The sequence below is a fragment of the Momordica charantia genome (assembly GCF_013281855.1).
Source record: "Momordica charantia cultivar OHB3-1 chromosome 2 unlocalized genomic scaffold, Mcharantia_2.0 BLBB01000002.1, whole genome shotgun sequence".
NCBI classification, from domain to species: domain Eukaryota; kingdom Viridiplantae; phylum Streptophyta; class Magnoliopsida; order Cucurbitales; family Cucurbitaceae; genus Momordica; species Momordica charantia.
This window is the reverse complement of record NW_028275160.1, coordinates 11356329-11500507: the sequence shown is the minus strand read 5'-3', so window position 1 is coordinate 11500507 and position 144179 is coordinate 11356329. Positions and strand designations below refer to the sequence as shown.

General features: G+C 34.6%; 8 protein-coding genes, 2 long non-coding RNA genes and 1 pseudogene across 15 annotated transcripts; 4 read left to right on the top strand and 7 right to left on the bottom strand.

The window, feature by feature from the left end:
* Window positions 1-18375: 18375 nt before the first annotated feature.
* Window positions 18376-22713, bottom strand: LOC111025286 (putative splicing factor 3A subunit 1). The gene is made up of 3 exons (XM_022303125.2): window positions 22458-22713; window positions 19022-21290; window positions 18376-18939 (listed from the first exon to the last, which is right to left on the bottom strand). Exons 2-3 carry the CDS (start codon window positions 21185-21187, stop codon window positions 18670-18672), a joined length of 2436 nt encoding a protein of 811 aa, XP_022158817.2. The 5' UTR covers window positions 21188-21290; window positions 22458-22713; the 3' UTR covers window positions 18376-18669.
* Window positions 22714-25241: 2528 nt separating this feature from the next.
* On the bottom strand, window positions 25242-27526 carry LOC111025294 (uncharacterized). The gene is made up of 2 exons (XR_002603497.2): window positions 27271-27526; window positions 25242-27182 (listed from the first exon to the last, which is right to left on the bottom strand). It is a non-coding gene; the product is annotated as an uncharacterized LOC111025294 (long non-coding RNA).
* A 13785-nt stretch (window positions 27527-41311) lies between these two features.
* On the top strand, window positions 41312-42772 carry LOC148212816 (uncharacterized). Its single transcript, XM_088120937.1, has one exon. The coding sequence runs from the start codon at window positions 41312-41314 to the stop codon at window positions 42770-42772; it is 1461 nt and encodes a 486-aa protein (XP_087977063.1).
* A 4830-nt stretch (window positions 42773-47602) lies between these two features.
* LOC111025283 (transcription factor MYB8) lies at window positions 47603-49125 on the bottom strand. The gene is made up of 3 exons (XM_022303120.2): window positions 48842-49125; window positions 48605-48734; window positions 47603-48148 (listed from the first exon to the last, which is right to left on the bottom strand). The coding sequence occupies exons 1-3, from the start codon at window positions 48972-48974 to the stop codon at window positions 47689-47691; spliced, it is 723 nt and encodes a 240-aa protein (XP_022158812.1). The 5' UTR covers window positions 48975-49125; the 3' UTR covers window positions 47603-47688.
* A 9323-nt stretch (window positions 49126-58448) lies between these two features.
* Window positions 58449-59134, bottom strand: LOC111025288 (defensin-like protein 1). Its single transcript, XM_022303133.2, has 2 exons — window positions 58949-59134; window positions 58449-58844 (listed from the first exon to the last, which is right to left on the bottom strand). The coding sequence occupies exons 1-2, from the start codon at window positions 59004-59006 to the stop codon at window positions 58669-58671; spliced, it is 234 nt and encodes a 77-aa protein (XP_022158825.1). The 5' UTR covers window positions 59007-59134; the 3' UTR covers window positions 58449-58668.
* A 7463-nt stretch (window positions 59135-66597) lies between these two features.
* Window positions 66598-68574, bottom strand: LOC148212815 (defensin-like protein 1 pseudogene; annotated as a pseudogene).
* A 2181-nt stretch (window positions 68575-70755) lies between these two features.
* On the bottom strand, window positions 70756-72132 carry LOC111025281 (uncharacterized). The gene is made up of 2 exons (XR_002603496.2): window positions 71491-72132; window positions 70756-70939 (listed from the first exon to the last, which is right to left on the bottom strand). It is a non-coding gene; the product is annotated as an uncharacterized LOC111025281 (long non-coding RNA).
* Window positions 72133-73749: 1617 nt separating this feature from the next.
* On the bottom strand, window positions 73750-81334 carry LOC111025290 (DDT domain-containing protein). 3 transcript variants are annotated; one of them, XR_015789493.1, is made up of 12 exons: window positions 81179-81334; window positions 80056-80211; window positions 79740-79912; window positions 77529-77953; window positions 77353-77440; window positions 76762-77108; window positions 76155-76600; window positions 75878-76025; window positions 75594-75755; window positions 75395-75483; window positions 74532-74761; window positions 73750-74314 (listed from the first exon to the last, which is right to left on the bottom strand). XR_015789493.1 is itself a non-coding variant. In XM_088121278.1 (11 exons), exons 2-11 carry the CDS (start codon window positions 80166-80168, stop codon window positions 74611-74613), a joined length of 2142 nt encoding a protein of 713 aa, XP_087977404.1. In that variant the 5' UTR covers window positions 80169-80211; window positions 81179-81334; the 3' UTR covers window positions 73750-74610. The 3 variants fall into 3 exon arrangements, 2 of the variants coding, with proteins under 2 accessions (XP_087977404.1, XP_087977405.1); XM_088121278.1 differs by having other exon boundaries at window positions 73750-74761; XM_088121279.1 differs by having other exon boundaries at window positions 73750-74761; window positions 76762-77105.
* An 8984-nt stretch (window positions 81335-90318) lies between these two features.
* On the top strand, window positions 90319-98905 carry LOC111025287 (Leucine-rich repeat protein kinase family protein). Of its 4 annotated transcripts, none has more exons than XM_022303131.2 (12): window positions 90319-90496; window positions 90607-91345; window positions 92076-92243; window positions 92617-92749; window positions 93039-93110; window positions 93818-93961; window positions 94595-94660; window positions 95300-95370; window positions 95457-95600; window positions 96165-96500; window positions 97490-97884; window positions 97977-98905. In XM_022303131.2, the coding sequence occupies exons 2-12, from the start codon at window positions 91333-91335 to the stop codon at window positions 98286-98288; spliced, it is 1854 nt and encodes a 617-aa protein (XP_022158823.1). In that variant the 5' UTR covers window positions 90319-90496; window positions 90607-91332; the 3' UTR covers window positions 98289-98905. The 4 variants fall into 4 exon arrangements, with proteins under 4 accessions (XP_022158823.1, XP_022158822.1, XP_022158820.1 ...); XM_022303130.2 differs by having other exon boundaries at window positions 90320-90496; window positions 92079-92243; window positions 96159-96500; XM_022303128.2 differs by having other exon boundaries at window positions 90320-90496; window positions 96159-96500.
* Window positions 98906-104843: 5938 nt separating this feature from the next.
* On the top strand, window positions 104844-108120 carry LOC111025295 (uncharacterized). The gene is made up of 4 exons (XM_022303139.2): window positions 104844-105206; window positions 105275-105505; window positions 106225-106438; window positions 107644-108120. Exons 1-4 carry the CDS (start codon window positions 105088-105090, stop codon window positions 107824-107826), a joined length of 747 nt encoding a protein of 248 aa, XP_022158831.1. The 5' UTR covers window positions 104844-105087; the 3' UTR covers window positions 107827-108120.
* Window positions 108121-110944: 2824 nt separating this feature from the next.
* Window positions 110945-111511, top strand: LOC111025291 (uncharacterized). The gene has a single exon (XM_022303135.2). It carries the CDS (start codon window positions 110945-110947, stop codon window positions 111509-111511), a length of 567 nt encoding a protein of 188 aa, XP_022158827.2.
* Window positions 111512-144179: the final 32668 nt, after the last annotated feature.

Below are 144179 nucleotides of genomic sequence, written 5' to 3'. Positions count from 1 at the left end.
CTCAGAAAGAGCTCGCTCTGAACACCAAGCACCGACCTTACAGGTCGCATCCCGAGACTTAGACACATTTTTGCATCAACAGTTGGCGTTGTCTGTGGGGAATGCTGTCATAGCCAGATCGTTTTACATCCATAAGCTATGGCAGAAGGTTCCCAAACCTCAAGCAATCGAAAGCCTGCTGAGGGCTGGGGACGATCACCCGATCCGAAGGACCCAAAGGCACGACCTGGAGTGTACAAGCCACTAGTCTAGAAAGCCGAAGACTAGGGTGGACTCGCAGAGGTCAAGTCTCAGATCCAAATAGAGGTGGCCATAGACCCCCAGGACGAGGTGGATACTGAGAGCTTAGGTGCGGCCCTGACGGAAGCCTTGCAAGTGGTGGGAGTGCTGCTCCCCGAGCTACCAGTACTCGAGGTTCAACGTGATCCGAGGAGGGGTAAGGTAAAGGTCATCGACCTAGATCTAGAGAAGTCGGTAGGCCCGAACCCCTCGAAACTGATCTTGAGAGAAAACGATCGAGCTCGAGCCAATGACGACCTCCGTTCACACCTCTCCTCGCATAATAGTAGAGATCTCCGAAAAGTACTAAATTAGAAGTACTCCGTCAAGAAGGTTGAACGACCGACCAAATCGAGTCGGTCAATAATTAGGAGTTGTAGCTGCAATTCGAGCAACTTAGGAAGGAGCTAAAAGAAGAGATCAAAAATGACCTAAAGAAGGCCCAGGGAAGGCCTCTGTTGACGACGACGAGCCGGAAGAGCCGCCTTTAACCCAAGCCATCTTAACCACACTAATCTCTTCCAAAGGGAAGCTCCCTAGTTTTGACAAGTACAATGGGTCGGCCGACTCGATGGACCACGTCGAAACTTAAGAGTCTCTCATGGACTTTCATGCATATTCGGACGCGATGAGTGTCGCACATTCTACATTACGCTGCAAGGCTCGGCTAGGAAGTGGTACTGGCAACTCATGCCCCACTCCATTTCTTCCTGGAAGTAGCTCTGTGAAACCTTTATCGCTCATTTTGCGGCACAATAGGAGACTTAACACTCCACCAGATATCTCCTCGCCTGTTCAGCCTTCGCTTTAGGGGTGAGACATGAATAGCTGATGGTCTTTGATAAAAAAGCCTCAGCAGACCATCAAGGCCACCATAGAGTGAGCGAGAAAGTTCATGTAGGCCAACAACTCATCAAATCTCAAGAAGACCGACCAATCTGATCCAGCCCCTCGAGGGAAAGGAGGGTCGAGACAACGCAAGGACGAAGAGACGTCGTTCCAGTACCAACAGGCGATCGCAATTCGCTCCAGAGGCAGGAAGCGAAATGCTTCCAACTAGAGCGGTTCGAGCGCTTCACGCCCTTAAATGTCTCCGTGGCAGAGATCCTCGCCACATACAAACTCGAAGCTTGACCTCCTCATGTGTGTCGAGATCTCGAGAAGCGCAATAGGTCGAAGTTTGTTTATTAACGTTATTCATTAATTTCGTAAATTATTTTCTTCAAAAGTTTTTGTTTGCTCGGCTATTGTATACCACTCTGCTCTGTCTCTCAAAAAAAAAAAAGATTCACAAAAAGTACTCCCTCTTGTTTTATGATGTTTTTCTCAAAATTTTTTAGCTTTGTTCCAGCAAGTGTACATCTGAGTTGAGGTTGTGTTAACTTGGGAAGCAACCAACAAGAATACGATTTAGAGCCGAAGTAGTAGTGCTTATTTTGATTTAAGGCACCATTTTGACATGTTCATTTTCATTTTTATCTCATTTCTTTCAATCATAATTTTAACACGGCACTTCACTCACTAAATTTCTTGAAATGTAGTCATAAATTTGTATTAAGAGTTTCTATTGTATATAAAATTTGTGTTAATTTTATAATAGAGATCAAATTGGTTACTTTTTAGAAGTACAAAGACTAAACACATAAATTTTGAAAGTACAATGATTAAAAGGGACAAATTTGAAAGTATAAGTATAATGTCTTGAAAGTATAGAAAATAAAATGAACCAAAGTAAAAAATACAAAGTCCAAAATTGTAACGCTCCAAGCCCAGGATTCAGAATCAATTCTGGGCCTAGGGTGTTACAGAATGGTATCATAGCGGAACCTCTCTCATTACGATGTGTTCGGGGACGAACGAAGGCGGAAGCTGATAGGCATGTGACGCCTGTGTAGAGAAGAGGGGTACATGAATGAACCGATACCACATCCGAATGAGAGAGATCATGAGATCATGGAAGAATGGTAAAAAAATGCTTAAAATAATTGATAGTTACTACCTATACTAAAATGTACCTTCAATTTGGTAACTCAAACGTAGGAAGCATGTGAGTGAGGACAAAGCATGCTGGAATGACTCATGTTGGTCTGTAGGGATGGTTTACGTTCTTCTAAGTAGCTCAGAACTAGAAGGTGGTGCAAACAAGTCGTAGAAGAATGTAGGGATGATTAGGGCCAAATCCGAATTCTTAATACGACATAAGTACTTTAATATTCGTTGGGGCTATGTTCAAGTTGATGACGAACAACACTAGTGAATCTTCATTTAGTGAAAAACAAAGAGAGAGAGAAAGAACAGTGGAGGGAGTGGTGGGTGGAGTGAGAGATGCATATGGCACACATCATCACATGATCTAATTATAATACATAAATATATGAAAAATTAAGTGATGATAGTGGGACATAGCATACCAATACAATAGTATATATATTATATTCCACATATATAAAAAGAATCAATTAATCAAAAAGGTGGCATTTTTAGACATCCCATATTGTATACATCATTTCATATAGGATCAAACATGCATGCACCTTTATTTAATGAAAAAACAACTTAACATACATTTCTGCCCCCACTCTTCCATGCATTTTTTCCCCATGAGATTATATTATATTTTTTGCTTTTATATATATCATACTGTTTTGCTAATTTTTTATGAAAAAATAAAATATTATAACAATTACTAGTACCACCTTCTTCTTCCTAACTAATTACAAATGTATTATTGTATTATCTTCTCCTTAAAAAATAATATACTTTATTTTATTTTATTGCTAGTAATTTTTTATTTATTATAATACGTTTTAGTAATTCTTGAAATGAAAAAATTTACCAGAGGTTGCAACATTTTTTCAAGTTTAAGATAAATATTGATGACTTATCTAAATTTAAGGTGTAATTTGATGGAATTGAAAATCTAGAGTAAAAGTTGATACACATTGTCAAGTTTATGATTTTTTTCCTTATATATATATATATATATAGGTTTTTTCTTTCGTTCTTAACTTAAAACATATTTAAACTAATAAAATATAAAGAAAATTGATCTACATGACTCAATCACACTTGGAATACGAAGACAATTTAATTGAAATATGAAATCAAACCGATTTAAATTATAGAACTTGAACATAACTCGAAGTAATTGAGGCACATTAGTCATTTTAGGGCTCCAATTCCCATCAATCTAATTTGAGAGGACACATATTTATGTCCATAATGGTAAAAGTAGTGTAGGTTAGGCCTATGAACCAATTAGAGAAAGAAAAGAAAGAAGAAAAAGATGAGCATTTACTCCACTAAAATTATGAGATAACTTCAGTCTTGTTAGGACAAAATGAGCATAGTTTAGCGGTAATTGACATATATGTCCAACAAAAAAGTTGTGAGTTCGGTTCCCCATCCTCACATGTTGTACTAAAAAAACTTCAGTCTTGTTTGATAACTAATTTTATATTTTAAGTTTCTATTATTTTTTTTAAATTAGCTTATAAATAGAATTATTTGTCTTCTTATTAATTTTTGAAAAACGTTTCCAAAATCTCTATGAGAAATTTTTAAAAATTATTTTGCTTTTGAAAATGGGCTATTTGTAAGAGGAAAATAAGCATAATTTTAAATAATAGAAAGCAGCCGGATCTTTTGTGGTTGTCCATACGTGCAACTAGAGTGGTTTGCACATGTATTTAAGAGATTTGCATAAAAAAGTTTAGTTCATATTTATAAAAAAAATATCAAAGTTTCTAATCAATAATTATTCCTCAAATGTCAACTTGAGTATGGGCTGAATGAGTTAAGAAGAATATTCGATTAAGTATTCGTGTATGGCTGAATGAGTTAAGACATGATATTCGATTAAGTATTCGTGTATTCGAACCCCACTTCATTTGTCGCTGTGCCCAATGGAAAAGGAAAAAATCATTAATTATAACATCTAGAAAATATATTTTTAACTAATTAAAAAATATGTTTTATTTTTAATTTTAATGATGATGTTTGGTTATACGAATTTTTTTATTTTTTTTTTTGAAAACCTAAGACACATTTACAAATATAATATTAAATTTCTTTCGACATGTGACCTATACTCCCACTTCCCCTTGTTTAGATTTCCAAAAGGTGAGATTTTGCAACCTCTTATTGTGGGCCCCATAATAAGAGTGAGCTCTTACTTTTCTTTATTATTTCCCCCTCCTCTAGTTCTTTCATACCAAACTTATTATCCTAAAATTCGTCTTCGATAACGACAAAATCTATTTTTTATTTTATTTATATAAATTGATCTAATGAATAGAAAAAGATCAAGCAAGTGACTAAATGAACTAATTGGTAGTCTTGCAGTATCGAGTATCGAGATTTCATTGTCGCGATTTCCAGTATACCTGTTCCTTGTGGGATCTCAAGTCGTCTCTCTGAGCCGGATCAAATCTTTCCTAAGCCTCTTTTTCTGTTATCCCCGGCTCGTTTTCGGTTAGGTTCAGGACCCAAGCACCTTTCTCCTCTCCTCCTTACCGGTGGATAATCTTCCGATATTCAAAATTAGCATGGTTATTCATCAATGAGCATATAAAGATGGGCTGGAAAGCTACCTCATACGAAAGCCGAATAGATCTGATTTGAGGCTTCCCATTCAAATCAACATCCTCCATCCTCCCAATCTGGTTGAAATTCCACAACTTACATGCCGATATTTCTATTCATATGAATATTATGAGTTAACATTAAATAAAGGAGTAATCGACATTTACAAGACAAGAAAAGAAAAAAATCATAAAATAAATAATACCAAGATAAAATCACTAGTATGGACATATCATTAATATTAATAATTTTTAACTTATTTAGAAATTGATAAAATTTTTATTTATTAATTTAAATATTTTGTTATGTTTTTTAAATTATTTTAAATTAGAATTGATAACTTTTTATTTATTAATTTAAATATTTGTTATGGTTTTTTTTAATATTTTTTCTAAAAATATCTATAGACATCCACATTTTTTTTTTCGATTTTTCATTGATATCTTCATAAAACAGAGACGTCGACAATGCTATCGACATTGACATTTTAACCTGACTTAAAAAGTACTTTAGAATCAAGAAACAAATAACTTAGGACTCATTTGATAACCAGTTCTGTTTTTGGGGTTTGGTTTTCTGTTTTTAAAACAAAAATGTCTATAACCATTTTTGTTTTTTTTGGTTTTGAAAAACAGAAAATCAAATATGTTTGGTAACAATTTTCTGTTTTTAAAAAGTTAGAAAATTGAAAATAAGAGAGAAAAATTTTATGTATAGTAGAGATGACAATGATGGGGTGCGAGTGATGTGTGATGTATCCTCCATTCTTCTGCCATGAAAATTTTTTAATTCCCGTCTCTAACTCGTTCTTCGGTTTGAGAGATGTTCTCGAGGAAAAATTATTGTTTTATAATTGTTTTTAATTATTTTAAAAATGGAATCGGGAACGAGGTTGGGACATGCATTTCTATTTTTGGGGCCTGACTCTGCGTAAAAGAAAAATTATAGGGAAAAAAATTTAGAGATAAAAACAAGATTCAAAATATAATTTTTAGAAAAAAATAAATACAGAGATAAACAATAGTCACAGTGAAAGAAAATTGAACGAGACAATAATATGAAAAAAAGATTAATAGGAAGAGAAAGAGAAGAAAAGTTATAAAAGACGAAATTTTAGAGAGAAAAAAATTCGAAAAAAAAATTAAATTTTTAGAGAGAGAAATGAAAGTCTATTCATCTATTAGCAAAAGAAAAAAAATAAATATATAGAGATGAAAAATTTAGAGAGAGATAATAATAATAATATTCAAAGTACGAAAATTAGAGACTAAAAATAAATGATATGGTTTAGGAAGGTCGAGGTCCTATTACTTTCTCAATTAGTCGCGCAGGCACAAAATAAATACATAGAGATGAAAATTTGAGAGAAAGAGAAATAATAATAATAGTCAAAGTAAGAAAATTTTAGAGAGAGAGATAATAAATTTTGTAGAGAGAAATTTATTTAACAAATAAAATAAAATAATGAAAAAATTTGGAGTGAGAAAAAAAATAATAAATATTCAAAGTAAGAAAGTTTTAGAGAGAAATAAATTTTTGTAGATAGAATTTATTTAACAGAATAATTTTGTAGATAGAATTTATTTAACAGAAAAAAAATACATAGAGATGAAAAATTTGGAGAGAGACAAATAAATAACAGATATTCTAAATACGAAAATTTTAGAGAGAGAAAAATAAATTTTGTAGAGAGAAATTTAGAAATAAAAAATTTTTAGAATGAGAAAGAAATTTTTTATAAATAAAATATGAGGAAATAAAAGAGAAATTGAGTATTTGAAAAAAAAAAAGAGTTTTGAAAAAACAGAGATATGTTTTTTAATTTTTCTTTTTTGAAATTTACATAGAATTACAAATTAGTTTTTGAAAAACAAAAAATTAGAAAATTGATTTGATTATCAAACAACCTTATTTTTAAAAATTTAAAAACTAAAAACCAAAATCTAAAATCGAAATGGTTATCAAACGGACCTTAGTGATAACTTTGATCACTCTCCAAATGAAAGTTACAGTGGTATTATATTGGGATAATTTTAGAAGTAAAGAGAGAATCCTAGCTATAAAAGCTCACCAAAATGAGAAAATTAAGTGAGAAATTAAAGTCAAATATGAATTTCTTGCTTTGTAATTTTGGAAAAGTCTAAGCTCATTTTGTTGTTGAGTTGATTTTACAGAATCACGAAGTATTGAAAGAGGCTATATGAAGCAGAAGAGAATTGCTAAGGCTTTCATGTTAGAGCTTCCCATATTGGAGTATCGCTTGCTGCATAAATTCTTGGACAGTGTAGTAACAAGTTTTACCTGAAATTTTCTACTGAAGTCTGTGTTAAGAAACACAGCAGATATAAAACACCAAGCAATAGCCACATCAGCAGCAATATTTATTGCCACCATTAACGGGCTGTTTTTTTTCAATCTCAGCCCATATCAGTAGAAGATATGACCATACATTGGAGAATAATCTTCCTCAAATCATTCTCCTCATCGCCAACTATTGCCTTAATTGTCGCAGCCAAAACCTTCCTTAGTTATCTAGAATATTTCCTTCATTTTACCCCTGCTATTATGTCCTTATTCAGAGAATCATGAAGGTCAATATGTGTAAAATTACCTTATTTATTCTCTTAGATGTCTATTTAACAATTGTCTTGGTTTAGCTTATGGTATACAAGAAATTCAATCAATTATATTGTAATTTACGGATCTTTCTTGTGCATTTTCATACTAACCTTTTAGTCTGTACGACATGCGTTTTATCGAGTTTTGCCCTAATTTTTGGGGAGCTATAAAAGCAATAAGATGATTGAGTTGTCTCATTATCAATCCCAATGAGGAATAGATCTCAAGAGAGAAAATTACTCAAAATTCAATGCTAAAGCCAAAAAGAACTGAAACCCATAATATTCTACATCTATTTTGAGGAAGAGCTGACGGTAGGAAGTTAGAGCAGCTGGTTTCTTCATTGAGCTGGAGGTTTCAAGCGTTTAAAAGCATTCTTTCATGAAATGAGTTGTTTTCGTTTCTTTACATATTGTATTTTTCCCATTTCCCATGAACTAAAAATCCCTTTTCGGGGGATCCCTTGCTGTAATATGTGAATATAGGCTTTCTAGAATGTTTTTTGTTGTTGTTTAAATAGAGTTGTTATAATATTTTATCTTACTAATCTTTGTTGGCCGCATTTATCAGTTTGTTTGCTCTTGTATGACTCGGAGGGTGTATAGGTAGCGTGTTTGGCTTTATTTGTGGTTAGATTACTTTTTTCTAGTAGTTTGTTGTTGATGCTTAGGGATAAAGTCCGTCTAACCATGCTTATAACTGTTCTTTATGCTTGGGTATTCAGCAATGGAAGTTTTAGATACTCATTTCTGAGTATCTCGGAAGGGAACCCCATCGATTTGAGCATCAACATGCAATTTTATGCTAAAGATGGTAAATATGTTAATTAATTAATTTATGCAATTTTATGTTAATTTTATGCAATTTTACTCATTTTTTAGTATTTCTGATAATAGATGGTTTTTAATGGATAGCAAAAATATTTTTTTATTTATAATATAGCAACAAATTTTTAGTTTACAAATTATGAAAAACATCATCAACTACCACTTTGTTGTACTAAAGAAAACTTACAAATTTAGATTTTAAATTGAAAAATATGGTGTAATGGATTTTTTTTTTTTGGAATAATATAATTGGATTCATTACCCTAAAACCACGACTGTTATGGAAGACAAAACTAGACCGGTGAGCTACATCACAGGTCCATGGCCCAAGGCATGACAAGATTTAGGGCATAACTCAGTCCAAGGCATGACCAGACCCAAGACATGATTAGGTCCAGGGCCCCACAAGGTCCAGTCGACCATATCCGACTACTAGAAAGTCTACTGTGGGCTATCGATCCCTTGGTTCAAAGATATCCAATATATGTGAATAAACCCAAAGCAATGGTAGATGAAAGTCGATTACCTTGTTGGTCAAGTCCCAAGAGGCAGAATATTGGCAAGAACATAGGGTCTCTTAATACCATATATCAAGAGGTCTTGTGTTCGAGCCTCCGGGTGTGCTTAATATACCAAAATTGATATTGTCTCTCGGATTCGGACCCTGGGGTGAGTGCGAGTGCCTCTAATTATAAGGAAGCGAGCCAAAAGCTAAATAACTTTTGATGAAGGCCGAATTTGACTAGGGGACACGTCATCATTAAGTCATGATAATCCGTGCTTAACCTCTCTTTCAAATAAATACCAAGAATGGAAAGTGAAAGGGAGGTGCGCAAATTTTTGACAAAGTTTCGAAGTGTAGTTGTTTTGCAGGAACATCTTCAAGTGTTTTTCAGGACATTAATGCTTTGGTAAATTTTTGGGATCATCTTCAAGTGTTTTTCAAGACATTAATGCTTTGGTAAATTTTTGGCTAAAACAGCTTTTAAATTGAACCCTAAGGTAAATGAAAAGATCGTAATGACTCAGAGGCGGAGTCAAAAATTTTATTAGAGAGAGTACAATTTTTACGAATTAACTTTATGTATATAGAATATTTCAATTATGAAAATTTACACGTGCGGGAAAAAATTAGAGGAGAGCTACAAAATCTTAAGTATTTTATATAGATTTTTAAACTGCAACCAATTAGGGGAGAGGTAATTGCCTCATTTCTTCTTTCTTCGTTTTGCCTTTGGTTGTAACCTAAAAAAATTTAATTAAATTAAGCCCACAATTAATTAAACATTTACCTAAAAAGTAGATATATGATGGGTTTGAAACTAAAAATTAATAAAAATAGCAACAAATCCAAGAATGAGTGCTAAATGAAGTTTTGACAGTCTTAAATAAAGCTTGATATGCGACTCATGGATTTAAACTCATACAACTTGAGTTCCTTTAAATGAAAATTTCACTTCTTTAATGTACTTGCAATGACTAATTTTTGCTTCAAAATTTCTGATCTTCACGAACTTTTCTAGCTATAAACAAAATTTATGAACTATTGTCCTATTGATTTGATGTAGCCACTAGTATGTACACGTTATTCTAAGTTGATTGGTAGATTCACTTTTCGAATCTATTGTGTTCTTAATTTATAACCCATTTACTCTTCTAGAACTAGGTTAAATAATTTGTTTGGGGACACCTAAATTCTTACTCTTGAGAGAGTTTTTGAACGATCCTGAAAAAGTGGAAAGTTTTGTAAAATTATTTTTTTGAGGTAACTTTTTTGAGAAGACATTAATCCATGGCATGCATGAGAAATACTTTTGGCTTTTCTTTATGGGCATGTTTTTTGGGCCATATTCTTAGTTTCTTGAGAACTTGGATCAACTAATGAATAGGTTGTACAATAATTTGGGAAATCTTAATCGAATTGTTGATTAGGAACGTGGCTCGGTTAGGAAGCCGCCTCGAGCTGCTAGTCGAATGTTACTTCTCATAAAGAAGGGAATTGATGCTTGAGTTAACTTTTAGGTGCGTCGAGTTGAAAAAGTTTCAGCTCATGTAGAGACAAATTTTCTTATTTAAGGAGAAATCATAATGATGGTCATCCTACCATAGTGGTAGGTCAAGCATGTGACATCGGTTATTAGCTCTCTATCGCCCTAGGACTAGGAAATTAATCTCAATTCCTAGCGATGTTAATGATTTATATGCCAATCGACCCAATATTAGTACGACCCCACACCAAATTGGCGCCCTTGCTGCTAGGAAGTCACCTTCTTGTCCCTACGTGTGAGTAAATGTCAACTCGGCCTATTTGGCCTGCTCAACAAGACCCTTATGCCAGAACCCCTCCCATCTTTGCTCGGGTCTTCCCTTACCACCTGTTTGTTAAGGATCCCACATTGAAAAGAAAAAAGACCTTACAAAGATTTATGATAGCTAGACATGTACTTCTCTCATTGTCAATTGATTTTGAGATAGAACTTCATGAATATATATAGTATCAGAGTTCAACAAACGAGCATCCGGTACAAAAATGGAATCCGACCAAGATCAATAAACCAAAAGAGCTACGATCTTGAATTTTTTATTTTCAATTGGTTTTGAGATGGAACCTCGTAAATATTGATAATGTCCATATTGTCGTACTCGACGAGCTAACATGGATGCATGACTAACTCCACTTCTTTTTCTAGAACAAACACAAAAAGAAAGAATAAGAAGAATGTGAGGTGTGAAGCTGTCTCTCTCACACTCACAACCACACAATACAATCAATCTAATCCCATAAATCAGTGAAACAAAATCTTCCATATTAGGGAAAATGGGTTTGAAAAATGGAACACAAATCTGAGATTTAATAGAAGAAGAAGGGGTTTGGTTAATCACGTTTGTTGCATGCGTTTGTGTTGCTTTTTTCCTTAAAATTGGGGATTGCTTTGCTCTGTTGAATCTCTCTCTTCTCTTGCTCTGTGGTTTTCGTACAAAATGGAGAGCATAGGCCACAAGAGAAGATAAAGACTAAATCAAATGATTCGCCGCTACCCTATGGATTAAATTAAAATCAAATCAAATGTTTTGTTTTTTTTTTTTTAATGTTTTTTTGTTTTGTTTGTGTGTGTGTGTGTGTTTGGGTGTTTTGCGTGTGGCTGTTGAAGACTAACAACCAAATCCTAATAGTGTTTTGTGTTTGAGTTGCTTTGGTTTGGTGTGTTTGTTGAGTTCAGATGCCAAAGACCAAAGACTGTGAACCAATTCAAACCAAAATAGTTTCTATCTTGTCTCTCTCTCTCCAACAAAAAGCTAACAGTGCTTTTATGATTGTTGTATGCTTTGGTAAAGAGCGAAACACCTCTCTCTCTCCATTGAAGGTTTCGTCAAAGTTTTAATACTGACGTCCATCAAAATAATTGTCAATGTCGATCATATTTCTAGAAATATTGTCCCGGTAGGTTTGGATGGCTTGAGATTTCAAGGATCCTTGAGGTCTGGATTCAAATTATAGGAACATAACTCCATCAAGCCTTACGTATATATGAGTATAGGGACGGTGTGCATACCCTCAGGTATATGGGCAAAAAGATCAAAGGACAGTCGACTCCTAGATAATAATAAAAAAAATATTTCTAAATATATGGGTTCTAATTGAGTCTTCTTAAGAAGAATAAACCCACCACTCAATCTAAAGTTTAAGTGATGGATTGTGGTAAATTTAATTCATTTATATGGATTTTAATCCCCCTCACTTGTGGGCTTGGAAAAGAACATGGAGAGGAAACGACAATGCAGGGGTTCGAACATAGTACCCCTCCGCTCTGATACCATCTTAAGAATGAATAACCACCCACTCAATCCAAAGCTTAAGCTGATAGGTGTGGTAAATTTAATTCATTTATATGGATTCTAATATAAGTCTCTCGCATTTTGTAATTATACGTTACTACGATGATATGATAGAGGTAGAAAGTCTTTATATTTTTTGAGTGCAGGTCTTATTGTTCAAAAAGTTCCAAATGTATGTTGTTTTTACCCCTCTATATATATATAAAAGAGAGAGAACTTTTCATATGATCCCATTCCCAAACAAGCCAAAAACCTTATGAATGTTTTCCCATTTTGAATAGCAGAAAGCTAAGGCCTGCCATGGCTTCCCCTTTTGGAGATGACTCAGATTGGCTACACTTGGGATTGGGATTCACAGCCCCAACAAAAGAAGAAAAAAAGAGGAAAAATATTTGGCAACTCCTCACTCCTCACCATTTGAAGAAGTGGGCAATTTGGATTTAAGGTTAAAAATAGGGTCTCCTAAAAGGAAGAATTTGATGCATCACAAGGACAAAGCTTTGCCATTCTTCCACCATGGCTACCACTCAAAAATGTGCCGCTTTCCCATTCCTCACTCTCCTCCCCTTTCATCTCCCACCTCGGGTTTGTGGTTCGCACTCCACTCCTCGCCAACAGGTGACACCCTCGAACAACCTGATTTTTTTTACCATTTTTCATATTTTCATGGATTCGATATCAATAGAAATATCAGGAACATGTAACCAAATATTAATTCACTCTTAAATCCCTTTTTTTGACTATTTTTCTTTTTAGGTTTGTCTTTGTTATAAAAGAAAATGATCACGAAACAATAGCATAGTTTTTAAAAACATAAAACAAAAATACGATATCGTTATCAAGCAAGACCTTCATTTTTATAATATTTCTTGATAAATTTACATATAACATTTCTATGAAATTGAAACCGCTCGATATCGTGGACTTTAATTTAAAGAAAAAATTGATAGAATCGAAGGGTTTTGAATGTTTTTAATGATGGATTATTAAATATAGTTGTGTTCTTCTTCACTGGTTATGTGATTATAGGGAGGGAGGAGGAGCACTGCCACAGATACCAAAGGCTTACATAAGAGTGAAGTAAGTGGGACAAACCATTAATTAACACTTAATTAGTGCATTTTACTTAAAATATGTTAGAAACTAAAACACCATTTAAGAAAAAAAAAAAGTTATTATATTATTATTATTATTTTTTAATTTGAAATGAAATCTAATGATGAGGAATGCAGTGGGAAAAGGAAAAGGCAAAGGCTGATTGTTCTCCCTTTTGGACTTTTGGTGATTTAACTGTTTAGGGATGAGAACGTGACAGTGTTCATGGTGAAGAAGTACTTGGTCATAAAGCTTGGTCTCTCCAATGAAGCTGAGGTAACATACCATACCATAACAAAGCTTTATGATTATACATCACTACAAATTTAGGTTTCCATGACGTTTTTTTTTTCACAACATTATTGAATTGTCCATTACGAAAGCGTATTCGTGACGGAGATTATAACATGACACCTAATTCGTATATTATTTTCTTTCATGGATCCTATATATCATTCTTATTAACTGTTGTTGTTGATATGACAAACGTTTAGTTGATATGAAGAATGAAATTTTTTGTTAAATGTAAATTTAGTTGTCTCTGCACTTTTAAACATTTTATATATGTTTGATGACTGAATTTTAAAAAGTGTTTAATAAATCTCTAAACTTTTATGATAGATCTAATAGATTTTCGAATATTAAAAATTTTATAGTAGATCCCTGAGCTTATAATTTTGTGTCTAATATAATGAGCCACCGACCCATTAGACATTTTTAAAACGCCATAGACTTATTAGGATACAAAATATAATTTGTGTCCAACATATTACCGAACTTTAAAACATGTCTAAGAGGTGAGAGATCTGCTATATTAGACACTGGACATTTTTTTTATGTTTAGGCACAATGTTAAAAGTATAAGGATGTATTAGACACGTTTAATTTGTAAATTTAGGACAAACTTATAATTTAATTAAAAATCGTATTCTATTTTAATACTAGAAAATTTTCTCATTACATAACGTATCCAATTATATAACATTCCTTAGAAAATTTTTAGTTAAAATATTGTTTTGGTCTCTATACTTTAAATTTTTATTCATTGGTCTAGGACTTTCAAAATGTCTATTTTGATTCATCCACTTTCAATTTTTGTCTATTTTAGTTTCTATACTTTTGAGACATTTGTTTTAATCCGTGTACTTTTTAAAAGTGATCGTTTTGGTCCATTCATTTTATTTTTATCTCATTTTTTCAACTATAATTTCAACATAACACTATACTCAATATATTTCTTGAAACGTAGTCATAACTTCGTATCAAAAGGTTTCCATAGCGTATAGAATTTGCATTAATTTTGCAAACGAGTACTAAAATGATCATATTTTAAAATACAGAGACCAAAATGAATGTTCTGAAACCAAAACTGAAAATACACATACTAAAATGGACATTTTAAAAGTCGAGAAATCGCCAAAAACCGAAAGCACATCAACCAAAACAATCTTTTAACCAAAAAAGCAAAATGATAGTACATCATTATTACTAGAACTACAAGAGTGATATTCTTACTACTAATTCTACTAGAAATTTTATCCTCCCTTTCTCTCTCTGTATCTAATAATTACAAGTCAGATGGATTTTGAAAAAAGTAAAGCCAAAGAGAAGAAGCATGCATGAGATGTCTCACTCAAATGTCTAACTGAAAGTGAGTGAGTGAATTGAGAGTGTTTTGGCTTGGGATGATGCATGCAACATCAAAAATAATTAAAAAAAAAAAAAAAAAAAATAATTAATTAATGCAAATGAATGAGGAGAGAGATTGACATGTTTAATTATTTTGAGAATGGATAGCAGTAATTAACATGTATTTCTTCTTTCGAGGTCGGAGATTCGATCCTGCACACCCCAAATTGTTGTACTAGAAAAACATGTTTGGTTGTTTTTGTTTTCAGTTTAGTCCTTATTGCTTAAATATTACAACTTAGTCCCTTTTTTTGTGTGGAGGTTGAGATTTGGTGCATGGGAGAGAGGCTGGTGCAGAGCCAATCACTGAGGCAGGTGAGAGATGGAGTGTGGCTGCCAAAGTTGGTGCAATTTGTGAATTCTTCAAACTCAATATTTCATCAAATCCCTTCTTCTTCTTCTTCTACTTATCTTATGTCTTTACATTATGGAAGAACATAGCCTCTTTTGACTCCACACATGTAAACTAAGAATGAGTTGATGATACGAAGTTTCAAAAGAGTAACACGTGTTTTCTGGTCGAGGTTTTTAGATTTTCATCGACATGAGGAGTGAAATGACATTTCTGTGGTATTGCATAGAAAATTGACAAATATATATAAAAAGGAGAGAATTTACAAAAGTAGGCAAGGAGAATATGTGTATTTATGTATATACATAGGATTAGGTTTAAAATTGTACATAAAGCCATAAATTTTGCAAACTTATAACATGAATTGACACCAATAAAAGTTACTTTTGTGACATTATTGAAAGAAAAAAAAATTAATGATATTTTTATAAATACAAATATTCGTTAATTTTCCTATAAAGAACATCAATAAAATACAACTAATATTGGACATAATATTAATATTAGTAATTTGGTTTGAATTCTTTTTTGTAACTTATACTTTTGATTTTAGTTTATTTTGGTCCCTGTATTTTTAATTTCTGTTCATTTTTGTATGTTTACTTTCAAAACGTTAATTTGGTCCACTGTACTTTTAAGACGTGATCGTTTTTTTTAACCTAAGCTCAGCTCAATTGGTGAATGCACCTAACTTCAACCTAACTTCAACTAAAAGGTCGCAAGTTTGAATATTTTCACACCCCTACATGTTATTGTATTAAAAAAAGTGATTCCTTTTTTTCCTATTTGAAAAAAATTTATATACAAGGGAAATCCTTTAATACAAATTTATCACAATATTTTAAGAAATTTAGTGAGTGAAGTATATATCCTGCTAAAATTGCGATAAAAAAGAATGAAGTAAAAATGAATGAACCAAAATAATCACTTTTTAAAAATAGAGGAAACAAAACAAATATTTTGAAAGTATAGAGGTTAAAATGAACAAAAGTTGAACGTAGAGAGACAAAAATTAACATTTAGATAGTACATGTTCAAGACCTCGATAATGACAGGTAAAACCTTGGGTATAGAATTTTGTTATATAATAAAGAGTGCTTTTTGTATATACTAGTCCTTTAAAATGTTGTGTTTTTTTCCTCTCTCTAAAAAGTGTTTGTTATGACTTTTTTTTTTTTTTTTTTTTTAATGTTACTCTCGAAAGTTATTATAAACCCCTTTTAAATGTTATATTTGTTAGAATCATAAGTAAACGTCATTAAGAAGTTAAGAATAGGGTGAAAGAAAGCGATTGAACTCTATCTCTGTGAAAAACTATAAATTTTACCCATCGAGTTATTACTGACGAACAAAAAATTTTAATAATTTTTTAAAGAATATTATTCTATAAACACGACAAGGCCGGTGTGAAGTTTGAACTTATGACCTGAATAAAAACGTCTAATTATTTAATTATGTTCAAGTTGCACAATAAACTTTCAATTTTAAAAAATCTACGTAGTTCCAAAACTCAATTGAAATTAAAAGACGAAAAAAATAATTGTCTGAATATGTTCTAAAGTTTTATTTTAGAGAATTGAGAATATCATTTCTAACGCAATTTCAAGAAAATATGTAATAGAAGTAATTAGAATTAGAACATGTCCTAAACAAGAGGTAAAAATATTGTATGCAACCGCCACAATAACGTGCCTGCAGCCTCAAATAAATATTGGATGCAAATATAAAATTTGTATGTCCTTAATAATCATTAGATACAAGTTTAAGCCAAATCAAGCATAGTTCAAGTGGTTAAGACACTTATCTCTGATTAAAAAGGTCATGAGTTCGAACCCCCACCCCCCACATGTTGTGTACTCAAAAAAAAATTTAATACAAGTTTAAAGTTTTCTTTATGACAAGAAATAAGAACCGAGGGTAGGAAGGTTAAGGAGAATGAAGAGAGAGGAGAGAAAAAGAAAACAAAAAAAAAAGACTAAAAAAGTCCAGCATCAGGGGCATAGGCACAGGCCGGCGCCTAGGCGCCAGTTTGTTCAATTCAAAGACAGAAATGTGTCTTCTGGGGAGCTTAGGTCTGGATACTAACTTCTATATATTAACCTAATTTCCAATGATTCTGTGTCACAAAAAAAAAAGGGGGTATGGAGGGTAGCAACTGCAGTTAGGAGAGCACCTTGTAAACTGATTCAGGAGCGTTTTTTTACTTTTTTTTGTTAATTAGATATAGGTTGAAGATACTATTCTAGATCGCTCTTCTTTATCATTTATCGTGGAATTTTGTAATGGAAGTAAAAACTAAATGTAGCATATACGTGGGTCAATGGAAATGTCGATGTCTCAATTTCATGAAAATATCAATGAAAATATCGACGTCGATGAATATTTCTGTAAAAGTTAGAGAAATTAGAAAAACGTAAAAGATATTTAAATTAACAAATAAATATTTTTCTATTTCTAAATAAATTAAAATGATTAAATTAATATTATGTATATATTAATGACATTTTGTTGATATTTTTCAATTTTATCATTTTTTTTACTATAAGAAAATATTGATTTACCTCTCATATCGATGTCGAACTCATAAATATATTGACATGTTTATAAAAATATCTATAAACCAATAAAATTCTGTCATTTTTCTTAAATCTTTGTTATTTTATTTGCTGCCATCTAATACATTAGATACTGTCTCATTGATTGTATCTAACAAGTATTTAACTTTAATTTACTATTATTTCAACAGATTTATAAACTTTCAATTATATACCTAATGGATAGGTACACTTTTAGTGTAATAAGATAAATCTCTGACTTATAATATATTTTTCAAAGATTTACGGACATATTAGTCAGATCAAAATTTTATTAGACAAAATTATATCGTTTAGAGGCGGATTAAACACTTTTTAAAGCCTTAAAAATTCTAAGACTAAACGTGTAATTTACCGGTTTTGTTAGTATTGTATTGGACGACAGCAAGAGATTCTTTTTTGCCATAAAATTTCACAAACTTTGTTCTACACATCATCAGAGCTTGTCAAGAAAACCAACGCAGAAAGCTAATGAATAAGTGACAAATTCACACATTACTAAGTGAAACAGACTCACAGATCAATGATGCTATTAAATTTGGACATAAATACATTAATTTTAAACGAAAATGAATACAGATGATAATTTTGCCTCCTGCGATCAAGCTTAATCAAATCCTCAAAATTCTGACATATATTTGATAATCTAAGTTTTCTGATAAGAATACAGTGAGGGAGCAATTTTGCAGTGTCTATTTGTTGGGGAAACCAGATCAATACACTTCAATATGAGAACAGTCTGAACTCTGAATATTAATAACTAATAAGAAAGCTCTACTAACCTGCTTGCTCTTCATCTCTTTCTACCACCACGTTCCCTTAAAGACAGGGAAAGTGCTTCCCCTGCTCCAACATTGTAATATGCAAGCGACATGTTGTCCTTGAGAAACCCAGGTTTGCCACTCAATTTCTGTTTGTTTGCTGGAAGCTGGATCTCACCAGCTATTTTCTCCTTTAAACTTCCAACAGTTTCAGTTAAGGACTGGACTGTGATCTCCACAACTTGGCCTTTGAGGTTTCCGTCGTCGAGATTAGGGACGGATACAGTGATGCGGATAGGTCCCTGACACCAAAAACAATACCTCTCTCAGTAAAATAGTCAAGAGATACTAACAGATAAAAATGAAGACAAAAAATGTGCATACTGGATGTTGAGCCAGGAACTGGTCTTCGGGCATAAGCAGAGCATCATCAAGCTTCTGTCGCTTAGGCTCTGGTTCGTCTGGGAGCGGTGGAGGAGCTTCTTCAGGTGGTAATGGAGGCAGCGATCCTTGGGGCATAGGTGGTGGAGGGATTCCTTGTGGCATAGGCGGAGGGGGCATCATGGTATTCATAGGTGGAGGGGTGGGGAGAGGAACAAAAGGCCGTGGAACGGGCATCGGAGTAAACTGAGATCCAGGTGGTGGCGGTACACTCATATTTGGTGCATTCATAGACATTGGTGGAGGCATAGAAGGTGGCCGATTCATGAAATAAGGGTGTTGTCCAGGAATTGCAGGAGGTGGTGGCTGAACAGATGGAATCATAGAGATAACGGGTGGCTGTGGTGGGGGTACGGGAAGCCCACCACTAATTTGGGTAGAATAGTGTACATTTGGAGGTAGGGAAGGAAGATTCAAGGCTAGTCCAGGCGGGGGCGGAAGAGGACGAACTGATGGCACTCCGGGTTTGGGTGGCAGAGCTGCAGGGCCAGGAAGGTTCCTTACGTCATAGTTAGCACTGTCGTTCTGATCCTCTCCAACAAGATTCTGTGACATTGCTTGATTTGCTGTACGCCCAATGCTTCCAGTATGGCCATCCCATATGACCTGCTTTGGTTGATCTTCTTTCTTCTTTTCAATTTCTGCCTTGACTGCGTTTGATACTTCCTCCTCAGTGGTACCAAATATATCAGGACGAGTTCGCGCCAGTCCAACTATATTTCGTGAGATTTCATCATCTTGAGCAAGTGTAGTCTCCCGAATCTTGGCAAACATTCTTTCCTTTTGCTCTTTGTACTTCGGATCGATAAGTGAAATCCTCATGTGTTCAGACATTTCATTAATGGGAATTAGCTCACCTGTGATTGGAGAGACAACAAATTTTGTATGATCCCTTTCTGCAGGGACCCTATCTTCAGGTCTCTTCCAATTCTTTACAATTCTCATTGGTGGCTCTGGCTCAACATCTATCTTCATATCATTCTTGTCATTGTCATTTTCTCCTAACCTAGCAGCCCGCATACCCTCTTCAACAAGTTGCATCTCTTCTTCGTCCATATCCATTTCCATCTCCTTCCCAGGCTCAACAATCTCTTCCTCAGCGACTGAAATCTTGCTTCTTCTAATGACTTCCTCAAGAGTCATTGGTGGGGGTAAATCCTCATCCTCATCGTCTGCGAAGTCTATTCCCTCGACCACAACAAAATCATGCCAGTCAATCATAGCCATCTGTATCCTTTCTTGCTCAATCTCATCTTCAGCTTTTTGCCTTGCCTGCTCTTGCGAACGTTCCCACTCAAGTCTATGCACACACCTCTCAAGTACTGTTGTCATGTCAGTAACACTCTTCTTCAGTTTCTCAGTCAACCCCTTAGGAGGCATCAGCACTTTGGAATACGCATCCGCAAGTGAGGTAAAAAACATGAACATACTATGAGTAGGTTTCAGAAAATGAAACTGAGGATTGTTAATCTCTCTACTTGTCAATCCTGTCAAGAATGATTTCCCATTTCGGGCAACAAATTGGGCTGTGAGCTTGATAATATCCAATTCTTCCCCTGTAATCCCTTCAGGAAGACGAACAGTATACTGCTCAGCCTCTGGAGGCTCAAGAACTTTGCGTACAGGCTTGAATAAGGCAGAAACGTCAGGCTTTGCTGCCAATGCTTCATTGCTGTCGGCAGCTGGACCAGATGGTGCTGATGCAGGAGCAGCAGAATCTGCCGCCTGCAAAGGCTGCTGTGCAGATGACTGATTCTGGGCGCGAAATTCAGACAATCTATGCTGATAGTAAGCATGGTAGGGATCTGAGGAATTCAAGAAATTAAACTTGACATTACCGGCATTATTTGCAATGATCCTCTTTTCAAAATCTGGTCCATTCTTTGCAACAAATTGTGCAGTTTTATCGACAATGCTTCTGATATCTGGAGGAGGATGTATAATACCAATAGTTTTAGTATGAGTTGCAATCGATGCAGGTGCGGAGTTGGTTTTGTCTTTATCCCCATCATTGTTATCAATAATTTCATCCTTCTCATCCTGAACAGTAAGTTTTGAATCCTCAGAAGGAGCTGGAAGAGTCAAGATTGGTCCAAATGAGCTAAGCATTTTTCTCCACAATAAAATAAGACTTGAAGACAAACAGAAAATATTTCAATCATAACACCGCCTCATACTAGCAAGATATATACTTTCTGCAGGCTATTGTTATCTGCAAAATTAAAGATTCAGAGCAATGCCATTATAGTTCACAAAAGCATGACTGATATTTAACTGACATCTTTACAAAAACAGGTATTAAAGCTAGGGAAAATCAATGTATCATCTGGAGAGGTGGCCAAAGCCAAAAGATAAATGTCATACAGGTACACAGGAGGTATAGAAAAACATGGAGCCAAATGAAGGTGTCCTTGTGTGCATAATAGAAGTTAAGTATGCATGCATATACAAACATGTGCACCATACACATATTTGTGTATGAAATTGTGTGAATATACAAAAATGTATGCATGTATATATATTTCTAGACGTTGGCATACTAACAAACCCAGTCCAGAAAGATACAAGCAAGAAGCATAGAACCCAAGGGGAAGGCTGACTTCCTAAGAGGGAGGCTAACTCTCATCGAAGCTATTCTTTCTCGTATCAAAATTTCTTCTCGACCAACACAGGGGTGATAGAGAGACTATCGAAAGTCATATTCAGTAGTGGAGACTGGAGATCACTTGGTTAATCTATAAGTCTCCATTATCTTTATAGGGTCTTGTGGTGGGCAATATATAGCTTAAGATTATCAAAGCACATCACTCAGCTCTCTTTCATTTCTCTTTATTTCAAGATAGAAAACAAGACATACACAATCAGTTAAAAAATCCAATCATTTCTGAAATTAGAACTAACACTGACTAACCACAAAATTTAAAGAATTAGGAATTTGAATACTCACAATATTTAAGAATCTCAAACTCAAACACCATTTCACAATCACAGACTTAAACACTCACAACAATACACACAATTTCAGAATCACAACATCCACAATCCAAATCCAAAAACCCAACATACACAGTTGAAATAACATAGAGAGGTCAAAATACCCACGATTTAAGCAATCTTCAGTTTCATTTATACCAAAATCAAAATCTGAATAGCAGAGAGTGAAACATTAGATACGTAATAAACAGAGAGCAATAGCAATATAAGTAGGTTTTAGATGTAGCTTTAATTAGTTCATGCTTTGAGTTTGAATTGCAAAGAAACAAGCCCTAAGCCCTAAACCCTAAGCCCTAATATTAATAATACCAATTTATGACTGAAATTAAAACGGAGCATGAGAATGAGAATAAGAATGAGAAATGCAAAACAAACAACAGAACACCTTCTTCTAGGTCTGAATCCAAAACACAGTTGGCTTCGCTTCGATTCTTGAAATTCCAGAACAAAGAACAACCCGGCAGAATCGATAGATCGAAAGGAAATCGGAGTCGGTGGAAGAAGAAATTAAAACTAGAAGAGAAGCGGCGATGAATCGAACGTGGGGATGGATGGGTTTATCGTGACAAAATGAAGATGATGAAATAGAGTCTTAGGGCTTTTTCAAAACAAGTTCGCCCGACTCTATTACTTGTCCCCACTATTATGAAAAATATATTAAAAGAAACGAAGGGCAAAAATGTAAAGCATGAATAACCCTCGACACGGGAATCTTAGAAACTCATATTTTAACATAGCATAAACTCGTTAGTTTCGCTAAGGTGAGTATCTACTGAGCCGTGATATGAGGTGACAGTATATATATAAAATTTTAAGAATTGAAATAGACATCTTGAAAATTTGAGGGACCAAAATATTTATTTTTTAATAGTTTAGAAACTAAAATAGATAATTTAAAAGTTTATAGACGAAAAATACTTTAAAGTTTAGATACCAAAATTAGAAAAGGCAATTTGTTCGATTGTGGCAAAGAATTCTTATCAAAAGTGTTGGCCAAGCCATTCCGACTTATACTATGAATATTTTTTGTCTTACTGTTAGTTTCTATAAAGATATTTCTCAAATTTTTACAAGATTTTGGTGGGGGTTGAGTGATTCTCATATGAAAATACATCGGATGAATTGGGACAAGTTTTGCCAACCAAAAGAGCTAGGAGACTTGAATTTTCATGAGCTAGAACCACGATCTCCTGACCAAGCAAGTAGATGCATTGTACTTTTGCAGCCAAAGCTTGGGAGTTTTGTAGCATCTCACGTGGCTTTCTCCTTTTGTTTCGCTCGGAACATTGACGATTTTATAAGTTTTTGGGGGCAATGGTTTCAAAGGCAAAGTCTACGTTCTTTGGAATTGTACGGTTGGGACAATTCTTTGACTTTTTGTAAAGAAAGAAATAGTAGACTTTTTGAAGACAATTGCTTCTCTAGATTCTTTGTTTGTGAATATCAAGCATTCCAATTCCTTCTTTTGGAACTATTGAATTCCAAGAGAATCCGTCTTTAAAGCTCTGTTGGACGGTATTAATATCATTCGAAAGATTCCTATCGGTCATTATTCAAACAAACAAGACTCTCGAAGAGTTTATACTATGAAAAATGGATATGAACTCTACATGCATCACAAATATTCCAGAAATATTTCCTCTCATGTTTCTATGTTATGGTCCTCAAACTTTCCTTCGTGGTTGTCAATTTCTTGTTTTTCTAGCCCAAGTGGCTTCTATTACTTCATGAAGATTCTTCTCTCTAGTTTTTTTTTTTTTTTTTTAAAGTTTAGAGGCCAAAGTAAATCGAAAAAAAATAATTATACCAGCTTCTCTCTTTTCTTCTTCTTATTTTAGATTAGAAAATAGAAAAGCTATGTGAATTAAAAATTCAAGGGAGATTCATTGTCAAGTGAATTAAAAATCTAAGGTAGGTTCATAATCGAGCGTAACCTATGCTAAGTTTAACACTATGTAGATCGAAACCCTAAAGCAAATCGTGGATCATTAAGAAGAAAGGAAAGTGAAAAATCACATCAAGCCATTATACCCTAACAATTAAGATTTTAAATATCTATGTTGTTGACAAAGATATCGAAGTTTTAAATTGATGGAAATATCAATAAGATGTCGATGTTGTATTTTTTACAAAAAGAATCATAAAAATCAAGAAATTACAGATAAACATTTCACATATTTTAATTAAATAAATAAAAATTTCTTATAGTTAATATAATGTCTACGTTAAAGATATTTTGTTGATATTTTCTATATTTATTTTTTATGATAAAATAAAAATGCTAATTCACAACCCATAGGCATATGAAAACTTGAACAATACCTTGGTAGCAATTAGTGCTACAAGCACGAAAACACACTTCTGCAAAATCTGGAGTGCTGAGAATCAGGAGGGGTAAAATAGAAAAACGACACGGGCACCATATGTGTGTAGGGGTAAATACCCGTAGAACCAATCCGAACTTATTATTAATTTTAGAACTATTTCTTTAAAAATTATATATTATTATATTTATTTTAATTTTATTTCATTCAATAATTCAATTTTTTTTAGAATCTACACTTTCAAATCAACATGACTTAAAGAATCTTTAATTTAATGGAATAACCCAAACTAACCCAATCCAAAGATTTTGCGGTCGGGTCGGGTCTAAAAAGTACCCCAACCCATCCAATCCATGAATGCCCCTACTCCAATGTAAAAGTTGTAGAAAAACCGAAGTTCGTCACACAGGATCGAGCTTTGAAACACAGTGTAGTTCAGATCATGGACAGCAAGTACACGAGTATTTTTAAGTGAAACACTTATTCTATAAACAATCATGGAAGAAAATTAGTTAAATACCTCTTTTTAAAACTCGAAGTGCTTTTCATCTATTTTTAAGGTTTCTCAAAGTGCTTTTTAATGGGTTAGAAAAAGCACTTTTTACCGCTAAAGTTTGAATCAAATAGTACTGACTTTTAAAAACACTTTTAGTCCTTTCTTTATAAGCACTTTAAAAGACATCCCAAACACATACTTACAAGATCAAAGTTACTGTTCAAGCAGACCGGATGGCATTTAATGTCTAAATATTTAAGCTAGAAAGGAAGTCGAGGAATCGATATCGCGTTACAAGTGGAGTTGAAAAACTCGGGTTCATTTGATAACTAACTTTGGGCTATTTGAATGTTGTATCTAAAACTGTTTTATATTTCATATAACAAAAATTTAATTGTACAATAACCTAAATATTTACAACTCACAATCACAATTCCCATAAGTTCTAAAAAAACTCTTCTGCTAACTAAGAACAACTTTTGTTTTTTTTTTAATAAGAAATAAATGAAAGAACATACGAGGGGTGTTTAATCCAAAATTTGACCAAGTACACAAAGCTCGACTTGGACGGAAGCTGGCTCAGCTGGTGAGCTGAGAGTCTGGCAAGTAGGAGACCTCAAAAGGAAAACATACATGAAAATAAGGCGAGAGGTCTCTATTTATAGGTGGAGCTTCCGACCAACAGTCTGACAAGCCTCCAAGTCTCCAATAGCTCTTTAAAGTTCTGAAAATCACGATATGTTGTCGTGGGGTATGTTGGAGATTGATTTCTGAAGGCATCATTCAATCGTCACGGCTGGCAACCCAGGCTGTCAGCTCTGCCTATCTCTTAGGTGGCCGAGCTACCAGATAGCTCGGCTTGGCCTTATGGATGAAAATTGAGGCAGCAACCCTTGCACCAATGGGTCTTAACGCTGTCTCATCATCTTCATCCTATCAGGGGTTACCACGTGGTCAAAGTGAAAAATCACCTCCAACAGGAGGCATGCAAAAAAACAAGCTCGACAAAAGGGACCCAAATCCAAAAGGACACCTAGTAATTACATAAGCCTTAAAAACCGACACCACACGGAGATATTAAAGCTAACAAGCCCCAAAATTTCCTCCTAAAACCTGTCCATCCCTAAAAATTCTACTATTCCTCTCTATCTAAATATTCCATAAAATAGCAAAAAAAAAAAAAAGCTTACAGAAGGATCCCCCGAAAAGGGGGAACAGCACCTGAGAACAACTTTTAAGAAGCCTAAAGAAAATGAATGGCAGTTCCCCAAGAACTTCTCACCTGTTCTACCAACTGTTAAAAAGCTTCAGAAAATTTCCAACCATGGATAAACAGAAGATGGAAAAGATATGAAGGTAAAAAGAAAGAAGATTCCATCATCATGAAATGAAGAGTTTTGGGGTTACCTTGTTCCATACTTCTTTGCTGGATGAAGAATGATCTTGGCTCCATTCAAATGATAAAATCTTAGCTAAACCAGCCTATGATTCATAACATTTTTGCGTGAATGATCCCTATTATGCACTAAGCTCCTGAGTACTGGCTGGTTTTTAGAATAAAACCTAAGCATTCCAAAACTTGTTTTTCCCTTTTTCTTTTTTTAGATAGAATTAGTTTCAAATGACATTTGAGAGCAATTTCGTACTTTAAAGTGTTTTCAGAAGGTCTAAATCATTTTTCACTATAGTGGAAATATGGAAAAGTACTTTTAGAGTGAGTTATTTTGGAAGAAGCTGCATTAAAGTGAGTTTGGTAGAGCTTCTTAAATTGTAGAAAGTGCTTTAAATCCACAAAAATTTTCTTGGTGTTTGCCTTACTTAGCTAAAACCACTCCTAACAATCCTAAAAATCATACCAAAACAGCTTTCCAAAACTACTAAAATTGCTCTTCCATTCAGACAGAGATTTATAAATAGTAAATTCAAGTGTCGTTAGCTTTCCTTTTACAAGCTACTAAACTAAATACACCGTTTTGTAAACAAAAAACAGAAAGCTATCTCGTTTCCCATCAAATTTTAGGAAAACAAATGTAATTTTGAACTAATTCAAATACCCATTTGTCTCTAGATCTGAAATCTGCAGACTCGAAGCCAAAGGCAACAGGCGAAATCAATTCCATCATGAACAGAGCAACCAACGAAGAACCCTAAAATTCCAATCAAAACAAAAGAGGCGACAAAACCCAGGAGGGAAGAAACTAGATCAGGATCATTGCACGCAAAAATGACAAGAATCAGAGGCTGGAAATTGACAAACGAGTCCCACAAGCCACGGCCATGGATTCAAATTCTTAAAAGAAACAAGAACAGAGAAAGAGAAATTGAAAAATCTGAGCGTGAGTAAAAAAAGGGGCGACAAGAAAAAGGAAGAGGCGTACCTGGAACTGGAACTGGAACCGGAAATCCGATGGAAGAACCAAGGAAGAAGGGAAATTGGGGAATTGGGTAATTGTTTTCTTGATTCGTTAGGGTTTTGAAATAGTAAAAATTTGGGAAATTTGGGAGGAGAGAAACTAGAAAGTAGTTGGAAATTTAATTTCTAACCATTTTCTGTTTCAAATTTGATTTAGGATGTTTTTTCTTTTGACTTTTTTTTTTCTTGAAAATGGGATGAAGCAGTTGGAATTAATTCACCAGTGGCGGCTTATAATTTAGTAGTTCATTTTAATCTTTATACTTTTGAAAAACTGGTCTTGGTTCCTATTATTTTAAAATATTCCTTTTCCAATTAAGGACCAAATTTTACTTTTTAAAGAGTACAAGGATCAAAACATATGGAGACTAAAATTAACATTTTGAAAGTGCATCTGAAATGGATTAAAGTAGAGAGTACATCAGTCAAAATAGTATTTAAACCTTAAAAAGTGGATCGTATTTGAGTTATTTAGTAGACCTATTAATTAGTCTTTGTGTTGGGTTTGTCAATTTTTCATTTGAAAATGTCCGAGCAATATACTACCAAGTTGCCAACTACAGCATAGTTCAATGGTTAGATCATATACATCAAACCATGAGGTTGAGAGTTCGAATCTTCATCCCCACATATTATACTAAAAATAAAAAAATAAAAAAAATTTACCAAGTTGCCAACATGAGCATAATTGAGTGGTAATTGACATTTACTTCTTCCTTCAAGGTCGGAAGTTCAATCTTCTATATCCCCAAATTTTTGTACTAAAAAAAAGAGAGAGAAGAGGGACTATCAAATTATGGCCGCATTAATTGGTCTTAATTGTTATGTGTGAAAGGTGTGTCTCTCAACGTAAACTTGAATTGTGGTTATTATATAGTTGTAAGGAGATTATTATATTTTTATCGATATGAACGATAAATCAACATTTCTATAGTATTAAAAAAAATCGATAAAATATAAAATAGTATCAACAAATTTTTACCGATATGAGTTGGATATATTATTAATATTAATAAATATTAACTTGTTTAGAAAGATTAAAATGTTTACTTGTTATTTTAAATATTTATTATAATTTATTTTTATTTTTATACTTTTTCTAGAAATATACACTGTTTTTAGGGTTATAATTGTTTTTAGTTTTTTACGAAGGTAATTGTTTTTAGTATTTACAATCCTTCGTTTTTAAGTTTAAATACTATTTTAGTTCCTCTATTTTTATGTTTGATTCATTTTAATTCATATATTTTGAAAATGTTTATAATCTCTCTATTTCCAACTTTTGTTCATTTTAATTAATTTACTTTCAAAGAATCTATTTTAGTTCCTATACTTTAAAAAAATGACAATTTTAGTCTTAATTTGTAAAATTTTAATATAAATGTTATATACAATTAATATAATGAGACAAAAATGAAATTAAATGACAAAAACGTCACTTTTTAAACCAACACGGATGTTTTGAAAAGTATATAAAGATTAAAATGAATAAAATTCAAAAATTCAAAAACTAAAATAGACGTTTTTGGAAAGCATAGGAGCCAAAATGAGTAAAATATATACCATATCTATTTTAATTTTAATTTCGTTTTATCGATTAATGGAGCATCTGTCTCAAATCTAATTTTCACGATGGAGGGAGACCAAGAACTCATCAAATGGTAAACAAGGTATTTCTATTTTTTTCCCCTTAATTTTCCTTTATACATTAGATCCATTCACGATTGTTTTTCATTTTCTTTTGGACATTTATGATTTTTTTTAGGATAAAATAATGCAAACAAACTAAAAGGGCAAATCACTTTGCCTTATTTGCCTAGATGTGAGTTGCTTTATTTTTCTCCTTTTTGACGTGGGAGAGACAAGTGCTTTAACCACTTGAACTAATCGTCAGTCTGACATAATGAAACAATAACTTGTTTATAATGACAACACTTAGTGTATAGTTTTTACTATTCAAATGACTCATTTATGATTAACCTGAGTTGTTTTTTCTTTTTCTTTTTATTTTCCTCTTTCTTTGAATACAACATGTAGAGTGGGGATTCGAACTCACGACTTTTTGGTCGGATGTATATGTCTTAACCTACTGAACTATGTTTAGGTTGACAATTAACAAATCACTAAAATAGAAATTAAGTTTGAAACGCTAGCCATTGATTAATACAACCTTATGAACTTAAAAGTTGTAACGACACTTTCAGTTAAGTCTAATGCTAGTTCACGAGAGAGAATCTTAAATGACTGCTAATTTTGGCAGCAGTTACCAAACGGGGTCGCTCTCGTTTGCTATAACGCTTCTCCTTGGAGTTACACATCTTAAATTTGTATCTTTATGCGCTTGCATAACTTATTTCCAATTTGAACGTTGAGTATTTTGACTAGCATATCCTACACCTATTATCATTTTGGGTTTGTTTAGTAACGTTCTTATTTCTGGTTTCTCATTTCTTTTTCTCTCTTTTTGTTTTTCTTCACTCTTTTTCAATGAAGAAAAACAAAACTATTTTGGCAGTTGTTTATTGTTTCTTGTTTTCTTTTTTAATTTTATTGAAAAGAGAAACATAAACATATTAATTTGTAACCATTTCTTACCAGAACAGAACAAAATATCGGGGAATCAACCATTCCTCTTTTCTAAATTTTTAGATTAAGTATTAAAATTTTTATATGAAATTTAATTTTTCAATTTTGTATGTTATATTTGTTATCAGTGAAGTAAAACAAGACTAAAAATGATTAAACGCCGACAAATCAAGCTTTAACATATTAAGTGGACGCTCAAGAACTCAGTGGCCAAGACCAAAGAAATAGGCCCAACCCAATAACCAAGGACTAAGGCCAACCGGTGGACTGGCTGGTCGGCTCGATCGAGCCATGAGGCCGACTAGCCTCGATCGACTCGACTCCCTCAGGCTGTAGCTTGATTGAGTGTTCTCTAGTTAGTCACGAACAAATCATGGGCCAATTAGTCTAGAGTCGACGTAAACTCGTCTTACCTCGATAAGGGCTTACTAGGGAAGAAGATCCCTAGATCTACCGACGTCATCCCTGACAAGACTCTTTCGAGATTAGGGTTTGAAGTCGCCACCAATGGAGTGTGATAGTAAAAGAAAAATTAATAAATAAAAAATAAGGTTAGTGCAGGGCCCATCAAGACTTGAACTTGTGACATAAAAGTCTATACACAAACTTCTTACCAATGTGGCAACATCCTAAGATATTACTTAAAATTTTATATAAATGTTTTAACCTTTCAAATTCTATAAAAACGAAAGTTTTTTTTATTAAAAAAAAATATTTTATCTAAAATAGCTGTTTTGTAAAATAATGATATAAAAAAACATTAATTTAGACAAACAAAGACTCGAACTTGAGATATGTGAATTACCCCTCAGTAACCCATCACTATGCAAGCACCAAATGATACAACTTAACTTTAATTTTTATCATACAAATCTTTATTTTAAAATAAATGGTTAAAAAAAAACTAAAATTGAAAATAATAATAATAATAAAATAAAAAAAATTATTTTGTTTTAGATTTGAAATTCCTCTAACAAACTTCCTTAAAACTAAAAAAAAAAACATTTAAAACAAACTTGTTTTAAAGAAAAAAAATATCATATTTAATACAAACTTGTTTTTTTTTAAAAAAATCCAATCATATTTAAAACAAACTTATTTTAAAAAGAAGCAAAGCAGAGGGAAAACAAATTTAGGGGAAAAAGAATCAAATCAGATTTAAACAAATTTATTTTTATAAGAGAGAGAGATATATATATATATATATATATATATATATCAAATTTAAAACAAACTTATTTAAAACAAATTTATTAAAAAAATCAAATCATTTCTAAAACAATTTTTTTCTATATCACGTACTGCAGTGAAATCCTTGGTGTGCCCGCGGGTCTGAAACTGTGAAGGAGCACTCGAGGTCGGAGTCAGATTGTTGGTGATCCGTGCGTCGGTTGTAGAAGTTGTTCGTTATATTATTATTGTCCGTCGGGATTATAGAGCTTTGCGCCGGACTACTGTGGTGCAGGTTGTCTAAACTTGTGATCACCGGGGGACGTGTGCAGTCTATGTATCGTCGGGGTCGCCGGTCTGGGTGAAGAAGAAGAGAAGGTGATGGTAGAGAGAAAGAAGGAAGTGAATTTTTCTTCATCTTCTCTATATGGTCATTCAAATAGTCATATCTTTTCATGTAAGGTTATGTCTTTCGATAAAAAGGCATAACCTTTACAAAACATGCACCCGTTCATGAAAAGTTGTGATTCTTCAATTTTTAACAAAAATAATTTTATTCAAAAATTCGAACGATCCCCCACATGAATAAAATTTATTTTTAAAAACGTGTACGATTACTCATGAAGAATAACTACATCAGGATAAATAGTCTAAGACTTTGAACTTTCCTTAGTAAAACTATGAAGTTTACATAGTTGATCAGTAGCTAAAGAACTTTGGGTTACCATTATGTTAACTGTTATATTATAGGTGATAAGTGCCAAGGTAGCTCGGGTTTACAAAGCTAGAGGTCCTTCTAGGATCCTTGCAAACATTCACAAAAACGACTAACTTACCGAATGATTCCAACCAAGAGTAAGGTTAGAAGATGAATCACTCTTAGATCGGACTTAGAATCTACGATGGTCACTCCTAGATCCTAAGACGACTCACTCCAGAATTAATTAGCTTGATCAAGACTAATCCAATGAATCGGTTTAACATCAAACCTAAAGCAAGATTTGAAAGAAGCAACACCAAAAGTGTTAAGGAACAAAAGTTCTTGAATTTCAATATGTTTAATCTCTCAAAACAAGGTGATTACAAACCTTTAAATAGGCCAAAGGGTCGTTTAACATGAGGAACACCAAAAGTCTTTCAAATCCTATTTATTGCAAATTGTAGAAAATAAGACATAAAAAAGAAAAAGAGGCAAGAGAAGAGAGAAAAAAAAGGAGGAGAAGAAGGGAAGGGGACACACCAAATCAAAAGAGAGAAAAAAACTGTTTTTTTAAATCTTAAAATCAATTAAAAAAACCCAATTATTTTTAAATAAAATCTAATTTTAAAACTTAATTTGATTTAATTAAAACTTTACATTAAATTTTATAATAAAGTAAATTATGTTATTTTAAACTAAATCAATAAAAATAATAAAATAATAAATAAATCAGAAATAATTTTTTTTTTAAAACGTAAGCGAGCTTGACCAAATATGGTGTCTACAGCCCATATCTAAAGAAGTCGAAATATCCTTTTGAATTCCTTTCACCTAGGAAATTCAAAAGGAGAAGATATCCAATTGACTTTAGGTTTCCTATCAACTCTAGGTTTCTTCCGATTGATTTTAGGTTTCATATATATTGGAAATGTTTATTAAATATAAGGAATGAGAAAAACAAAAATTGGAAATGAGGAACAAGAATCGAGAAACAGGAACATTACCCAACGAGACATTAGTTTTGAGTTTTGAGTATAACATAGACTACGAGTGGGGTGAAGAATTCGAACCTCCAACCTTTAGAAAGGTTATTAATGTCTTAAACAATTGAAGTACTATACTCTCGTTGACGTGTTATCATCTATAATTAACTTGGTCAATTATAATTCTATATTAAAAAAAAAATTGGTCAATTGTCAATATTTACAAGATTACGTTTCAAAGATAATAGTTAGCTCACTTATATTATTAAAAACACACGTTAGATTCTTTTTCTTTTTAATGTGGGAACCTTAACAGTCAATTATAATTACATTCTCGTAAGTCAAAAGTTTTCATGTCATTTAGTAACATTATTGTTGAAATCGTAGAGAGAAAATTAGGAATTACTTTATTGATCAACGAAAAATCAATTATGAACTACACAATAAGATGTTTATATAGGATATTAACCCTAACCTTAAAAATATGAAAAGACTAATTTACCCTCAAAGACTAATAATAATAATTATAATATTTATGCTAACATCCCCCGCAAACTCACGATGCTACAGCAATAAGCATTGAGAGTTTGTCAGATAAAAAACGAAAGGGCGAAGCGGAGTGTGACTTCGTAAACATATCAACAATCTGTAGAGATGATGAAACAAAAGGTAATGTGATAGAGCCCCGTTGAAGATGATGACGAGTGACATGACAATCAATCTCAATATGCTTGGTTCGTTTATGAAAAACCGAATTGCATGCAATCTGAATCGCACTTTGATTGTCACAATATAAGGGAGTAGGATGATGAAGATAAATGCCCATATCTGCAAGTAGCCAACGTAACCAAACAATTTCACAAGTAGTCGAAGCCATGACACGATACTCAGCTTTTGTAGAAGATCGAGAAATAACATCGTGTTTCTTACTCTTCCATGAAATAAGGGAATCACCAAAGAAAATACAGAATCCAGTGGTCGACTTGCGATCAGTAAGATCACCAACCCAATCAGCATCAGAGTAAGCACGCAAGTCTAGAGATGACGTGGAAAGAAACAAAAGACTCTGAAATTGAGTGCCTCTAAGATATCTGGGAATACGAAGAACGACAACCCAATGAACTATAGCAGGAGCAGTGACAAACTGACTAACCACATGAACAACATGTGCAATGTCTAGACAAGTCACAGTAAGATAGACCAAACTCCCAACAATAGTACGATATAAACTGAAATCCGACAAAGGAATCCCATCCAACGGAGAATATCGGGCATTGGGCTCAAGGGGAGTATCAACGATCCTATTGTCAGTGAGACGCACACGATCAAACAAATCAACTCTATACTTTGACTGAGATAAGAGATAACCTTTTGGAGAATAAGCAACCTCAATGTCGAGAAAGTAGTGCAACATACCCAAGTCTTTCATAGCAAAACAACTCGATAGCTCAGACTTCAAAGATTCTATTCCATCAGAATCATCACCAGTAATGATCATATCATCAACATACAATGACAACAAAATACGACCTGCACTTGTAAATTTGACAAACAATGCGGAATCATGATGATTAGGGATAAAACCAAGTGAAGTAATAATTGTGGAAAACTTCTCAAACCAAGCACGAGGTGCTTGTTTGAGCCCATAAAGTGCTTTGCGAAGCCTACAAACTTCACCGGGCTGGTGGGTGACACCGGGAGGAGGAGTCATATAAACTTCTTCATGAAGGTCACCATTTAAAAAGACATTCTTAACATCCATCTGAAATATTCTCCATTGACGAATAGAGGCCACTGCAATCATAGTGCGGACAGTCACCATTTTTGCAATAGGGGCAAATGTTTCTTCATAATCCATGTCATACTCTTGGGAGTAGCCTTTAGCAACAAGTCGAGCCTTGTATCGTTCAACGGATCCATCAGATTTAGTTTTAATCTTATAGACCCAACGAGAGCCAATAGTACATTTTTCAGATGGCAGAGGTACCAAATCCCATGTGTGAGTGTGATGTAGGGCAGTAAGTTCCTCAGCCATAGCATTCTGCCAAAGTGGATCACAAACAGCCTCTCTAAAGGATGAAGGTTTAGAGAGATGATGAATTGAAGTAACAAAAGAAACAAAAGAACTATTATAAGAAGAGTAAGCAAGATCTGGTAGTTTAGTGGACTTACGAACACGAGTGGACTGACGGAGTGGAGGAACATCAGCAACCTTAGGAGATGATTGAGCAGCCATAGGAAGTGGAGAATCAGATGTGGACCTGTTAGTAACCAAAGTATCAGATGTTGTTGAACTACCAGTAGGGGCAGTTGGATCAGTGGGTGGAGCTTCTTCAATGTTAGCATTGAAAGGATCAATGTCAATAAGATCAGAATGTGTCAAATGATGGGAACTAGCAGGAATAGAGAAAAAAGGAATATGTTCTAAAAATACAACATGACGAGAGACGTACAATTTTTGACTAATTTAATCAAAACAACGATATTCCTTTTGACCAACACCATAACCCAAAAAAACAAATAAGGCTGATTTAGGAGATAATTTATTGCGCTCCACATGTGAGCGAAGAACAAAACAAGTTCAACCAAATACATGCAAGGAGGAATAATCAGGCACATGTCCATACAAATTTTCAAACGGAGACAAACCAGAATTATGTGAGGTTGGAATTCTATTCACCACATGCGTGGCGGTAAGAATTACTTCCCCCAAAACTCACTAGGAACATCGGCTGATAATAAGAATGATCGAGCTATTTCGACAAGATGGCGATGTTTTCATTCAGCAACACTGTTTTGTTGTGGTGTGTCAGTACAAGAAGTTTGATGTAAAGTCCCATCCGAAGCAAGTAAACGGGAAAAATCATTAGAAGTATATCCACCCCCCAGATCACTACGAAAACACTTTATGACTGCGAAATGTTGAGTTTTCACAAGAGTTCGAAAGTTGGTATAAATAGTAAGAAAGTCGGATCTATGTTTCATAAGATAAACTCAAGTATGACGAGTGTAATCATCAATAAACGAAACATAATATTTGGAACCCCTTTAGTAGGTATAGAAGATCGTCCCACACATCAGAATAGACTAAATCAAATGGAGGAAAAGGAACGGAAGTACTTAAAAGATAAGGCTGAGATCCAAATTTTGACATCCAAATTTTATTTTTTCCTCATAATTACTTTGTTGTTTAAATTTTGTTTTGAATAATTCAAAATATGTTGGTGGTGTCTTTTCAAACTTTAACACCAAAAATATAACCTGAATTATATTATTATATCAAAATATAATGATTCTAGTTAAAAAACTTGATAAAGATGCCTTTCTTTATTGACATTGGCTTCATTATAAAATTTATAACCACTACAATTAGACCAATTATTTTCTTAAGAAAACAAATATATAAAACTTTAGTAAATAATCGATAAAATATGATATAAAAATAAAAACAAAATATTGTTAATGTAAACCTAATATTTTTTTTAATACAACATATGGGGTGGGGAATCAAACTCACAACCTCATGGTTGGAGTTATATGCCAATTACCATTTAGGCTCGCTTTGATAATGTAAACCTAATATTAATATGTTTAAAATGAGTAAAATGCTTACGTGTTAATTTAAATAATTTTTAAGAATTATTTTATATTTTTTAATTTTTTAAAAAACATCTATCAATATTGACAAATTATTTCTTATAGAGAAGGGAAAAAAAGATATTATTGACAGTTCCATCAAGATCAAGACATGAAACTTTAAAAGAGGTTATTCCAAAAATTTAACTCCAAGTTTGATTTAAAAAATCTATATATTTTTCTTGAATTATTTCCAATATCAAGGTTAAATTATTAATTATTATACTTTCTTATTATTACCGTGGAAATAATATTGTGTAAGGCAATTTAATCTAATTTTTTAGGACACTTGCTCTAAATTTAAACTCATAATATTTTGGTCGATGTTTTAATAAGAAGTTGATGTTTTAATAAATTGATCTATGTGCAAGTTGGTCGGTCTAATCTGATTTTTAAATGCATAAATCAATATTATTTTACTAATTAAAAGAATCAAATTTTCAAAGTGTTTAGGTCGGTTCTACAGAGTGTTTAGGTTCATTGGGATAGTGTGTTTATCCTTCCGGCTCGGGTTATTCATCATGTTGAGTAGATTCTGCGTTCTTTCTTGTGGAAGGGGTGTGAGAGCAAGCTGTCGGGGGCTAAGGTGGCTTAGTCTGAAGTGGGTATTTCTTTGCAGGATGGTAGTTTGGGTGTTCGTCACTTGGCCTCTTGGAATTCCGCCGCTATAATGAAGCTGCTCTGACTTCTTATTATGGGAGTGGGTTCTCTTTGGGTGGCTTGGGTGGATGCTTATATACTTTTGGGAGATTGTATTTGGACCGTTCGTGCTTCGCTCTGGTTCTCCTGGTGTTGGGGGGATATTCTTTCTGTCAGGGATACTTTTCAGCCTCTGGTTCGGTTTGCTATTGGAGATGGTCAGAGTTGTTTTGTGTGGCATGATGCTTAGCTTACGGGGTTTTCAATTTATTCGAGGTTTGGTGACAGAATTATCTGTGATGCTGCTAGCTCGACCTGGGCGAAGGTTGCTTGTTTTCTGTTTCCCTATAGTTCGTGGCGCTGGCATGGGGTGTCAGCTGATCTTTGGGAGCTAGTCTTTGAGGTTTCATCTGTGCAGATTTTAGTTGGGAGGGTTGATGTGTGCCCCTTTCGAATCCGGCGTCGTCGGGTCTCTTCTCAGTGTCGAGTGCGTGGGGCGTGCTGTAGCCGGCCCTGCCTCTTGTTCCATGGTTTTCTTTGGTTTGGTTTGGTGGGAACATTTCGAATCATTCTTTCATTGCTTGGTTGGTGTTGCGTGATCGGCTTGCTACGAGGGATCACTTACGTCGTTGGGACTCTTCCATTCCGGATTCCTATGTGTTCTGTGCTAGCCTGGAGTCTTGGGACCATTTGTTATTTGAGTTCCCCTTTAATTCGGAGGTATGGTCTGACATGATTGTTTGGGTTGGTTCTTCTTATCGGATTTCATATTGGTCTATTGAGTTTGCTTGGGTTAGTCACATTAGTGACAGGAAGTTTGCGCGTCGTCGTGTGTAGTGCTTGGTGTGGACTTCGATTGTTTCTTTTATCTGGAAGGAGCATAATGCTAGAGTTCATGCGGGTAGGGTGGGCCGGTCACCACTGTCCTCTTGCGCGCCTTGAAAGCTAAGGTCTATTATTGTTGTACGACCTGACTTGGGAACTGTTGTTTGAGTTTTGATCCTATGTTTATTTTGGTCGGGATTTGTTTAAAAACCTGCAATTATTAATGTCAGGTTCATATTCATGATATTTTGTCAAACTTTTTTTTTTTGTGATACTATATAAATGTCGATGCACCTTTGTCGAATCTATAGACATTTCAAAATATCTATGGAAATATCTACGTGTCAACAAAAATTTAATACAATGTTTAAATACCCTTAATACAATGTTTGTTTTTACCGAAATTGTTCCATCAAAAATAATAAATCTCCAAGAACACTCGAAAATGGAATCCTACGAAAAAGGAGTTAGCACTCCGAAGATTTTGTCAGTAAAGGATGGGAGTTAATTCAAATATATCTCAATTCTCAAAGATGGCGTACCTTTCTCTTTTAGTTTAAGGGCATTTATATAGTAATGTGATAATCGTTGGTGTAAGGAATTTCAAATTTATGGTTATCTCTGAGATTCGGAGCGAATTGTACGCATTAAGAGGGGAATGTAGTTATGCGATTATCCACTCGAATGTTGGAGTCGAGTTCGGATTCAAAGAAACGAGTTCGACAATTCCATTGTGTGAGTCTTCCGAACTGGTTCTCAAGTTCATGCCTTGTGAGGCTTGTTCACATGGCTTTCGGTCGAACTGCTGGTGACGTGTACTCTGGGTGAATTTTCAGCTTAATCATTAGACTACCCAGCTTTGGAAATATTCGAGTTGATTAGAATTTCCGCAGTTGTCTTCTGAAGTAGTTCAGAACTTTCATCCACGTCATCATTAAATTACAGTTACCTTCTTCCCCCTTTTACGAATTGGGGTCAATTAGCAGTTAGGTATTTAAACTCAAATATGGCTTTTTTGGATTCAATTTTGCTTTCCCCTCCTTCGCGCAACCTTCTCCCAGTATCATTTCAGTCAATTAGGACAAAATTTTTCTCTTTCGCGATCGTCTATCTTGAGCTTCGCGAAGGAAATTTATTCAATTTTATCTTACTTGTCGACTTCTAGGTAACTTTCTGATCCATACCTCATCGATTTTCGCTTAGATTCGTAATTTCAGTCGTTAAATATAGCGTTCGCATAGGCCCTCTTCTTCTCAAGGCATTTCTAGGGCTTATCACCATAGACATTCCCATTCTTCTAGGGTAATATTGACTTCGATCCTTCAAACTGTCCCGAGGCGAGGGACTTCTAAGTATTCTTAGATATAACTACTTGATTCCTCATGATATTAGGTTGTGTTACCTTCTACCCCAAATGTTTGAATATGGTTATTTCTAAATCGGGTCGACTTAGCCCCTACCCAATTGGCACCAAATGGGTGCAGGGCACTCTTATAAGCTTCCGTACTTTGTGGTGGCGATTTTGTGAAGATAAGACTTGTATTATGTCAGTAAGAAACAGTTTTATTTACCCACAATTCTTTGACTCTCAACAACTTTTAAGAGAGTAGTTTCAAGCCTTTTTATTTTGTTATAGTTGGAATATGCCAAAGGAAAAGGACGGAAATATATAAGTATCGACCTTTTAAGGTGAAATCAAAATTAAAATTACGAGAGAACAAATATCATACCTGTTATAAAAACCGTAAAGAGAATTGTTATTGTTCCTACGCAAAATACGAACAATTATTGATTCAAATATCTTATTTAATATTTTCATGCTTTAAATTAACCCGACTTTGTGAATAACAGAAATATTTTAACCAATCGAGTTGTATTCTCTATGTCTAATTCCAAAGCTAAAATTTCTGCATAAGATTTAATCGAGGCTTTGTATGTTTTTCAACGGATTTTTTAAAAATCTTATTTAACTTCTAAACTCAAAGTATATATATATATGTATATATGTATATGTATATTAATGCGACTGGCATCTGCTTCTCGTTTTTTCTCAATTGGCATCAGATTCAGATGCATATTTTAAAATTTGGTGTTTTTTTATATTATATACTTTTTTTATTATTATTTTATATATAAAGGCATTCATACCCATAATTATTCCGAGTTTACTTTCTTAATTAACTACCCCACTGCTCTATACCACAACACATAAGATTTAATTTTATTGGGATATTATAAGCTATAACATTTTTTTTTCCAAAGCGAGCATAGCTCAACGGTAATTGACATATACCTCTGTTATGCAATGGAAACCGAAAGTCGAGGTACAGGTGAAGATCGGAAGGAAGCCACTGGGCTGCGATGGGCTCGGTCCCGACCCGGGGCTCGGTCCCGACCCGTGGCACGGCCCACGGCCCTCCAGCGGCCCTTCGTCTTCGATCCACGGTTTCGCCCAGGCCCGCCAACGAAATTAGGGTTAGCTACCTATGGAATGGTTCTGGAACAACCTGGCGACTATAAGTAGCGACCCAGCCTTATAGGTAAGGGCATCTAAAACTAGCGACATTTCACATTATCCTCCTGCTAACTTAAGCATCGGAGCCCGTGTGACTAGAGTCGCACCGGTTTAGCTCATCTGGTTTTGCAGGTACTAGTCCCGGATCAACAAGTTTGGTAGGTGCGAGGAGGAGAATCGGAGGACCGAAATCCACGCATCAACAATTGGCGCCGTCTGTGGGGACGACTTAAAGCATCCAGTTGAGCAACATGACACCAGAGAGGAGTCTACGACGCTCTGATGATGACTGCTCTGCCAAGAGGAGGCTGAACTTGGGCGACCCCTAGGTTGGAGGACCCGAGGATGGGACCAGCCAGCCAAACCAAGAGCGTTAGGAGGGGTTGCCCGAGGAGCAGGCATTAACGACCCCTGAGGCATTCCAAAAGCAGTTCGCGGTCTTGGAAGACAAGGTAGAGGGCATGCTTCAACGCATGACCCAAGTCCTTCGACAATTCGAGCGACAGGAGTCCGACGAAGTGCCCCTTGTCAGAGACCCGAAAAAGGGGAAGGGCCCAGCGGAAAGCGATACCGAGGAGTCAACGAACAGTGTAGGGAGCAAGTTGCGGATAGGTGGAAATACCAGGCGACGAACCCGAATTTTCGACCCTCGAAAGATGAAAAAGCAACATAAATCCCCGGCACCAAATGGGGGCAAGAGCGACCATGATGACAGAAACTCTGAACCGATAAGTCTCGACAAAGGCAAACCGGCAGATCGGCCAGAGTCCTCGGAGAAGCGACATAGCCACAAGGAGAAGGGATTCGACCTCGAAGAACTACTGGATCAAGCCGACTCACCATTCACGGAGGAAATCATGAGAGAAAAGGTCCCTCCAAAATTCAAGCTACCCACGGTGAAGCAATTCGACCGGACGACCGACCCAGTGGACCATCTAGATGCTTATCGGGAATGGATGGATATCTACGGAGTGTCGGAAGCGGTCAGGTGCCGGGTATTCTCGACTACTTTAAACGGGTCGACCAGAATATGGTTTCGACAATTAAAACGAGGGTCGATCTCGAGTTTCAAGAGCTTGGCCAGAGCATTCGTGACCCAGTTTGTAGGGGGCGGTGTCGGAGCCGACCCGTGGCTTATCTCTTAACCATTAAGCAGAGGACGACAGAGAGTCTACGCGACTATGTAGCCCGGTTCAACGAGGAGAAGCTGCAGGTAGAAGGCCTTACAGACGCTGTATCTCTGCTGGCCTTCATGTCCGGCGTCAGGGATGAACATTTGTCATTCTCGTTCGGAAAGAGAACACCGAACACCTTCTCGGAGGCGCTGAGCCGAGCTCAGAGGTACATGAGCGCTGGTGAGTTCTTTTACTCAAAAAGGGAACCTGACGGAAAGCGAACCGACCCAAAGAGGGAGAGGTCGGGAGATAAACCGCAAGGGTCGAGATGGGAGAAGAGGGATCGGAGTAGCCAGAAAGATCCACCCCGAAAATTTGAAAAGTATACCCCGACCACCGTTCCAATCGAGCAAGTGCTGATGGAGATCAAAGACCAAAGGTTGCTTAAATGGCTGGAGAGGATGAAGGCCCCGTCAGCTAAGCGCAGCAAAGGCAAGTATTGTCTTTTCCACAGGGATCACGGCCATGCAACTCAGGATTGTTTTGATCTCAAGGAAGAGGTGGAAGGACTAATCCGAAAGGGCTACCTCAAGGAGTATGTAGAGGAACCTAAAGCGACCCAGAACGGCGAAAGCGACAAGTCTCCCGCAAGAGAGATTCGAACTATAATGGGGGGCCCCATAGAAAGAGAATCTGGGAGAAAAAGGAAAGCAGATGTGCGTGAAGCTAGGACGAGTCGCGAGCAAAATGAGGTCTACCACGCGTATACTACAAACCGGCCGGTGACAATTGAATTTTCGGAAGACGAAGCAACTCACCTCCTTCACCCTCATAACGATGCACTTGTTATCACGTTGAAGATAGCAAATGTTAAAGTACATCGAGTCTTGGTGGATGGGGGCAGCTCGGCGGATATCCTCTCCTGGACAGCCTACAAAGCTATGGATCTAGGAGAAAAGGTGCTCAAGCGTAGTCCGGCACCACTGGTAGGATTTGGGGCAGAACGGGTCATCCCCGAAGGGAGGATAGAGTTGCCAGTAACATTCGGAAGTGGGCCGAAGAGTGTCACCAAGATGGTGGACTTTTTGGTCGTTAACTACACATCCTCCTACAACGCAATACTGGGAAGACCGACGATGCATATGCTCAGAGCAATACCATCCACATATCACCAATCCATGAAGTTCCCAACACCGGGTGGGGTAGGAGAAATTAAAGGAGAACAACGAGTGTCACGAGAATGCTACTATACCTCAATGAGGGACAACGACAGAACTTCTACTAAGGGGGGCTGTTGACCTTTTATTTCTTCCTTCAAATATGGTTGTTTTCTACTTTTAACAAGATTTCTAATTCCTTGTGTTCAATAAAGTACCCATTTATTTGATTCTCTGTCAACTGTATCTCTTAAATCCAAAACGAGATACCAAGAGACTTTTTGATAAAATACTTTGTCTCGTCTACAAGCGTACTCTCAAAGGATATCGACAATACAATTGAGAGTAGGGGGCAACAGGTACCGACTACGGCTACTCAACGACGTAAGCTTGGTAAATCCAATCCTACACGGTGACGGTAAAACCAGCTATACAGAGCAGACCGAGCAGGGCTCGGGGCTGACCACTGCTCGGGTCCGACCACTGTTGGCGTCGACCAAGTGCGAACAGGCACAGATCTACATTAGTCAGCGGTTTTACGAGATAGCCTATGTTTGTTAATAGGTCTTATTTTCGACTAAACACGGCTCGTGGACCGACCACTGCTCGGGTCCGACCATCACTCGATGCCGATCATGTGCGACGAAGCATGAATCTACTTTAATCGACATGTTTGGAAAGAACAATTAAACAATTTCAACACGGCCAAACCAGAAGCGGGTCAATTGGCCTAGCACGGTTAAAACATGAGATGAAGTAAAAATACAAAAACAACAGCGGGTGTAAAACCATTGGCTATGACCAACGAGTTAGAAACCTACGAAAAGAAAGCAACAAAACTCCATCAGGGTTAGAGCCGTAAGCCAGTAAGTGACTGGTAAGAGGGTTAATTGATGATTCCAAAGAAAAGAATACAAGTAACTTAGTGACAAAGCACATAAAAGTCAACCGTAAGAACTACTCGCTCAAGCTACCCTATTACTCGTCGTCGTCGTCATCCATGTCGTCAGGAGCGTCACGCTCGGCCCTAAAACACTCCGGGAGGAAAGAAAAGTCAATGTCAGGGTGTTGAGTAGAAACCTGACGGAGAGACCAGGAAACACCGCACTCCATGGTAGAGTTTTGCAAGTCAACATACTCCTGAGTTTTCTTGAATTCCCTGGCCAAGAACTCAGAATTAGAGAGTCGAGTGTTGGCCTCGTCAAGTCTCCTCTGCAGGTTAACTAGCTCGTCTCGAGATTTTCTCTTCTCTGCTTCCAACTCACGTTGGGTACCCTCCAGAAGGCTGGTTGCCTGGTTGAAGGAAGAAATGACCTGTTCCAGCTCCTCCCGAGGGGCATAGTGGCAGCGGAGGTGGTTAATTTCGTCAGCAATTCGACCCGAGAATACCACCAGACGGTTGAAAGTCTGCCAAGGATAAGATTCAACGTTAGGGGAGAATGCTATGACAAGTACTGGAGGATACCAAGCACTCACCTGGTGGAGATCGCTAAAGCAGGTGCTGATGCTGTGCTGAGGATTTGACAGACCAAAGTCTGACCCACTTGATGAGTCGCCGAGGCCTTGCCAGAGACTAAATGCTCTTTCCAGGTAAGCTGTCCCGTCAGCATCAGAATTATATGGGCCAGAGAAAGGGAAAATTGGGACTTGAGAGGAGCTTCCTGGGTGTCCTCGGGGGGAGGACGGGGTAGCTGTCCCATGAAGTCGAGCAGAGCGCCTCGGGGCTGTCGGAGACATGAAAGATCGAGCGTGTTGTGAAGGGAGTCCCTCCTCGGTCAAATCAGTTACCTCGATATCCGAAGCCCGACTGGAACTGGCCCCCAAACCCCGGGTATTCCGGCGACGCTCTCTTTCATACAAGGAAGCACTCCGTCTCGACATGTCTACAAACAAAGATAAAGGTAAAAAGCGACGTTCATGCAAAGTGAAGAGAGGATTTCGACAAGGACCTGGAGGGTTACGCGGAAGGGCCAAGCCAAAATCCACTAGGTTTTGCTCCGTAACCAAATCTGGGCCTCAACGCTCGATATCCGGTAGCTGGATAATGGTGTGATAGAAAGTGGTTGCCTCGGCGGTGAGCTCACAATTGCGGGAAACTGCCAACAAAAAGGAATATCAGAATTGACGTTTGCGAAAGTCCCGGCGGAGTTCGGAAGCTACTTACCCAACTCCCTACACTCGGTCGGGACAGGAAAATACAACCCTCTCTCATCATGGGCCAGCCAGTCATGGCCAACAAAGAACCATTCGTTCTTCCAATGCTTCACTGAGGAGGGACCCATAACCAGAATTTGGTTCCGGGAACTAACATAAAAATGAAAGTTATCCTCGGGGCTGTGTTTGAGATAATAAAGCGACATAAAATCCGCGGCGGTTAGAGGCTGCTCACCCCCGAGGTGCGACCACAAAATAAAGCAGCTAATCAAAGTAGACCACCCGTTCGGGACGATTTGGGAAGGAGCTATTTGATTAAAAGCTAAAAAGTTTTGAAGGAAAAGAGGCAATGGTAGGCGAACTCCAAATTGGAACATCGCAGCATAAAATACTACTTCACCGGGATAAGAACCGTTAATACTCTCTCCCGGGTTCGGAAGACGAAGGCTAACCGAATCCGGGATACGGTATTTCGAACGCAAGCGGCGCAGGTCCTTCGCCGTAAGAGTGGAGTTATCCATCCAAAATGGACGATAAGACTGGGACTCTGACGAAGGATGCGATGATGACCCATCATCCGAAGAAGTCCACTCGAAATCAAGGCCGGCCATATAAAAAGAAAATACGACAAAGAACAGGGCAGAGAAATGAATACCTTGTTGGGAGGTTGGCAAAAATTGATGAGGATGGAGGGGTTTAAATAGCCCTAAACTCATAGCACAGTTCTCGGTCCAGAGGTCTTTACCCAGCGGGCCAAAGGGTGCTCGGCACAAGGCCCAACACTCTTGTGACTACTCGGCTCGGTACCCAACACCCTTGTGACTACTTGGCACGATACCCAACACACTTGTGACATCTCGGCTCGGCGCCCAACACCTTGAGATCTCAAAGCATGGGTCTACTGTAGATGTGACAGTTGCATGACAAGCTGCATCGGGTCTTGCAAGGAAAAGGAAAATTGACATACACTTTCACTTTCTCGTGTCCCGTGAAGATAAGATCACTCACTGCGACAAGGGTGCCATGAGCCCCGCAATGATTCGACAATTCATTCGACTCGGGCCCATATGACAAGATAGATCACTACAAAAGCTATGCTCCCAATGAGATCGAAAGCATCACATTGAGAGCAGGGGGCAACTGTTATGCAATGGAAACTGAAAGTCGAGGTACAGGTGAAGATCGGAAGGAAGCCACTGGGCTGCGATGGGCTCGGTCCCAACCCGGGGCTCGGTCCCGACCCGTGGCACGGCCCACGGCCCTCCAGCGGCCCTTCGTCTTCGATCCACGGTTTCGCCCAAGCCCGCCAACGAAATTAGGGTTAGCTACCTATGGAATGTTCTGGAACAACCTGGCGACTATAAGTAGCGATCCAGCCTTAGAGGTAAGGGCATCTAAAACTAGCGACATTTCACATTATCCTCCTGCTAACTTAAGCATCGGAGCCCGTGTGACTAGAGTCGCACCAGTTTAGCTCATCTGGTTTTGCAGGTACTAGTCCCGGATCAACAAGTTTGGTAGGTGCGAGGAGGAGAACCGGAGGACCGAAATCCACGCATCAACAACCTCCAATCAAGAGGTTATTCGATTCCCCTCTCCAACATACTGTACTAAATATATATATGTGTGTGTGTGTGTTTTTTTTTTAGTTCAAACGATTAGAGTAGAATTTTCAAAAGTTAAAACAGTAATTGATGTATATTATATATTGAGTTATGCTCGGATTACCACAAGTTAAAGTATATATTTTTTGTTTAAAATGTTTTGTATATATTTTTTTCATTTAATCCCTTAATTATGTTTTGATATTTTTCTTTTATACTCTCCTCGTATCGTTGGTAAGTGTAAAAGTGATTGGTGATCAATTATGTAGCATAATATTTATTATTTAGTAAGCTAATACAAATTAGAGGAGAAATTAGACTATCTAGAAAATCAAATTTTTTTAAGGAGTTAGGTAAAAATTTTGACATTTATATTAAAGGGTCAAAGTATGAGATTTTTTTTTTAATATTGTTAACATTTAATCTTATTTTGATAATAATGCTAAATGAAACTTATTCCAAAAACAATGTTTTGAAAATTCCTCTCACTTGATTTTCTCTGGTCGTCTATTGCAGAGACCACCTACATACGTGGCATTGCATGTTGTTAGTCACGTTAGCTTTTTAAAAAAAAAAACAAAAACAAAAAAAATAATGAAGAGATAGAAATATACTAAATTTAAACAAAAACTGACACTTAAATGAGAGTCACTAGAATCTCATCAAGTATATTGGAAGACTTAACCTAAGACCTCTGGATTAGAGGATCCATATAACCACTCACTCCAAGAAATTTTAGTTTCGACGGACCTTTTTGGAAACGATATAAGATTTCGTCACGAAAAGTAATTTATGGCGACTAAACTTACGTCTATCGTCGCCATAAGTCACTTTTGGCGACGAAATTACACTTTGTTGCAAAATCTGTCGTGCATTTCAAAATTTTTTACATTAGACTTTTGGCGACGACGTTTAATTTCTACTCTACCAAAGTAGAAGTCATGCAATGTCACGTATGTAGGTCAAAGAGATGACCCACTCTTGAAGTGGACGATCAATAGTGGAAGAATTTTCAAAGCATTATTTTTCTAATAAATTTCAAATTGACATTATTTTCAAAATAAATTTAAATATTAGCAACATTAAAAAGAAAAATTCCCTCAAGTATCACCTCATATTAATTAGTTAATATTTCATCAGTCAATCTTAACCTTCATTATATAATTGAAAAATATTAATTAACTCAAATATCATGGAGTAAAACATAAATATATTTAGCTCATATTATATCTCTAATTTAACCATTACGCCAAAATATTACAAAATTCTGACTGATCAAACTCTGCACAAACTGAATAATCAAGAAGTAAATGGTGTACTGTAATATCTGAAGACATGATGATGGACGGAACTTTCAGTTTCCTCCGCCGTATCGCCGCCGCCAAATTGGAACAAAACGGCAGCTCCGGCTGCGGCCGGCCGGGGGTGGTCTTGCTGGCCGTTCTTCGGCTGCGTACTATTATCACAGGGAAGGGCTATGGAGAGCTCGAGATTGAGTGGTGGGTTGTTGTTGTTATTGTCTTCCACCTCCGTCGTCACACAGCTGCTGCTGCTCGAATCTTCGGCCGATGTGGCAGAAGGCTTGGCGGAGGGTCGCCTCCGGTGGATGTCAGTGGCAGCGCTGGGTTTATGGAGGAGCGGGCGGTGGGTTTGAGGGTCGATTCCTCGGGCGTAGAGCTTGCGTTTGATGTGGGTGTTCCAATAGTTCTTGATCTCATTATCGGTTCTACCTGGCATGCGTGCTGCAATAAGAGACCACCTGCCATGTGCCATATTCGTAAGGTTAAATCACTATTGAACTCAAAAGTAGGTTAAATTATTGTGAGTTTGAAAATATGTATGAGGGGCGACAAGCAATACTTCCTTGTAGATTGGACAACGGAGAAAAAATTTCTTACCACTCACCATTAGAGAGATGAGAGAACTTTCCAAAAAGTGAACGTTTGTTAAAATTTTAGTGATGGACAATAAGGAATTTCTATTACTGTTCTAATATTAATTAAGAAATATTTAGGTTCTCATTCGTGAATATCTATTTTATTCTCCCACTATTAAAATGTTTGACAACTAAGGAAAAAAAAATTACAAAAACAATGAAATTGTTTATTAAAAATAATAAACTATCAAATTTTCAACAATGAGCAACTCAAGAAAATGACATTATTACACAAGTTTGAACAGAGAGTATTTCTCCGCGATCTAGATGTAAACTCACTTGTTACCAAGCAGGCTATGGAGATTGATGATGAGTTCATCCTCATCGTCAGTGAAGTTCCCCCTCTTGAGATCGGGGCGTAGATAGTTGATCCACCTCAATCGACAACTCTTCCCACACCGAAGCAACCCTACATATCCAACAACAACACACAAAACGCAAGGTCAAACGCCAAGCAACATAACAAAAGGAAAAAAAAAAAAAAAATTAACTCAACAGTTAAGACATCTCTAATACCGGCAGCTTTAGGGAGAGACCGCCAGCAGCCATCGCCATGGATTTGGATGTAATCGATGAGTCGTTGGTCTTCTTCCTTCGTCCACGCCCCCTTGTTGGTATGCTCCTTCTCGCAACAGGGAGATCTCCCCATGGCGATACACGATACGATACGACACCGTTTTCACCTCCAACAACACTGATTCACAGATCTAGAGAGGGAGAGAGAAAAAAAGTATGGGGAAAATTAAAGGAAAAGAGAGTTGGTGACGAAATAGAGAGAGAGAGAGAGAGAGAGAGAGAGAGTATATGAGGAACCAATTGACTCGGGACTTCTTATTAACGTTGTTATGTTTTCGGGCAGCGGGCAGCACTAGGGCATGTTTGACCGGGTTGGTGAGAAAGATGAGTGGTTCTTATTCAATTACATTAATGCTGGATTTGGTAGCTGCTTCTCTCTCTCTCTCTCTCTCACTTTTCTTTCTTTTGCCCTTTGGGTCTTCTTTTTTATTCTATTTGCAACTATATATTCTTCTATTTTGACCCCTGTACTTCCGAAGCATTCGTTTTGGTCGTCCCTTTGTAGCTAGTGGACTCTATAATCGGAACTCATTGCGTGGGCTGAAGCAACCTTGTGACCGATGCAGAGTTCGAACATGAGACCTCATGATATAGGTGATACCACAGGGCCTCATGTCCTTGCCACTACACCATCTCCAGGGGACTGATCCCCTACTTTTGAAAAGTGACGATTTTGGTCATTTCATTTCAATATGACGTACTATACTCAATATATTTCTTGAAATATAGTCATGAGTTTTTCGTTATATGCATAGATTTGTGTTGAAATTGGTACCAAAGTGGTCACTTTAAAAGTAACCGAGATAAAAATAAATGTTTTGAAAGTGGAGGGACTAAAATGAGTAAAATTAAAGTTATTGTCAAGGTTTTAAATGTAGATGTCGATGGAAATGTCGATGTTTCAAGTTTATGGAAACATCGATAGAAATATCAATAAAATGTAGATGCCGATGAATATTTCTAAAAAATAAAAAAAAAAGAACTCAGAAATAAATATTTCATTTAACAAATTAAAATTTCACCATTTTTAAATAATTTAAAAAATTAACAATATATATTAAGATTATTATCATATTGTTGATATTTTGTTGATATATTTGACGTCGAACTTATAAACATGTAGAAACATCGAAGAAAATATAAATATAGATGTGTCGATAAAAATTTAGTACTCAAATTACGATGAAAACAAAATGAATCAAAGTAGTATTTTAACATATAAATTAGGGAGTCAAGAGACAGAGAGAATAAAGAAGAGAGGGCTGAAATGAAATAATAGTGCATATTATTTTAATTTTGGAAAGAGAAAAGAAAAAACAACAACAACATCTAGAAGATGAAGAAGATGAAGAAGAAGAAGAATTGGGTGGCCCCTACCAAAGCTTTGGGCTTTGAATATGTTCCAACCATATTTTAAAAAGAAAATTTTGTTTCTTTATAATATTTTCCATGCCATATGTTTCTTTTTTTTTTCCTTTTTTATTTTATAAGAAAAAGAAAAGGAGTTTTGTTGTTGAGTTGTCTAAGCTTCTAGAAGGCAAGCCAAGCCAAAGCCAAGGTTGAGGTTTGAGTTTGAGTTTGGTCCACTAAGACTAAGACCCATCAATTTGAGGAGGGTAAATCCAAAAGGGATTTAACCAACTCCCATATCTACCCTTTACCTTCACTATTTATTTTTACTATGCTTTATATATATATATAGACGCACACACATACATACATATTTTTTGGCGATGGAACTTTTGACGATAAATAGAAATTTCTTCATCATAAGATACTTTTGGTGACGAAAATTATATTTCGTAGCTCTAACTCCCTCTTATCGATGGCGATAATGGAGACGATGTACATATATACTTTTACTCGGTAGCTCCATCTCCCTTCTTATCGATATGAGCATAGTTCAACTAATTAAGGTAAATGATAGACCTACGTTTGGCCAGAGTCCTCTTCAACATTTGAATTATTAGTAAAATAGTATGCGTTATAGTATGAAATTGGCCTTTTGGCTTGATGACGAGCAAGACAAATCACTTTTTACTCGAACACAGGTATCACTAGCTCCAACATTTCCCACCATTGTCATGGTATTTAAAAGTGATTTTAAAATTTAAAATATATTAAAACAATAATTAAAAGTGATTTACGATAAAGTTCACCTCGACCTAAATGCAAGCTCCCATTGAGAGAGCTCGTGTAAACTTAAAGGATGAACTATCTTGGAGGAAGATCATCCCTTAGAACTTCCAAGCCGACCATATCTTAGCTCCAATTCAATTGGGGCCAACGGTAGGTGATAAAAAAAATGTACAACATGACACATGGACCCATAAGAACAACCTCGATAATAAGAGATAGCTAGGCCATAAGAGGTAGCTCAACCTTAAGAGATAGCTCGATCATAAGAGATATAGCTCGACCATAAGAGGTAGCTCAATCAAAAGGGATAACTTGGCCATAAGCAATACCTCGACTATAAAAGATACCTTGGCCATAAGAGATACCTCGCCCATGAAAGACCTTTGACCTTGATTCATAATTCAGCCATGGAGTACCTCAACAAAAGGACATAGATAGCTCAACCAATAAAAGATGAGCTGTATCACAAAACCACTCAATTGTGTCTTTCCGACAACACACCGTGATTTAAAAGATGGTCATAACTGTTCTTCAATCCCTCTTAGAAGTTAACACCCTATAAATAGAATCGCATTCGCATGTCTCACTTTTCAAGTACGCCAAATTATTCTCTCTCAAATATAAAATCATATAATTATTGACTTGAACAGAGCTTTTTACTCTGTCTATGTAGGTTCCTTCATTCATCAGCTTTTTCGAAGTCCAAGTTTTGCATAATTGGTCATTTTTATTATAAACTACTTAGAGAGAAAACATTTAATTAGTGTTTTCCACTCGAAAGCACTACTGAAAAATTTGAAAACTCATGTTTCTCATGTGCGGCAACTTTTGTAATTACTATATTTTAAAATATTTTCTTTCAATATTTAAATGTTTATAAGTTAATTAATAAGTTTAGTCTTTCTACTTTCACTATCTGTCGATTATTGAACATTTCTTAAATTTTAATTCTTTATGTCTAATAGGTGCCCAAATTTTAAAAGTATTTAATCAATTTTATATCTAATCCATTCCTGACATATTAAACACTTTTTAAATTGGATTATGACCTTTTAATTTTGGATTTAATAGATGCATGAAATTTAAAAAGGGTGTGATAGGTTATTTTGATGTATATTTGAAATGCACAAAATTGAAAGTTTAAAGATTTATTGGACATATTCAGAGGCGTATGAGGCAAGCTTGAAAATTAAAGACTAAACTTGTTATTTAACCTAAATTTTATAAAATAAAAATTACGTTTAGACAATTGTGTTAACTTTTTTTTATTAAATTATTTAAGAAAATTATTACTTTAATTATTGTTTCTCATTATTATTATTATTTTTTAATTTTGATATTAGACTCCGTGAATAAACGTTAACTTGTAATTGTCAATTTTAACAAATTTAATATAAAGTGAATAGACCGTGAAATTAATACCCGTTAAATTTGTTTTCTTCCAAATTTATGACTAATTATATAGGTTTTTTTTTATTTTTTTATTTTGTACATATGTTGATTCATTTGATTGTGAAAAATTTGAGCAAATTTGAAAAGATAATATATTTGAAAAGGTATCCCTTCTTTTTTAAACATTCATTCTTGAATTCCAAAAATATATTAATTCCATTTTTTTTTTCAAATTTTATCTTATTTCTTGCTTTCTTCCTTCACTCCATTCTTTTATTTGTTTGGAATTAACTCTGAGTTTGAGGTAATTATTGGAGCCAATCATTAATTTAACCTCCACTTCTAGAAAAAGTTTGAAGCAAACTAAAGAGAACATGTAACTAATGAAATCATATCAAATTAGTGAGAAAGGCCATGGTTGATTAGGATATATATATTAAATCCTTAATTAGTTATATACAGAGTTTTAAATCTCGATGTGAAATTTCCAGATCTCAAAATTTGATAGAATTGTTGATGGATATTCCTAAAAAATTGTAAAAATAAAAGAATCATAATAACAGATAAGTATTTCACTATTTTTGAATAATTTAAAATTTAGTAACATTAATATTATGTCCATGTTAGTGATATTTTGTTGATTTTGTTTTTTTTTATATTTTGTCATTTTTTTTCGATACTATGAAAAATGTTGATCCATCTCTTCTTGTTGATTATGAAAATGTAGACATGTTGACAAAAAATTTAAACCTGATTTATATATCACTATATCATTGACCATGAAATAAAAATTTTCAAGTTTTTTTCATGACCTCAATTCGAAGGATTTCAACCGCTATTTACTAAATGAAGAAGACAAGCCGAAAAATTAAAACATCAAAATATAATAAAAATTTTAGTAGTTTATTCGATAAAGTTATTTTAAAATAGAGTAAAGTTCGAGATGGTTAGCATTATGTTAAAGAAAATTATCTTCTTTTTTTTTTTTTTTGTTCACTTTTGCTCTAAAAGGATATAAATTTATTATTAATTTCACCTAAAGAGACTTGTATACATCAATCAAATAAAGATTTTGTTTTTATATGAATATAAGTCTACTTTGATTTTCAAACAATGGGTTGTTTTTATTTAAAAATTAAAGTACAAATCAAAATTGATGTATGTGTTCAACTACTTCTTTTAAAATGGTCTTTTTGGAAAATAATGCATCTCAACAAATAATAATAATGATTGGAATTTGTTGACCAACCTAGTTTCTTGTCCACGTGTAACTTCACAATATGATTGATAATATTATTTATTTTCTCAATATACTTTGACTATGAAGAAAGAAAAGGAAAAATAAATAAAGAAACTTTAAAAAAGAAAGTGACCACAATCAAAGGCGCCAAATAAGGCACGTTGTGTTTAGTATTTAATTAGTTAACTAATTAAATGGATGAGATTTTTTTTTTTTAACTACACCAACAACTGACACAGCCAATTTTAACATAGTTGAACTGGTCGGGACATCTATCTTGACCAAAACGTCATGAGTTTGAATTCTCACCCCCACATGTTGCACTATAAAGATTTGAACCTACAACCATTTGATCGAAAAATTTATGTCTTAACTGGTTGAATTATACTCAAGTTAGCTAATAAATTAAATGACATTTGATTTTTCTCTCAAACATCTTACTTTATTATTTTTTTATTTTTTTCCCTTTTGAATTTGGGGGTGGGATTGAACTATCAACTTAAGGATGGTAATATGTGTTTTTATCTAGTTAAGCTACACTAGGATTGGCTCAAACATTTTACTTAACATATATAATAATATAAATATATAGAGAGAATCATTATAAAGAGAATATTTATTTATACATAAAACATTAGACTTAAAATTTTTATAAAAATGATATAACTTGACCAGTAAAAGTCAATACAATCACATGAGACCAACAAAAAAATCACTTTTTTAAAAAAAAAAGTAAAAAAGTAATTATACTTTTATAATTACAAATTTTATTTTTCCATTTAGTGTAATTTTTGCATTTTTTAAAAAAAATTACTTAAATTTTCAAAATCTAAAAATTGGATAACGAATGGATTATCAAAAGATCATGTTTTTTGAAAATAAAAAACAGAAAATAGTTTTACGAGGCATATTATAAAACAAAGGAATTGTCAGGAAATAAATTTAATCTTAAAAAGAGAATTATTTATCAAATTCTAGTTAAATTGAAAAAAAAAAAACATATTTTCCCATTATATCTAACTTTGACGTTGGACGTGAAGAATAGTTACAAGAAAGTCCTTAAAATTTATATATTTAAATTAAAACTAACTAAATTTGATAAAAAGAATAAGAGGTTTGAATTTTTACTTTCACATTTTGTTGAATTCAAAAACTAAAAATAAAAATAAAAGTAATCATAAATATAACATTTTTTAAATGATAAATAAAAATATGGTATTTCTAAAGAAAATAAAAATATAGTAACTCATACAAAGTAGAGTTTGATTAATTAAGAGCATATTAAATTTCTTATATATTTATATTATTTGATTATAAATAATCAATAGTAAACAAGGTTTTAAATGTGATATAGATGGAAATGTTGAGGTTTCAATTTTAGAGAAATATTAATGAGAATATTGATAAAATATTGATGCCTATAGATATTTTTAAGATTGTATAAAAATAAAAAAAATTTATAAAAGAATATTTAAATTAACAAATAAACATTTCATACTTTTTCCAAAAAAAATGATGAATACCAACATTATATCCACATCAGTGATATTATGCAGACATATTTTACATTTCCTTAATTTTTTTGCAATACCACAGAAATGTCAATTTACCTTTCATATCGATGTCGAATCCATGAACATGTGGAAATGTTTGACATATCGACAAAAATTTAATACTCTACTAGAAAATCACTTACATTGGTTATTATTAATTTACTTTTTTTTTATTTTACCTTATTTGTAATTATATTTTAACTATTATGCTATAATATTTATATAAATTACAATTGAATATTTATTTCTATTCCCCAAAATTTGTTGTGCCCAATATTTAGTAAAATAGGAATGTGGGCTGGAATGGGTGTCATCTTGGCCCAACCAACAAGATTCTAATTATTTTTTGGATATGACTTAATAACCCTTTTATTTTCATATTTATTATTTTTTCCTTTCATATTTTAAACTTATATCTTATTTTCTTAGATTTTTCTTATTTGCATGTAGGCTTTTTTTTTATTAATATTTTCTACAACTTTCATCATTATTCTAAAATTTAATAACTCTATATTTAATTGTATAATTGACTTATAAAAAAAACACGATTTTATGCATGTTTTAAGAAGATAGTTCAGACTTCAGTTTACTAATAATTTTTTTTTCTTTTTTGTTTTTGCAATAACCTACTTCTTAAAAACGCCCCGTGAGTTCAATAAATCAAGTTCGTAAGCATAGACCCAGGAGGTCGAGCAAACCATATAAATTGAATTGAGTCCTTTGGGCCCTAGTTTGTGAGACGCAGTCAACTGGGCTAGACTCGTTCTCTTAGTTCTTTTGAAGGCCTAACGAGCTTTTCAACTCAAATCCCTCAAATTTTGGAGATTGAAAACAAGAAAATATATTAGAGATACTAGGATTTTCCCTCTATAAAGAGAAAGCAAATTCTCATTATCGAGATATGCTACAAAACTCTAATGCTTGCTATGCTTAACACAAACCCGAATCTGAACTTAAATATTTTTGTTGGGGCTAACACCACACCACTATGTATTTCTTTTTATTTTTGCAAGTTTTCGAACCTCGTTAATCAAAAGAGAGTGGTGCAAATTCGGTCATTTTGCTAAGCGAAATTTACACATATAAAATATTGATTTTTACTTAAGCATATTTGTTATATTTAAAACTAGTAAAAGAATTGTAAAAAATGAAATTGATTTTCACCCCCACCTTTAGAACTATTTTGCAAACAAGGCTATACTCTTTGACTAATTATTTTATCTTGATTTAATTTATGTTTTAAGTTTGCATGTTCAGAAATAATTACTTTAAATATTATTCCCTATGACTTGGACACAAATCTTGTTCAGAAATAATTAAGAATATTCAAATTCATTTATAATACTTTTAACTTCTTATTTTGTTTTTGTTTTTTTTTTTTTTTAAAAGTCCCAAAGTAAATTATTAAGATCATTCAAATATTCAAAGGATTATTGGATTCAGTGACATGACCAATTTTGAAGTAGTCTTAAGCATTAGAGTCTTCTTTGGATCCATAAATTGATATGTTATCTAGATATGCTGTTGAATATTAATATTTAATTAATTGACGTAAACTAAAGGTAAAATGAGGAGCTATAACGTTCTTATATGCATAAGATGAAATTTCCGTTTTATTTATTATTATTATTATGTTTTTTTACACAAAAGAGATTGCGTGAGGATTTTGTTGGAATTGGTGGAGCCAGATCGACATCAGAATGAATTAGGGTCGAGCCAGGTCGCGTCAGGACAATCGAAGGAATGAAAAATGGCATCGGACACTGCAAGAGGCTTTCAGGCCGAGAGGAGATCGCCGCAGCGCTAGGGACAATCTCGTGGCGCTACAACAAAATTTCAAAAAAAAAATGGCGTTGGGCACTGCTATGATTTTTAGCATTTAATGTCATAGATTTCAAATAATTTTTTTAGAAATTGAGTATTTTTTTTCCTTTGTTAGAAGTTTTACAATCAAAGATTGAATCTTTGAGAAACCTTTTTAAGGGATAAAAGAAACTTGTTAGAACTTGATAGGACTAACATGAGAAATTTTAAAACTTTAGAATCGTCAAATTTGATAGCTAGGTTGTTTATAGACAAAATTAATTATAATTAGGGTTTAAATTTCATTTTAGTCCTTTTAACTTTCAATTTTATTGTATATTTTTTTCTAGACTTTAAAAAATAACAATTTTGATCTTAGAAATATCGAAATATCTATTAAATCCTTGAAACGTCTAAAAGTTAAATATTTTGATTTTACTATTATTTTGTCATTTTAATATTTGTCCATTTAATATTCTCTAACCAATATAGACAGCTTCAAATTTTACATATATGTATGTATCTATATATCTATATATATAATTAGTACGGAGAATTATTTGTTCTTCGCTCTCTTATTGCTATTAACCAGCCGGTAAATACCAACGGTACATTATCATATATATGAAATAATTAATGACAAAAAATTAAAATTGGGTTGTTTAAAAAAATAAAGGTCAAAATAGACATTTTAAAAGTTTAAACTCAAATAATGAAATATACCTAAAGCTAAAGTTGTAGTGGACAAAAAATGAGATTTAAAGCTAGGAAGGGAGCCAGATCATTTAAGACGACCAACAACCAACTCGAGCTCCGCTCAATCAATTAAAATACTTATCTTCACTCAAGAAGTCGTGATTTGGAATCTGAATTAAAAAAAAAAAAAAAACTTAAAGACCAATTGAAAGATGTCGTACCTCTGCCACCCTAACTCAAAATTTAATTTTTTTCTGAAAATGGGGGAGGGGTTCAAAACACAGTACCACACAACCTCTCTCCAAACAATATCCACAGTCATACCACATTAATTACCCATAGGTGGGCATATGAGAGAAAATCTTTTCTTTTTTTTTGATAAAAAAAAAATATATTTTGAACGGTTATTAGAAACTTCCCGATCCTTGAAACTTGCTTCTAATAGTTATTAAGAGACGGTCACATTCAATAATTCATTCTATGACAAATATATATTTAGATGTTTGTGCTGACTAACTCTCGTTAAATTTTTAAGTGGGAAAGATTATTCATATAAAACTTAATGTTTACTAATTATGTTTTATCCTCTTTTCTATGTATTTTCAAGAAGAAGAAAATAGAATCTGACTTTTAACGATGGTAAAAAAAAAAAAAAAACACGTAGGAAACAAACAGTGACGGCAACGAAAAAGGCTTGAAGTTCTACTACTCTGTAAAGAGAGAGTAAATGTAAAAGTGAAAAGTAGAATAACTTGAAGAACAGATGACAAGAGACACACAAGAACAAGACACGAGACCAAATAAAAGAGTTGGGAGGGACAAGGACGATGATGTTTTTTGCTCCACGTCCAAGCTGGGAGCAAAATGAGAGAGATCATGAGAGTTTGCTTAGCTTAATTATTCATCAACACAGACAAATATATCAAACATTATTAACTAATAGATCAACACAGTCTAGTGCAGAAGCAGCGGCGGCGGAACCCGTTGCAGTCGCCGCCCGAGAACCCCTCGGTGCGGCACACCTGGGCGCAGTTGTGGTCGCTGAAGCACGCCCCGTGGAAGTGGTGGCTCTGCGACTTGCACACCCTCGCCTCAGCAACACCGCCTCCCATCATCTCTTCTGTTACGCACAAAAACGCGCACGCGCACGCACACGCATCATAATCGTCAAACAACAAACAAAACCAAAAGAAAGTACAAAATTTTTGTTTCAATGAGGCTTACGGGAAGCAGAGAAGATGAGGAGCAGGAGGAGGAGCGTGGGGAGGAAGGACTTGTTCATCTTCTTCTTCTTGTCTTCACCTTTGGATTGCAAGATCTGTGTGTGTGTTTCTAAGTTGAACACAATGGGAGGATAACAAGGCTGTTTATATAGAAGGGGAGTGAGAAACCATATGCTCTTGAGAGAGAGAAAGATGGAAAATTATTCAATGGGATTGTTTTTCGAGTGAAATTTGTCTGTGGATGACCATTCTGTTAAGTATCTCATATTGTTCACACGATTGTCAATTGTTTTTTAGATGTAACCTCACAAATATTTACATGATATTAGAGACCAAAACACTCAAATGAACCTCGAGTCCAAAAATAGGATACGGCTAAGATCGATGAATCAAAGAGCCACGATCTTTGAAGAGGACATGTTAAAGATCCCAATAAAGAACCCGTGGACTACTGATTTCATCGTGAAAGTGTTTTATAATTGGATCCAGATTTAAAATTTGTTAAATTATTATGAGCTCGTACTATAATAAAGTTGTATCCAAATAGCGGATTATATATTGAACTTTCTAGAGCTGGGACTTAATTGATTTTTTTTTACTATTAATTATTTAGAGAATAATTATTTTTTTTTAAAGTTTAGAAACTTGTTTGACATACCATCCTTAGAGTCGGAATCAAATTTCTTCTCTTGATTTTCCACTCTCCACCTTCACTTTAAAAATCTTCGAGAGATTTCTAGAAACTCGAGTCTTATTTCCTCTTTTTCTTTTGGTAAAACTTCCTACGTAGTTTCGTCCTTTTCATTCTTCTTCTCTTAGAAAGACATATTTAAACCATTAAAATTTATGTGACCTTAATAATTGTTGAATGCATGTTCAAAATTTGCTTACCTCAGTGTTCAAAATACAATTTTAAAAATTCTCTCTCGTACATTCAATTGTGTATAATTATTTATCTACATTGTTTCAACCTCTCGAATAATTTCTAGCGCCACCGACAAATGACAAAGTTTTTATTTTATTTTTTATTTTTTTCCGTCTCTCTCATAATCTCGTATCCAATGAATTATCTTCTTCACGTGAAACATGGAAAAACAGTGAGCTGAGATGGAACCACACAACTTTTTAATTTGTACCATTCAAAAATAAGATTCCCAGCAATATTCACATTTTTCCAAATTTCAAATACCAATTATGTTCAAATTTTAAAAATAATAATAAAAATCACTTTAGAGGTGTTTGGCTACACAAAGGGTTCAATTTGGTGTACTTTTTTCCAAGTTCCAATTTTTGTTTGCTTTCATGACCGTGGCAAATAAAAGTGTGTTTGATTGGTGACCTGAAAAGAAATATTTGGCTTCTCACTGGTAAGGAGTCAAGTATTTTCGGACTTGAAAATAAGCGATTCAATGAAAAATAAAGTTATATTTCATGTTTTATATATGTGTTTCGTGGTAGATTTGATAATTGAATCTCAATTTAAAATTTTGTTCAAGGTGTGTTTAGTATATATTTGTAAACTAGTGAAACTTATTGACTAATTAAATATATTTAGTTAAATCTAAAATATTATTATATTAACATATATGTTCTAAATATGTTAGCCGTGGTACATAATATTAGGATCCCTCTCGTTCAGATGAGGATCGCTCTCATCCGGATGGATTGTTAATCCAATTAGGTACCCTCCTCACATTCAAAGTTCAATCTTGAAAATTTAGAGCCAAAACAAGCATAGTTCATCAATGATTGATATGTATCTTAAACTTATCAAAATAGGTGATTTTGAAAGATCCAATTTAAAAATTTATTGGAATCTTTTTAAAGGCATATAGGACAAAATAGACATAATTTTGGAAGATCAAATTTTGAAGAACAAGAACTAAAATAAAATATCTTTAGAAATTCAGAGATCAAATTTATAATTTAACCTAACATTAAAGTCAAGTAACATTAAAGTCAAGTAATATATTGATTAATCAAACTATAATAAACTATTATCTCTCATAGTAATTTGTTTAGTAAAAATATGACTTTATGTATGTAATTTGGCATTAGTTTATTTAATTGAAAATATGATTATGCATCTATATAAAAGAAAGAGAGAGTTTTTAATTTTTGAGATAATAAGGAGGGTTATTTTTAATTCTTAATTTTATAAATGTCTTTGAATTTTATTCTAATATCGTTTCTACCCTTATTTATTACTTTTATTTTATTATAATTTTAAAATTTAAAAGATTTGAATCCTTAATTCGTTATTATATTCATTTAATTATTGTGGGTACCGTTCAATTATTCAACCTAAATTCCTCAAATCTCTCCTTCAAAAAAGATCTGCTTCATTCTCCAACCTTGATTTTTTTACAGGCATCTTCCCTTTTTCGTGCATACCTTCATCAACGTCGACAGCATTGAAGTGCATACCGTCTGTGTACTTCTTCAACGTCGCCGAATAGACTTTCTGTCGACCTCGTTCCACGTTTCCAACGCTGTGCAGCATGCCTCCGTCAACGAGATATTTATTCCTTCAATTTTCGTCGCCAAATAAACTTTTCGTCGACGTCTTTGAACGTTTCCGACGCCGTTCAGCGCATTCCTCGTCTCCTGTCCCCTTCTGTTTTTACCATTGATACTTATTAGTCTTCCGTTAAGATTGGTATGTATGTTACAGAAAATGGAAATTCTAAACGTCTCACAATCTTAGTATTCTTGATTATATTTGTATATATGAGTATATATTGTATATGTGAATATATCTTATATGTGTATACATATATCTTATAGTTCTGTAGAAAGGGTTCTCCATACCATTTGTAATTATTAGTCTTCCGTGAAGATTGGTATATATGGGGATATATTTTATTTATGTGTATAGAAAATTGAAGTTCTAAATGTCTCATATGCTTAGTATTCCTGATTATATAGGTATATATTATATATGTGTATATATCTTATAGTTGTGTATATAAGATATAAACGCATATATCCTATAGTAATGTAGAAAGGGTCCTCCAAAATTGACGTTTTAAACGTCTCATGGATGAAGCGAAAAAAGTTCTTGATTTCGAATTTGGGATTTTTGGACGGGATTTGGAGATATTTTGGGAGGTTATGATTTCAATTTTGGGGAATTTAGCGTTTTGTTTTTAATGTTTTTGTGTTTTAATTTGTTTTGGAAAGTATCATTAACCTAAAATTATGGGATCTAAATTATAACCTTTCAATTAATCAATTTTGCATATTAAAATGAATTTAAAATTAATTTGTAAATACAAGAGGCTATTTTAGTAATTTATATGATGGGTACCCTCCTAAATAGGGTTGATACATTGACAAATGTGTAATACCTTTCATCCTTATATGTAATTAGTATATTTAAATAGTCCATCAATGTAATAATTCCTAATTTTTATTCTCTTTATTATAATGATAAAATTTGCCTTGAAATAAATTTTAAATAATTTCCTAAAATATATTGTGTCGTTTGATAATAATATTAATTAAGAAATTAAGAAGATGTGGTATTTGGTGTGTAGTTAAAGCGTGTGTGTCAGACACGTACGAAAAGATCAGAAATGACGTGGCAATGTCATAGAAAAGTTAATACCTTTCATTAAACTATAAATTTAATGCATCGCAGTGCCCGATCCCACTCCAGCTTTTTTTATTTTATTTTATTTTATTTTATTTCATATATTGATTTCGATGAATATTTTTAAAAAAATATGAAAATAGAAAGTTTATAATAAGTATTTCACACTTTTTAAATAAGTTAAAAATGATTAATATTAATGTCTCTATCAGTGATGCTATGTTGATTTTTCTTTTTTTTTTTTGTCCATTTTCACGATCTTTTAATTGGAAATAAATATCTTAACCAGTTGATCTATTCTCGATCTGACTTTAAACTTTTCGTTTTATGTTTAATAAGATAGACATAAAATAAATGTCTAATGTCAAATATTATCATAAAAATTTAGAGATCAAACTCCTAAGTTAATTGTGTATATAGAAATATTAAAACTTTATAAAATAATCATTTTTGTTATTTATATTATTATGTCATTAATCTTTTCCAGAAAAAAAAATCAACTTTCAAATATAGGTATTTGTTGTGTTTTTCATGACCCGGGGGCATGTATTGAAGTCGCATAAATTTGCTCAGAGTTACAAAGGACTATAATATATTTACTTCACAACCACCTTTTACTTGAGGCTCGATGGGGAGCAATTAAAGGAGGGAGATAAAAGGTGAGAGAGAAATTGAGTAAATTAAATGACCATACTTTCTCATTTATGAAAGTTTTTTTTTTATTTTTTTATTTTATTTTTTGAAACCGTTCTTTTATGAAAAAATGGGTTTAGTTCTTCATGGGTAAAATTTTTTCACTTAGGAAAGTTTGAATGTTTTTTTTTGTAATTAAAATTTTTTGGGGTTAATTGTAATAATTATTAGAGTTGAAGAGTGATTTGGACCTCATTATATAAATTAATAATTAATTTAAATACTATTTTGGTCATTTTGACTATATTTAATTTTGATCTCTATATTTATAGTTGTACCAAAACGTTCATTTAGTCTGATATTCTCAATTTTTGTTCATTTTAGTTCCTATACTTTCAAATGTCTGTTTTGGTCCTGTATTTTTAAAAACAACCAATTTTGGTCAATTCGTTTTCATTTTTATCTTATATCTATCACAATTTTAGCACGATACACTTTAGTCACAAAATTTCTTAAAATACAGATTAAATTGTATGTTAAAATTTTGTAAACATTAACCAAAATAATTAATTTTTAAAAGTATAGAGATCGACATTTTATAAATATAGAGACCAAACTTGACCAAAGTTTAAATTAGAACTAAAAATAGAAGTTTTGAAATTAAAAATTACCAAAATAACTTTTTGTAACTAAAAATAGAAGTTATGAAATTACAAATTACCAAAATAACTTTTGTTTAATATGATCAAAATAGTATTTAAATAAAATTTTTGCTCGAGAGTAAAAATGCAGGTGGGCACGTGCAACACCAACATGCACGTGACATTTTATTCTTCACCCACTCTACCCTTTCTTTTTTTAGTAAAGTTTTTATATTTTAAAATTACTTTACACCTTTTAGAACTAAAATGGAGCGAAAGGATAAAGTTCTTACGTTGAAAATATTATTTTGATCAATTTACTTTATATTTTAGTTGATGTGTTTTTAATACGTTCGTTTTGGTTTCTATATTTTTAAAAATTGACTATTTTGGTTCTGTTTGTAAAAATGTGTTTTTAATATGTTCGTTTTGATTTCTACATTTTTAAAAATTGAATATTTTGGTTTTGTTTGTAAAAATTTAATACAAATTCTACACGTAAAAGAAATCCTTTGATGTAAAGTCATTGTTACATTTCTAGAATATATTGAGTGTAGTATCATTGTGATAGAAAAAATGAGATTATAAATAAAATTAAATAACTAAAATGGTTACTTTTTAAGAAAAGACTAAAGGAAACATTTTGAAAGTACAAAAACTAAAATGAAACTAAAGTTTACAAAATCGATTTTAAACAAGGTCACTATTTGGATTCCAATTTCGATCATGATATATATTCTCAGGGAGTGTTCAACGGTAAGTAATACAGAATCGAATCGAGTATCATCTTCTTAAATTTTCTCCTTTTCATAAGTTTGGCTGTAGAGTTTTGAACGCGACCGATTTTTGATCTTTTCGTCCTCAATTTTATTGTTTAGTCACTTGATATTATAGCAAAAATGGAGATGGAAGGTTGCTGAAATTTTTTTTGTGTGTTCACTTATGGAGGTTCATATGTGGAAGTAGATGAAACTACTGGTTTTTTTTTTTTTTAATATAAGAAACCTTACAAGATTAGTTTTTGTCGATCGACGTCACGACATTGTTTATGCACGATTCTTGTTGTTCAAGTTGATTACTTACGATTGAACACTCCCAAGCCAAGCATATATATTATGATCAAAACTGGAATCCAAGTAGTGATCTGGTTTAAAATCGATTTTGCCTTTGTCGTCTTCTAGAAATCTTGAAAACTCTTCGTTTTCTCTCTCTTCAAGAAAAAGTTTGGTTTGTTACGCGTGATTATGTAATTTAATCAAGGGCTTTTTTCTTTTTATTTTTTGAAACATCAGTTTGTTTTTTAAAGAGAACTTAACGAAATGTTAACCTAACTAACAGGTTTAATTTAAACCACTATTTAAGTTGGAGGGTTTAATTTTTGCCATTAAAAGTTTGTGGTGTATTTGAAACAACTATTATAGTTTAGGGGTGATTTTTGCAATTTACCCAATAATTTTTTATCAGCTCTTGAACATAATAATAATAAACACACCTATTATAATAATGATAAAAATAAACTTATGAGGTTGAAACTAAAAATATGAACTATAAAAAGTTAAATTGGAGTAAAAGAAATTTTGTCCCCTTCTTTATTAAACATATGAAAAATGTGGGCCAAAACTAGTGAAGGTTTTACATTACTTTTAAGAAAAGAAAAAACTTTTTGTAAGGGATAAAAAACCATCAAGATTTAAAGAAGATCAATTTTTAAAAAAGAAAAAGTAAAGTTGAAATTCCTTTATCTTTTTTATCTTTTTTTTTTTTGATAATTGAAATTTCTTTATCTTTAATTTAGTTGTGGCACTTTGTTTAAAGAGGATTGAGACTCCCATACCATAATAGTCTAAAGTTGCGACTTTCATAAAGCTCCTAATTAGCTTGCCGACAATATTTATGTGGTACCTATGAACATCAACCATAATTAAAAATAATGTGGTATCTACTCGGAGTAAATAATTATTTAAAAAGGAAAATTTATAGTATGAACGAAAAGAAAAATAATCAACCGAAAGTACATTTTTCCTATGCAACGAAATTGGGTTAAATGTCCAAATGTGGCATGACCTGCACAATAGAGGTAAACACTCTATACTCAAGTTAGTTTTAACTTGTACTTAATAAGGAGTTCGAGATAGAATGTGATATCTTACGCGAAAGTGAGACCCTTTATTTATAGGAGATTCAACAACAAGCTATCCGACTACAGTCGGGTTATATGTGTCGGTCCGAAGGTCGGACATATTGGGTGCCTAAAGTCGAACCCGAATGATGGCCACACTACTGGTAGGCATCTTTGCAGCGCTTTACGTACGGCCAAGTATGGCAGGTCGAATTTGTCCAAGACACTCAGGTGAAACCTGGTTCTTCTAGATCTTCCTCTATCAATCCACGTGGCAAGGTGATTTTCTATCCTCAATATATATTATAAATTTGAAGTTTATCTCTGCAACGTGAGATCCTTAATATCTCTAACATGTGATGTTTCTAAACTTAAAAGATGACTAACAAATTCATTTGTGGTCTATTATAAGAAGTTATTGAAAACACATAAACTTAATAAAAATGATCAATTTATCATCCTTCTAGTTTGAGTTAAATTTTCAATTTCAGTCCAATAGATTAATTTTCAATTTCATCATAATTTGAGTTGTTATAGTTTAAGCTCAATTCTAATTTAGTTGGCAAATATTGGATTAAATGTACACAATTAATCAATATAAATATCATATCAAATGCTATTACTAATAATATTTGCATATTATGTAATTTTCAAGAAAGAAACTGAGACAACATCGACATTGACATCGACATCGATATATATTGGGTGGTGGACTAGAGGCTAACAGAGCTTAGTGCAAAAGCGACGACGGCGAAATCCGACGCAGCGGCCACCAGTATAGCCTTCGTGGCGGAAAGCCTCAGCGCAGTTGTGGGCATTTGCGCATGGCCCATGGAACCGATGGCTTTGTGACTGGCATGTTCTCCCCTCGCATGGCCTTGTCATTTCTTCTGTATTTAGACCAACATAAAAATACACGATAAATGATCGAGTCCGTTTGGTTGGTGACCTAAAAACATTAATTTCAACGTAAAAACCTATGATAAATGATTGAGTGTGTTTGGCTCGTGATCTAAAATCATGAATTTAAATTATAGAAATTTAATGGAAAGCATGGAATTCCAAATTTTAAACACTGAAGAATGTAAATCTAAAATTTTCACCTTTTGGAAATTCCACAATTATCTGAAATACTAGAATTAACTCACCAAATAAAAATTCACTAGATTTTATTTAATGGAAAAAGATAATCCATCCGAGTAATTATAAACAAAGGACCAAATATGCAATTTAGTTCCTCCTAATGCTCATAAAGTATAATTAAATGTCTCTCTTCCAATTTAATTCCTATTATTTTTAAAAAAAATTAATTAAACCCAATTCAAATTTTTACTTTCTAAACTTTTTATATATATAATCTTTCCATTTAAAATTTAGAAGGAGACAGCTAAAGGAAAAATCTTGAAATCTTTTAACTTGTATATGTGATATTTTTTTAGAAGAATTTTGCTTGGCTGTCATTTTGGAGATGTACAGATGTCAACATCCAAATGGTGCCACATCGGTCATCGACTATAGGCAAGAAAAATCCTTTTCTAATCTAAGGGACCAAAACAAAACAATTGCTCCCCTCCTTCCTTCTTTGCTCCTCCTTCCTTCTTTGCTCCGTCCTAGACTCTCCACGAATATAATACAAAAATTAAATGATGGGTATTTAATGAATTGACATAAATTTTAAAAGAAAAATATCCAAAATTCCTCAGATTCTTTTTAGTACAACATGTGGGATGGGAGATCGAACTCACAACCAAGTTGTTGGAGGCATATGTCAATTACCGCTAAGGTATGCTCGTTTTGGTAGATTATTTTAAATGATTAAAATACCATATCTAAAACACATTAATCGTTTTGGTCGATAATGGTGTAATTTTCACCAAACTTTAAAATGTGTTACAAATTTTACCCTTTGATAGATTTTCATTTGAAAATTGTTGGAAAAAATAATCTCTATGTGTTAAATCAATTAAAAAAACATAAGTTTTTATATAAAATAATTGATATGATGCGGACAAAAACGTCAATAGTGTTGTTCTAAATGTGTAACTTTTGACAAAATTATTTAACGGTACATTTTTTTACATTAATCAAACTTAATTTGAGAAACTTGAGTTTTATTCCATTAGTGAGTTAATTTTGTGGAATTTTTTAATTAATAGGTGAATTAGCAAAAATTTAATAAAATGATAAAAATTATAACATTTATCTAAGTTTATAGTTATGAATTTAGATCATGAATAGAATTATATGGTCCACGTAGAAACTTAACTAGACATATTTGGTATAATAAAAATAAAAACCTTAAAATTACTTATTTTAAATAAAAAGAATGGAAAAATATATATTTAAAAGAATTAGAAAAAGAAAAGTTATTTAAAAGAACTAGACATATTTTGGTTTAAAAAATATAAACAAAATTAAAACAAAATAGGCGGAAGCTGGGATTCGATCACAAGACACGGAGGTAGGAGTTAAAAGGACATATTTTTTCAAATATTAAAAATTAAAAACAAAATAGTAAGAATAAGTGAATTGGATTATACCATAGTTCTAAATATATGTCAACACGTATACATTTCCATTAACATATCTGTGTTTCCACGAGTTCGACATTGATATGAAGGGTAAATTGACATATCCATTATAGTACAAGAAAATCTACAAAATATGAAAAGTATCAACAAAATGTCACTAATATATACCTAATATTAAATTAACTTAGAAACAGAAAAATGTTTATTTGTTAATTTAAATATTTGTTACAATTTTTTATTTTTCTAACTTTTATAGAAATATGCATCGACATCGACATTTTATCGATATTTTTATCGACATTTCCATGAAATCGAAACCTCGACATTTTCATCGACATCGACATTTAAAACCTTGGATTATACACTATACTAGTTCTAATCCATAACACTCCTTGGTCCCTGCTTGAATCTGCCCCTGTACTTAACCATTTATCTAAAAAACAAAAAATAAAAATTTTAACCTCAAAAAAGATAATAGATATTTTATCCGTCGATCTAAGTATAGAAGATCCATGAAATTAAACTTATGACAAAATACAATTTTTGTCTCTGAGATTTTTTTTTTTTTTTTTTACATATTATCTGTGAGATTAGTATATATTTAGTTCCCGAGCTTTCAAAATATGGACACTTTTACTTCTGAAGTTGTTTTAAATGGTCTATGAAATTAATTGACTGCTAACGAAAAGACCATTAATTATTTACTTTTTGAATTATGATTACATGGTAAAATATATTAATTTTATATTATTAATTTAATTTTTCTATATGACGTGGGAAAATGAAGTGGCGTCTTCTTCCATGGGAAAATTTCTAATCTTCCCCGAGAACTTTCATACTACTTCAACTCAAATTGTGCCATGTGTAAAGGAGTTCTAGTATTATTTAAATAAAAATATTTTTAGTTTGTATGTAGGACTCACAGGCAAAATTGATCAACCAGGATCCCACATTCTCTCTCTTAATTAATTGTACATTCTCTCTCTAATTGTAATCAGAATCTCAACTTCCCTCTCTTAAATTAATTTTACTTTCTAATTAAATATTTTAGATGTGATTATTTATTTTCACTTTTCTAATTTATTTATCTCTTTATTGTTATTTGCATCTTCATTTACTTCTCTCATCTTCTATTTTTATGTCATGAATGTATTTGGAAATTTTATTTGGTCCAATTATAGGTTCTAAACTAGCCATTGATTTGAAACAAACATTCAATTAATCTAATATTCAACAATATTTGTATCGTAAAGACAAAAGAGAAAGTGTATTTATAATCAAATAATCAAAATTCACAAAAAATGATGAATTAAAAAAAAATGTAAAGAATTAAAAATAACATACTTAAAGATTTACTTTTTCGTGTGATGATGAATACATCCAAATATTTTTATGGATTCAATAAAAAATGAAAAGATATATAAAAATGATGAGAATGTAATAGAAAAAATAATAATAAATAACAAGAAAATAAAAAATAAATAGAAAAGTCATACATATTTTAAATGGTGAAGTATCGTTAAGAAAAAGAAACAAGAAATTTAGTTTGAATAGAGAAAAATTCAAAAAAAAAAAATAGAAGATGAGAGAAGTAAGTGAATATGTAAATAACAATAAAGAGATAAATGAATTAGAAAAGTGAAAATAATAATCACATCTAAAATATTTAATTAGAGAGAGGATGTACATATTTAATTAGAGAGAGGATGTACAGTTAATTTAAGCTGAGACAGATATTTAATTAGAGAGAGAATGTAGAATTAATTTAAGCTGAGATAGAATGGTTGACCAATTTTGTCCGTGAGTCCCACATAAAAACTAAAAATATTTTTATTTAAATAATAATAATAAAACTCCTTTACACATGGTAGAATTTGTGTTGGGACTATAAATTTTCCCTTCTTCCATCTCACTCTCCCTCCTGCCCTCTCCAGGAGTCTAGTACACGAAATGGTTCAATCAATCAAGATAATGACTACTTAATTTTAATTAGTTTTAGAGAACATTTAAAATCATTTTTAAAACCTCCACCGATTAAATAGTCTATCTAAAAATTTAAAAGACTAAATAGACGCTCAACTCGAATTTCTAGTTTAATTTATTAAAAGGAAGTTGACGAAATTTATAATTTTATAATTTAACCTTCCTCCGACATAAGGGTGAGAAGTAGGGAATGTGGGAATTAAAAGGGGGTGATACTATATTCTCATCCTCAACGGTGAGAAATATGATATATTTTATATAGATTTTCATAAAAAAGTTGCATCGATATTTGCATTGACATTGACATTCAAGACAGCTAGCTAACAGGCTTTAGTGCAGAAACAGCGACGGCGAAATCCTTCGCAGTGGCCACCGGTATAGGCTTCGTTTCGACAAGTCTCTGCACAGTTGTGGTCATTAATGCATGGTCCATGGAACCGATGGCTCTTCGACTGGCATGTCCTCCCCTCACATGGCCTCGCCATCTCCCCTGCATTTTAACCAACACAACACAATAAATAAAAGAATAATATTTATACTTAAATACTGACGATCAGCACTATTTCTAAATTTTTTAATAAAAATATGAGAGAGAAATCTCTAAAAAGATGAATGTAGAAAGAAAAATAAAATAATATTTATATTGAATTCATTTAATTCAGTCAATCTGAGAAATAAGGAACTAAAAAAAATCTTAAATAATTCAGTCACAAAGTAATTACAAGCAAAGACGAAAGATCATACAATTTAGTCCTTCCTAATTTCAACCTAATTAAATGTTTTTTTCTTTTCAAAAAATTAATTTAGTTCTTTAGTTTATGATCACGGATATAATACTAAAATTAAATTATGATAAACTTACCAGAAAAGTCGAAAATTTTACCAACTTTTAAAAATTTGAAAGAGAAATTTAAAACTTCTTGGCAATATATAATATTAGAAGAAACACTCAAATATGATAGGCTAGAAACACATTTATCTAAAACAAAAAATGCAGAAAAAAAAAATTACAAAAAGAAAAAAGAGAGATTAGAGGGCTACTCATGGCAAGGAGAAGGAGGAGCATCAAGAACACAGCATGGGATGAAGATGAAGAATAAGAGTTTCTCATTTTATTTCTTTTGTAATATAAATAATAACATATATTATATGATGGAATTAAGATTTTGGGCATTGGAATATTTATATTATATGGTTTAGGAGAGAGAGAAAAATAATGAAGTAGGTGGAGGAATGCATGGGGTACCACTTTGCAAAATTGCAGTGTTCTTGAGGACCGAGCTGCAAGCTTCCAATCTACCTTCACTCGGTGTGCTCTAACCTCTCCCAAATACTATTTGTTGATGCAGGATTTTAAACGAGGGTGACACGTCCAGCCTTTCAAGTTGTTTCTATGTGCACCGTGTGATATGCTAGACCTCGTGTACTTTGAAGGTTAAGTTAGAATATAGTCTGAGCTTAGTTAGGGCGGTGCACATTAAGATTTCATATCTTTGTGACGAGAGGACTCCGCCTTTCATAGGGGAGTTTTGAAAAGTGTTGTCTTGTCATTTCAATATGGGTGAAAGATCGAACTCACAACCTCTTGGTTTGAGATATATGCCAATTACCGCTAAGCTATGCTCACTTTGGCTGATTTCCAAGCAATCTAATTTCACCTCTATGTTTTTCTTTTCTTTTCATATAAGTTTATCATCAGCCAATTTTAGAATTCAACCGTATGAAAAATATGATTAAAAAATGTAAAATCGGGGCAAAAACATAAATTTAGCCCATACAAAATATTCAAATAAGAAATTAAAAAAAAATAGGACAAATCAAAATTTGAAATGAATTTTGGTTGATGATGATGTGCAAACGAGGTTGGAGTGATACGTATTCTTTTTCGACCAAAGTAGGGCAAAATTGGAATTTGTTAAGTTTAAATTTAAAATCCTCACAAATCCGACCTGTTTGAAACGAAAAATATTTGGACCAAAAACTGAATTTCGAATCATTTAGGATTTCAAATTCTTTTTTCTATAGTTATCCAAACACATGAAATGATTTCAAAATCCATTCAAATTTTGAAATCTCTCCAAATCGGATGTCTCAAACAGGGTTACATTATTTAGATTGTTGCAAAGAAAAAATGTTGCTTAAATTGTAAGTTTATCCCTAACAAAACCATTTTTTGCATAACGATCCTTTTGGTCTATTCGATTGGCAATCGGAATTTTTTTTTTTTAATTCATTGAATCTGAATATTTATTTTGCAGATTTGATTTTTAAAACTGTTTTGGGACCAAATTCTGAAAACAACATTTTTTTATCTTTTCAGTGTTTTCAAATTTTGAATTTGAAACTTTAAAATGCATAATTGTATTAAAAAAGATCAACCCTTTCATAAATATATTACTAAACTCGTTTCATTTGCCTTAAAATTAAGACGTGTAAATTATAACATATTATAAATTATACAATATTGTTGAATAATAATTATACAAAATTTATGACAAAAATATTAATAAATTAATTAATATTATTTCAGATTGAACTAAATTTATACATATTATAAATTATATAATATTGTTGAATAATAATTATACAAAATTTATGACAAAAATATTAATAAATTAATTAATAAATTTATACATATTATAATTATATAATATTGTTGAATAATAATTATACAAAATTTATGACAAAAATATTAATAAATAAATTAATATTATTTTAGATTGAACTAAATATTTAATTGACAACTACAACTATTTTATAAATGTATTATTAAAAACACATTGAATAATTTTTTACATTGAAATTGAATTTCTAAATTTGCTGACAAATACAAATCTAATAACAGAAAACAAAAATATAACTTTCTTTTTCATTCAAAGCCTTGTTTTCAAATTATATACTTATCTTTTCGATGTTGCTAGTAGTGATCTTGAAAAAAGAGATTTAAGTGAAATTGATTTTTTTCAAAATTATCATCTAAATATCTTAAAAATCAATTTAAAGTGATTTTAAATTTATCTAAAATCAATTTTTTTTTAATTTGTCAAACACGATACATTGATTTTGACAATGACAAAAGTGTAATCACTTCTAAATTAGCAATCTTTCCAAAAAGCAACCGACTCTTTCCAGGTCTAGTGCCGAAGCAGAGATTCAAAAAGTGCTGGTAGAAAAAGTATTTTTTTATAAAAAAAAAAAAGGCATTTTTCAAATCCCAAACGCACTAGAAATGTAACACTTCTTAAACTAACTTTGAAGGTAGAAAACGCTTATTTCTCACACTTCAAATGTGTTGTGGAATATAACAATCTAAATAGTTGATGTAGATTCATGTAAACAATATCAAATTTCTAATATTTGTCTCATTTTTGCATGTAACAAAACAAAACCATCATTTTTTTTTCTAATAACCTAGAATCGATAGCTCCTATAACCAAGGCACATGCACCCTCCCTAGGACATGGATTGATGAGACATCACAAATTCTTGTTATCAAGCACACCCAAAAATTTGGTTTCAAGACTTCATGGTAGGTGATACCACAAAGCTCCATGCCCTTTCCAATGAGGTCGTCCCTTGGTTATATGACTCAACAGTCAACATCCAATCATCAATTCGAGCATAACTAAATGGATAAGACACTTGTCATCTTCCTCAGAGTTAGAAGGTTTGATCACCGACCCTAGTTGCTTTTCAATTTTAGCATCTAATTCTACAAAGAAAATCGAGTAATTCGTCTCCTCCGCGCCCACCAGCCCCTCTATGTTACTCGTACTCTAGATGGCTTATGGCAGAAAGAGAGAGAGTAGAATATGTTTGTGTTGTTGTAATTTGTTAGCTGTTTGCTGCTACAAATAAAGAATGCCTAGAAGAAGAAAAAAAAATCATACGGTTGAGCTTTTAATGGAATGAGCTGAAGAAAAAAAAATTGCTCCATCCCTTTTCTTCACACTACCCCCCGCCCCCCTCCCTCCACTCTCAGTTACCTATACGATATCTCATCAGATAATTATCCCAACCATGTCAAGTTGAGGAAAACAAAAACAAAAAAAAAAAAAAAAAGAGAATTTTTCATTTCTCACCTAACAAATGCGCCATCCATCCCAAAATGAGGTCTCCTGTACTTTGAAACTAGATGGGGCTATGTCGCGTTAGAGCGGATTAATCCTCCTTCCACCTGTTGACATATCTGAGATAGGCAGTAGCAGGATTTTCCCTAGGAGGAGCACGGACGCGAGTTGATCTTCGCAGCACGGCCTCCTCCACTGCAATTTGGTTAGTCAAGTCCTTCGATCTCTTGTTGAGTTCAAGGCTGTTGATACAAAAAGATAATACATTCAACTCCATTAAATGTAAGCATGTAACAAGCCTTGAAGAAATATGGAACTTCAAATCAACAACAGCAAGGTATACAAGGATGCGTAGTATGTCCTAAATAAGACGGATCAAGAAAGTGACAAACATCATACAGTTCATATATGGATAGGGCCATTTTTTCATCAAATTCATTATGATTTCGCTCGGACTAAAAAGTGTACACATTCTCTGTAGTCTGTCTACACATTAAACTTATTGGTATGCAAATGGATGAGTTCACATACAACATAAACTTAAATTTGAAAAAATATGTCAGGTCAGAAACTTATTAGATACAAAATTGAAAGTTCAACAACTTATTAAACACTTTTAAAATCTAGAGACATATTAGACAAAAAATTGAAAGTTTATGGGCACATTAGATCCTTTTTAAAATTCATGGACCTATTAGACAATTCTAAAATCCTGAAAGTTAAGGAACTGAACGTTCTGAATCTGCACTCTGCAGGCTGCCTCTGTTCCAGGAAATAGCATAATAGTAAGGGTAGGGAACTGGCTTCTCAAATGAACAACCTGATTTCATGAGGGGCAAATCTATTAAATCTCAGGCTATTAATGGCTAGCTTACCAAATTCTGCTATAAGATCTTTCGAGCTGCTTGCTGAGTGCTCTCTCTCTCTCCCCCTTGCAATTCAGTGAGCCCATAAATGCATCAAGCTGTGCAGCAAAAAGTTAAGTAGTCAAGTGGGGAAGAGAACATCAAATGAAGAGGTCATCCGTCAGCTCCTAGTATTAGAACAATTAGGTACAATACAAAGCACTGATACCTCTTCCACGCTACTGTAATATCCCCACTCCTCGGAGTCTGAGCTCTCTACAAAAATCCTTCCATCACGACGGAACCACCAATATCTGTTGTGATCTCTGTCTTTCCCCAAGGGATTGGTTTTTATTGATCGTTTCTCCATTTCCCGCTCATAATATTCTCTCTGTTTCACGATAATAACATGTGCTTAGGGAAGAAGCTATGAATGGCTTGAACTTAAATGCACTCTCACATTATCAAAAACAAAAATTCTAATGAGAAAAGCAGGAACATTAATGAGCACACCCTCTGTTCTTTGGTATTCTTTTCATTAACTTCAATCGTATCATCCTTTGCTTCCTTCCGTGATGAATTTGGAGAATTAGCTGTTACATCACTATTCCGCTGCTTCTTCGCCATTTTCTTCAAATAAGCAATTGGTTGATCATCCTCACTGAAAAAAATGGTAAAATAAAATAAGAAATAGAAAGGTCAAGTACTTGAATATCATTGCTTATAGCTACAGAAGATTCTATCAATTTCATTTCCCTATTTTAACGGTAAACGAAGAAGAAAGCCATACCTTTTTACAGGGGAAAGACCATTTTGAGATGATATGACCACCCCATTCCTATTTTTTGATGAATCTCTATTCTGTTTACCATGATCAACTTTGGCTATTTTGCTCTTTTCTTTGTCGATAAGATGCCCATTTACAAGTCCATTTGACAGAGTCTCAGATTTCAAGCGCTCTTTCTCTTCTCTTTTCTTTCTGCCTTCTTCCAAAGCTTCCCCTCTCCTGGTAGCTCCAAGTGCCTGCCTCTGTTCAATAATCTCATCTAACTTTTCCTTGAATATATTTGATTCCAGGGACTGATTAACCAACTCACAAAATATCCCCAGTTTGACATGAGTATCCAAAAGGCCATAGTGACCTCGCTTGATAGTTGCTGTGCTGGCAGATAATTCTGGATTCCCAATCATTTCTAGGAAGTCACAGAGGTACTCTGTCCAGTTAACTAATGTTATCTGGTATTTTTTAAGAAAATTGCAAAACAATGTTAGTTTCTTTTTTCCTTTTTGTTTTTTTTTTTGGGGGGGGGGGGGGGGGGGGGGGGGGGGGGGGGGGGGGGGCATGTTAGTCTTAATTAACAAAGGGAAAAGAAAAAAAGATAATTTGATGAGATCACCTTCATCTTCCGCTTCTTCCCTTGAACAAGCGATAAATATTCTCCATTGTCTTTTAAGAGTAAGCGAAAAAATGCTGAATGTGCTTCCACAAGGAGTGGTGCATTACTCTCCTTGTGATGGACAGCACACTCAAAATCATCAAGAGAAAATGGCCACAAGTGCAAAAGCCGACTGTAAGATGAGCAAAAATCCCAAACCATCAAAAGATCACCAACACAGTTCATTGGAACTTTGAAGTCTCTTGAAGGAGAAGGACGTTCTGAGAAATCTGGATCATCCACACCAGGCTGTACTAAAAGATCATCAATTGGATATTTGATGAGTCCTTCCTCAAGTTGATCACCTTCTAGTTCAAGAAAGCAAAATTGTTAAAACGAACTTTGTCATATAGAAGTGAAAAAATCATTGGACGAGTGAAGTCAAAAGAGACCCAGTTAAACAGAAACATGGAAATGAAATCCCTAGGGAGGAAAGCTAGTATTTAAGAAGAGAAGACAAAGCCATACATCTAAGTACTTTGCTTGTTAAGACTTAAAATTAATTAGAAAATGAAATTCTCCTGTCCTATGTAGTGCTTGCTCTTAACGGACCTTTATTTGCACCATTTTCTGCAGTTGAGCCATTCATCCTCTCCCTCTCCATGTTTCTCCTTTTACATTTTCCAGAATCACTTGTTCCCTATAAATGAAAAATATGAGAAGAATTAACAATGCAATAGGAGAATACCATAACTAAAAGAACCTGAATTTTATACTTCAAAAATTACCATGTCATTTGTTTTTCTCTTTTTGTTGCAGACCAAAAGCCCATCGCGGAAAAAAGCTTTGCTTCTTAATTCTTGTGGAAGATCAGTTGAAATTCCATGATTTTGTGCCAGTTTGTCATGAAGCACCCAAGGGGCACTGCGATATGTAGATTCCCGAATGAAAGACTTCAAAAACCTTCTGCTCAAAGGAGGTTTTTTCTGTACTAAATCCTCTGCATTCATAACTACATTATCAGTTACTTTCTTATTTCTGTCAAGCCAGGCTACCTCATATTGTATTTTCCTGGCACCATTATCAAGAACTTTGACAATTTTGCATGGATAAATCTGATCATCCTTCTTTCCATACAATTCAATACCAACAAAAAAGCATTCCTGCAACTTCACAGCAATTGTGTCTGCAAGATCTTTGAGTGACAACATGCCTGCAAATAAAGTATGGAAATAGGAATCCGTCATTCATGGCAAAAAATCATAAACATCAAACTAGATACTGAGTCAAACCGCCCAAAAAATTTCAATCATACTAAACAAAAAAATACTCCTGCCACAAGAAAACATGCACGCTAAGATCCTAGGAATGACAATACTGAAACATTCACACAAAGAGTGGGTGTTGACAACCCTCATGAAAGTGACAACCGTCAACAGAACTGTTTGAAATAGAAGTCCTTATATCATTAGCTACATGTGGAAACGATCAACAGATCAAAATCTCAGTCACCAATCAGCATAACCAGAATTCTACAAAACTAAGTTCCAGATTGCTGTACTATAAAGTATGTACAATACACTTTTTATCACATTAATTCCACTAAACAAGCGGAAATGTTACTTTAGAGACTGTACTTATTTCTTTCTTTTCCTCCTCATTGCATAATCTCCCATTCTATTCATAGTTTTCCTCTATTTGATACCGACTCTGACAGGAGCTCACTGCAAGGCCATCTCTTCCTTCCACCACACTTTTCTCTCCCCATTTGTTCTCACTATTCTTAACCCCTAGTTTCCAAATTCATGGATAATTCATTCCCGTCATCTTTCTGATTTTGCAAAATTCAGGTAAAATAACTTCTTTTAACTGTTTTGATTTTAGTCTCTCTTTTTTCACCTTTTCCATTTTCTTTTGTATTAAAAATGCAATATTCCAGAGTAACAAAGAGAAATCATGGTATTTAACCGAGAAAAAGGTTAATGAAAGCAGTAGGAATGTAACTTCTCTTTATTTTGTATTAAAAATGTCTATGTTTGAAACTTAAAAATAAATTAAAAAAGCAGACATTTCTTTATTTTTTACATGTCCAAAGTGTTGCCATGTCCAGTTGCATCCAATTTAAAACATGGAGCTTCCACATAAGTCATAACATAACCTGGAATTAAGAACTCAACCAATGGAACAATTCACAACTAAAAAATAATAAACCTCTAATGATACTGATACCTAACCTATGTTTTTATGTTTGAAATATACAATAAATTCTCATGCCCACAAATTTCAACTCCGAATTATCCTTCAAGGTATTTTCAAAGATAAGGACAATGTCATAGATGATATTCAGGCAAATGTCCCTCTTTTGATTATGACAAATAGGATAAATTTCTTGCAATCTCTCTTGTCCTAAACACCCTTTGTTTTCCATCTGTGTGCAAATAGAGAGAAAGTCAACGATCTTTATGTTAGATGTCATAAATTGATAAGTGGATGCTGGATTCATCAAGCAGTTTAACTTGCACAATCTATATTTTATCACTAACAACCAGTCCGTATTTCCAAATTTGTGGAAACAAACCAACTTCACCACCCCCCCCCCCCCCTAAAAAAAAAAGTAACACTGGCAAGAGGATTCAAAGTCTCGTTTCTTGTTCGAGAAAAAAAAAAGGGAAAGATATGGAGAGGATCCTGTACCAGGTTAAAACTGAGATCTAATTGATAATATTAAATGGAGCAAGAATAAGAGAATGAGAGAACAAGAAAAAGAGGATGAAGAACAAGAGCACATTGATTCAAACAACAATCAGATGCTCAATTCATGCTTATCTAGTTAAGATCAGCATAAATTGAGCATCTGAATTGCTACCTTCTCTTGAATCTTTGAACACGCAAAACTCATTAAGGCTAATTTCACAGATGTTTAAACATCGTACCATCGAGTCTAACCAAATAAACACACGCACGCTCACAATTCCCAAATATAGCAAGTTAGTTCTCACTGTATTGGATAATCTTCAGAGCAGGGACTATTAGATCCTTTGGAAACTGTTGAACCTTCTCAGCTGCACATTTTTCGGACACTAGCGCCTCCTCATATGTCAAATTACTTTTTCCAGTGAATTTGCACATCCAAACTCTTCGTCGGTATAGATTTATCCTACTCAGATACTCACTGACAAATGTTAAGGAATACATACAATTAAAATTTCGTAACTCCTACAACAGTATGAATTTTAGGAAATTTATATTCCTAGATTCCACATTACAACCAACACCAACAACAAATATTGAGTAGAATAAATGATGATAGGATACTTGTAGTCACGGAATATCTCCTTCGTGAACCGAACTTGATACACAAGCTCATGATGCTCCAAATCTTTGGGTGGGTCAGCTAAGGGAAAAGGCTTTCTTTTCAACAGGGGCATGCCTATTACTTGGCTGCTAAACTACTTGTCACAAGCTCTCTACCTGTAGCACAAACAACTTTAATTGGTCACCAAAATCTACGTTACTGACGAAATTTGCAATCTTGTCCAAATCTAAAGATGCAGGAATAATAAAGAGAAAATCAAGCACCCAATTAAACCTTAGCCAGTCATAGTGCGAACGAAAAATTCCATTGAGAACAAAAATAAACACGCAATTTACGCTCAAAATTTGAATTTTCTTCTATATTCTTCTCGTCTAAGCAATCAAACATAAGAAGATGAGAAAAACAAAACAAGGAAGATCACCCCAAACGTGGGCAAATGGTACAAGGCAGAGAATGCACATGCAAATTCCGAAACCCTAAAAGTTAACATTATGAATAGGGTGAAAAAAAATGCTAAACCAGGAGAGCATTGAACAATACAACACCAACCAACTCAAAATTTGAGTGTGTGGGCATTGGGGGAAGAGGTGGGGAGCAGCTAACCAAATGTAAGCTAGAAGCTAAAAACGAAAATCCCGCAAGAAACAGTTCTAAAGCAATTGCGAAAGCAATCTCCATGCAATTCACTAACAAAAGGAAAAAAAAAGCAGCCCACAAATCCAAATATTTCAAAAACCAAAAAAAACCCATCTTCCTGGCCTCCAGCCCAGTTCATCCCCAACTCAAAACAAGCAGACAACGAGCCAAAACAGTAAGAAACCCTAGAGCACGCCTCTTCCAGAACACAGAAAAAGAATCAACAAACAAAAAACAAATGCAGAAAATCAGAATCATCAAGTGAGGAACGCGGAAGGGGGCAAAGTGGTTGGGGCGGAATCAGAGCATTTAAGCGGAATCCCGCGAACCCCATTAATGGGGAAGGGGGGAATTGAGAGGGGAGTGCATGGAAATTGGGAAAAAGCGCGAAAGTGGGTGGAAATTGGAGAGCTAGTTGGCGCCATTGGAGGGGAGAATCAAGAACAGAGAGGTGAAATGCGAGGAGAAGGAGAAGAGAAATCTTACAGTGATTAAGGAGCAATGCGGAATGGGGAAACCGGAGGAGGGAGGAAGAACAGCGACACACGGAGTAGAGAGAGAGCTTAGAGAAGGCGAGAGGAGAGGGCGGTTCGCTTCTCGCATTTGTATTTTTTTGTATTTTTCTCTCTGTTTCTTTTTTTCTTTCTTTTTCTTTTTAATTATTTAATGATATATTTGTTTTTAACTGACAAAAAACTTCTCGCGTTTACTCGGCTCGGCTCGGCTCGGCTTACTGTTACGTTAAATGTACGGATTTTTTTCTTTTGACTTTTCTTTTTTTTTTGGGTTAAATTTTGGCTTCTTTAGTTTTAAATGGTGTTTAACGAGTTAATCAATCTGTAACGTTTCTTTAACTTTTGATTTGTATTTATGTATAATTTTTTAATTTATAGATTTATTAGACAAATTTTAAAGTTGTCTATTCAACACAAAATTCATAATTTTGTGAAATTAAAAAAATGTCGAATTCGACCTATTAAACACGAAATCAATATGTTAAAAACCTATTTGTCATTTTTAGTTGGAACGAAAATCAATAAGAATGAGAGTGTTATTTCTTTAATGTTTTATTAAAATTGGAATCGGAACAGGAATCAAACGAATGAGTAGAACAACTATCATTAATATAAAACATTATTGAATTAATTAATTTTATTTTTATAATATTTAACAATTTTATTGATATTAAATATTAATAACACGTTAAAATTAGTCAAACCGAACATAGCTTAAGTGGTTAAGGCATCTATATAATTAAATTATTGATCAATTAAATAGAAAGTCAAAAATCTATTAGACACAACTTTAAAAACTAAAAGACCAAACTTTTTGTAGTTTTAACCTATGTCGGTCCTATGTCGATACTAAGATATGGATCTTGATTGTGATGCGAGAAGCTTAAAATGAACATCTACACACACAATAATTCCGCACAATGGTGTGGTGCTAAGTCCAACATATTCTAATACCAGGACCGAACAAATCAATTGAGTTAATAGTAAGAGATATTGATCGTGTATAAACGTACCTCTCTCCTCCAAGAGAGTTTCCTTAAGTATCATGTCATTTGAACTAACTATCTTTTGATTTTTAGTGATGATTGTTCGACGAGAAATTCAGATGAACGAAACTCGACTTTAATGAACTTGTTTTATATTTATGTATAAGTGTTACAACTCTACTGTATGATCCTCTGATTAATTCTCTCTAACGTAAGCTCGCTTCGAGGGTTAATGAACTTGTTCTCGAATCAAGGAGGTTGTCACTTTCAGTCTCGAGTGTATTGAAGAATCTTTACAATTTTCGGCTGTGAAACATCAGCGAAGTCTTCAGCTTGCGGCTTGTGAAGTCTTCGGCTTGTGGCTTGTGAAGAGTTCCTTTGCTTGAAGTGCCGCTTGTGAGATCTTCAAGTCTTGAGAAGAATTCTTCAATCGGTAAACTCTGAGTCTGCAATTCTTCTCAATCCTCTGAATGTGTCTCCGCTCTGGATGCCTTGAATGAGATGTGACTCCCTCTATTATTTATAGAGACTTGGTGGGTCACATATGGGCCATGTGCTTGAGTCCAATCTCCTTATGGATTTGGTCAAATTAATTGATTTCATCGGACGGTCATAGGAGAGACACGTGGCATTATTTCATCCACTGATGTAGGACACAATTTAAATTAATTAGGACATGTGTAATTTTATGATTGGTCTTAAATATAATTTAAAATTGTGACATGGCATTTAATCTTGGTCAAATTTTATCATTCAACAATGATCTTGTTGATTCTTCGAGATTCATAAATAACTAATACGAGATTTTTGGCAATGCACCTATGATCTATAATAATGTAAGAACATTAGGATTCTTAATTCTAAGTGAAACCCTCGTTTTATATTATATGTTAGTGAAATTTTAGTTAAAAAACCAGTTACTTTTAAAAAATATATGGACTAAAATAAACGTTATAAAAATATAAAAAGTAAAATCAACAAAATTAAGTAGGGGACTAAAATAAGATTTTAAAGTTAAAATGCTTAATTCTTTGATTTTTTTTTCTCTCTCTCTAAAGTGAAGATGGTTCTTTTGATAGTGGGTATATTTGACACACATGAGAAAAGTTTTTAGAATAGAAAATAATTTTTGGAAGTTCATAATAAGTCAATGCAAAATTGTACAAGTGGTTATTTTTCTATTATTATTTTTTGTAGCTTATTAATTCATTCAGATTTGAAGCTTGAGCTACAATGGATAGTATATTTGTTACTTTTAAAATAAAAATCTATTTTCACTTTTTACATTAAAAAAATAATAAATCATTTTACAAATAGGTTTAAATTGTCGCTCAACCCATTTTTTTTAATTATACTAACATGTCGGGATGGAGATTTGAACCCATGACCTTCTGGTTGGAGATATCTATTTTAACTAGTTGTGCTACCGAGCATAATTGAAAAATGAATATGATGTGATATTTAAAAGTAAAAAGTAAAAAAAAATAATAATTCTTTCTCCCTCTCTATTCTAAAAATTTAGGGACCAAAGTGACCCATTAGTAAAAATCTAAGACTAAAATGATATTTTCTCATGATTATAGTTTAGTTTTCAATATATTTTTTAATCAAATGTTCGTAATAAATGTATCTAAGATTATATTTACATGAGTTTGTACCTCGTCCGACATAAAATCTTAGATTCACCTCAAAAAAAAAGTATAAGATTATTATAGTCATTCAAATAGTTACATATCTCCTCCTATACGATCCTATCTTTCTTTTAGTACAATTTGTGGGGTGGGGATCGAACTTACAACTTGTTAGCTGGAGATATATGCCAATTACGTTAAGTTATGTCGGTTTTGTATATGATTCTATCTTTTAATAAAGAACATATTCAAAATTATGTCATTAAAATTTATAGTAAATAATATATTTACAATCTCTCAACTGTTATTTCACTTTAATTAACCTTTCAAGTAGCCTAAGGAGATATTGAGGGTGGAAAATATCGCATATTTAAAAGTTTTTATCTTTTTTATGTAACAAATTTACAAATAGGAGTTCATCACGGCTATAATTGCACAAAATTTTTTAGAGCAACGTATAAATGGGCCGTCACGATTGGGCCTAAACTTCCGTAAAAAGGAAAAACAAGTTGGGCCTGGGCTCTTAACAGCCGGCCCAACATTATGCCACGTGTCTCCGGAAAGTTAAATTGGATATTTTTTTTATTTCTTTAACTTTTATCTATTTTAGTTTAAATACTCTTTGAAATATCTATTTTGATCTATATAGTTTAAAAAAGTAAATATATATTAGCTTTTATATATATATATATTTTCAATCACAATTTCAGCACGACATCCGTATAAATTTGTATTAAATGACTTTTGTTTTGTATCTAATTTGTGTTAAAATTTTAGAGACTAAGATGATTAGATTTTTTTTTCCTTTTTGAATTCAACAAAGATATGAAGGTGACGATTCGAACTTATGACTTTTTATGAGAGATATCTGTCTTCACCCGTGGACGTTTAGATGAGCCAAAATAATTAAAAGTTGAAATTAGATAAAAAAAAATGAAATAATAATAATAATATTGGAAGTAGTTGGAATTTGGAACAGGTTCCATGTCCGGTGGTAATGGGGACAGCTTTTTATCCATTCATTCCCCAATTTTAATCTCTGAAAATGACAACATCCCACTTTCTTAAAATCTTCAAAATAAAAAAATTTTGTTTTTATTTTTATTTTTTGGGAGAGTGTAAAATAAAAAGTGGGTTGGATAAAATAAAACTTTTTTTTTTTTTTTTACTTTGATTGGCTTTGTTTTTCTGATTTTTTTTTTCATTTTGCATTTGTCACACGTGGGTTTTAATGCAAGGCATATAGTATAGCATCTCTAAATAAAAGGTATAGAATATAGCATCATTTATTAACCTAACAAAATTGTTTTTAAAAACTATGATTATATATATATATATATATGGATTTCATCTCTAATTTTACCATCAACTTTTGATTTTATGGAATTGGAAATTGGACTTGATCAATATGTGTTGTTGTTGTAATTTTAACTTTTGTTAGGCATTTTTGTTTGAAGATTTGTTTAAAGGTATGCTCGGTTGCATTTAATGGAGGTATGAAATTGATGAGACTTTGAGAAAACAAGAATAATAATCTTTTGGCAAGATTGGTTAGAACCGGTTGAGAATTTGAAAATGATTGTTGTATTGTGATGAAGCACCATCTTGAAGAAATTTCAATAGGACCATGGTGCTATATCGCAGGTTACTAATTCTCGAAGTTAACACAAATTCGAATTCAGGTATCTACTCGCCGAAGCTTAATAGAATCGAACAACATGCTCAGAAAATTTTGACATGAGATTTTTTATTTTCAACCTTTAAGATGAAAAATAAATTATGTTTTAAAATGAAAAAACAAAACATTTTAACTGAGTTAATTAATTTAAATGTCATAAAAAATTGAATGAATTTAATTAAAATGTTAAACAGTACGTTCCAATAATTAATTAAAATAGAAATAAACCATTTTTCATTAAAACTTTTAAAAATAAGCAATAATAGAATATTACTTATTGTTTGGCTTTGTAAATGCTTTTTTTTCAACAATCCAATCAGTTTATTACATAATTGATCAGTTAGAAATAGTCCGAAGGGGTATGATATGAACTAAGGTTAAATCTTGATTAACTTTAGAGTTATGGTTTTAATTCACTCCTTTGCCAACAAATTTTTTCCAATCTTGATTAACTTTTTTTTTTGGTCCAATTTTCAAACCATAAACTTTCTCTTCTTAACATTCAAATGAGGAAGATAGGCATGAACCATCGAGCAAAAATCACTAAATTATTTGCTCCCGTGTTTTGTTATTGAGATTCTGTATTCTGTCTATCTACTTTCAAACCTTTTATTACATATACCTTTCTCCGGAGACTTCCACTTGATATGATTTTAGTTGTCTTCATTCCCTTATTGCAAGATCTTTCCAATGTATTTTTTGAGCTCCATTTTAATTATGAAAAAAATGAAGAAGTTATGCACAAATCACTAAAGAAGGTTAGAGGAAAATTGCTTTTAGGGGAAGATTTTTTATTTTTGCATTTTAGATCTTTCATTTTGTGTAATTTTTCTTTTTCATTCCAAGGGTGAGTCTTATGTTGAAAAAGTAAGAAGAAAGAGAAAAAGAAAACAAAAGAGGAAAGAGAGTAAAAAGAATAAGAAAGAAAAGGCAAATGAGAGAAGCAAAAGCCAAGAGAAAGCAAACATGTGTGTTGTTGAGATTTTGAGCATTTTTTCTTCAATTTTTCCTATAGTTAAGAGGAAGGGAAGTAGCCCAAAAATTCCTTCAATGGAGGTGCAAAATCCTTGATAGAAAGTAGAAAGCTATCGAGTCGATCTTTCACTTTCACTTGATTTTTGTTTGAGCCCATCTGGATCTTAACTGAAATCTCACATTTATCCTTCAAACATTCTTGTCCATCGTGAAAAATCCTTGTTTTGTACTAATTTTTAGTTTTCTAACATTGTTTTATAGCTTAACCATTGATGTTGATGCAAAATTCTAACCGTTTCGAGGTATACAAAGAAGTTGAAGACTCAAAACTTCTTTAAGAAAGAGTTCATCGGTCCTCAAAGTTTATTTTTAGGAAAAACATCGAGAGATTATACATTAATACAAAATCAAGTTGATTATATCAATTTCACTTCTAGGAAATTGTGTGGATAGTATATTACTTAGCTTTAGGTTTAATATGGAGAGTCACCTTATATATAAGCATAAATAAGTGCCTTGTAACACTTGGTTTAAAATGGATTGGAGTTTATTTCCAAAACTATTTATTTATTTACATTGTTTAAGGCTTAAAAATAGCAACCTTTAAATTATACCAACTTTTTCAAAGTCTCTAAACTTAAAAAAAAAAATAATAATAATAATCCTTTTTTGTCCTTGAATTGATGTAGGGTGAGATATTAGATAATTAGTCTACTTTATCTTTATTTAGTTAAGGTGGTCCTTTAGTAATCAATTCATTTTTTATTATTGGTTTTGGTTTCTAGTTTTTACAATTTATTTTTATGTTTTTGTAATTTGAAAAACGTTTTTAGAATTGTAAATAAATATGCACCATGTGTGCAGGTGATATTTCATGAGACTGATATTGGAATTATTTGTCAAATTTCGCTTGTTCACGGTAGATTTACGTACCTAAGTTATATTTTCCAGGAATGAGTAATCGAGAGGAAACAAGACACAAGAGGACCAAAGTGAGAGAAAAATCATAGGCCAGAGTAGAAAACAAGATATTACTACGCTATTTGGAGCCAAGATCCCGAGGGACAGCGTTGAGACGCTACGACTGTGATTCCTTGTTTATTTAGGGTACAACATTGAGACGATGCCCTTAGCGTCTCAACATTGCCATGAGTTTATAATTATAACATATAACCGCTACTAAAATTTTTCTTTTTTTTTGGAGAAAAAGGGACATTTCGAGATTTAGAAGCAAAAAGGAGCCGAGAGAAGAGATTCTAGAGGCTTGGGATTGTGGAGATTGAGTCGGGATGATCTATCGACACAATGACCTTAATTTCTCTACTTTCTCTTTACTTTTGTAGCTTATCATGAAATTCTCATTGAGATTTTTGTTGTGTTTGCATGAGCTTGAGTAGCTAAATTTTATTGTTATAAGGATTGATGTAGCAACTGGATTTATTAATTAGATTAAATGATTGTTGCCTTGATTTGATTTGTTTTTTAATCTACTTGTGTATTTACTTGTTTAATGTCTTTAATATGTTGACCACATATTAATTGTTGACAAATGCGAATCTTACGCGCGAGAGAGGCGGTTTAGATTGGAACTTGAATGCATGATTGTAGCACGTAGTTCTAGAACTTTGCAGGTTAATAAAACTAGATAGAGATATTGGTGAGAGAATTAATTGTGCTCGAGAAGAGAGTCTTGAATTGTGATTTCTTGACTTAGAGATTAATTGTATATTCAATCTTGGTATAATATATCTCCTCGTAAATTCAGTTGGTGAAGTTAATTTCCTAGGACCCATTCTCCATGAAAAGTTCTCATTAGATTTTATTAATGGCTTTGTCGTTTATTCTTTGTGTTTAAGAAATCCCAGTGTTGTTTCTCTAAATAAAACCAAACATTAGTATTTGTGGTACTTAAGTGGATTGGAAACTCAATCTAACAGACAATTACCTGTACACTTACAGTTCAATAACTTTTTTTTAGAGAGATGGGTTAGAAGAGAAAACAAATGAAATCGACAGAGATGCAGTCAAAATTTCAGCCAGAGAAATTTTTTTAAATTGTATAAGATCCAAGCCCCTAAATTTAATTTTCTTAGAACGTAGTTAAAATACCCAAAAATTATTGAACCAAAATATTGGAATGTTTGGAACTACTTGAAAATTCTGTCCAAAACGAGTATAGATCAACAGTAATAATTGACATATATCTCCAATCAAAAGGTTGTGAGTTCGATCCCTCGTCTCCACAAGTTGTACTCGAAAAAAAAAGTTCAAATAAATTAAAATAATATATTAAAACTATTAATATAAAACTTGCAAGTATTTAAATTTGAGTAAAGATAAAATAATGTTAAATTACTTTCTCGAACTTTCATGATTGAGTGTATTTAATAGATCCTTGGAAGTTTATGAAATTTTATTTAATAAATTCATAAATTTGTTAAACATTTTTAAAAATTTATAAACTTATTACAGACAAAATTAAATTTATTGGACAAAAATTTAAGAATCTATCTGTCTAACATAAAATTGAAATTTTAGTGACATGTAATTCAACATTAAAATACGAAATCAGATTCTAAAGGAAAAAAAAAAAGAAAAAAAAAATCATCACATAGGCCCACTACACCTCAAAAGCAGTTAGTGGAGTTTAAAAAAAAAAGTTTTTAAAAGCTAAAATTTTGTCTTTATAAATTTATAAAGTTTTTTTTTAATTTTAAGAAAAATAGAATTAGTTAAAAAAAAGATATATATTTGTTTTCAAAGTGCCTCAAAGGTTTTCAAAATTCCTTCCTAGTTGCATGATGAGATTGAGATATGAGGAAATTATTACAACACGATACAATAAGACGGGTAGTTTTACTTACTTAGATATATGAGAAATGAATTACAATAGATATTTTGAAGGTAAATCCAATAGTTATTAGAGATTTTTAGATGTCGTATATACATTCTATACTTAATTGTTATTAGAAGGCAGACACTACGATAATTTAATTTAATAATTTTTTATTGTTTTTTTTCCTCCAGTAGAGTGATCGACAATGAAACAAGTTAATCAAGTGAGTCTTTTCTCTTTGAACAAAGAAAAAAAAAAACAGAAAACCATCGGTGGCTCGAACTTGATCATGAACAATAATAGAAATGAGATTGGGATGAAAGACAAAAGTTTCCTCTTGAGAAGGCGAATTTGGCATAAAACTATTGCTATTGAGACGAATATCCATTTTATAGATGTATTATATTGAAATTAGACCTCAAACTAAAAAGAAGTGGGTGCCTTTCCCATTTTTATGGGTAAAGTTACCATATTAAATTTACCATGTCAATGAAGCAACACAATTCAAGCCACCTGGATTGGACTAGACCCAACCAGACCACACCTAATTGGACTAGACCTGATCGAGCTGGTCAATTCGAACCAACTCGAAGAGACTCCCTATTGAATCCTTCGCTAACTTAGATGACGTGTGTTGTATTTAGCAACATATAGATTTGCATAGTAGTATATTAGTGAATCCAAATCTTGCCAAACCGAGCATAGCTTAAGTGATTAAGGTACCTATTATGATCAAAAGGTCATGAGTTCGAACCCTCGCCCCCACAATGTCGTACTAAAAAAAAATATTATATTTCATTTACTCTTAATTCACTAAAGAAAGTCACTCTCGTTTCTATGCATGAGCATAACTCAGCTTATGATACCTTCTCCTTCCCTTGGACGTCTAAGTTGCAATCCTCCGTCCCTACTTTTGTTGTAATTAAAACAAAAAAAAAAAACCATAGTCCTAATTCACTAAAAAAATAAAATAAAATAAAAATTCCCACCCTCTCCTTGAACCAAAAAAACCATTCAAGAAACAATTGAAACTGCCGGCATTCCCCATAATTTCCCAATGATTACAAAAACCCATTTTTCCTCATCCCAAAAGATTTTTTGAAACAAATATCTGAATACAAACTACAATCCGTTACCACCACTACACCCATAACCCATGAAACGAATTGATTGTTGTTTGTGGGTGGGTCTGGTTTGGCCCCTATTTCTTTTGTAATTTGTTCATTGAACAGCTTTTTATTTCAAAGATGATTGATCTACATACTGGGTTTGCTTTTACTTTTACTTTTACAGGGCAGGTGGAAGAGAAGCTGTCTTATAAAGCGACTTTGAAGTAGGGAAGAAGGAAGCAGTGGTTATCGTTATCGTCGTCGTGGTGGCATCCTTTTCCAATAATGGAATTTTCATTTGCCTTTATTTTGCAGAGAAATCTTGGATTTGTTGTAATCCAAACAGGGGAATATGGATTGGGCATTAACGTCCAGTGGAGTGGAAGCTTCTTTGACTGTTCTAAAGCGCATTTTAACTCCTTTTTTTCTTCTTTCTTTCTTTCTTTCTCCTTTTCAATTTGTTTTTTAAAAAGGGGTTTTGGAAAGTAAAGCAAATGTGGTGGTGGTGGTGTTGGTGGTGGTAATTGTATTCATTTCTGAATGATACAGATCAATGATATTAAAAGGAGAGGCCCCAATGGTGCGATGGAACAGAGATTCTAATGCTCATTCGCATTCGGATTCCACCATCAACTAGCAGCAGCAGCAGCAGCTGCTGCTTAATCTTATTCTCTCTCTCTTATTGCTTTTTCTCAGGATTTTTTCACATCCCACATTGAATTTTTCATTCTAAATGCTTCGTGGGACCCTTGCACTTGCTATAGCCCCATCATATTCACATTGTTCCTATTGTCATTGAGTTCCCCCATGATTAGATTAGATTATTTAACAATGTGTGCTGCTTTTGTAATCTCTAGCATGATCCATTCTCTGGCTTTGCTTGTTTGCAGCATTTGCAGCCTCAGAAGCTATGTTTGATGCTAGTGAGTAAACAACTTCCCACTTCACTTCTCCCAATTTTTTCTTTCTTTTATTCTTTTGTTTATGTTATTCTTCTTCAGTACATGTCTCTTTTTGCCATCCCCCAAATATCTGCTTTTTTGTTCCTGGAATAAAGGGGAGATGGGAAGGAACCAGAAAAAACCAACAAGAGACTTTCGGGGACTGTTCTATCATAACTTTTATTTGATAATGTTTTGCTTAGAATCAGGAGCGGAGCTAAGAAGGAAAGAGGACCAATTGCGCTCTTAGGTGGTGTAAATTCAAAAGATATATGTAAAATACTTAAAATTTTGTATGCTTTAGTTTGCTCCCCTAAAATTTTTCGAATCGAGAGATTATATTGATAAAAAGCTAGAACATAAAACTTTGTCCTTCTCTAAGAAATTTATGGCTCTGCTCTTTTTTATTTCTTATTTTTCGTTTTTGTCCGTATGGAATATGGAGAAACAAGTATTTGACAGCATGAAACTTGAGATGTTTCACTCATGTATATGATAATTTGAATTGTGATATCCTCTCCCTCTATATATTTCTCTCTCGCTTCTTCCCTTACTTCCAATATATTAGGTGGTCCTTTTCTTTTCTTTTGTTTTTTTTTTCTGTGTACTTTTTAATCATTTCCTTAGATTTATGAACCCAATATTTATCTGTGCTTTACTCTTTCAATTCGGTTAATTTTAACGCTCTAGCACTGTTGACATTTTTTGTAAGGAGGAGGCAAGAGATCCCCCTGTCAATTATTGTGTGAAGAAGGAGATACTCCCATGGCCATGTCTCCAGTGCTCTATAGATGGAGTCCTCTAAGACGGATCGTTCAGGGGCTGGTATTATTCTATTTGTTGAGGTTGAATTATGCATCCACGGATCCTGATGTGGAAGGTATGCTCAAACTCAATTTAGCAAGAAATTCTTCATCTTTTAAGTGTTAAAGATATGAACAAACAATTAACGTGTCGTAGTTAACTTTTGAGTTTAGCAGAAGTTTAACATGGTATCAAAAGTAGAAGGTTCTAAGCTTGAACTTTTGCAGTTTCATTTCCTTTTTGCTTCAGGTAATAATCCACTTGTAATGTCCTGTACTAATTTTCAAGTCCACAAGTGAGGAGTGTTAAGAATATGAATAGAAATTAAATTTACTGTATCCTATCAAGCTTTTGGGTGAAGTAGTAGTTTAATATTAATTAAAAAAATAGAAAAAATTATTTCTTTATTCTTCTATACACCCCATGATAGATCTTGTTCTCATGTGTAGGAGAAGCTTTGGTTGATTTTTTAGAGGCTCTAAATGATTCCAATCATCAGATAACTGATTGGAATTATCATCTTGTAAGCCCTTGCTTCAGTTGGTCTCATATTGCCTGCCGAAATGGAAATGTCATTTCCTTGTAAGTCCTCATAATCTAGAGTTTATTTAGTATAGTTTCGTAAGTAATTTTAGATGACAAAAAATGCTTTTTAAAAGATCTATTGTGTTAAAAGCATTTTCAAAATATCAGATTTGTTTTGAAACTTTTTTAAAGAAACATTTTGAGAGATGATCATCCGAAAAGTGACTTTCAAGTGATTAATATTCTTGTAGTTGAAGCAATCAAGAGGTGATTATAGGATAGAAAAGTGATAAACTAAAAGATTTGCCAAACTCACTCTTAGTTTTTGAATGTGTACTAATTGCAGGAGCTTGGGTTCAGTGGGATTTTCAGGATCACTTTCTCATTCAATTACCAAACTGAAATTCTTGGCTAGCTTGTAAGCTGCTCCTGCTGAATATCAGTGAACTTTTTATTGATATGCAGTGTTGTAGACATTTTTATGCAATAGAATCTAGGGTAGACTTCATTTAGATCAATTAAAATTTCAGTCAAGAAGCTGATTGGAATTTTCTTGCATTGAGTTTAATTTTTCATTTGCCCTCCCCTTTCTTATTCCATCATATTTTGGTTTCATCTTGAACCTTTTCTTTCACTTGAATAATCTAGTAAGAAAGGCCTGTTTGTAGACCTTTTACCAAACCCAATTCTTTGCAAAACATATATGGAAACTTGGTGACATAAGTCATTCAAAAGCAAAAGGAACATCTGGTAGAGAAACTTAAGTACTCCCTGAACTATTTTTTCTTCTTGAAATGATAATATTCCACTGAAATTTGGAGATATTGATAAGCAAACTATTCACTCTGATTCTATTTACAATGCTCCGGGCACTATCTTGTAATTATGTTGCTTCTTAGTTTCAATATTCATTTCAGAACTACAGAAAGACGTGAATGTAATCTGTTGATATTTCTACTGTTTTGAATTTGTGAACTGTATCAATTCTTGTGAAGTATAACAAATTATATCCATGAGTAAATTTTTTTGAAAAGGTGTCATAGTTTTTTACCCTTTTTCCTCTTTATATTGTTGTTAGTTCATGATTTTGACGTGTCAATGTGAATTTTTTGCTACTTTTTGCAGGGATTTGCAGAACAATAATATAGTGGGTGTTCTACCAGATTATCTAGCTAACATGACTCACCTACAGAACTTGAATCTTGCTAATAACAACTTTAATGGCCCTATACCTGTGGCTTGGGGTCAACTTTATGGTCTTAAACATCTGTAAGGCTATTTCCTCCCTTGTTTCTTAAAGCCTAAAAAATGACATTTTTTGCAGATTGACAATGTTATTTGGGTTTAAGGCATAGAGGGGGAATCATCTATTCAGTTCTGTTCTCGATTCACCAATATTAATGAATAGTGACTTAAGGGTGTTCAGGAAGCATGGTGATCAGAAAAATTTGATAGTTAGGTTGAGTTATAATCTTTATGGATCGGTTTAATTCATGGTTTTTAAATTATCTTAATGTTAGTTCATGGCTCTTTTAGGTTCTTGTTACTCTCTAACAATATAAAGTTATTGGTTCTAAATTCATATGTCTAAAAATGGGTAAGTAGGTCTTTAATGTACTACATTTCCTTAGTTCCTTTTAAAAATTTTCAAAAAAGAAAGTTGGGTTGGATTTGATCCATTACCTAACCCAAGTCAATTTAATTGAGAAGTTTGTAACTCGAATAGTCGGGTTAACCAGATATCTTAATTCAACCCGAACCAACCATAGACATCCCTTGACGGACTGATTAAACTATGAGGATCTTTGCCATTAACTTCAAATTTTTTTCCTCTAATTCTTTTAATTTGGTTACTCCCCTGACCTTTTACTTTCTTACTCTCTCTTCAAATGCTGGTGGCAGGGATCTCTCAGACAACAACTTGACAGGAGAAGTTCCAGCACAATTGTTTTCAATTCCAATGTTCAAGTAAATATACTCATTCTTGATCTTTTTTACAGTCAAATGTCTAAGAGTGATGGATAATATATTATTTTTCTATATCTGACATGGTTAATTTTAAAGGCCAGCTATGAGTCAAGTCTAAAGTATTTTTTTTTCTTTTTACTTGGATTATTGGGAGCAGACTACAACAGAGTCACTTAAGTATCTATATGGTGATGATAATTTGAAGCTTAATTAGCTATTAATTGTTCTTGTTGAAATGTCTATGAATTTCGAGCTTTCAAACTTCTTATTTATTAGTTTCTAAATATTGAAACTTCTAATCTTTTAACTAGATGGGTTTAGTAACTTGAATAGGGGTGGAGCAAGGAAGAAGCAATTTTCTACTCTTAGTTTGTATAAAATACTTAAGATTGTATAGTTTTCCTCTAGTTTGCTCCTTAAATTTTTAGAATTGAATTATTATATATGTAAAAACGAATGCAAAATTTTGCTTCTCCCTATTCAGATGCTTTTACATTTGAAGTAAATGCATAACCTTCTCCTCACCACTCTAGTACAAATCCAACCATATCTTGAAGAAATTAAAAACCATATCCTATCCTCTATCCAATGTGTTAGAATAGGCCGTTCATGTATGTTGAATCGGAAACATTCTTTCAGTTTTTCAGGAACTGGTTTAGCATGTGGGCATAGCTTGGATAAACCTTGTGTCTCCACCTCTCCCCATCGAGGTCGGTTCTATATTATATCACATCATTCCACCACTAGTTCATTATATGGATTATTCGGTGATAGCCTCATTTTTCTATCTTGACAGCTTCTGCAAAAAGTTCAAAATTTGGGGTAGTAGCAAGTACTGCAAGTTGTGGGGGATTCATTCTTCTGTCAATTGGTGCCTTCTTTGTTTATAGATGCTGCTACATGCATAAGCTTAAGGATTCTATGTTTGTTGATGTTGCTGGTAAAGTTTTGCTTCACTTTCCAATCCTTTTTAGTGTTTCCCATCTTATCTATAATGATAATGGTGGAGTTTTGGGTTATTGAAATCATACTCTCAACAGTTCAAGGAAACTGTTTTTATCTGTTTTGAATTTCTACCATCATTTACATCTCCTTCACTCTTGAGGGTAATACAGTGTGATTGTTAGGAATGGCTCCATTAGGGGTAGTTAGAAATACTATTAGAATACTAAGGACATATTAGTAATTAGTCTTGGAGTTTGTTAGTATGAATTGGTTATAAATAGAGTAAGTGGAAGAGAACAAAGGTAGGCAATATTTTAGTTGGTTCAGCCTTGAGTGAGAATACTCAAGAGGGGAGGCTCCTAGTACCTCGAATACTTGGATGAGCTATTGTAGTTCTTTATCTTTTCTCTTATAATAACATTTTAGTTCCTAGTTTCTATCGTGATCTCTAACTAAGACAAAATTCTACGTCGACAATTCAAGAATGGCAGAAAGAATGCATATTTATTGGATGCAAATCTTGTGGAAGCTAACAGCATCTATTTTGTATTAGGTGAAGATGACTGTAAACTTTCCTTTGGGCAAATCAGAAGATTTTCTCTGCGGGAAATCCAACTTGCTACCGAAAACTTTAACGAAACGAACATCATCGGCCAAGGAGGCTTTGGGAAAGTATATAAAGGCGTCCTCTCGGATGCCTCAAAGGTTGCCGTGAAACGGTTAACTGACTACAATAGTCCTGGTGGGGAGGCTGCATTCCTAAGAGAAGTTCAACTAATAAGTGTTGCAGTGCATCGCAATCTCCTCCGATTGATCGGGTTCTGCACAACTGCGTCTGAGAGAATCCTTGTTTATCCCTTCATGCAGAATCTTAGTGTGGCGCATCACTTGAGAGGTACTTAAGTTTTTGTGCAACCACAAGCTTGATGTTCTACTCCATCATCCTCTACTTGTTTTTATTGGAGCTGTTGTTGTGAATATGCTGTTTTGTTTGTTTGGAGATTTGATGGAACAAGATCATAAAATTTAGGTTAAATGAAAAGTTTGGTCGTTAAGGTTAATAGGTCTCTAAACTTTCAGGATTTTATCTATTTGGTACCTGTAATTGAAAAATTTTCTAACAAGTGTTTCAACTTTTAATTTTGTCTTTAACAAGTCTCTATTGTGAAATCCATCAGTTTAATGCTTATGTGAAGAATTGACGTGGTTAGCTGATTTCGGACAAGTTTAGACGCTTGATGGCATAAGTATTAAGCTGACGGAATTAATGACAGGGACCTATTAGATACAAAATTCAAAGTTTGGAGACTTATTAGAATATTTTTAAAGTATGGGACGAGGTAGACACAACCTTAAAAGTTTAAGGATCTATTAGAAATCTTTTGGAGGGGATGGATTAAATTGACACAAGCTTGAATGACAACTTACTTGTAATTTAGCCTAAAATTTATTAACATAGCATACCGCAACTTGACATGAAAACAGTTTGGTCTTTTGAGTACCCTTTTTTTTTTCAGAAGTACCTGGATAGAATAGAAGAAGCCAAGTTTCTAATTTATTTGATAGGTCGACCGAGCTTTCAAGACTAGGTGTGTGTTTGAATGACTATTGAAAAAAGTGTTTATGAGTGAAACACTTACTCTATTAGAACTTTTGGAAGAAAATCAGCTAAGTACTTTCTCTAAAATTGCTTTAACTGCTATATGCCTTTTTAAAATTGCTCAAACTACTTTTTGACTATTGAAAATTTTAAAAAGTCCTTTTAATTGGTAAAAACACATTTTACCACATTCTGAAATTTTAACCAAACACTACAAATTTTAAAAGAAGCACTTTAAAAGGCATGCTGAACACACACTAACACGACCATTTAAAATGTTGTAGATTTAAAGCCTGGAGAAAGAAGCTTGGACTGGCCCTCAAGGAAACGGATTGCTTTTGGTGCAGCACATGGTTTGGAGTACTTGCATGAGCACTGTAATCCCAAGATCATTCATCGTGATCTAAAGGCTGCAAATATCTTACTAGATGACAACTTTGAAGCTGTTCTTGGAGATTTCGGGCTGGCCAAGCTAGTCGATACTAAATTGACTCATATTACCACTCAAGTGCGCGGTACGATGGGTCACATTGCCCCTGAATACTTGTCCACTGGAAAATCGTCTGAAAAGACAGATGTTTTTGGATATGGTATAACGCTTCTGGAACTCGTCACCGGTCAACGAGCAATTGATTTCTCCCGCCTTGAAGAGGAGGAAGATGTTCTTCTACTTGATCATGTAAGATTTTTCACCTATAAACTTCACATTGACTTTGGATTATGAAGATAAACGTGAGTATAATGTACATTACGTATCTCTGAATTGAATAGATAAAGAAACTGCAGAGGGAGAATAGGCTTGGAGATGTTGTGGATAAAAACTTAAAGAGTTATGATGTGAAAGAAGTCGAAAACATCGTTCAAGTGGCATTGCTTTGCACCCAAAGTTCACCGGAGGACCGCCCGACGATGGCGGAAGTTGTGAATCTACTCCATGGAGAAGGGCTGGCAGATAGGTGGGCAGAGTGGATGCAGCTGGAAGAGGTAAGAGATCAAGAAATGCCCTTATTGTGCCACCAATTTGTTTGGGGTGAAGAGTCAAGCCATGATCAAGAAGCCATACAGTTGTCTAAAGCCAGATAGAAAGAAAGAAAACCATTCACTATTCTCCAATTTTGAAGCCAAGCTCTTAGGACAAGTCAAAATTTACTCACATTCTGAAAAAGGTAATCAATCTTCCTCTTTTGTATATATGGTTGTTGAGCATGGAGATGGGAACTTAGGACCGACACGTATATCTATAATGAACAATACTAGCCTACATAAAGTAGTGGAGGGAGCTCCTACCGACTTCCTGATGTGGCGTATTTTTATTGCATTTAATAGATGAGTGGATCTCACTAAGATTTTTGAGCCAATAAAGTTACTGTCACATCAAAAAAGTTAGTTGGAGCTTATACTGATCGAGACGAGTATGTAGTGTAGGTAGATATCTGTAAAACTATAACAGATGGACATGTGGTCGTGAATTGTGATGACAATAGCTTTAGGTTACAATATATAGAAGTGTATGGTCAGGGGATTGTCTCGTGAGATTAGTCGAGGTGCGCTTACGCGTAAACTGGCATGGACAATCACAGATAAAAAAGAAAAAGAAAAAGAATATACATGTGTATGTATGGTGAGCTTTTGAGGTTGTTAAAGCTACAAAGTAGCTAGTTGCTATTTTTATACATACAATACTTTGTATTTGTTTGCAAGAGACTTGTGATAAATTATTTATGGAGGGTTCTCTTTACCCTAAACAAGAAAAACGCTCACAAATCTCACTTATATGTATAATGAAAATATATCAATATTATAGCAACGCCACTAAAATCGGTACTTAATTTTAATGAGATTTTTCACAATAGGTAGATTATTACTAAATTTAAAATATAAGATTAAATTGTTACAATTTTGAAAGTACTAAATAATTTTAAATTAAAGTTTAAAGACTAAATCATTATTTTAATGAAAGTAAATGATATTCACCCCGCTCCTCCTACAATAGGGCCTACAAGTTGGGAAAAAAATAATAATTAAGAAACGCACATGAAATTTTGACATTGTCGCTTTGAAATTTTAGTGGCATGTTATTTTTTCCTATGTTGGGTTCCTCGACATGTCGATATATCTAGTATAATTTAAAACATTATATAACTTGAAACTAGTAACTCTCGAACGGTAGTATATTTGAGATCCAAACTATAACTAAATATGATTGTTCTTAGGATTGTTGATAGTCCCCTTAGTACGTCACATCCATCACTTTCTCATCAAATTATCATTGCTCGTCATATTGAGCTTAGCTCAATTGGTTAAGCATATATCTCCGATCTTCCATCCCCACATGTCGTTGTACTAAAAAAAATAATCATCATTATAGACTATCCAAAGAACACACATTAAGAAAACAAATTGGACTGTTATGGTAAAGATATATTTGTTGGTTCGGTTTCATTAGATTCAAAATTGAAGATTAGTTGTTCAGTTTTGATTAATTTTGATCAGATCAAGTAGTAAAGGAGGCATCGAAATGTTTTGTAACATTTATGTTTATTTTTTCTCATTTACTATTTTTTGTTTCATTTTTATTAAGAAGGAGAAACATATATGCGTTTGGTAATTGCTTCTTATATTGAATTAAAAAATAAACATTCCACCTAAAGAAAGAAAAATATAATAATTTTGGTGCCAACATGGCTAAACGTGGAGGTATATAATTCCTTTTATTGAATTTGGAGGTTGAAATCCTCCCATCCCACTTTTGTTGGACAAAAAAGAAAAAAAAAAAATATTATGAATTTTTAAATTAAATAGATGTTCACTGACCCTGGCTTAGTGTCCAAATATTGAGATGTCTCATAATCCATGCTCCATATGTCCAGTATGTGTTTTTTATACATAACCCCATATGTCCATTATTCATGCACTATGTGCGGAAACCCTAATGTCCCATATGTTTCAATTTTAGATATTATTAGTGTCATGTAAATCACACCACATGCTTATCTATGACCTATAAATAAAGTCAATGTGGTGCTCATAGTGAGAAATTAGTGGTGAGAAATTAGTGAGAAATTTGGTGGGAAATCAAGTTTGAAAATTGGTGGGAAATGCCATTTTGAATTTTGAATTTTCTTTTATTATTTGAATTGTTTTGTTTATTTTATTTTCCCGACGTTGCCTCGTTTCGTTCCTCAATTTTACAACAAAAAAAACTTTTGACAAGTGTTTCTTATTTTCTATTTTTTAAATTAAAAAAGAAACATAAATATGTTTTACTCTTCTTGTTTTTTCACATAGGTAAAATTTATAAAGTAAAAGCTACACATGAAAATTATTATTTTTTAAATACACAAAATTTATGGTATATTTAATTTTAAAAATATTTATTATACATTTTAGGATAATGGTTCTTACACTAATTAGACTCTTAAACATACAAAGCGAATCAAACATTTATTTATTATCATCAATGGTTCGATCTCTCACCTTGCAATTAAGTTTGTGACGATCATATCATTGAACAATGAACTAACTTGAGTATTTTCAATATTGATATACATGTTTAAAACATTTCTTAAAAATGACATATGAGAATCATATTTTAAAAATATAAGAAAGAAAAATTAAGAAAAAAGAAATGTGATCTTTTAAGTCAACAACTCAGCTCTCAAGACACTTTGCTCCTCCCCTCTTAAAGGTTATAGGTTCAAATCTCCACTTCACGTTTGTTGTATATAGTAATGACGGTCTTAAATGTCTAGAATCGTCGAGCTCTCAGTTTCATAAAAATATCGATGGAAATATATGGATACTTCTAAAAATGTTATAAAAACAAAACAATTTGTCATGAGTATCGAAATTAACAAATAAGCATTTCTGGAATGAATTAGCTACTCTTTCAGAATTCTGTGTTGGCTCTTGGTGTTTAAGGGGTGACTTTAATGTAACTTGATGGACTTCGGAGAAGCTAAGAGGAGGCAGGATAACTAAGAGTATGAGGCTCTTCAATGACTTAATTGCTGAGCTTGATTTGGTAGATATTCCAATGAAGAACGGTCAGTTTACTTGGTCGTGTGGTAGGGATTCCCCGTCTGCCACTAGAATTGATAGATTCCTCATCTCCCAAGACTGGAATATGGCCTTTAAAGATGTTATGTTAAATAGGCTATCTCGAACGTCTTCAGACCATTATCCCCTTTTACTCAGTTTTGGTTCTCATAAATAGGGTCCAACCTCTTTCCGGTTTGAGAACATGTGGATGGCCCATTCGGATTTTCTGGAAAAATTTAAACAGTGGTGGTTGGAGGCTTCTCCTAAGGGTTGGCCGGGTTATGCTTTCATGAAACGCTTAAAAAGAACATTTGATCAAGTGGAATAGAGAAGTTTTTGGCAGAGTGGATGTCGAGAAAAAACAATGCCAGATGCAAATAGATGAGATAGACAAGGCTGAGGAGAGGGGGCACCTAGATGCTGATTTGAACAACAAAAGGAGAGCCTTGAGAATTCAACTATCGGAGATGGTTTTTAAGGAGTTTAAGCTATGGTCTCAGAAATGTAAGCAACAATGGCTTATGCAAGGAGATGAAAATACGCATTTCTTTCATCAATGGGCTTCGGCAAGAAAAAACAGAAACTACGTTTCATCGTTAGAGGATGGTCATGGGAATTTGCTCGCTACTGATGAGGATATAGAGCAGGAAGTCGTGCAGTTTTTTGAAAGGTTGTATGCTAATACGGAGGGCTCGAGATTCACTTTGGAGGGTATTCAATCGGCCCCTCTCACCGGTCAGTAGAGTATATGGCTGGAGGAACCTTTTAAAGAGGAGGAGATCCGGAAAGCAATTCAAAGCCTAGGAAACTTGAAATCTCCAGTTTCTGACGATATGTCGAATGAATTTAAAAAAAACCTTGGAACATCTTGAAGACAAACATAGTAGAGGTGTTCCAAGATTTTTTTGAAAATGAAATTATCAACAATAAGACCTATGAGATCTATATATGCCTCATCCCAAAGAAACTAAAGGCTAATAGACTTTGTGAGTACATGCCTATTAGCTTGGTCACCTCCTTGTACAAAATAATCTCTAAGGTTTTGGCTGATAGACTCAAAAAAGTTCTCCCTGTTATTATTGATGACTCTCAGATAGCTTTCGTGGAGGGAAGGTAGATTCTTGATGCTATTATGGTTGCTTTGGAGGTTGTTGGGATTGGAAAGATAAGAAAAAAAGAGAGGCTTCTTGTTAAAGCTTGACCTAGAAAAGGCTTATGACAAGGTTGATTGGGATTATCTCGACGCGATCTTGAGGGACAAAGGCTTCGGCAATAGGTGGAGAATGTGGATTAGGCTGTCTTACATCGACCAATTTCTCCATCATTGTCAATGGGAAACCTAGAGGGAAAATTGCGAGAAGGGGGATTAGGCAAGGAGATCCCCTTTCTCCTTTCCTTTTCACTATTATTGGAGACTCACTTAGCCGGTCCATCCATTTTTGTTGCAAAAGAAGATTCCTAAGTAGCTCTAGGATATGCCACAACGAGGTGACGCTCACACACCTTCAATGTGCCGATGATACTATCATTTTCTGTCCAGATGGTGATGACAACTTAGAAAGGTGGTGGACTTTCCTAGCTATCTTCATGATGGAATCTGGTCTTTCTCTCAATCTTGAGAAGACAACCTTGGTGGGAATTAATGTGGAAAAGGAGGCTATTCTTGAGCAAGCTGCTATTTTTGGTTGTAAAGCAAAGATGCTTTGTATTAATTATCTGGGGGTTCCTCTAGGAGGAAATTTCAAAAAAAAAAACTTCTTTTTGGGATAAAATTGTCAAGAAGTTCAGGGCGAAACTCAAAAATTGGAAAAATCTATTCTTGAGCAAGCTGTTATTTTTGGTTGTAAAGCAAATATGCTTTCTATTAATTATCTGGGGGTTCCTCTAGGAGGAAATTTCAAAAAAAAAAAAAACTTCTTTTTGGGATAAAATTGTCAAGAAGTTCAGGGCGAAACTCGAAAATTGGAAAAATCTTATGCTTCCCAAGGGAGGCAGGCTCATTATGGCTCTTTTAGTGTTTAATAGCATACCGTTGTATGCCTTTTCTATTTTCAAGGCTCCCAAAAAAGTGATCTTAGAAATGGAGAAAATTGTTAGAAATTTCTTTTGGAGTGGCTATCGTCAACACCCTCAGAGGCATCTAGTGAGTTGGGAACGTACTTCCCTGCCAAAGGCTTACGGTGGGTTGGGGATTAGAGCTTACGAGCAGAGAAATAATGCCTTGCTTCACAAGTGACTGTGGAGATTCATTCAAGAAGAAGATCCATTGTGGAAATGCATTCTTTCAAGCATATACAACAGAGACGACAATAGATGGTTGCCACCAACAACTAGAGGGGCTACTAAGGGGAGGCCTTGGATGGAAATTGCAAAGATGAGAATTGATTTTATGCACTTCATTTCCTTCAAGGTGAAGAATGGGCAAAGGATCAAATTTTGGAAGGACTCTTGGCTGGGAAATATTTCCTTTGAAAGCAGATTTCCAGATTTATATAGAATATCAACCAAGAAAGATTGTACTGTGGTTGATTGTTGGAACAATGAGCACTGCGATTGGAACTTGGGTCTTAGAAGAGGTCTTTTCGATAGAGAGGTGGAGAGCTCGCTGAGATTGATGGAGATGCTAAACTCTTTTAGATGGGAGGTGGGTGATGACAAGGTGGAATAAACTTTGGGTAGAGAAACGTTTTACCACCAAATCTATGTTCCTAAAGCTTACGAAAATGACTCCCTTTCTAAAGTCCCCTCTCATTATTTTGATTTGGAAATTCTCCTGTCCAAGGAAGATCGAAGTCTTTCTTTGGAGCATAGCTTACAGAAGCCTAAATACTCATGAGACATTGCAGAAGAAGCTTCAAAACAGGATGATTTCTCCTTTTGTTTGCTCCCTTTGCCTTAGAAATTAGGAGAACATTGATCATTTGTTTCTCCATTGTAATTTCGCATCAAAGTGTCGATCTTTTATTGTGAGGGAATGTGGCATTTCGGATTGTCTCCTTAAGAAGGTCGATGATTAGCTGATTGAAATTATACACGGTGGCACTCTAAAAGAAAAAACGAGGGTCCTTTGGAGTTGTGCTGGGAGAGCTTGTTTTTGGAGTATTTGGAAAGAAAGAAACCAAAGAGTCTTTAGCGATACCTCTTAATTTTTTTATATTTTTCTTAAGAATGTACAAATTATTACGGCATCTTGGTGCCTTACTTATAGGAGATTCTTCTGTAATTACAATTTAGCCCCTCTTTCACGGGATTGGCAAGCTGTAATGTGGTAGTTTTTTGGGGAGGGCCTCCTCGGTCCTTGCCCGTAGGTTGTTCCCTTTTGCTAGTTTCTAATATATATCTTATGTTTCTTATAAAAAAAGAAATAATAAGCATTTCACAATTTGATAAATTACAAATGATTAATATCAATATTACATCTATATCAGCATATTTTATTAGATTTTTCTTACAGTACTTTGAAAATATTAATTTATCCGTCACATTGACGACTATAAAAATCGACACGTGACGAAAATTTAATTAAAAAAAATTCAAATCTTTTTAGTATAACCTTAGGTAACCATTGGCATGCAAGAGGGATGCATTATATATTATTTTGATATCAAATTCCACCTTACACTGATACAAAAATGGCGAACCCCCAATTTGAAAACCATGGAAGCCAAGCAGAAGTTGGAACATTGCTTTCTCTTTAGGCATGAATGAAATGTATATGAATCTATGATCAACCCAGATTTTCGATTCCTGATTTTCGATTCCAGTGAGCCCGCCTAGGGTTCGTTCTTCTTCCTCCTCTGATTCTTCATCCACTGGACGGAAATCAATCCAATTCGCTCCAATGGGAAGGAGTTTATCGAGGTCTCCATCGTACAGTCACCGGGGAAATTCCTACCGCCATAGCCGGAGAAGCAGAAGGGACCGAAGCCCTTCCCCATATTATTCCAATTCCCATTCCAGGTTCTCTCTCGCTTCTTCAACCTCTCACCGAAGCAATTTCTGATCTGTTTCTACGTTTTATGTTGCAGGAGAAGAAGCCGTTCGCGTTCCCTCCGCCGCCGTCGGAGTCGTTCGCCGTCGTACCGGCGTCGTAGGACTCGCTCTCCCACTCCACGCAGACGCCGGCGCCACCGAAGTCGGACTTCCTCGTCTTCCCCTTCCCCTTCTCCCAAATCACGAAGCTCTAGTCCGAGCCATGCTTCCACTGAACGGAAAAATGCGATTGAGAAGCTCAAGAAAGAGGAAGAAGAGAAGAAGAGGTACTTTCCAATCTCCATAATAACTTCTTCTTAAGTTGGGTGTTTGTTTCTACCGATAATTTCACATCCCATTTGAATTTCTTAATTCTAGAAATGGTTTTAGTATTTGAAATCGCACCATCGGAATTTACCTATTGAAAGACGAAAATCCCTTGATTATAACTGAGAATGGTTTGTGTAAGCAGTTGAACAAACGGGCAGAAGATCAGTTAAAGTAAAATATAAATCAGATTATGGCAGTTATCTATCTAACGGCTGAGAGCTGTATACAAAGAGGGAGCTGGTGCAGTTAGAGATGAATTCTGACGTTTTCTTTCTTGTAATTCTTGGTTCTAATCTGGCTGTTCATATTGTGACTCTTCTTCTTCATTGATAAAACTTCCAAGCTTCTGGTTCAAAGAGGATGTAAGCATACTGCTGAAGTACTATAATTCCTTGTGTGTTATATTCTTTATCTTACTGTCTTGGTTATAAGCTTTGTGTGTCTTTCTCGGGCTCGTGCCAAAGATACTGACTTCTTGAACTCTGACCCTTTAGTGTAGTTTATTCATTGAACGAGTGCGAAATATGTATGTGTGGTGTGATATGGTTGAAGATGGGAAAAAAGTGACAAAACTTTAGAATGAATCTTTTGATTTTGTTGTTACTGACTGCCGAAATGATATCATTGAGATGTTGGCTTGGCCTCTATGATTGAAATTTAGCACTCCTTCTACCAGGTACGAGGCAGAGTTGAGAAAGTTAGAAGAAGATGCAGCTATGAGGATGGAGGAAAAGATTCGGAAGAATGTTGAAGAAAGGTTGAACTCTGAAGAGACTAAATTAGAAATACAGAGGCGGATAGAGGAAGGTCGCAAGAAGTTGTTTGATGATGTTGATCGGCAACTTGAAAAAGAGAAAGAAGCCGCCCTTACCGCTGCAAGACAGAAAGAAGTAAGCGTTTTCTTTCCTATTCTTTTTGCTACGTTTCGTGGTTGTATCAACTCCAAATGCATAGTAGCCATGACATATTTGTAGATCGATTACTTCGCATCAAAAAATTCGAGGAATGTGCTTTCTGCAGCTGGTAATTATTTACTGTATGTCAATTTAAGCACTTGGTATTTTCTTCTAACTTTTACTTACAATGTTAGCATCTCAATGCCCTTGTGTAGCCTATAGGAGCATGTAATCTAACTTTTTCCCCTCGCATTTGAATTTAAGAAATATAATTTGGCCAATGGAATTTGATAATGTGCAAAACATTGTTGCAAGCTTGCTGTTGTTGCCAGGAAGAAGCAAATGCGAGGAATTGATTTTGCTATTATCACACAAAAATCCAATTTGAAAGGAAATGTTGGATTCACCAAAGATTTTATAATACAAGTTCTTTTGAGAAATCTGATCTCCCATTTTTATGACCGAATCTTCAACTACTTGGATCAATGCTTCATATGCTTCTGATACTTTAAATAACTTAAGACGTATTGCTTTAAACCATTTGAAATGAAATAGTACCTTAATGTTTTATTTGGCATATCTAAATGTTCTTGGTTCGGCCTTTCGTGTCCTTTTCCTTGTTGACCGCAGGACTCTTAGTGGCCATTATTAGTGGAACCAGAAATGTTGCAGACAGGAATAGTTACTATATATATATAACACACTTATGTATGCATCCTTATACAGTCCTGGTATTACCGAATGAGAACCACTGAATTTTTAGATTGTGACTAAATTTAACATTCATTCAATATTCAACCAAACCCAATTCAAACTATTCAACAGGGCTTTTCCTTCCAACAAAGCACTGGTTCATATTAGTGTGTGTTTGACATGATTTTAGAGTGTTTTTGGAGGGATAAATGTCTCTTTTTTCTTGATTGGTAGTGTTTGGTTAAAATTTTAAAGAGTGCCTTCGGGTTCTAGAAATTCTAAAAACAGATAACAATCAATTAAAAGTTATTTTAGATAAAATGTTTAATTAGTACAAAATGAACGCTTTATTTAAAGTTCAGTTAATTGGACACTTCGTGTTTCTCCTTAGTTCTGGATGAGTTTGTGGTTTGTCTTGATTGGAACCTGAATCATTAACTATGCACGCCCATTTTCGGGGAGATTTACCTCCTCTTGATCTTAGTATTGAATGCGACGTTTTTCAGGAACAAGCTCGAAAAGAGAGAGAAGAGCTTGATAGAATGCTAGAAGAGAATAGGAGAAGAGTAGAAGAAGCTCAGCGACGAGAAGCTCTGGAGCTGCAGCGGAAGGAGGAAGAACGATACCGTGAGCTCGAGCTGATCCAAAGACAAAAGGAGGAGGCTGCTCGGAGGAAAAAGCTTGAATAGGGAGAAGAAAATGTAGATGGCAAAATAGGGAGAGGGAATGTAGATGAGAATAGGCTGAAGAAGAAGTAGATGAAATGTGGTGCATCCTTATTTTCTTGAACCTCAAGCTGATGATTATGGGTTAAAGTAATTGATTTTTTTTTTCTTTTTTAAATGTTTGTTTCGTTGTTGTCCATGTCCTATTGAATGGGTGACACATAAATTTTGGATTTTATTTTTAAGTTCGGTTGGGCAGGAGATTGAACTGATTGAACTTTCAACTTGGTCGATAATAATAGGTGTCTTATACACTGAGATATATGCTTAGATCATATTGACATTGAACTGGATCGTAAAAAATCTTAATTTCCACTTCTGAAAAATTGTGGATTTCCATTTCTGAAAAAGTGTGGATTTCCATAAAAGTAGAATGAAGCAATTGGTATTACATTTAGGTTGCGTTTATTTACTAGGAATAAGAATGAAAATCAATCTGAATAAAAGTGTTATTTACTCGATGTTGTTTATCGGAATTGGAATTAGATATATAATAATTATTATAATGTCTCCTTTCTTATTTATAGAACAATATGATAATATTATTTTTAATTAAAATAATAATACATTTTAATTTGATTATTGAAAGTAAATCATTTTTTATTTTTACAATTTATTTAATATTAACAAATAATAAAAAAATAAAATTACATTAACTAAAAAAGATTACAATAATTTTTATTAGAAAAACATCGTTGTTCTAATATTGAATAATAATGAAGTCTATTTTTACAATTTTATTGAAATTAATTAACAATAACAAAGTAAATTAAATAGAAATTTGTAATATTTTACAATAAAATCATCTCGACTAATAAAAGATAAATTTTTATTAGAAAAAGATTATTAGTAATATAAATAAACAAAGAAATAATAAAAATATTTTAATTAAAACGTTATCGACCTTATTAATAGATGAGAGAAAAATGATAAAAGTTATAAAGTGATTATTAAAATTGAAGTTGCACGAGAGAAATGAGAAGTGATTCCCGAATCGTTGTCTACTCTCTATCAATTAATTCAATTTCTAAGCTTTAATAACAATCATCGGCTGATTTTCAAAAAAAAAAAAAAAAAAACACAAAAAAAAGAACAATCATTGGCCTTTCCTTGATTCCCATTCTTCGAAGTAATAATATTCTTGTTCAAAGAAAAAGAAAAGGGTAATATATTACTGAAACGAATCTAGAGAAGGAGGTTTGACGCTCAAATCAGTGTAAGTCTGATCTATTACTGGGAGGGAGGAATAATAAAATTCATCAAAAGGTAGAGTTGAAAAAGTTTAAAAGGACCGACCAAATTTGATCCATAGTAAACTTATATTTTCACTTTATATATATATTGTTATGCAACGAGAATCGATAGTTAAGCTACAGGTCACGATCGGAGGGGAGCCCACTGGGCCAAGAAGGGCTTGGTCCCGACCCGTGCTCGGCCCACGGCCTGGCCAACAAGTCCCCATCTTCGATCAACGATTTCGCCTAGGCCCTGCAACTATGAATTAGGGTTAGCTACAGAAAGTTCTGGAACTATTTCACGGCTATAAGTAGCGATATAGCCCTAGAGGTAAGAGGATCTAAAAGTTGACCACATTCACATTATTCTCTTGCTAACTTAGGCATCGGAGCCCGTGTGACTAGAGTCACACCGGTTTAGCTCGATTTGGTTTTGCAGGTATTAGTCTCGAATTATCAAGTTTGGTGTGTGCGAGGAGGAGAATCGAGGACCGAAATCCACGCATCAACAATTGGCGTCGTCTGTGGGGACGATTTAAAGCATCCAATTGAGCAACATGACGCCAGAAAGGAGTCCACGACGCTCTGATGATAACTACTCTACCAAAAGGAGGCTGAACTTGGACGACCCCCAGGTTGGAGGATCCGAGGATGGGACCAGCCAGTCAAACCCGGAACGTCAGGAGGGGTTGCCTGAGGCGCATGCAATAACGACCCTTGAGCCACTCCAAAAGCAGTTTGCGGTCTTGGAAGACAAGGTAGAGGACATGCTGCAACAAGAGCCCGACGAGGTACCCCTTGTCAGAGACCCGAGAAAAAGGAAGGGCACAGCGCAAAGCGAGATCGAGGAATCAACAAACAGTACAGGGAGCAAGTTGTGGATAGGTGGAAATACCAGGCGACGAACCCGGATTTTCGACTCCAAGAAGATAAAAAAGCAACATAAATCCCAGAACCAAACGGGGGAAAGAGCAACCAGGATAACCGAAACTCTGAGCCGATAGGCCTCGACAAAGGCAAACCGACAGATCAGCCAGAGTCTTCAGAGAAGCGACAGAACCAAAAGGAGAAGGGATTTGACCTCGAAGAACTACTGGATCAAGCCGACTCACCATTCACGGAGGAGATCATGAAAGAGAAGGTCCCTCCAAAATTCAAGCTACCCACGGTGAAACAATTCGACGGGACGACCGACCCAGTGGACCATCTAGATGCTTATCGGGAATGGATGGATATCTATGGGGTGTCAGAGGCGGTCAGGTGCCGGGTGTTCTCGACTACATTAAACGAGTTAGCAAGAATATGGTTCCAATAATTAAAACGAGGGTCAATCTCGTTTCAAGAGCCTGGCCAGAGCATTCGTGACCCAGTTTGTAGGGGGGCAGTGTTGGAGCCGACCTGTGGCTTATCTTTTAACTATTAAACAGAGGACGACAGAGAGTCTACACGACTATGTAGCTCGGTTCAATGAGGAAAAGCTGTAGGTAGAAGGCCTTACAGACGCCGTATCTCTACTGGCCTTCATGTCCGGCGTCAGGGATGAGCATTTGTCATTTTCGTTAGGAAAGAAGACACCGAGTACCTTTTCAGAGGCGCTGAGCTGAGCTCAAAGGTACATGAGCGCTGGTGAGTTCTTTTACTAAAAAATGGAGCCAGACGGAAAGCGAACCGACCAAAAGAGGGAGAGGTCGGGAGATAAACCACAGGGGTAGAGATGGGAGAAGAGGGATCGGAGTAGTCAGAAAGATCCACCCCGAAAATTTGAAAAGTATACCCCGACCACCGTTCCACTAGAGCAAGTGCTGATGGAGATCAAAGACCAAAGATTGCTTAAGTGGCCGTAGAGGATGAAGGACCCGTCAACTAAACTAAATAAAGGCCGATATTGCCTTTTCCACCGGGATCACGGCCATGCAACTCAGGATTGTTTTGATCTCAAGGAAGAGGTGGAAGGGCTATTCCGAAGGGGCTATCTCAAAGAGTATGTAGAGGACTCTAAAGCGACACAAAACAGCGAAAACGACAAGTCTCCTGCTCGAGAGATTCGAACTATAATGGGAGGCCCAATAGAGAGAGAATCCGGGAGAAAAAGAAAGGCAGATGTGCGAGAAGCTAAGGCGAGCCTCGGACAAAATGAGGTCTACCATGCGTATATTATGAACCAGTCAGTGGCGATCGAGTTTTCAGAGGACGAGGCGACCCACCTCCTCCATCCTCATAACGATGCACTGGTTATCACTTTGAAGATAGCAAATGAGAAAGTACATCGAATTTTGGTGGATGGGGGCAGCTCGGCAGATATCATCTCATGGACAGCCTACAAAGCCATGGATTTAGGAGAAAAGGTGCTTAAGAGCAGCCTAGCACCGTTGGTAGGATTTGGAGGGGAACGGGTCTTCCCGAAGGGAGGATAGAGTTGCCTGTAATATTTGGAAGTGGGCCGAAAAGTGCACCAAGATGGTGGACTTTTTGGTCGTCGACTACACATCCTCCTACAGCGCAATATTGGGAAGACCGACAATGCATATGCTCAAAGCGATACCATCCACATACCACCAGTCCATGAAGTTCCCAACACCGGGTGGAGTAGGAGAGATTAAATGAGAGCAACGAGTGTTGCGGGAATGCTACTATACCTCAATGAGGGGCAACGACAGGGCTTTTACTAAGGGGGCTGTTGATCTTTCCTTTTTTCCTCCAAGTGTGGTTGTTTTTGTTTCTCTACTTTTAGCAATATTTCTGATTATTGTTTCTTTTATTCAATAAAGTATCCATTTGTTTGGTTCTCTATCAACTATGTCTTCTAAATCCAAAACGAGATGTCAAGCGACTTTGATAAAACACCTTGCCTCGTCTACAAGCGTACTCTAAAGAGATATCGACAATACGCTACCTTGAGAGTAGGGGGCAATAGGTACCGACTACTTGACGACGTAAGCTTGATAAATCCAATTCTACTCGACGATGGTAAAACCAGCTCTAGCAGAACAGGCTGAGCAGCGCTCAGGGCCGACCACTGCTCGACACTGACCAAGTGCGAACGGGCACAAATCTACATTAATCGGCAATTTTGAACTATGAGATAACCATTTGGTAGCTTATTTTTATCAATAGGTCTTATTTTCGACTGAGCAGGGCTCGGGTCCGACCACCACTCGACGCCGACCACGTGCAATGGGGCACGAATCTACTTTAATCGACAAATTTGGAAAGAACAATTAAACAATCTCAACACGGCCAAACCAGAAGCGGGTCGATTGATCTAGCACCATTAAAACATGAGATGGAGTAAAAAGCCAAAGACGACAGCGGGTATAAAACCATTGGCTATGGCCAACGGGTTAGAAACCTTTGGAAATGAAAGCAACAAAACTCCATCAGAGTTAGAGCCGTAAGCCAATAAGTGATTCGTAAGAGGGTTAATTGATAATTCCAAAAAGAAATACAAGCAACGTAGTGACAAAGCACATAAAGGTCAACCGAACGCTAAACACAGTAAAGCAACTCACTCAAGCTACCCTATTACTCGTCTTCGTCATCATCCATGTCATCAGGAGCGTCACGCTAGGATTCAAAACGCTCCGGGAGGAAGGAAAAGTCAATGTCAGGGTGCTGAGTAGAAACTTGGCGAAGAGACCAGGAAACACCGCATTCCATGGCAGAGTTTTGCAGGTCGACGTACTCCTGAGTTTTCTTGAATTCTCTGGCCAAGAATTCAGAGTTAGAGAGCCGAGCGTTGGCCTTGTCAAGTCTCCTCTGCAGGTTAGCCAGCTCGTCTCGAGATTTTCTCTTCTTCGTTTCCAACTCACGTTGGGTACACTCCAGAAGACTGTTGGCCTGATTCAAGGAAGAAATGGCCTGTTCCAGCTCCTCCCGAGGGGCATAGTGACAGCGGAGGTGGTTAATTTCATCAGCAACCCGACCCGAGAATATCACCAGACGATTGAAAATCTGCCAAGGACAGAATTCGACATTAGGAGAAGATGCTATGACAAATACTTGAAGCTACAAAGCACTCACCTGGTGGAGATCAATAAGGCACGTACTGATACTGTGCTGAGGATTTGACAGGCCAAAATCCGACCCGCTTGATGAGTCGCCGAGGCCCTGCCAAAGACTAAATGCTCTTTCCAAGTAAGCTGTCCCATCAGCATCAACATTATATGGGCCAGAGAAAGGGAAGATTGAAGCTTGAGAGAAGCTCCCTGGATGACCTAGAGGGGAGGACGGGATAGACGTCCCATGAAGTCGGGCGGAACGCCTCGGAGCTGTCGGAGGCATGGAAGATCGAGCATGTTGTGAAGGGAGCCCCTCCTCGGTCAAATCAGTCACTTCGATATCCGAAGCCCGACTAGAGCTGGCCTCCAAACCTTGGGCATTTCAACGACGTTCTCTTTCATTCAAGGAAGCACTCCGTCTCGACATTTCTACAAATAAAGATAGAGGTAAAAAGCGACGTTCATGCAAAGTGAAGAGAGGATTTCGACAAAGACCTGGAGGGTTACATGGGAGAGCCAAGCCAAAATCTACTAAGTTTTGCTCTGTAACCAAATCTGGGCCCCAACGCTCGATATCCGGTAATTGGATAACGGTATGATAGAAAGTGGACGCCTCGACGGTAAGCTCACAATTGCGGGAAACTGCCAACAAAAAAAGGAATATCAGAATTGATATCTACGAAAGTCCCGATGGAGCTCAGAAGCTACTTACCCAATTCCCTACACTCGGTCGGGACGGGAAAATACAACCCTCTCTCGTCACGGACTAGCCAGTCACCGCCAACAAAGAATCATTCGTTCTTCCAATGCTTCACTAAGGAGGGAGCCATAACAAGAACTTGGTTCCAGAAGCTAACATAAAAATGAAAGTTTTCCTTGGGACTGTGTTTGAGGTAATAAAGTGACATAAAGTTCGCGGCGGTTAAAGGCTGCTCGCACCCTAGGTACGACCACAAAATAGACCACCAATTCGGGACGATTTGGGAAGGAGCTACTTTATTAAAAGCTAAAACGTTTTGAAGAAAAAGAGGCAACGGTAGGCGGACTCCAAATTGGAACATCGCGACATAAAATACTACTTCACCGGGAAAAGAACCATCAATACTCTCTCCTGGATTCGGAAGACGAAGGCTAACCGAATCCGGGATACGGTATTTCGATCGCAAGCGACGCAGGTCCCTCGCAGTAAGAGTGGAGTTATCCATCCAAAACAGACGATAGGACTGAGATTCTGACAAAGGGTGAAACGATGACCCATCATCTGAGGAGGTCCATTCGAAATTAAGGCTAGCCATAAAAAAAAGCACAACAAAAAGCAGAGTAAAGAGATGAATACCTTGTCGGGAGATTGAAAAGATGAGGAGGATGGAGGGGTTTAGATAGCCCTTAGCTCATAGCACGGTTCTCGGTCCAGAGGTCTTTACCCAATGGACCGAGGCGTGCTCGGCGCGGTACCCAACACTCACGTGACTTCTCGACTCGGTACCCAACACTCTCGTGACTTCTCGGCTCGGTACCTAACACCTCGTGATCTCAAAATCACTGGTCTACTGTAGACGTGACAATTGCATGGAAGGTCGCTTCGGGTCTTGCAAGGAAAGGGAAAATAGACATGCACTTTCTTGTGTCTCGTGAAGATGAGACAACTCACTGCGACTAGGGTACCACAGGCCCCACAATGATTCGACAACTCAATTGGCTCGGACCACGATCCTTGACCGTTAGACTGAAACATTCTCGGTGCGAACCCCGAAAAACTTGCATTCTCCTGGATCACGGGCCTATATGACAAGATAAGTCACTACAAAATTTATACTCCCATTGAGATCGAAAGCATCGCATTGGGAGTATGGACAATTATTATGCAACGAGAATCGATAGTCAAGCTACAGGTCACGATCGGAGGGGAGCCCACTGGGCCACAAAGGGCTTGGCCCCAACCTGGGCTCGTCCCACGGCCCGACCAACAAGTCCCCATCTTCGATCAACGATTTCGCCCAAGCCCTGCAACTGTGAATTAAGGTTAGCTACGGAAAGTTCTGGAACTATTTCACGGCCATAAGAAGCGATCCAACCCTAAAGGTAAGGGGATCTAAAAGTTGACCACATTCACATTATTCTCTTGCTAACTTAGGCATCGGAGCCCGTGTGACTAGAGTCACACCGATTTAGCTGGATTTGGTTTTGTAAGTATTAGTCCCGAATCATCAAGTTTGGTGTGTGCGAGGAGGAGAACCAGAGGACCAAAATCCACGCATCAACATATATATATATATATATATTTTTTTTTTTTTGGAACTTATATTTTCAGCTTGTTGTATTTTAGTTGTAGCTTTTAATTATCAAGGCTATAATAATTTGTTACATTTTATATTCAACATATAATTTCTCAACAAAGAAATGACTAAGAAATTTCATATCATACAGAATCGTTTCATGTTAGTCTAATCAACATATAACGCTGATATGTAAACAGTGACGTTAATATATATATATATATATATATAATTTTTTTTAATTTAAAAGTTATAGGACGTGTGATCTCGAATTATCAACTTTTAAGATGATAATATGTGTTCTGTCTACCATTGAATTTGCTTTTATAAATAAACTTAAATTTGAAATTCATTCCCAAAATAAATCAAGAAAGTCTTATGCCAATTTGGTAAAAGGCTTTGAACAAATAAACATTTCTTCCAAAAATTATTTTCTTCCTTTTTTTTTTGAGTAATTATTTCCTTCAATAATGGAAAATTTTTGTAAGTGAAAAAAAGTACAAATGAGTCATTATGAGAAACCATCTCCGCATATTTCTTTCCCAAACCAAATCCATAATTTAAGGAATTTAATCAAAATCCAAATCAATTAATGGGAAAATTATCTAATTCTAAAATCATTAACCATTTTTAAATATAGAAAAACAAAGATTTGGAATTTAAATCTCTTTGCTACCCAATATAATCACATGTATCTAATATTATTATATTTCCAATTCTTTGATTCCTTAAAAATATAAAGCATGTAATTATTTTTCTAAAAAATAATAAATCACCAAATATAGTTATGTTTTTATAATCGCCATATTACTATATCTTATTGCTTATTTGTATAGGGGCAAAAAAATACACAATAGTCCCTCCTATTCACGGTAATTTTCAATTTAGTACTTAACTTTTTAAAATTTTCAATTTTATTCTTAATATATTAAAAATTCTTAATTAAGTTCTTAGTAAAAAAGAAAAATTAATAAATTTTGTTAAGAAAAAGATGATGAATGATTAAATTATCGTTTTATTAGCATAGTCGAACAGATAGCCATATTGTCAACTTGAGTATAGTTCAATTGGTTAAATTACCTATCTCCGACCAAAAAGCCGTAAGTTCGAATTTCCACCCTCACTTATTGTAACACATAATCGTATCATTTGGATGATATTTTGATATATGAAATCCAACTGTTAAATTCTAATCTAGCCATAAAAAAAAAATCTTTTTTTTTTTCAAAATGGCTTACATGTGCCTCCAAATATGTTAATAAAATACTACATCACTGACGCATAAGCTCTTAATTTTCTAATTTTAATTAACCAAAAACTTTTCAGAAGGACCTCATTGAAAATTTTCAATACATTCAAAGGTATAATTTAGATTTCAAAAAATTAAGATCAAATTGAGAATTACCTCAAAGAATTGAGAGCATTTGATATATTTAACATTTCTTTTATTAACCAACATAAGTTTAGTTCAACGGTAATTAATTTACACTTGTCTCTGATAAAGAGTTCGTGAGTTCGAATCCCTTCATTATCCATTTATTGTACTAAAAAAAATACGTTTGTTTTATTCGATTATGAGTTTAAAAACTTAAATTATTGCTTCCGATCATTTGAAAATAAATGTTAGGGATTCTCTTTTTGCATTGCCTAAAGTGAATATTGAATTAAGTTCATTTAGCATCTTATTGTATCAAAATGGTAGCATCTTATTGTAGCATTATTTAAAAGAGTTTAGAAAGAAATTTAAGGGAGATAAAAAAAAAAGAAGAAAATTTGATGACATATTTAAATAGAAAATATAATGTCCCTAAATGACAATGAAAAATAAATTGCTTTGTGGTGTAATTTTTTGAATTGAAAGATAGGAATCAACACACACACGTATATATATAAAAGTTTATCAAAAGGTTATCTCAACATAGGAAAGTGTAAAACTGAAAAAGATGTCAGGTGCTCCTTCTTGACCTCGTTATCCACCTTGTGCGAGTGGTACTTGTACAGACGTTGTCTGTTGCACTTTGGTTCAAGGTGAGACTTCTTCCTCTTTCATTCTATAGCTATAAACGTAATGAATTTTGTTTGTTTTATTAAAGTATAAGTTCGTACATGCAGGTCGTAAATTCAGATGGCCTGAATTGATTGGAAAGAAAGGAGAAGTAGCTAAAGCAATAATTGAAAGAGAAGCTCCTTATGCCGTGGTTGTTTTTCTAGTACCGAACATGGTCAGACTTAATGATTTCTGCTGCAATCGTGTTTATGTTGTCCTTGATGAACGTGGTGATGTCGTCGATGTCCCAATTATTAGTTGACTTTTGAAGAATATGAGATGCGCTTTATATTATGACTGTAGCTTGTTTGATATACTCCAAGTAAGAAGTAATAAAATTGAAGTTTTTAGTTAAACTTTCCCTTTTCTCAAATGTATCTCTTTAAGACTTGATGAGGCCCATGTTTTTTGTTTTGGTATTATAGGGTTGTTTTATAGGTTGATCTTATGAAAAATTAGTTTTCTCACTTAAAAAATAAAATGTAATTACCTAATCTTTTTTCTGGTTCAAACTTTGTGGGGGTGGGATTCTGAGTATGTTTATTCTATCTAATGTCCATTTTTAGCCCAAGTGAGCCAGCGGTAATTGACATAAAAACTGTCTATCTTTAAAATATATTTTATAATGGAACACATAATTTTGTTTCTGTAGTCTAAAATTTTTGATGATTTTTATTTTTTTTTAAGTACATGTGGGGAGTGGGGATCGTACCCACAACCTTTTGGTTGAAGATATATGCTAATTACTGCTGAGTTATGTTTGTTTCGTTAAATTTTGAACGACTTTAATGGCTCATACTCATGATCTTAAGCTAATTTCGAGGTCAAAAAAATATAATATTGGAGGATTATATTAAATATAATTAAATTAAAATTAAGTGGCTAAACAAAATGTTACTTTTATTCTTTAATTAATTAATTAATATATATATATATATATTATTTTACATAATTTGAATATTTGTTTCCTAGAAAAAAAAAGAGGTTTACGTATTAGATTTTAAAATTTTTTGAAAAATTATATTAAATGACATAAAATAATTATGCATTTACAAAAATACCACTACTTTTTGTTTTTCTTTTTTTTTTTAAATGCTATAAAAATGACTTTTGTTTGGTCTCATGTAGTTGTATAAGTTTGCAATTTATGTCAATCTGAGCATAGGTTGACTAACTAAGATACCTATTTCGCGATCGTGAATTCGAATCTCTACACTCACATGTTATAATAATAAAAAAAAGTTTGCAGTTTATGTAATTTTCTAGTGTCAGAAAAAAATTAAGGTTATTTCTTCATCCATGACAATGAGGTTTTTCTCTCTCTCTTTTTTTTAATAATATTGTCTTTTTTTAGTACAACAAATGGAGGTTGAGATTCGAACTCATGACGTTTTGGTTGGAGATAAGTACGATTTATTGATGAGTTGCTCATGTTTGGCTATGACGATGAGAGTTTTAATATCTTTTAAAGTTGACATTTCTTGATTTGTTACTTCTCAATCGAGTTTTTCCAAATAACGGCTGTTTTCAAATTCTAATTATTTTTCGAAAGATTGAGATCCCAATGTATTAATAACCATGTACTCCATTATATACCTACAATTTTAACAGCTAAACATAATAATGAAATATTATTAAGTTGGAAAAAATGTTTATAAGTGTGAATCAAATAAATTTATATTATTTTAAAAAATGAATCACGTTTTAAAAGTTTATATTTTTAGTATTTTAGTACTAAAATTAGGTTAGAAAAAAACATGAAGCAATTAAAAAAGAATAAATTAGAATGTCAAATAAATAAATAAAACACACGAATTAAAAGTAAACGTATATCGAAAATAATGAATTGATTGTTGGTTTGGAAACTATATTTGAACAAAATCAAGTTTTAGAAAATGAAATGAAATTGTCATAATGTTGGGAAAAAATTATGAAAAAACCATACCTTTATATATATATATATATATATTAGTACAAAAAGGAAAAAAAACCCCACATTTAAGTTTAAAATAACTAGTAAAGTTTTACGTATTATGCATGTGTGATGTATTATAACCTATACTTGTAAAATTTTAAGATTATTTTGATAACGATTTTATTATTATTATTTTTAAAAAATATCTTGTAAAATTTTAGTCAATTTAACCAACAAAACCTACATTAAAACTGTTTTTTCATTTTACAATTTTTATTAAGATTTAATGAACATTTTAAATTTGACATTATTTATTTAATTTTAGAACATAAATATTATATTTTATTTCAATAAAACTAATAGAATAAAGAAATTCATAAACTATTACTATTAGGGATGAATTTAGAATTTTATAACGAGCCCTCGGGTTCTGAGATTCAAGATAATTAATGGGACAGACTTTTGGATTCCGCATTTGTTTATAGGAACGTAGGATATTCAAGCATCTAAAAATATTTGGGATCCTACGATGTTATACAATTAAATTTGTTCAAATATGCCATAGAACCAAATTTCATGTGAATATAGAAGAAAAAGCATGGAATTAAAAAAAATCAAATTTGAAATAATAAATCAAAATTTTTCACTTGAACAAAATTATATAATTTTTTATGCCATCAATTATTTTAAAAATAATATACTGAAATGAAAAATATTTTAAAATTAGTTTTTATTTATATCCCTTCATAAAAGTCAATATGTATAATACTAATAAAAGATTTTTAAGAAAAAAATATATGATTATCGAGAAAGTATTATGCCAATTTGGTAAAAGGCTTTGAATAAATGAACATTTCCTCCCAAAATTATTTTCTTCAATTTTTCTCTGAGAGTAATTAATTTCTTTAATAAAGGAAAATTTTTAGAAGTGAAAAAAGTGCAAATGAGTCATTATGAGAAACCATCTCCAAATATTTGTTTCCCAAACCAAATCCATAATTTAAGAAATTTAATCAAAATCCAAATCAATTAATGGGAAAATTATTTAATTCTAAAATCACTAACCATTTTTAAATATAAACAAACAAAGATTTGGAATTATTAATCTCTTTGCTACCCAATAAAATCTTATATATCTAATATTATTATATTTCCAATTCTTTGATTTCTTAAAAACATAAAGTATTTAATTATTTTTCTAAAAATTAATGAATCACCAAATGAATCGGCATATTACTATATTTTATTGCTCATTTGTATTAGGGGCAAAAGATACGCAATAGTCTCTATTATTTTGAGTAATTGTCAATTTGTTACTTAATCCTTTAAAATTTTCAATTTTATCCTTAATATATTAAAAATTCTCAATAAGTTTTTAGTAAAAAAAAACTAATAAATTTTGTTAAGAAAAAATTTATCAATCATTAAATTATCGTTTTATTAGTATAGTTGAACACATAGTCATATCACTAACTTAAGCATAGCTCTACTAGTTAAACACGTATTTTGATCAAAAGGTTGTAAGTTTGAATCTCCACCATCACTTGTTGTACTAAAATAACACATAATCATATCATTTGGATGATATTTGATATATGAAATCCAACTCGTCCATCCTCAAAATCCAATCCCGCCATCAGAAAAATCTAATTTTTTTTCCAAAGGGGCTTACCTATCTAACTATATTAATAAAACACTACATTGATGAGACATAAGCTTTTTGGTAACAAATTTCATTGAAAATTTTCAATACATTCAAGGTAAATTTTAGATTTAAAAAAATTATCCGAGCTCAACTATAATTGACATATGTTTTCTGATTAAAAAGTTATGAGTTAAAATCCTTTAATCCCACTTGTTGTACTAAAAAGAAAAAGAAAATCGTTTTTTTCATTCAATCTGAGTTTCGAAAGTTGAATTCTTGCTTCGGATTTGAAAAATAAATGTTTGGGATTCTTTTTTTGCATTGCCTAAAGTGAATGTTGAATTTAGCTCATTTGGAATCTTATTGAATCAAAATGGTAGCATCTTATTGTAGCATTTAAAAGAGTTTAGAAAGAAATTTAAGGGAGATAAAATAGAAGAAAAATTGATGATATATTTAAATAGAAAATATAATGTCCCTAAATGAAAATGAATAATAAATTGCTTGAAGGTGTAATTTTTTTAATTCAAAGATATAAGGGAACAAATATATATATATAAGTTCATCGAAAGGTTATCTCAGAGAGTGTAAGACTGAAAAAATGTCAGGTGCTCCTTCTTGGCCACGCTATCCACCTTGTGCGAGCGGAACTTGTACAGACCTAGTCTGTTGCACTTTGAGTCAAGGGGAGACTTCTTTCTCTATCATTCTATAGTTGTAAACGTAATGAATTTTGTTTGTTTTATTAAAGTATAAGTTTGTACATACAGGTCGTAAGTTTAGATGGCCTGAATTGATTGCAAAGAAAGGAGAAGTAGCTAAAGCAATAATTGAAAGAGAAGATCCTTATGCAATGGTTGTTTTTTTAGTACCGAACATGGTCAGACTTAATGATTTCTGCTGCAATCGTGTTTATGTTGTCCTTGACGAATGTGATGATGTCATCGATGTCCCAGTTATTGGTTGACTTTTGAAGAATATGAGATCCGTTTTATATTATGACTGTAACTTGTTTGATGTACTCGAAGCAAGAAGTAATAAAATGGAAGTTTTTGGTTAAACTTTCCCTTTTCTCAAATGTATCTCTTTAAGACTTGATGAGGGCCATGTTTTTTTGTTTCTTTTTTGCTTGGTATGATAGGGTTGTTTTATAGGTTGATCTTATGAAAATTAGTTTTCTCCCTTAAAAAATAAAATGTTTCCTATTCACTGACCCTTTTTCTAGTTTAAACTTTGTCGGGTGCGAATCAAGTATCTTTATTCTTTTTTTTATATATAGTACAATATGCTGGATGAAGATTCGAACTTAGACTTTTTATCGAAGATAGATGTCTTAAACAGTTAACCTATGCTCAGGTGGGTGTGGGAATCGAGTCTTCAACCGAGGAGTCGAGTCAGATAACTGTTCTGTCTCATTTACTAAGTTATTATAATAAAATTCAATCAAGATCACCTAATCTAACTGTCCATTAGCATATTTTAAAATGAAACACATAATTTTTATTCGTAAATATTCATACTGTAAAAATTACATTTGATTAACAAAGGAAATTGTGTTGGTAATGTGAAATTCTGATGGATTTCTATTTTATTTTTAAAAATTATTAGTGATATCGATGGATAAGACATCAAAGTATGTAATTTAGATAGAAAGTTAATGATTCCAAATGTGATCAAATTTTAAATGCCTTCGTTAATTTAAAAAAAAAAAGCATATATAGAGGAAAGGTTAAAATTTTAAGTGGCTATACAAAATGTTACATTCTTTTTATTTTTATTTTTTACTTTCAGATATTTGCAATTCACTGAGACGTTTTTCCCTAATAATTATATATATTTCTTCTCTAAATCATTATAGAGGGTAATTTGAATCTTTGTTTCCTAGAAGGAAAAAAAAAGGGTTTACTTATTATATTTTAAAATCTTTTGGAAGATTATATTAAATGACATGAAATAATTATGTATTTACAAAAATATCATTATTTTTGTTTTTCTAATTTTTGTTAGATGGTCTTCAGTATAGGTCAATTAATTAAGACAGGTATCTCAAATCAAATTAACCACACTACATGTATAATAATAATTAAAAAAAAGTTTGCAATTTATGTAATTTTCTAGTGTAAAAAAAAAACTAAGATTATCTCTTCATCCATGACGATGAGTTTTTTTTAAATAATATTATTTTTTTTAGTACAAGTGTCATGAAAAATCGAACTCACAACATTTTTAGTTAACAGTTGTTTTCAAAGTCTAATTATTTTAGAAAGATCGAGATCCCAATATATTAATTAGCATATACACTATTATATACCTACATTTTCAACCGATAAATATAATAATGAAATATTATTAATTTAGAAAATAATGTTTATAAATTTGAATCAATATAAACTTATATTATTATTAAATTTTTTTTAGTAGTATAGTACTAAAACTATGTGATATAAGTTTGAATGTTTGAGGACAGAGGTAAAAAAAATCATGAAGTAGTTAAAAAAGAATAAATTAGAATGTCAATTAAAAAAAAAACACACAATCTAAAAGTAAATGAACAACGAAAATGAATTGATTGTTGGTTTGAAAACTATATTAGAATAAAATCAAGTTTTTAAAATGAAATGAAATTATCATAATGAAAAAATAACTAGTAAACTCCTTTTAGCAAAAATAAATAAATAAATAAATGGTAAACTTTTATGTATTATGTCCGTGTGATGTATTCTAACCTATATTTTCAAAATTTCAAGACTATTTTGATAACGATTTTATTATTACTAGTATTTTAACACGTGCATTGCACGTGGTATCATAATATTTATACTCACTTTATCTATATATTATAGAGATTTGTATATATTTACTATAAATTTATCTATTCATTTATCTTATAATTTTTCTAGTAATTTAAAGTGTTAAATACTTCTACTCAATTTTATATTAAGAAACTTGTATAAATATCAAAGTAAAAATTATTTTTAAATGTAGTCAAATCATTTTAAAATGGTACAAATATTAATAATTTATAACATATATTCTTTTACCTAATAATTATATAATGACATTTTAAATAAAAACTTATTTTTCATGAGAAAATAAAATTTTAAGTTAAAATTATTAGATTTATTTAAACATTTTACTATAAATATACTTTGATTTGATTATTAAAGAAGAATGGTTTATTTTATTCTCTATTTTAAATAAATATAATACACTAAAATCAAAATATTTAATATTTAAATTATACCAATTAACTAAATAATAATAATTTTTTTAAAATTATGGCATCAGTGTTACTATTTTAAAAACCAATATTGTTTAAATATTAAAACACTATATCGTCATTTTTTAATTCTTTAAATATGCTTTAATTATTAAAGCACTTTTAACTTTTCAAATTTTATTATTAAATTTTAAATTTTACGATTTTATTAAAAGTTAAAAAATGCATACATAAATTTCAAAGTAAATGTTTCAAATAAATAACGTAGGAAGGTTTATTTCATTGTGAAAATTTTATGAATGCATCTAATTATTAATTTTAATATATTTTTATATTTTTAAAATATTGTTTAACTATTAAAACACTTAACTTTTCAAACCCCAATTAGAGATGAAGTCTTGAATTTTAAATTTAAATTTTATGAATAAATTGATAAAATGTATATTCAAACTTTTCACATCATTTTCACATCATTTTCATGGTTAATTTTATGAATCTATTTAGATTATTATTTTCAATATGTATTTGTACTTTTATTTTAAAATTTATTTAATAATTAAAAGTAAAAAAATAAAGAACACAGAGAGATTTATTTAGTTTAAAATAAAATGTGTATGGAATAAAAGATAAATGTTAAATGATTTATTTGGGTGGATTATTATATATCTACCCAGATCAATGTATTAATAAAGAAATTTAGATAAGATATTTAAAAAGACAAATAAAAAACCCCTTTAATAGGAGAAGAACCAGTGAAATGAGGTGTGGGAGGATTTTAATTAAAAAATAATTTAATAAAGACATTTTTTTAAAAAAAGTTAAAAAAAATAAAATTAAAGTAACTCAGTTACATCAAGGCAAAATTTTCACAGATGTAAGTTGCATCCGCTCCCTCAAAATTTTTGCAGGTGTCTCCTCTGGCCACAATCCCTCAACTGCAGAATGAGTCGTCATCTTTGCAACCACGTGAGTTGTTCCATCGCTATCTCTCCTACAATTACAAAAGGTAGCCACTTTTGTCTGTCTTTGTCACAATTTAAGCATTATGTTTTCGATGATATTGTATATGCTTTGAAAAATTAGAATGTTATCTGATGCACCTACTTAAGAAAACTTAAAAATAAGAAATAGCGAGAGAAAAAATAAAAACAAAAGTAGAAGAATAAGAAAGAAATAAACAAATATGAAATTGTTGTTGAAAATGAGTGGAAGATAATCATTTTATAGTTGTAAGGAAGAGTTGCAAAACTGTTGAGATCCTACCACTTTCAATATTCTATATTATTAAACACTATTAAAAATGATAAAATCTTTCATATTCTAATCCTTTAACGGAAATAGAATTTAATAGACAAGTAAATAAAATATATTAAAGTGTTGAGATTTTACCTCTTTTAATATTCTGTATATAATTAAACACTATTAAAGATGATAAAACCTTTGATATTCTAATCCTTTAACGAAAATAGAATTTAAAAGACAAGCAAATTAAATATATTTCCTTATTTTTAATAGCATGAATACAAGTGAAAAAAAAAAACCTCAAAGTATCTAAACTTGTGGGCAAACATCCCATCACACCACATAATATGTAATAAATGGCACATATCATATTTAATAAGGAATGAAGGACAATTTTATCCAAAAAAAAGTTTCTTCCACGTCCTCACTTCTTAGTATATTTTATAAATATATATATAGATATAGATTATTATTATTATTATTTAAAATAATATTTTAAAATTGTAGTCAATTTAACAAACAAAACCTACATCAAAACTGTTTTTTTCATTTTAAAAATTGAGATTTAATGAAAATTTTTTATTTAACATGATTTATTTTAAATTTATAACATAAATATTATATTTTATTGGTTAAAAAACACATTTGATTCATGTACTTTCACTAAAGTAACAATTTAGTCACTGAACTTCAGTTTGTAACAATTTAGTCCATGTACTTTCTCCAAAGTAACAATTTAGCCCCTGAACTTTTAACTTGTAACGATTTAGTCCTTATAGTTTAAAATTTGTAACTATTAGTCCCTATCGTAAATTTTTTTATTAAAATTAAGTGTCAAATTTTATTATTCAACAATTTAATCTTTCTAATTCATAAACATATTTTGTCCCTCTTTAGTTTATCAATCTATACATACAAGAAACTTAAAAAAAAAAATCACAATAAGGACTAGCTAAATCATTACCAACTTTAAATTACAAGGACTAAATTATTACATATCAAAATTTAAGGATTAAATTGTTACCAATTTGAAAGTATAAGGACTAAATCGTTACAAATTAAAGTTCAGGGAGTAAATTGTTAAATTAGCGAAACTACAGGGACTAAAAATGTTTTTTTATCATATTTTATTCTAATAAAACTAATAGAATAAAGAAATTCAAAAAAATTGCTTTTAGGGATGAATTACAATCTTATAAATGGCGGTCAGTTTACGAGATTCAAGGTAATTATGGGGCAGACTTGTGGATTTCTACGTTTGTTTTATAGAAATGTAGGATATTCGAGCATATGAAAATGCTCGGGATTCTAGGATGGTCATACAAAGGTATCTAAGATGTTTTTTATGTCGTATTGATTCCCATGGTGAAGGAATCCTTATTACAGTTTTCCATTCATTCATTTACATATATTTTTTCATCCATTTTCTTTATTTTACTTTAATTATATAATTAAAATAAATTAATGTATTCGGTCAACTATGCAATTTAAGTATATTTATATATTACATCTACACATAAAATAAACTTCAATTAAAGTATTGGTACATTCTCTTAAAAAAATTGATATTAATTATAAATGTAAAAAAAAAATTCCATAGAAACCAATAATATTACTCTCCTAATTTTTTTTTTCTGTTTTAATAATGTAAAAAATATAGCCCAATAGAAATGAGATCAATTATATTAATTAGTACAAGTTGAAAGTGTAACTAATAGTTAATATTAAAAAATATGAAATTAATATAAATTAATGTATTCTACCAATACATTAAATTTAATATAAACTAAATTGATAAAAAACTATTTTTTCAAAATAAAATAAACTATTAAATTAATAATGACATAAAAGTACATAGGTATAATACTCATAAAACATTCTTTTGAACAAATATATGATTTTTTAGACATTCTCAAAAGTACAAATTATGGAAAAACAAATATAGCTATTCAAATATTTTTAGACGATCACTATAAAATTTTCTATAAAACAAACATGACTATCTTAAGATGTCGGACATCTGTATTTCAAGGCACCTAAAATTCCAGATAGCTAAGATCTCGAAAAAAAACAAGTATATAAAATATAAATATGCAAAAATAAATGATTCTTGATTATCTTCCTTTTTAATAGAGTAAAAATAAAGTATTGATCAATAAATGCAAGAAATTGTTTGACTAAAAGAGCACATATCATAGATCTGACATAGATAGATTTGATAATTGAAGAGATCGTTCATGTTGTGCAAACAACATCGGTGTTGAGTCCTTCATTTATTAGAGTTGCAAAGAGTATAAACAAAGTCATACATTGGCTAAAGAAGAGAGTTAGTCATGGTATAAGATAAGAATAATTATTAATTAGTATGTCGAGGTCTTTTGGGTGAAACCGAAAAACAAATCATGTGGGACGTAGTTATGCTCAAAATAGACAATATCATACCATCGTGAGATACTAGAGGTACCATATTGTTCTACACTAAAAAAAAAAAGTACTATTGTTCTAAACATCAATCACATAAAGAGGTGGCTCATCCAACTCTCTCGAAATGGAATCTATTCTCCCTTATTTTATTTTGCGGCCTGCTCCTCTATATCATTGTTATATTAACTATTGTCAAATTGTTTTTTGTTAGCCTAATCAATCTATCACGTTAAAATGAAAATAATAAAGCTATATACATATACATATATATATACATATATATATATACATATACATACATATACATATATATATATATATATATATATATATATAGATATACATATACATATATATACATATACATATACATATATATATATATATATTCATTTTAATAATTGCAGGATACGAATCATCAATTTTTAGATGGCAATAAGTGTCTTATTAATTGAACTATGATTTGTTTAATATAACTTTATAAGTAGGTATATTCTTACAAAAGAAAAGTTATAAATTTGAAATTCTTTCCCAAGATAAATCAAGAAAGTGATCTTTTGGCAATTTGGTAAAGGAGTTTGTTTATGCAAAGATGTGCACAACAGTGTGTTCCTGGTTGTAGCTCGAACCCGGCCTCCGGACCGACCTGAACACTTGGGCGGACCTGCACAAAAAGGTGAGCACTCCGACGATCAAGTCAGTATAGGTCGGATTCCAAGTTTAGTTCGAAGCCAGAAGTCATCGTACCTGATCGGGGAGTGAGGTCCCCTACTTATGGGTGGTGGTCCCGCTAATCTAGCGACTGTTACATTCGGTAATCTCGGGACCGTCGGTTACATCCGGTAATCTCGGGACCGACGGTTACGCCCGATAATCACGCCGCAGACAGTTGCGCATCTCGGCCCATACCGAGCTCCCCGGTGGGTCAGACCTGGGCCAGGCTCACCTCGGCCCTCACACTTAGCATTTGTCGGCGTTGGTGGCGGCCATCTCGGCCTTCCGAGCTGGGCATGATTCATGAGTCATCTTGGAGCACCAATAGGGGTCTTCCACGTGTCCAGAGTATTCCCTTCCCCAGACATTAGCCCCCTCTCTGTCTGGTCCGATCTCGACCTGGCAGAGAATTTCATTCGACTTGCTTTGGACACGTGGCGACTTCCTATTCGTGGGAAAATACAACCGTCGCGGAAGATTTATCGTCGGAATATTCAAATATTCCGACGCTTCGGATCTCAGAGAGGATCCCAGCCGCTCGTTGATTACACGTGTACGGTGGGGAAATTCTTCTGACGGGCTATAAATGCCCCCAATCCTTCAGATCATACCTTACGTTTCTTGAATTCTTGGAGTTCGATCTGAAGGCAACTCGAACCCTTGGTTAGTCGATCCCTTCCCTCTCTCTTTCGAACATAATTGCCATGTCGTCCTCTATTAGCAGCAACCTAGGATCCGATTTAGCTCGTAGGTTAGAGTCCGAGCTCGAGGAGATAGAAAACTTTAGAATCTCCGATGACGGGGAGGATAGCGACGCCTCCACTTCAGGTCAGGGTTTGGAATACCCTTCTAGGATACCTGAGCACTACCTCGGATCCCTTCGTAGGGGGTTCGCTATCCCTGAGAACATCCTCCTCAGGCTTCCGGAGGAGGGGGAAAGAGCTGACCATCCTCTAGAGGGATGGGTCACTCTCTACTTCAAAATGTTTGAGTACGGCCTCAGACTTCCCCTTCACCCTATTGTCCAAGAATTTCTCTTCCGGACTGGGTTGGCTCCGGCTCAAGTGGCCCCCAATGGGTGGGGTGTCATTTTCGCTTTGGCCATCCTCTTTTGGCTACGAGCTCGGGATAGTGAGGAGGTCGAGCTGTTGGACGTAGTCCAGCTCCTCGCGTGCTTCGAGGCGAAGAGGATAGCTAAGAAGCCTGGTCGGTTCTATATGTGCGCAAGGAAAGGCGCATGCGGTATAGTTAAGGGGCCGACCTCCATCAAGGGATGGGTGAGGAAGTGGTTCTACGCTTCCGGGGAATGGCTCGCAAAGGACGAGTCAGGTCGTTCCTTCTTTGACGTCCCCACTAGGTTTGGGAACCTAGGTACGGAGTAGTTCTTTCTTTTCATAATTTTCTTCTGTCATTCAGGTCTAACTCGGATTTTGTCTTCGCGCAGTTTCAACCCGACCAGTCCCCGAGCTTACGCAAGCCTCCTTCGATACGCTGAAATACTACAAGGAGCGCTTTCCAAGGGGTAGGAAGGTCGGAACCCTGGTGACTGACGAACTGCTGTTGGATTACAACCCTGCAGTTCGCCCCATCGAATCCTCAAGGCCGAACTCTGAACTTGGTATGCCGAGCTTGCCTTCCCCCTTTTTCCTCTAACCTTGTGTTGACCCTTGTTTTTATCTTGCAGCCATGGTTTGCGGATTTGCAAGCGGCGTGAAGCGCAAGTCTAAGGGCCGAGCCCATGCTCTTGAGGCTGCCCAGAGTTCGAAACCTCCCACCCCTGCCGTGGTAGGGCCTGCCTAGGAAGATCCAGCCCCGGTGATCGAGCTGGAGTCTTCTGGGGGTCCCTCGAGGGAGAAGCGCCCCAGGGATCAGACCGAGGCGGTGGACGCCCAGACCGAGGCGGCGGACGCCCCGCCTTTGGGCGAGGAGGCGAGGGAGGAAGCCCCTCTAAAGCGAAGAAGGAAGAAAAAGAAGGCGATCTCCCCCTCGGAGGTCGGAGCTTGCAGGGTCTTGCCTGCAGGTTTCGCTGATCGGGTGGACGATCCTGCGGCCAGGATGGGCGGGACGTCCCACGTGACGGCGCGGTTCAGAATTGAGCCGTCAAGTTTTGGGGTTCGGGACCAGGTGACCCGCATTTCAGCTGCGAGTTTGGACCGCTGCTTAAGGAGGGCGTCCAAATTTGTGAGCACCCCTGGGTCCGTTCTGCAGAGGACCATCGACTACGCCGCCGAGGTAAGACTAGTGCCCCATTTTTGCTTGATTTCGCCCAACAGGTAGTTCGATCTAACTTTTTCCTTGTACCATTTCTCAGGTGTTCGTTGCTTCCATCCAATCGGCTCTGGTTGTAAAGGCCTAGCTGGATGGGAGGGAAGCTTTGGCAGCGTGGGAGAAAGAGGAGTTTTCCGCTGCCTTGGAGGCTGCTTCCTCCACCATGAAGGATGAGCTGCTGAAGGCTCACTCCGAGGTGGAGTCTCAGGCCGAGCTGCTGAAGAAGGAGGAGGACAGGCGCAAGGCTCAACTCCGAGCTGCCCACGCTATCACCAGGGGCTTGGAGAGGGAGAAGTTCCAGCTCCTGAAGGAGAAGGACGACATGCTCCAGGCGCTCGAAGCGAAGGATAAGGAGTTGGAGCATGCGACTGCCGAGCTGGAGACGGCGAAGGAGCGCCTCAGCAATGGAGTCCTGCTGGAGGAATCATTTAGGCAACATCCTGACTTCGATGGATTTGCCAAAGACTTTTCTGACGCGGGCTTCAAGTTCCTCATGAAGGGCATTGCTTCCGACATGCCCGACCTTCAGATCGATCTCAGCGGTCTGAAAAGGTGGTATGCCGAGAAGTGGGCGTCTGGTCCTGGCGGCACCCCTGGCCCCCAAGCGTTGGTGGATCAGTATGTCAGAGATCTGGACTCTGACTACTCCGATCCCGAAGAGGACCAGGTCGGCTCCACTCATGAGGGCGCTCCCCCAGCAAGCTCTTAGGCGACCACCCTTCACGAGGCTTTTCGCTGTTCTCCCTCCCTTTTCTTTTTGTTTGTAAGTGTCAGGGCAGAGCTGCAAGGTCTATAAGCCTTGGCTCTGCTCTTCATTCAATAAAGAGACTCCCATTTGCTTCTACTTTGTTGTTAGCGACCTCTTTTCTTTGCTTTTCCTTTGAACTGCAGCTAATGTCACCTCGCACCTCTTTACTTTTGAGGTCGCGCCTTTAATTAAAATAATTTGAAAGTTTGAGTTTGAATCTCTTAATGTTCAACACATTGCACCAACTCTGGATTTTTAACATTTCACCCTTAACTTAAAAAGGTAAAAAGGCTAAAATCCGTAGCTATTCTTCATATCGTTCCTCGTATCCTTAGGCTTCGAAGGATTGAATTTGAACCAACTGCTGGAATGCGATCGCGTGGGAGTTCGTGGCCCCCATTTAATTTCTGGTCGAACACGGAAGCATGAAATTAAATCATCACATTTATTCCGATCATAATGCTTTTGGAACAGTCGTTACAAATTCATTGAAAACCCTTTTGGCATTTCAAGGATAATAACGCTTCAGGTGTTCCGCGTTCCACGGGTGCGCGAGGACATCTCCTTTCAGATCGGCCAATACGTACGTCCCAGGTCGGACTATGCCCTTGATCTCAAATGGGCCTTCCCAGGCTGGATTAAGGGCACCCACATGCGTTTGGACCCTCCTTAAGACCAGATGTCCGACCTGAAAGGCCCGAGGTCGAACGCGGGCATTGTAATGTCTGGCCATCCTGCCCTGATATTCAGCCAGGCGTAGCTGGGCCATTGCTCTTCTTTCTTCCAACAAGTCGAGGTTGAGGAGCAGCTCTTCCTCATTTGTCGAAGGCTCGTAATGCTCTACTCTGTCAGATGGCATGCCGATCTCAACCGGGACTACAGCTTCAGAGCCGAAGGCCAGGGAGAACGGGGTCTCACCCGTCGACCCTCGTTGGGTGGTCCGGTACGACCATAGAACCTCTGGTAGCTCCTCGACCCACCTGCCTTTCTTGGAGTCCAGTCTAAGTTTGATGCCTCGCTTGATGATCTTGTTGACCGCCTCCACCTGTCCATTTGCTTGCGGATGTGCGGGGGACGAGCTGAGATGACTTATGCCAAGTTTGCTGCAAAAGTCTTTGAACTTGGCGTTGTCAAACTGCTTCCCATTGTCTGTCACTATGGCCTGCGGTATACCAAAGCGACATATGATATTCGTCCATACGAAGGACGTGACCCTGGATTCCGTTATGTGGGAGAGCGCTTCGGCCTCGGCCCACTTGGTGAAGTAATCCACAGCAACCACAGCGAACTTGGTCTGGCCCTTTCCCAAAGGGAAAGGACCAATGATATCTACCCCCCACTGCGCGAATGGCCACGGGGCCGAGATGGGGGTGAGCAGCTCGGGAGGTTGGTGGATTATGGTTCCGTAGCGTTGGCAATTGTCGCAAGTTCTAACGAACTTCTTGGCGTCCTGGCTGAGGGTCGGCCAATAGTATCCTTGTCGGATCACTTTGGCTGACAGCGACCGGGCGCCTGAGTGATTGCCGCACACTCCTTCGTGGATCTCTCTGAGGACGTACAGGCCCTCATCAGGGGTTAGGCATCTCAACAGAGGCAGGGAAAAGCCACGTCGGTACAATGCCCCATCTCGGACCACGAACCGAGCTGCCCGCCTTGCCAACTTTCTGCGCTCCTTGGGGTCTTGTGGTGAGTTGCCCCTAATGAAGTCCGCGATCGGGTCCATCCATGAGGGTTCTGGAGCGCCGATCTCCATCAGATCTGGCTCTAAGATCGAGGGATTATCTAGGATCTCGAAGGGGACCGACCTGGCCAGGTCGGTCTCGTACGCCGATGCTAACTTGGCCAAGGCGTCAGCATTAGAATTTTCTGCCCGCGGAATCCGGCTTACTTCGTAAGTTCGAAACTGGGCGAGGTATGATCTGACCTTGCCCAAATACTTCTCCATTCGGGTGTCTTTGGCTTGGTATTCGTCCTTGATCTGGCTCACAACCAGCTGGGAGTCATTGAAGACCTTAACACAAGAGGCCCCCAATGCTTGAGCGACTCGCAGGCCGGCAATAAATGCTTCATACTCAGCCTCATTGTTAGAAGTCCGGAAGCTGAACCGCAAGGCATACTCAAATCGTTCACCCCCTGGTCCGAACAAGAGGACCCCGGCTCCGCACCCCTTCTCATTGGAGGATCCGTCGACATAAACTGTCCAAGGCAGGTCGGACCCGCTCAGCTCGGAAGGTGGTGTGAGCTCGGCTATGAAATCTGCCGCTGCTTGTCCTTTCAACGCAGTTCTGGGTTCGAACTGGATGTCGTACTCACTTAGCTCTATTGCCCACTTCATTAGGCGTCCGGAAGCTTCCGGCTTGTGGAAGATACTTTTAAGGGGCAAGTTAGTGAGCACCACCACCGTATGGGCTTGGAAGTATGGTCTAAGTCGTCGGGCCGAGGTGACCAAAGCGAGAGCCAACTTCTCCATCTGAGGGTATCTAGTCTCGGCTTCGGTCATAGCCTTGCTTGTGTAGTAGACTGGGTTTTGCCGCGCTTTCTCTTGCCTGATTAGGGCCGAGCTGACGGCACTTTCAGACACTGCTAGGTACAATTGGAGCTTGTCCCCCGGCATAGGTTTGGTAAGCAAGGGTGCCGAACAGAGGTAGCTCTTCAATTGCTGAAATGCTTGCTCGCACTCCGCCGTCCATTCAAACAGCCCTTTCTTTCGTAAGACCTTGAAGAAAGGGAGGCACTTGTCCGTCGACCTTGAAACAAACCGGTTCAGGGCCGCAATCTTACCATTGAGGCACTGAAGCTGTTTCAGCGTTTTAGGTGCCTCCATCTCGATCACGGCTTTAATCTTTTCGGGGTTGGCCTCGATTCCCCGGTTGTTTACCATGAAGCCAAGGAATTTTCCCGAAGAGACTCCAAAAGCACACTTAGCAGGGTTGAGCTTCATTTGATATGCCCTCAGAACCTCGAAGGCTTCGGCCAGGTCGGAGAGATGCGACTTACACTGCTTGCTCTTGACAAGCATGTCGTCCACATACACTTCCATATTCCGGCCGATCTGCTTGGCGAACATTTTGTTAACCATTCTCTGGTAGGTCGCTCCTGCGTTCTTTAACCCGAAGGGCATGACCTTGTAGCAGTACAGACCTTGGTCTGTTATGAAAGCGGTATGACCTTCATCTGGGACATGCATCTTGATTTGGTTGTACCCAGAGTAGGCGTCCATGAAGGTGAGCAGTTCGTGCCCGGCTGTGGCGTCCACGAGCTGATCAATCCTCGACAGTGGGAAGCAATCTTTCGGACATGCCTTATTTAAGTTCGTAAAATCTACGCACATTCTCCACTTGCCGTTAGATTTTTTAACTAATACAACATTGGAGAGCCACTCGGGATACGAAATTTCTCTTATGTATTCAGCTTTCAAAAGTTCGTTAACTTCCTCAACAATTACATCACTCATCTCCTTGTTTATAGGTCTTCTCTTTTGTTTCACAGGTCGGAATGATGGATCTATGCTGAGGCGATGCGTCATAATTCGCGGGTCAATGCCAGACATGTCCTCATGGGACCACGCAAAGACGTCCGAGTTGGATCTGAGGAAGTGGATTAGCTCCTCTCTGTCGGTGGCCCCCAGCTTGGTCCCTATGCTTACCTGTTTCTCGGGACTAAGCAGAGGAACAAGCTCGAGCTCCTCAGTGGGTGCGGCAAACTCCTTCCTCGACAGGTCGGCCTCGAACTCGAGCGTCCCATCCCTGAGAGTTTCGAGGGCGCAGACCGATGGGCCTTTGAGTACGGCGGCATAGCACTCCCTCGAAGCGGTCTGTTCTCCTCAAAATTTGATGAAGTGTTGAGGGAATGGCCCGAAATGAGTGGATGATGGGTCTCCCAAAGATGGCGTTATAGGCCGATCTACCGTCAACTACCACGAACTCGGCCATTTGAGTGACCCGAGTTTGGTCCTGCCCCAGCGCGACCGGCAAGTCGATGCAACCCTCTGGGATGACCGATTCTCCAGAGAACCCAACCAGCGGCGTCGGGCTTCTCTTCAATTGCGACCTCGTCCAGCCCAAGGCGAGGTAGGTCGGTAAGGACAGGATGTTAGCGGATGCGTCCCCGTCTACCAGCACTCTCCTGACCTCCACATGATCAATCAAAGGAGCAATCACAAGGGCATCATTGTGGGGCAGGTGGACCTCCTCCAAGTCTGCTCCGTCGAAGGTGATTGGGCAGGTCGGCCCCTGCTCCCCGACGATGCACACCTCGCGCCTGGCTGCACGGGCTAACTCCTTTCTTTTATGTCCGGATTGACCCCCGCTTGGCCCTCCAAAAATGGTATTGATGACCGCAGGTCGGTCAGTGCGCCGGGGTGGCGTCCTTGAACGCTTTCGCTCTTCCTTTTTCTCTGCCGAGCTGGTCCCGGGCTTTCCCACAAACTTCTTGAAGTAGCTGTCTTGAATTAGATCCTCAATTTGGCGCTTCAATTCCCAGCAGTCCGACGTGTTGTGGCCGTGCTCCCGATGGAAGCGGCAATACTTGTCCTTGTTGCGCCTCTCCGGGGCTCCCCGAAGTTTCTCCGGACGCTTGAGTAGTTTTTCCATTCTAGAATCCTCGATGTTCGTTAGGATCTCGGAAATTGGAATCGTGGTTGGGGTGAAGCGCTCGTAAGGTCGGCTCCTGGTAGGTCCGTTCTCCGCCCTTTGACACTCAGCTCGACCGCTGGAAAAGGATCCCTTGTCCTTGGACTTGGGATCTGCCCTTTCATCTTTTCCACTTCTGCCCCGGCCGATCTTTCGTTCAGGTCGGCCGGTTTTGGTTCGGAGGAGCTCCTGTCCATCGATGACTTTCTTTGCCTTCTGGAGCACCTCGGCGAAGGTGGCCGGGGCCTCCTCTCCAAGTTTCAGCGTGAGGGCTTCGTCGGCTAGACCGGTGAGGAAATAACACATGGCCGAGTCATCGGAGCAGTGTGCAACCTTCAACTGCTCCTCCTGGAATCTGGTGACATACTCCCGCAGCGTCTCACCCTCCTTCTGCCTGATGGTGGCGAGATGGGTCGCTGTCTTTTTGTCATAGTGCCGAGAAGAGAACTGGGCGAGGAACTCCCTTCTCAGCTGAGAGTAGGTCGAGATCGACCTGGCTGGCAGTCTCCGGTACCACAATCGCGCGCTGCCAGTAAGCGCGATCTGAAAGGCGCGGCATTTGATGGCGTCTGATGCCGCTTGGAAGTCCATGAGGCCTTCAAAGACTTCAACATAGTCCTTGGGGTCCTTCGTCCCGTCATAAGGCTTCACGGTAGGAGCTTTGAACTTCGGAGGGATTGGTGCTTCCATGACGTCCGAGGTGAAAGGCGATTCTCCCAAGTCGCCATCGTTCAGTGAATCGTCTTTCTGCTCACATTTGGCCTTTAAGGCCTCCACCTGAGCATCGAGCTCCCCCCTTAGCTGGTCGAACTCCTCCCTTGTGATTATCCCTGCGGGATTGTGAGAGGATTCAGCCTGCTGGTTGGAGCTCCTGTGGGAGCGGGATGGTGACTGCCCTTTTCGGAGAGACGAGCCTCTCTTTCTGTTGAGATGCTCGCGGAGGTCTCCCCTCTGGCGAGTGTACCCCTCACTCTCGTTGTCTTCGGGACGTTCTTCCTCGGCTGGGCCGAGGTGGGAACCCCTTTGCTCGCGTACGTCCATGCGCGTCGCTCGATTTTCAAATCGGGACCCTGCGCCTGCAGCTAGCACCATTTCGTTATACATTGCCTCCATGGAGCGCATTTGTGTGCGCATTGCCTCCATCTCTCTCTGGAGCGCATCAAAGTTCTCGCTTGTTGGAGCCGGGGCTGGACCCCGGGCGACCTTCTTAGAGGTCCCACCTCGGCCACGGGTGGCCTTGGACGTCCTCGGGTGTGCAGGCGGTAGGGTAGGCGCGGTGATTCGTGCCGACCTGCGGAGGGGTTCCGCTGCTAGGATGTCGTGACCTTGCCCCTCTACCGCCGCTGCTCCGACCTCCCTCTGGTGGGCATCGCTGGCAGCTAGAGTCCTTCGATCCGTCGTATTGGTCGAATTCGCTGGTTGAACCATGTTCGCTCGCGTGTTGGTTTAAAGGAATTGGGATGACTTAGATTGTCAGTCGTCCCCACAGACGGTGCCAAATGTTTATGCAAAGATGTGCACAACAGTGTGTTCCTGGTTGTAGCTCGAACCCGGCCTCCGGACCGACCTGAACACTTGGGCGGACCTGCACAAAAAGGTGAGCACTCCGACGATCAAGTCAGTATAGGTCGGATTCCAAGTTTAGTTCGAAGCCAGAAATCATCGTACCTGATCGGGGAGTGAGGTCCCCTACTTATGGGTGGTGGTCCCGCTAATCTAGCGACGGTTACATTCGGTAATCTCGGGACCGTCGGTTACATCCGGTAATCTCGGGACCGACGGTTACGCCCGATAATCACGCCGCAGACAGTTGCGCATCTCGGCCCATACCGAGCTCCCCGGTGGGTCAGACCTGGGCCAGGCTCACCTCGGCCCTCACACTTAGCATTTGTCGGCGTTGGTGGCGGCCATCTCGGCCTTCCGAGCTGGGCATGATTCACAAGTCATCTTGGAGCACCAATAGGGGTCTTCCACGTGTCCAGAGTATTCCCTTCCCCAAACAGAGTTTGAATAAATGAAAATTTCCTCCAAAAATTATTTCCTTCAATTAAGGAAAATTTTTAAAAGTGAAAGAGCTGCAAATTGGTCATTATGAGAAACCGTCTCCAAATATTTCTTATACAAACCAAATCCATCTTTTAAGAAATTTAATCAAAATCCAAATCAATTAATAACATACATTTTTAAATATATAATAAAAGAACAAAGATTTGGATTTTAAATCTCAATGGCCTTTGCTAACCAATAAAGTTTTAAATATATAATATTATAATATTTCCAATTCTTTGATTTCTTAAAAATATAAAGTACGTAATTACTTTTCCAAAAACTAATAAATCACATAATAATTATATTACTTTCCATTTTGGTTTATCAAAATGCATTATACGTCCTCTATTGAAAATTTCTCAATTAAGTCAGACTAAATTATTATTTTATTAGTATATTTGAACAAATAGTCATGTCACTTGATGATATTTGACCCATGAAATCCAACCTACCTATCAACAAAATATTTTTTTCCCTCATAGAATGTTTAAGTGGCTTAATTTGTACCAATATATCCAAATATGTTCATAGAACACTGATTTAATGAGACATAGGCTCGTTGTTAACAGACTTTAATAATTTTTTTTAGAAGAGCTTGTTGAAAATTTTCAATACATTAAACGTAAAATTGATAATTTTAAAAGATTAAGGCATAATGAGTTTTAAAATGTTGAATTCTTTGAGATTTCAATTTGATAAATAAATGTTGTGATTCTTTCTTTATGGCCTAAAGTGAAGGTTACTTTCAACATTTTGGACGTGTTTTAAAAGAGATTTAAAAGAAATTTAAGGGGAGAGAAAAAGAGAAGAAAAATATTTATGATATAGTTAAATAGAAAACTTAACGGCCCTACATGACAAGAGAAATAAATTTCTTTGAGGTGTAATTCTTTGAATCGACTATATATAAGATGATAAAATTGTTATCTCAATACAAGAGAATATTGTAAAAACTAAAAGAATGTCAAGTGCTTCTTCTTGGCCTCGTTATCCCCCTTGTGCTAGTGGTACTTGCACAGACGTTGTCTGTTGCACTTTGGGTCAAGGTGGGCCTTCTCCCTTTTAAAACTTCCGATCTTTCCTCTGGAAACTCAATGATTTTTTTGTTGGTTTGTTTTATCAATGTAAAAATTTGTACATGCAGGACGTAAATTCAGATGGCCTGAAGTGATTGGAATGAAAGGAGACGTAGCTAGAGTAATAATCGAAAAAGAAGCGCCATATGCCATAGTTGTTTTTTTAGTACCAAGCATGGTCAGAGTTAATGATTTTTGTTGCAACCGTATTTACGTTGTCCTTGATGAACGTGGTGCTGTCATCGATGTCCCAGTCATTGGTTGACTTTTTTTTTTTTGGGAGGAAATGAGAGACATATTATGTTGTTATGTACTCAAATTAATATGCAATAAAATTTTAAATTTTTAGTTATTCATATTTACTCAAATTTATAATCAAAGAAAGAATGGTTAGAAAAGATGGGCAGAAAGGTAATTTCATTGGTAAGCTAGAAAACGACCCAACTAAACTAATTTCTAATAGTCGGAATCACAAAATTAGTAAAATAAGGGTTAAATTACGAATTTCGTGACATTGAAGTTAGGGTATTGAATTCTCGTCGACATTTTGTGTCCATAGGTTCGACATATAGATATGAGGGCAAGCGACACTTCTATAATATTGTTAAAAAAATAAATTATATAATTAATAAATAAATGCAAGAAATTGTTGGATTATAAGAGCACATATCAATTAAATATTTGGAATTTGGGGTGGTTTGTCAAAGTTTGAAGTCTCTAGAGAGGGAAAACATAGATCTGACACCAATAGATTTGATTATTGAAGAGACAGTTCATGTTGTGCAAACAACATAGATGATGTTGAGTCCTTCATTCATCAGAGTTACAAAGAGCGTAAATAAAGTCCTACGTTGGTTAGATAAGAGAGTGATATTCATGGTATATAGATAAAAACCATTATTAATTAGTATGTCGAGGTCTTTTAGGTCAAACCAAAAGGCAAATCATGTGAAACATACGTTGTGTTCAAAATAGACAATATCGTACCATCGTAAAATATTAGAGGTACCATTGTTCTTAACATCAAATCACATAAAGAGGTGGCTCATCGAACTCTCTCGAAACAGAATCTATTCTACCTTATTTTATTTTGTGGCCTACTCTCTGTATCATGATTATATTAACTATGTTAAATCGTTTTTTGTTATTCTAATCAATCTGTCACGTTAAAATGTAAATAATTAAGCTCTACATGTGAATATATATATATATATATATATATATATATATATATATAATTTTTTAAATGTGAAAAAGGTGCAAATTGGTCATTACGAGAAAGCGTCTCCAAATATTTCTTATACAAACAAAATTCATCTTTTAAGGATAATTTAATCAAAATCCAAATCAATTTAATAGGAAAATCATTTAATTCTAAAATAATTGACCATTTTTAAATATATACAAAAAAGATTTGGAATTTAAATCTCTTTCGGGCTTCGCTCCTCAATACAATTTAAAATATATAATATTATAATATTTCCAACTTTGATTTCTTAAAAATATAAAGTACGTAATTATTTTTCCAAAAATTAATAAATCACCAAATAGTTATGTTACTTTCCATTTTGGTTTATCAAAATGCATTATTCGTACTCTATTTTTGTAAAATAAATAAAGTCATCCATAGCATTCCATATTACTATATTTTATTGCTCGTTTGACAAGGGAAAGTATACACAATAGCCCTAAATCATTTTGATAATTTTAAATTTCGTACTTAATATTTTAAAATTCTTGATTCTACCGTTAATATATGAAAACTTCTCAATTAAGTCGTTAGTAAAAAATTTGACGAAATCACTAAATTATTATTTTATTAGTATAGCTGAACGCAGAGTCATATCACTTGATGATATTTGACACATGAAATCTAATCCGCCTATCAACAAATTTTTTTTTCCCTTGTGGAACGTGTAAATGGCTTAAATTGTGTCAATGTGTCCAAATATGTTAATAGAACACTAATTTGATGAGATATAAGCTTGTTGTTAACAAGCTTTAACAATTTTTTTACGAGACCTTGTCAAGAATTTTTAATACATTAATGGTAAATTTTATAATTTTATTAAAGATCAAATGAGAAATTACCTAAAAGAAGAGGGACTTCTATATTTTGTCTTTTATTTTATTGCATAATGAGTTTATTTTTGAGCTTTCAATTTGAAAAATAAATGTTGTTGTGATTCTTTCTTTTATGCCCTAAAGTGAACGTTACTTTGAACATGTGTTTTAAAAGAGATTTAAAAGATGGGAGAGAATAGAGAAGAAAAATATTTATGATATATTTAAATAGAAAACATAATTAATGGCCCTAAACAACAAGAGAAATAAATTGCTTTGAGGTGTAATTCTTTGAATCGACTGTATATAAGATGATAAAATTGTTATCTCAAAACAAGAGTATACTGTAAAAACTAAAAGAATGTCAGGTGCTTCTTCTTGGCCTCGTTATCCCCCTTGTGCTAGTGGTACTTGCACAGACGTTGTCTGTTGCACTTTGGGTCAAGGTGAGATTTCTCGCGCTCAAAACTTCTCTTTCCCTCTGAACACAACGATTTTTGTTTGTTTATTTTATTAATGTAAAACTTTGTGCATGCAGGACGTAAATTTAGATGGCCTGAAGTTATTGGAATGAAAGGAGGAGTAGCTAGAGTAATAATCGAAAGAGAAGCCCCATATGCCATAGTTGTTTATTTAGTACCAGGCATGGTCAGACTTAGTGATTTCTGTTGCAACCGTGTTTATGTTGTCCTTGATGAACGTGGTGTTGTCATCGATGTCTCCGTCATTGGTTGACTTTTTTCTTGAAGGAAATGAGAGACGTATTATGTTGTTTGATGTACTCAAATTAATATGCAATAAAATTGAAGTTTTTAGTTAAACTTCATCTTTACTCAAAATGTATCTCTCTAGGGCTCGGTGAAGCCCTTTTTTTTTCCTTTGATTGGGGTGATATGGTTGTAGGTTGATCTTACGAAGAATGGACCACCTAATTTTTATTGGTTAATGTTTTTTTAGTAGAATATAGGGAGGCGATGATTTACTATCTTTTGGTTGGAGATAAATGTCTCAATTTATATTCATGGATCCATGTTTAGGTCAATATTTTTTACATTTTTTTAATATAGGTAATTGTGTTGGGTAAATTGAAATTCTAATGGATTTTTTTTTCATTTCTTTCTAAATTTTGAGTGATAATTTTAAACTCGAAGTAAATATTAAAGGCGCAGGTGGTTTAAAAGAAAATTATGACGACTTTGTACAAATGAAAGAACAATTGCAATATAAAACAAGTGGTATCGATAGATCAGCCAAAGTGAGCATAGAGAATTGACATATATGTCCAAGAAGTTGAGAGTTCGTATCTCCTCCCCAACATGTCGTACTAAAAAAACATACTATTTAGAAATAAAATTAATAATTTCATCATTTAAAAATTTTAAAGGGTTAAAAAATACACTCGTTTTTTTACTTTATAGATATTTTTAATGACTTTTATGCAAGTTTTTAAATGTCAATGTTGATGGAAATGTCGAGGTCTCAATTTCATAGAAATATCAATGAAAATATCGATAAAATGTCGATGTCAATGGATATTTCTGGAAAAGTTAGAAAAATTAAAAAAATCATAAAAAATATTTATATTAACAAATAAACCTTTTCCGATTTCTAAATTAATTAAAAATAATTACTATTAATATTATGTATATATTAGTGACATTTTGTTGAGAATTTTTTATATTTTGTAGATTTTCTTGTACTATGGTGGAAATTTCGATTTATCTCTCATGTCGATGTTGAACCCATGGAAACATGGATATGTTGATGGAAAATTCGACGTGTCGACGGATATTTAAAACCATGCTTTCATCACATCAAATTCATGATATTAAGCGTTAAAATTTTGATATTTGTAGGACATCCGGTAATATAAAAATTCTAAAAATTTATTAAAAAAGATTATAAGATTGTTTTTTTATTGAGGCATACAAAAATTATAAGAATTGAAAGAAAGAAAAAGGAAATAGAAAAAGAAAACTTTTCTAAAATAATTAACTCGTGGTGTGTGTGATGTATATCTTCTAATCTTCTGATTTTATTTTAATAATAATAAATATTATATTGAACACAATTAAAATTAAATGTCTAAACAAAATGTTGTGCTTTTTAATTTATTTTTTATTTTTGTGAAATTATGGTTTTACTTTCAGATATTTGCAATTCACTGTATTTTATATTTGGTTAAAAATCACATTTGGTCTCTATACTTTCAGTAAAGTTACGATTTGGTCAATATACTTTCAAAAGTAACGATTTAGTCTCTGTAGTTTAAATTTGGTTACAATTTAGTCCCTGCAGTTAAAAATTATGTTAAATTTAATGAAAGTATGACGTGGCTGATCTATGTGTACAAATTAAAGCCCAACTATGCAAGGTTCGGTAAACTTCAAATGGGTGTTAGATATTTTTTTATATTTTGTCTATATTTTGTTGATATTTTTTTTATATTTTATCGATTTATCCTTCATGTCGATGTCAAAGCTCTGAATGGGTGTATCCGTCATTCGTGTTCTTCGCAATGAGTTCTCAAACTCTCAAATCGTCGGGACCTGAAAACTCTACGACTAATCGCCACCACATAGAGATACTCCACCTCCTCCCTCTCCTCCCACCTTGCCATGGTCGAACTGAAGCAAAGGATTCTGGCAAGTTTCTCCGTCGTCGCTGCCATGTTCCTGCTTTCATTTTAGGTTTTTTGTAAGCCGATGAAGCCTGAAGTCACAATGAAAGTTCCATTTCACTATTGTTGTCTCATTTCCACGAGA

Excerpts from the sequence above, each read along its gene's own strand:
- LOC111025286 (XM_022303125.2), bottom strand. The coding sequence starts at position 21,187 with ATGCTTAGCTCATTTGGACCAATCTTGACTCTTCCAGCTCCTTCTGAG. Across the intron at positions 18,940-19,021 it reads AGTTCCTGGCTCAACATCCA|GGACCTATCCGCATCACTGT; the intron begins GTATGCACATTT and ends TTTTGGTGTCAG.
- LOC148212816 (XM_088120937.1), top strand. The coding sequence starts at position 41,312 with ATGGATGGATATCTACGGAGTGTCGGAAGCGGTCAGGTGCCGGGTATT.
- LOC111025283 (XM_022303120.2), bottom strand. The coding sequence starts at position 48,974 with ATGGGGAGATCTCCCTGTTGCGAGAAGGAGCATACCAACAAGGGGGCG. Across the intron at positions 48,735-48,841 it reads GTCTCTCCCTAAAGCTGCCG|GGTTGCTTCGGTGTGGGAAG; the intron begins GTATTAGAGATG and ends TTGGATATGTAG. Across the intron at positions 48,149-48,604 it reads CATAGCCTGCTTGGTAACAA|GTGGTCTCTTATTGCAGCAC; the intron begins GTGAGTTTACAT and ends GGCACATGGCAG.
- LOC111025288 (XM_022303133.2), bottom strand. The coding sequence starts at position 59,006 with ATGAACAAGTCCTTCCTCCCCACGCTCCTCCTCCTGCTCCTCATCTTC. Across the intron at positions 58,845-58,948 it reads CCTCATCTTCTCTGCTTCCC|AAGAGATGATGGGAGGCGGT; the intron begins GTAAGCCTCATT and ends TGTGCGTAACAG.
- LOC111025290 (XM_088121278.1), bottom strand. The coding sequence starts at position 80,168 with ATGCCCCTGTTGAAAAGAAAGCCTTTTCCCTTAGCTGACCCACCCAAA. Across the intron at positions 77,954-79,739 it reads TCTGAAGATTATCCAATACA|GCATGTTGTCACTCAAAGAT; the intron begins GTGAGAACTAAC and ends CTTTATTTGCAG. Across the intron at positions 76,601-76,761 it reads GGAAGAAGCGGAAGATGAAG|ATAACATTAGTTAACTGGAC; the intron begins GTGATCTCATCA and ends AAAAAATACCAG.
- LOC111025287 (XM_022303128.2), top strand. Across the intron at positions 95,371-95,456 it reads CTCCACCTCTCCCCATCGAG|CTTCTGCAAAAAGTTCAAAA; the intron begins GTCGGTTCTATA and ends CTATCTTGACAG. Across the intron at positions 97,885-97,976 it reads ATGTTCTTCTACTTGATCAT|ATAAAGAAACTGCAGAGGGA; the intron begins GTAAGATTTTTC and ends TGAATTGAATAG.
- LOC111025295 (XM_022303139.2), top strand. The coding sequence starts at position 105,088 with ATGGGAAGGAGTTTATCGAGGTCTCCATCGTACAGTCACCGGGGAAAT. Across the intron at positions 105,207-105,274 it reads TATTCCAATTCCCATTCCAG|GAGAAGAAGCCGTTCGCGTT; the intron begins GTTCTCTCTCGC and ends TTTATGTTGCAG. Across the intron at positions 106,439-107,643 it reads CCGCTGCAAGACAGAAAGAA|GAACAAGCTCGAAAAGAGAG; the intron begins GTAAGCGTTTTC and ends GACGTTTTTCAG.
- LOC111025291 (XM_022303135.2), top strand. The coding sequence starts at position 110,945 with ATGAAGGACCCGTCAACTAAACTAAATAAAGGCCGATATTGCCTTTTC.